Consider the following 135,251-nt stretch of genomic DNA (forward strand, 5'->3'; position numbering starts at 1 on the left):
TCTATACTGTTTACATATAGCACTTGACACTTTTTGGTCTTCATAGATGAGTTTTAAGACCATACCCTCACTTTATCGGAATATTACAATAATGTTGATGTATGTGGTATCTGCCATGTATCCTGAAGAAACAGGGTTTAAATATTTGTGGTCCCTCGGGTACCGTACTGTGGCACTGGGTTGAATATTAAATGCAATACTGTTCTATTATGGATTATGGGCTTGTATGTGTTTTGCATATTTATTTTATTATTAAACACTTTTACACAACACATATACACACCTATGGGACATTGTCAGAGGACACGCAATTTTTTATCACTTATTTTTGCACTCATTTCGACATGCCATACATAGAAATAACCATTTACTGGTGTTTTTACTATATTCACATCACATTCACATTCACTCGTTGGTATTCACGTTTCCATCAATCATGTTTCCACAATAATCTCCTTCTTTCCTTATATTACACACTTTGCACATTTTACACCATTTTCTTACACTATTTATTCATTTTGGTCTTGTATATGCACATGTGTGTGCATATGCACGTGCACACGTTTATATATTTATATATGAGTGCACATATTTACACACACATTGGAGTACCTTGATATATATGCACATGAATCACTTGAATGGTATCTACGTGTATGTGTGTGTTTATGTGTGTATGTGTGTATATATATGTATATTTCCCACTTGCTCATACATACATTATATTTATTATTTCTATATTTTTTATATATATTTTCTTTTTTCTTTTATGTGTATCTGTGTGTATGTGTGTACGAGGGTATGTATGTACATATGTTCATGCACGTATTTTTTCGCATTTTTTCCATATATATTTTTTTAACTAAAAAAAATTTTTTTAAGATATTTGTCTATGTAGGCATGTGCAATTAATCAATTTATGTCATTATGCAGTAAATGTAGTTAATCTAATCTATTAGGTAAGTATTCTCTGTCACTTTTCACAGCATGGCACTTTTTTTGCACTGGTATTCACTTTTTTGCACGTTTTGCACTTTGTTAACCTTTTTTGGCACTGACACTTTAATTATCTTACACACACTTTTACTATTATCATGTGCACAGTATTCATCCCCTGGTGGGCATTTCCCTTTTTAATAATTTTATTATTTTTTACTATTCATTGTTGGGCATGTATTTATTTGTTAATGTATATGTATATCGGTATATACATACAATGTAGGACCAGATCTGGACTATTAGTGTCCATCCGATTTAGGGCTTTGTTTACATTACATGCGGTCATGTGACATCGGGCCGGTCATGTGACCCGCTGGATGTCACGTGTCCGCATTCACAATTGACAACTCACGCTGGATGACGCTCATCGAGCGTCAGTTCCGGCGTCTGGGGTTCCGGGAATGACGCGGTCATGTGATGTGGTCACGTGACGCGCGTCATTTCCGGTTTTGCGATACTGTCCGCGGATATAACAGAGGTACAGGGTCCATTTGTAAAAGAGAGACTGGTCAATAGTTAGTTCTGAAAAGGAGGACTTTAGGTAGGGGTTTATATATATGGGAATATATCTATGCAGAGGTTGTATGCCCGTCATGTGATGAAACATGGTCACATGTCCGAGTGACGCCACTTCCGGTTTCTCGGTATGGCTGATTGCTCCATCTGATACACATGGTGGGCATATGTTTGATTGGCTATTTGGGGTTTATAAGGTCTGAGCTCAGTACTTGGGGCATCACCCTCGATAAAGCAACACGCGAAACGCGCGTCGGGTGTACGGTGAGGTGGACCTATATACTAAGGACATGTATGGGTAATATTTATTATTTGTTGATGGTGTCTTTATGTTTTTCTGCCATATACCCACTGTGGGGATTATTTATTTATGTATTCTCTGTATGTAGTACCAACCCAGTGCCCAGTATATATATATTTGTATATGTAGGTTATTTATTTATCTCCTACCTTATGATATAGCATTTTATGTATAAAAATTCTTTGATCCACCGTTTTTATGGGGATTTGTATTAGCTCTAGCCCCCCCATTATGTACTTTTTAATAATCTTTTTTTGATATAATAATAAAAAACATTCATATTTATATTGGTCTTGCATTCCAGTTCCTTTGTTTTTGGATTTTGTGTTGGATAGTTTTGGGTGCGCATAGACCGCACTATCTAGGCCTCTTTGGTAGGATTATGTTCACACTACGTAAAACTACGGCCGTAGTTCTTGCCGCAGAACTACGGCCGTAGTTTTGCGGGGTGAAACATAACCTTACTTTCAGTGGGATCCCGGCCGGAGCGTACACACATCGTATGCGCTCCGGTCGGGATCTATGCGGCGCCGCAAATAACTGACAGGTCAGTTTTCTGCGGCCGGAATTCAGTGAATTCTGGCCGGAGAAAGCCCTGTCAGTTCACACAGTGAAGCGAGTGGCTCCGGCCGCTTGCTTCACTGAGGGCTATGGGAAGCTTTGATGCGGGCGCACGCTGATACGCCCGCATCAGAGCTCCGCGGCCAAAAGATCATCCGGCAGGTACTTAAGTACCGGCCAAGATGATCCGGCCAGAGAACGGCTGTTCCGTGACCCGGCCGGGGTCACGGAACGGCCGGTCTCTTACGTAGTATCAACATAGCCTTATAGTGTATAGATGATAACCTAATTTTTAATTAGTAGTTCACACACAGTTTTTCTTTTGTCACCGTTCTTTCTCCGTTTTTACTATTAAATTCAATGGACTTTTCAATTAAGCCGCATCCAAAGTCCAATTAGGGCACTAAGGGGAGGCCAGACAACTGAATGACGTCCATTATTTTAGATTCAAAATAACGGACGTCATTTTATACAGAGCGAAAAAATCGTGGTGTGAACATAGCCCAATACTGATACATCCAACACTTAAGTTTTTTAAGTGGAACACATAAAAAATAGATTAGAGATGAGCAAGTAGTGAAATATTCGACTTTCGAGAATTCGAATCGAGTAGGCACCGATATTCGACTATTCGAACGAATACTCGATCACATTATAGTCTATGGGAAAAAATTCTCGGCACTTGGAAATCCAAAGTCCCCCATGAAACCTCCCTAAACGATGCCAACACCTCCGGAATGACACTAGGACGTCAGGGGGAGCATGCCTGGGTGCACCCAACACCCCAAAATCGCAGTATAATGCCCCTCTCCACAGTTGCGAACGTTTTACGAACGTTTACAGCAATGTTCACACATTTCCTTCGTATTTCTTGCGCAGCGTTACATACATGATTCCAATGTGCATCCGTAGAGCGTCATGTGATTCGTGCGTATCACGCATTACTCTGTACGAACGCTAGGCCGCAGCAGAGCAGAGATTGGCACACTGGGTATCACGTGCCTGTTACTGGGTAACTGGCACACTGGGTATCACGTGCCTGTTACTGGGTAACTGGTACACTGGGTATCACGTGCCTGTTACTGGGTAACTGGTATCTTGAATTCCCTGGAAGATCCGGCCGCAGATTCCCGGGATCGCAACTATGCACCCCGGATCGCAGGCATCGCACTGGAGTGAGCGGCTTTCGGACCGAAAGTCCAAAAGTTCCGCTCATCTCTAGTGAAAAGGACTTTTGGGTTCTGAAGTAAGCCTGTCTAACCAAAACGCTATTAAAACCTATTTCTCCCTGATTGAGGAACCTTGACTAGGTTGAAAGCGCATCTGCGCTCGAGAGGCGGGAGGCTTGTATTTAAGATTCGAGGTCATGTGGTTCAGCCATCTAATTAGGGTAGACGCCGTTTTCGCGCTGCGTGCGTACTCCCTGGGTCCCTCACGGCCTCCCTGCATGGTGATTGGATTAAAAAAAGCGCCAACTGCGATGGGAGGGTTTTCAAATGTTTGCCGCGTATTCGACACACTACTCGATTGTATTCGAATACCGCAATATTCAATCGAATACCATCTCCATCGAATCGTATTCGCTCATCTCTATTAAATAAGAATATAACCATAATTGACCCTAAACCTATAAACCACATACACACAAAAGCAAACAAAAAAAACACACACACACACAATAAAATCTCAATAAAAGTCAATGGAAAAACGGATCAAAACGGATGCACACAAAAAAACGGATTGCAAAAACGCAGTGTGAACCTAGCCTAAGGTATCGTGGTAAATGGAACCCATCAGTGCTTGCAGATTACTGTAGGACAGTTATCAGAGCCAATCCCATGTATGAATACAAAAGACATGTGTAAATGCACCGAGTAGCCATTGCATAAGGACCTACATTCCAGAGTTCAATAAATATCATTAATTTGTAAAAATTCTTGGATCTGCTTGTAAATTGTAGTTGATTTCAGATAGAACTAAGTTTCCTATGAATATATTTAAAAAATGTATGAACAGTAAACTTGCTTCCTTATGATTGCAGAAGTAATAAATATATCGGCTATTATACTGTATTCTATACAATTCACAAAACAGTAACATGACAACTCTTCCATGTCATAGAAATTAGAGCCAATTCACATTTTTCATTGTGATATTTGAATTCAGCACATAAAAATCATTAAGAAATGGATAATTTTATTTCTGAACCAAACAACTTTTGAAAATTTGTTGACCAGTGTAATTGTTACAAAAAAAGGGGATCATATTGGGTGATTGGTTTTTTCTATTCCACCTCAATGCCAAAAACTAAAATAAAAAAAGAAGTGAAAATAATTACCTTGTTTATTTCCTACTGGATTCCCATAAAAGTTCTGCATATTTCCTTTTCGGTTTCAGACTATTATGATCTTAGATGGCCTTTATACGAGGGTATATAAACAGCCCACAACCAACCTTCCCCTCTCCGGCCTTAATATTTCACGTTATGTAAATGTGCATCTTGAGGTTTATAATGCTATTTCAAAGTGAAACTTTCCCTTCCTCTACACGACCTTTGGCGCAGAACTAACCCACCCCCAACTGGAAACAGCTCTCCGGGGATTGTGTTTTCTTCACATTAAATAGTCACCAATTATTTTTAATATATCTTTTTTTTTTTATATTCTTTGCATAGATAAATGATATAAAGGGTCACACCCTGCCCCCCCCCCCCTCTTCCATTCACTGTATTAGACCACAGACCACTTGAGGTTTGTGGTCTGACATACTGAGATCAGGTACAGGCAAGCACAGATGTTATAGGAGAGTGATATCATCGCTCTAGTTATGATACCTATTGTACAGGATATAAGCTATAGCACCCAGCATGGTAACAGGGTTAGGTGAGTATTGGAGTTTATTATTTTTATTGGTATTATTGATCTATTGACAGCAGAGGGAAGAATATAAGGGTAACACAGTTACTTTATGGGGGGGTCTACTACTGTTTTATAAATGAGGTAATTATTATTGGGGGCGGGCACAATGGTGAATTATTATTTTAGAAGCACAAAGTGGTAGAATTGCAAGTGGAAGCCTAACATTTAGGGTGTGCAAGATCAGTTTGTAGTTTGGGTAATTCTGCCCATGGTGATAGCAAAAGTGTTTTTTTTATTATTTACTAGAAAATGTACCCGGCGCTGCCCGGGTATAAAGTGTCAGTGTGTTAATTAGATTTGTTCTAAAGTGCCCAGGAGGCCAAGCTAAAGGTATTGTTTCATCTGAGTTAATCAGTGGAATTAGTGTATATCTGTAGTGCATAGTTGGAGGGGTTCTGTATACCCACAATGTATAGTTTTTAGGGGTCTCGCATATCTGTAGTGCATAGTTGGGGGGGCTGTATACCTATAGTGTATAGTTGAGGGAGGTCCTGTATACCTGCAGTGTACAGTTGGTGAAGGTCCTGTATACCTGTACTGTCTAGTTTGGGGGTCCTGTATACCTGTAGTATATAGTTGGTGCTGTATACCTGTAATGTATAGTTGGTGGAGGTCTTGTATACCTGTAGTTTATAGTTTGAGGGTCCTGGATACCTGTAGTGTATAATTGGTGGAGGTCTTGTATACCTGTAGTATATAGTTTGGGGGTCCTGTATACCTGTAGTAAATAGTTTGAGGGTCCTGTATAACTATAGTATAGAGTTGGTGGAGGTCCTGTATACCTGTAGTGTATAGTTTTGGGGTACTGTATACCTGTAGTGTATAGTTTGGGGTCCTGTATACCTGTAGTATATAGTTGGTGGAGGTCCTGTATACCTGTAATGTATAGTTTTGGGGTCCTGTATACCTGTAGTGTATAGTTTTGGGGTCCTGTATACCTGTAGTGTCCTGTATACCTGCAGGGTTGTATTTACCCGTATGGCAGTGTTATTCAGTCACAGTGTGTCGGTATTGGTCATGTCTGGTATGGGGGTATTATCCAGTCACAGTATGGCGGTATTGGTCAGGTCTGGTGTGGCGGTGTTATCCAGTTACGGTATGGTGGTATTGGTCATGTCTGGTATAGCGGTGTTATCCAGTCACAGTATGGCAGTATTGGTCAGGTCTGATATGATGTTGTTATCCAGTCACAGTATGGTGGTATTGGTCAGGACCGGTATGGCAGGGTTATCCAGTCACAGTATGGCGGTATTGGTCAGGTCTGGTATGGCAGTGTTATCCAGTCACAGTATGGCGGTATTGGTCAGGTCTGGTGTGGCGGTGTTATCCATTCACAGTATGGCGGTATTGGTCAGGTCTTATATGACAGTGTTATCCAGTCACAGTATGGCGGTATTGGTCAGGTCTGGTATGACAGTGTTATCCAGTCACAGTATGGCGGTATTGGTCAGGTCTGGTATGACAGTGTTATCCATTCACAGTATGGCGGTATTGGTCAGGTCTGGTGTGGCAGTGTTATCCAGTCACAGTATGGCGGTATTGGTCAGGTCTGGTGTGGCAGTGTTATCCAGTCACAGTATGGCGGTATTGGTCAGGTCTGGTGTGGCGGTGTTACCCAGTCACAGTATGGCGGTATTGGTCAGGTCTGGTATGGAGGTGTTATCCAGTCACAGTATGGCGGTATTGGTCAGGTCTGGTATGGAGGTGTTATCCAGTCACAGTATGGTGGTATTGGTCAGGTCTGGTGTGGCGGTGTTACCCAGTCACAGTATGGCGGTATTGGTCAGGTCTGGCAGTGTTATCCAGTCACAGTATGGCGGTATTGGTCAGGTCTGGTATGGAGGTGTTATCCAGTCACAGTATGGCGGTATTGGTCAGGTCTGGTGTGGCGGTGTTACCCAGTCACAGTATGGCGGTATTGGTCAGGTCTGGCAGTGTTATCCAGTCACAGTATGGCGGTATTGGTCAGGTCTGGTATGGCAGTGTTATCCAGCACAGTATGGCGGTATTGGTCAGGTCTGGTGTGGCAGTGTTACCCAGTCACAGTATGGCGGTATTGGTCAGGTCTGGTATAGCAGTGTTATCCAGTCACAGTATGGTGGTATTGGTCAGGTCTGGTATGGCAGTGTTATCCAGTCACAGTATGGTGGTATTGGTCAGGTCTGGTATGACAGTGTTATCCAGCACAGTATGGCGGTATTGGTCAGGTCTGGTGTAGCAGTGTTACCCAGTCACAGTTTGGTATACCTGTTGTGCCCTGTATATACATGTACTTTATAGATGGAGTAGGGGGTCCTGTATATACATGTACTGTATAGTTGGAGTAGGGGGTCCTGTATATACATGTACTGTATAGATGGATTAGGGGGCCCTGTATATACATGTACTGTATAGATGGAGTAGGGGGTCCTGTATATACATGTACTGTATAGATGGAGTAGGGGGTCCTGTATATACATGTACTGTATAGATGGAGTAGGGGGCCCTGTATATACATGTACTGTATAGATGGACAAATTCCTAAAAAAACGGCTACTGATGTTTAATCAATGTAAATCTCTTTATTATCAAAAAAATATATCAATAAAATCACAACATGGAGTAAAAATCATGCACACAAGAGGTACTGTCTAAACAGATGATAAGATGGACACAACAATGTATCCCTAAATGTAAAGGTATCCACTACTGTGTGAATCCTGCCAACAGCATGATATAGGCTTTGATGCTCTCCTCTGTGAACAAGCGGTACGCGAAACGTGCGTTAGAGGTGGCAGCACACAATTACATCAGGTACTGTCTTTTTGTCCCAGTCAGTGTATTTATTGTTGGAGAACTTTCTCATTACTGTTTACATACTTCCTTTCACCTGGGTTTAGTGCAATAGCAATAGTGCAATACAGAGCATCAAAGCCTATATCATGCTGTTGGCAGGATTCACACAGTAGTGGATACCTTTACATTTAGGGATACATTGTTGTGTCCATCTTATCATCTGTTTAGACAGTACCTCTTGTGTGCATGATTTTTACTCCATGTTGTGATTTTATTGATATATTTTTTTGATAATAAAGAGATTTACATTGATTAAACATCAGTAGCCGTTTTTTTAGGAATTTGTTTATAGAGACCCAGGCAGGTCTGGTGGTCGTTGTAGGATATACTGTATAGATGGAGTAGGGGGTCCTGTATATACATGTACTGTATAGATGGAGTAGGGGGTCCTGTATATATATGTACTGTATAGATGGAGTAGGGGGTCCTGTATATATATGTACTGTATAGATGGAGTAGGGGGTCCTGTATATACATGTACTGTATAGATGGAGTAGGGGGTCCTGTATATACATGTCCTGTATAGATGGAGTAGGGGGCCCTGTATATACATGTACTGTATAGATGGAGTAGGGGGCCCTGTATATACATGTACTGTATAGATGGAGTAGGGGTCCTGTATATACATGTACTGTACAGATGGAGTAGGGGGTCCTGTATATACATGTACTGTATAGATGGAGTAGGGGGTGCTGTATATACATGTACTGTATAGATGGAGTAGGGGGTGCTGTATATACATGTCCTGTATAGATGGAGTAGGGGGTCCTGTATATACATGTACTGTATAGATGGAGTAGGGGGTCCTGTATATACATGTCCTGTATAGATGGAGTAGGGGGCCCTGTATATACATGTACTGTATAGATGGAGTAGGGGGCCCTGTATATACATGTACTGTATAGATGGAGTAGGGGTCCTGTATATACATGTACTGTACAGATGGAGTAGGGGGTCCTGTATATACATGTACTGTATAGATGGAGTAGGGGGTGCTGTATATACGTGTCCTGTATAGATGGAGTAGGGGGTCCTGTATATACATGTACTGTATAGATGGAGTAGGGGGTCCTGTATATACATGTACTGTATAGTTGGAGTAGGGGGTCCTGTATATACATGTACTGTATAGATGGAGTAGGGGGTCCTGTATATACATGTACTGTATAGATGGAGTAGGGGGCCCTGTATATACATGTACTGTATAGATGGAGTAGGGGCCCTGTATATATATGTACTGTATAGATGGAGTAGGGGGTCCTGTATATATATGTACTGTATAGATGGAGTAGGGGGTCCTGTATATATATGTACTGTATAGATGGAGTAGGGGCCCCTGTATATACATGTACTGTATAGATGGAGTAGGGGGCCCTGTATATACATGTACTGTATAGATGGAGTAGGGGGTCCTGTATACATATACTGTATAGATGGAGTAGGGGGTCCTGTATATACATGTACTGTATAGATGGAGTAGGGGGTCCTGTATATACTTGTACTGTATAGATGGAGTAGGGGGTCCTGTATACATATACTGTATAGATGGAGTAGGGGGCCCTGTATATACATGTACTGTATAGATGGAGTAGGGGCCCTGTATATATATGTACTGTATAGATGGAGTAGGGGGTCCTGTATATACATGTACTGTATAGATGGAGTAGGGGGTCCTGTATATATATATGTACTGTATAGATGGAGTAGGGGCCCTGTATATATATGTACTGTATAGATGGAGTAGGGGGTCCTGTATATACATGTACTGTATAGATGGAGTAGGGGCCCTGTATATATATGTACTGTATAGATGGAGTAGGGGGTCCTGTATATACATGTACTGTATAGATGGAGTAGGGGGCCCTGTATATACATGTACTGTATAGATGGAGTAGGGGGTCCTGTATACATGTACTGTATAGATGGAGTAGGGGGTCCTGTATATACATGTACTGTATAGATGGAGTAGGGGGTCCTGTATATACATGTACTGTATAGATGGAGTAGGGGGTCCTGTATATACATGTACTGTATAGATGGAGTAGGGGGTCCTGTATATACATGTACTGTATAGATGGAGTAGGGGGTCCTGTATATACATGTACTGTATGGATGGAGTAGGGGGTCCTGTATATACATGTACTGTATAGATGGAGTAGGGGTCCTGTATATACATGTACAGTATAGATGGAGTAGGGGGCCCTGTATATACATGTACTGTATAGATGGAGTAGGGGGTCCTGTATATACATGTACTGTATAGATGGAGTAGGGGGTCCTGTATATACATGTACTGTATAGATGGAGTAGGGGGTCCTGTATATACATGTACTGTATAGATGGAGTAGGGGGTCCTGTATATACATGTACTGTATAGATGGAGTAGGGGGTCCTGTATATACATGTACTGTATAGATGGAGTAGGGAGTCTACCAGTTATTACTGTGGATGTTGTGAGGCAGCTTCCCTAGCAACCATTGCTCCCTGTGAAAATGAAAGCAGTAATCCTATTGGTTGCTAAGGCTCCAGCTGCCGTGTCTGCTGCAGCTAATTATATCACCTGTGTTTGCAGTGAGGAGATATCCATTCATCTCTATGGGGCGCCTCTCTTTCCCCTCCCCCTCCCCTCCTGTACATCTGGTGGGGACGGGACCTTCGCAATAACCTTCCCGGGCACCCAATGTATCTGTGTGCCAAATTTGGGGTCAAACGGTTCAGGTGTTTGGAAGTCTATAGAGGACAGACAGACAGACAGAAGGACAGACAGACAGACAGACTTTGATTTTTATGATATAGATAAAATAGGAAAAGGTGGTGATTTAAACTTTTAATATGGGAAGGGATCTTTTATATAATTTATTTGTTTTTTTTTTACAATAATTTGTAGACTGATTGCTTATAGGGATCAATGCAGTACATATGTTGTGCATTGCTCAATGTTTTTTGTGCTCAGTTGGTTCAGGCACCTGAAGGGAGTCGAGTCAGGGACAGCATCAGAGCATCGCTGGGGCCCAGGTCGGTAAGTATGATGGATCATTATATCTCTATGATATACCCAAGCCTCAGGACTTACAATGTAATCCTATGCTTTATATATTGAGCTACCTATATGTACTTTATGCTGAGCCACCTTATTTGCTGCCACCTTCTTATTGCATCAACACACAGAAGATTCAGACAGCGTCTGACAGCGTGATGTTGTGTGCAGTAACCTAGACAACATGGCGTAGCTGAGTTACAGCTGATTGGGCCATGTTACATAGCCTTCCCGCTCGGCTATCCAAAGGTCTAGCCTCCTGGTCTTGCTGTCTGCACTCCGATGTTATTCCTTCTCCCTCTAGCACCACATATAAAGGAGTACTCCGGCAAAAAAAAAAATGTAATCAATTGGTGTCAGAAAGTTATACATTTTATAAATTTACTTTCATTTAAAAATCTTAAGTCTACCAGTACTAATCAGCTGCTGTATGTCCTGCAGGAAGTTGTGTTTCCTTGTGAAATTACTGCCAGCTAACATGTGCGCTCACCATTGCGGTCGCCATGTTTAGCGGATTTTGGAACCACTAAAGCAAATTGACAGCACAATTCGCAGCATATCTTGATTTACTTCGCTCATCTCTAGTCCTGACATATATATATACCAACTTCTGGTTGACTACAGACCTGAGTACGCTGCCTGTATCCATCCAGTTACAGCAACTGGACTATTACAAGTTTTGCTACAAGTTTTTTATGTAATGATCCTGTATGTGTACTGTATATGAATCCAGTGTGTATATACATGTAAATAGCAAATAGGTGCGCCTATATCTTACATAATGAGTGAATGTATCTATTCCATGTGTGGGCTGCTGCCATATATCAGCTAGGGCTGGTTATTATTCCAGGTCCGGCCACTGACATCAGAGGGTGCTAACACACACGATGGTGCAGATCTGCAGCAGATCTGCAGCAGATTTGATGGTGCAGATTTTATGCTGTGTTCAGTTATTTACATGAAATCTGCTGCGTATCTGCTGCGGATACGGTATCTGCTGCGGATACGTATCTGATGCGGATTCACTGCGATACGGTGTGTGTGAAGCTACCCAGAAGATGTAAGAATGACCTGTCTGCTGTTGTATACATGGAGGGGACATGATTATAGTCCAGCAGATGTAACGGTGTCCTGTACATATTATTAATTAATAAATAATTCATTTTTTTTATTTGTAAACATAAAAGAAATGTGTCCTAATAACATAATAATAATAATAATAATAATAATAATAATAATAATAATATAATCCTCCACAATCAAAGGTGCTCCACCATTCTGGTCTCATCATACTCCTGAAGTGGATCATGACAGACAGTAATATGGCAGCTATATTATTAGAGAAATCAAGGCGGCATGGTCTAATATCTGCCCAATGGACCCCTTGGCGGATGAAGGGGTCTGTCAGGTTCCCTTTGCTGACAAGAAATTATTATTTTTAATAGGTTCTAAGGAATTTTTTGCCTGATCACATGGGGAAATTATTCTGATAATTGAGCTGATAATTGGTCCACGTAAAAAGCTCCTAAAAATAATCTTTCACTATATAAATGAGAACACAAACCAAGCTACTGTCTAAGAGAGCTGGAGACCAATCTGCGTTATAAGTAGAAGCAGCATAGCTGTATACAGTATATAGCACATGGAACAGATTATACATTAGGGCCCAGGAGCTCCATGTTCTGCCGCTGCTCGCTATAGAATGGATTTCAGTATGTTCTTATTTTTTACAAATATAATACAATCTATAAAAACAGTTTAGATCATTCCAGGGTCCGGATCGGGTTTCTCCACAGAATTCCGAGTTCCCAGCATTGTTGGGCTCCTTCTTATCCCAGTTGCTGTAAATAAATAAATGAGAACAAAGTAATTTACAGAAAAAAGGCAATGTAATATAAGTCAATGGATGGTAAAATATCAAAGATTTAAAGGAGGAACCCGGCAAAATTTTTTATTAAAGCATTGTACTGCCCCCCAAAAGTTATACAAATCGCCAATATACACTTATTACGGTGCTTTTTCCCCTGCATTTACTACTGCATCAAGGCTTCACTTCCTGGATAACATGGTGTTGTCACTTCCTGGATAAAATGGTGATGTCACTTCCTGGATAACATGGTGTTGTCACTTCCTGGATAAAATGGTGATGTCACGACCCGACTCCCAGAGCTGTGCGGGCTGTGGCTGCTGGAGAGGGTGATGGCAGGGGGATGCTCAGTGTCCCTCCAGTGCCCTGTGTCCCTCAGTGTCCCCCTGCCATCATCCTCTCCAGCAGCCACAGCCCGCACAGCTCTGGGAGTCAGGTCGTGACATCACCATTTTATCCAGGAAGTCACAACACCATATTATCCAGGAAGTGACATTACCATGTTATCCAGAAAGTGACATCACCATGTTATCCAGGAAGTGACATCACCATGTTATCCAGGAAGTGACATCACCACATTATCCAGGAAGTGACATCACCATGTTATCCAGGAAGTGACATCACCATGTTATTCAGGAAGTGACATCACCATGTTATCCAGGAAGTGACATCACCATTTTATCCAGGAAGTGACAACACCATGTTATCCAGGAAGTGACATCACCATGTTATCCAGGAAGTGAAGCCTTGATGCAGTAGTAAGTGCAGGGAAAAAACACTTTATGTGCATTTCCCGTAATAAGTGTTTATTGGTGATTTGTATAACTTTTTTTTTTTTTGGGGGGGGGGGGGGGGCAATACAATACTTTAATAAAAATTTTCGGTGGCCCTCTCTTTTAATCAAGAGACACGTCCATTATAGTCTATAGGTCTTATTGAATGGAGATGACAAGAAGCTCCTTCCCCAGGTTTCATCGTCATTTCAGACTGATCCAGCCCTGACTACACTGATAGGTCTATACATTGTTATGTCAGCTATCAGACCAATAACATATACAGTACATTGCATCTATTCAGACTTGTGCTGTCATATCCTGTTACATACTGTAGGTGTCTAGTGACATAATGTGACTGTTTCAGATCAAGTCATACAGAGGCCGTGGCCCGGGGTAACTGTGAGGTGGTGGTACAGCAAGGTGGGCTTGGGTACACTTGGGCACTTGTCACAGTGGCCAGGAGTGGTGTTGGAACCCACCCCCGGACACACAGGCCCTGCACTTGAAAAAGAGTTAGCCCAAGTGTAAAGTGTAGGTGCAGGTGCGGCAACTCAAAAGTAGGAGACCAGCACTTAAAGGGGTTATCCGGTGCTACACTTTCTCCCAGAGACAGCACCACTCTTGTCTCCAGTTTGGGTGGGGTTTTGTAACTCAGTTCCATTGAAGTGAATGGAGGTTATTGGTGCTGTCTCTTGGAGAAAGTGGCCATGTTTGTGTAGCACTGGATAACCCCTTTAAACAGAATGACTTTTACTTGATGAACTTTAGTGCAGTACAAGGTAAAAAGAATAGTAAGAACTTCAGGAGCAGGTGCAGGTGACAGAGATGGTGAATACGAAAAGTAGTTGAGGTAGATTAGAGTAGGTATAGGGATTATCTCGGGGGCCTTGTCCAAGTAGTAGTGTACTCCACCGGGATGGTTAAGTAGTAGTGTTGAAGAATGTGAAGAATATTTGTACTTTGTACTCACATTTCGCGCTTTCTATGTGACCGCCTTCTGCCTACACAGTATTGTCGACCACCCTGTGAGGTAGTACAAGCCCCAGGCCTTTACAACTGGGAGTAGCAGATTTTCCAAGATGACCAAAAAGAGCTGTGTGTAGTCAGTAAGATACTTCAGCTTTTCTCGCTATTTGTCCTACTGGGGATCAGTTCCTTGTTGTGGGAACTGCTCTGAGAACACCGGAGACGGGTCCCTGGCGTGGACAAGGTTTACCCTAGAGGACAGTTACCCCTCCTAAGGGTTTAGCACTGCATAATGGAGCAAATCTCTCAGTACCAGCATCTCTCCCTCTTGGCTGTCTCTTCTACCCCCATCTACCAACTGAAGACCTCCCACCAGGAGCTAACCACCCTTTTATAGGGGGAAAACTAAGGTCCACTGTGATTGGTGGGGCTGTGTGTGGATAGGAGAGAGAAAAAGTGTAATAAGCAGAAAGTTGTGTAAGGCACCTGAACCTGTGATTGGACAACACAATAACCAACAAAGCAGTACAGTTAACCCATTCCCTTCAGCTGTGCTCATGTAAGTGAATACATAGTTTTATAACAGAGAGTGACATCTAGTGGAGATATACAAATAAGCACCTTCATCCCCTTTGTGCTATACATGACAAAGTACTTTACTCAGGTGGTACCCATACCGGGACACTACACAGAGGCCCCTAGGGGCCATTATTACACACAGAGGTCTATAGATCCCTGTATATTATCTAATAAAAAGGGCCAAGGATGCTGGAATTAAGGTCACTTTATAAATAAATAATTATATTAATAATTCTATAAAAGTGGGAGTGGCTTAGGGTTCAACACTGTGCATTAAAACTCAGGCCCAAATTCCTGGTGCAGTTTAAGCCAACGAATAGTTGGTCTCTACTTAAAGTAGAAATTCTAAGGGCCGTATTACATGGCCCAACAATTAAAAAGGTATTCTAAGAAAAATTAAGAAAAAAAGAAGAATGGAAAGGGTATACCAGGAGTACCCCTTTCCTATTATACTTGCATATCCTTGGTGGAGGATATGTACTTGGAGATCACTGGTCCAGTCATGTAATGCTCCTGGATGCAATCTTCTTTCTTCCAGTGATGTCCCAACCTGTTTCATCATCCAGGGTACGGTGGGGGCTGAGCATGTCCTCTACCCAGAAAAGCCATCCTGTGCATGTGCAGTACGATAGTTATGATTGCACTATGCATGCGCTAGTCTCACTGGGTGTGGGGATGTTGTTGTCCCCATACTCAGAAGACATGCATCAGTGTTGTTTCTTATCCACTACTTATTGGCTGGCTAGTTCCGCTGGGGGGGTCCTACTGTCTACAAGGAGGATCCTACCGGCTATAAAGGGGGTACTGCTGACTACGAGGAGGATCCTACTGGCTATGAAGGGGGTACTGCTGACTACAAGGGGTGTCCTGTTGTCTACAGGGGGTCCTGCTCGCTATAAGGGGGGTCTGCTTGTCACAAAAGGGCGTCCTTCTGGCTGGGATCCTACTGGCTATAAGGGAGGGTCCTACTGGCTGCAAGGTGGTCCTAATGGATACAAGGGGGGGGGGGTCCTGCTGGATACAAGAAGGGGTCCTGCTAGCTGTATGTGAAGGCTTATCTAGGCTATGGCAATGCAGCTGCATGTTTTTTGGACTATGTTATTAAGCTTGGAAAATCTCTTTAATGTAAGTGACTGCTAATCTGCTAGGTCACCGCTCGCTAACCTAGACTATTTGATGGTTCGATGATCATAACTGATCTTTGTGCAGCCCTTGCTATATCTAGTAATTAGTAAAGTATATACCTTACCTCTTCACGCTCCCTGTGTCCTTCGAGCTTCTTCCCTCTCACCACAACCACTGCTGAAGCCGTCTCTAGTGAAAGGTCAGAGCCGCAACTAGAGATGAGCGAACCTTCAGAGGTTCGGGTTCGTATGAACCTGAACTCTCGGCGTCTGATTCCCGCTGTCTGCCCGCTCTGTGGAGAGGGTGGATACAGCCTAAGGACCGCCTGGAAAACTGGGATACAGCCATAGCCATAGGATGTATCCCAGTTTTCTAGGCGGTCCTCAGGCTGTATCCACCCTCTCCATGGAGCGGGCAGACAGCGGGAATCAGACCCCGAGAGTTCAGGTTCATCCGAACCTCGGCAGGTTCGCTCATCTCTAGCTGCAACCAGTAATTGGCGGAGTGGACTGTCACTTCACAGATGGCTTCAGGCATGGCAGCGGTGGCTGCTATGAGCAGGGAGAAACTGGAAGGACACCAGGGAGCCTGCAGAGGTAAGTATAAAGTTTATCATTTTACTTTGATGGCCTGGTGAACTTGAACAAGGAGTACATCCAGGTCACATGAGACAGAGCTGAAGGTGAATGCGCTAAATCAATATTTCTCCCTGGTGTCTAAAATGGGAGTAAAAAGCGGTTTTATCAGGAGAAGGAGACAAGTTTGCTAAATTAATGTATTTGCAATTGCAAACATGTTTAACTTGACGAACCCTGCAAGTATAACTATATTAGTTGAGATGAGAACATCGCTTTAAGCCCTGGCAAAGTCATGCGCCCTTTCTGGGAAGTCATCTGTAGGCAGTAAGCTTTTTTCATTCTTTTTTGGAGCAGGCAGCTCCATGTATGTTTATGAACCATGAAACAAGAGATGGTTGGCCAATCATCAGATCCCACTGTCAGATTGTAAGGGGTGTAGCGGTATCAACCAGCTACAAAAGACACACCCATTATACTTTTCCTTTGAGGACTTCTTTGATCTCTACATGCCTTTGGAGCATAGATATTCATTCTCAAAAATAAAGTTACTATATAGCTTCTTCTCCTAGATTTTCATATGAAGCCTCCTACTCAGCACTTACGTAATGTTGAGTGGTGTTCCATCCAGCCACTTCCAGGAATTAACATCTTTTGGGTCTCGGCTCAGTCCGATCCAGTATCTCCTTTTATTCTTATACAAGTTTGCCAAAGTATCCTAGGAAAATTAGTGACAATTATACAAGACAGATAGGTAGAATGGAAGTAGTTGGGTTTTGTTGTCTTCGGCCAGTGACTGTGATGTTACTTGTGATGTCAGTTCTGTAGTATTGTACAGGTGTGGTGTTGGTACCTGTGTTGGCCGGTTTATTGTCCCTAAATGGTTGGTGGTCCCTCCCGGCTTGTTGTGGGTCCCTTGGGCAGTTGTCACTGCAACCAGGAGTGGTAGTAGACCTAGCCGGCATGTAGGTACTGCCACCCACAGAAAGGGAAAAAATAACCCAAGGTAAACAGTGGTGTGTGTGGGTGTAGATAGAATAGACAGAGTCCTGTGCATTTAGTAGAAAAATTGAACACTTTACTGAACAACATGGAAGGTGAACAGTACACTTAATTGCAAATCTTGACAAATACAGTTGCTGACAGTAGAGTAAGACCAGTGCTTTGTAGAAGTAAGTGCTTTGTGAAGAGAAGGAAGAGGAAAGGAGTTGCCAGAGGAGCCCTGCCCAATGTAGAATATGTGCTCTGCTGGAACTGAAGTGTAGATAAGAAAAAAATAAGCGATACTTATACTCATGTATAGACTATAGTCTGACCACTTACTGCCCCCTAGTTGCGTAGAACCTGTCCTTGGTGGGTAGCACAAACCCCAGTCGGCAGTTATCTGGGTGTAGCAGACTTCTGAGATTACCCAGTCACCCTGCAATGCGCAGTAGGACACGTAGACCTTACTCTGGTAGCTTTGTCCTACTGTGGTCAGTTTCAGGAGACCGCCCTGCATGTTTTAGAAGAATTCCTGGTGAGGCTAGGGTTATCCTAGGTGGCTGCTCTCCCCTAAGGTGAACTTTGCACTACATAACTGTATTAGTTGCTTGCATAAGGAAAGTCTCTCTGTTACTGTCTCTAATTCCTGTCAGGAGTCCTGGCCAAAGCCAGGCCCTGGCTTAACTTCAGCAGGTACTGTGTCTCTGTGTGTCCTCTCTCTCTCTCTCTCTCTCTCTCTCTCTCTGGAAACTAACTAGAGACTGACTCAGTTCCTCCACCAGGTTAACTCCTCCTACAGGGGTTAATCTAAACCCTCCTGTGAGTGGTGGGGCTTAGTGTGTGTGTGAGAGAGAGAGAAAGGAAGGACAGGATAGGAAAGAAGAGCACCTGTGACTTGTCAGCATAGCATAGAACAGTTAACCCTTGGCTCTACAGCTGTGCATAGAAGACATAAAAACAATAAGATATGAGGAAAATAAAGTACTACATCTCCCAATTGCCAACCTGAGTGAAAGCTTTACACAGGTGCCAAGGAACAGCACCCTGTGCTGAGACACCACTGATTTATTTTGATATATTGGATAATATGTGCAAATATGGTGGAATATATATTGCTATTACCTTATACTTTACAGTGTTGAAGGTGTACGGGCACCGCTGTTTTCATCTGCTCCTGAACGAGTTAGTCTTAATACTGCCACTGAGCCAGTGGCATATAATGTATGTCTCCTGCTCGGTTTTCAAGACAGGAAGGGGCTAAGTGGGGATGCCGTGACCATCACTTGTGGCTGCAGTACGGATAAAAACATAGCCAGTTGCTGGTAGTGGTAATTGACATCTAGCCAAAGAGGAGCAGGGCACCCATCATCTCGGCAGGTGTTCTGCTGATCCTAGTGCAATTAAGTGGGGAGGTTGTGCATCCCCACTTAATCCCTTCTAACAACACTACCTGACTGGCAAACTGAGAGAAAGGCATAGAGTAAGCCTCCCGCTCAGCGGCAGTTCTGACACTGGACCGCTCAGGAGCAGAAGCTCTGTGCTTCAATGAGAACCCCCATTCTTGCCATTATGATGGAATTCCCTGCTCCTTTACAGTAAGAAGAGATGTGCTATGCGCTGCTATTGTCCAGAGGAAGTAAATAGTGGTGCTATTACTATATTGTAATACAATATGTGGGCTGGGAACTCTATGCATGACCCATGGTGTATAAAAACCAACAAAACAGATTTACATTATTTCCTATGGAAATCTTGGCTTCATTCTCTGGATCTCAAACTGCTTGTTTCTGGAACGGTCTTTCAGAATTGGATTGTATTCGAGAACAAAAGTATGGGTGTAATAGTAAGGACACCTGTAGGGTGCTTGTCCTTTTCTTACCGATTCAGTCTGGTTCTTTATCATTACGAGATTAGCGTTCATTAGGTTGCATTTGTCTTGGGCCTCATCCCACGCTGATGTTTTCTCAGAGAGGTAGTAACATGAGCATTCACCTGTATACCAGCCGGCAGAGCACACGGGGCAGATAGTTTCTATATAAAGCAATATACAGCAGTTAGTAACTATGGGGAATATTACAGAATTTTTATGTTGATAATGTTCTTATAGCTCTTATAGCATCTCCAGTAAAACATACACATCCAGGTTTTCCTTATCAACAGAAACACAACACATAACACAAATCGATTATCGTACATACTTGGCCGATTACGGACCCTTTCGGGTGATAATCACTTGGTATATATTGCTTGTTGAAAGGCCACGATCAGCCAATATGCACGATGTTGGCTGATCATGATCTTTCAACGTGCTGAAACAAAACGATCCGTGCAAGCAAGCTTTGACCTCCCTAAATTACTGTATACTTGCAGAGATACGAGTTACTGTTTGAAGATTTCCCCATTTAAAGGGAACCTGTCACCCGGCATTCCGACGCTGAGCCCGCCCGACCCCCCGGTGCAGCCTCGGATACTTACCCTTTGCTGCAAGTCCCGCTCCTGGACCCGGTCCCGGGACTGAGATATCGCTGTCGGCAGCCATGCGCACGTGCTCCAGAGATAAGTCCGATGCCCATAGAGAGTAACAGCTCCAGTCATTAGCATACAGCGAGCGCTCACCTTCCGGCGCCGATATTTTTTTTACGATTTTTTTACTGTCTATATTTTAAAATTATCCTAACATTTAGCAATTCCCATTTTGGACACTATGCGTGATGTGAGTTAATGCTCTGGTCATGTCCCTATGAAACTTCAAGACTGCTTTAGGTTACAAACACACTTGGTCTCGCTGCAGATCCCGGCCCTATACTTTCATTAGCAGAGAAACTTGCAGCAGGGATGTACATCTCTGCTGCGATTTTGTCTGCAGCCCTCCCCATTAACCCCCTAGCCGCCGGACATTATACATTACCGGGTCCCCGTTCCTGCTTGCTTCGGGGCTCCCGGTGTCTTCACGGCCCGCCCGGCCAATCAGTGCACTGCGGCAGGGCAGCGCACTGATTGGCCGGGCAGAACGTGCCGGGAGCCGCCGAAGCAAGCAGGAGCGGGGACCTGGTAATGTATATCCTGCCTGCCCCCCTGCAGCCCCGATCGCCCCCGGCCGCATGATCGCCCCCCGCACCCCCCGGCCGCACAATCGCCCCCCACACCCCCTGGCCACACGATCGCCCCCCGCAGCCCCCGGCCGCACGATCGCCCCCCGCAGCCCCAGCGCCCGGGGGGTGCGGGGGCGATCATGCGGCCGGGGGGTCCGGGGGGCGATCGTGCGGCCGGGGGGTGCGGGAGGCGATCATGCGGCCAGGGGTGATCGGGGCTGCAGGGGGGCGGGCAGGATATACATTACCAGGTCCCCGCTCCTGCTTGCTTCGGCGGCTCCCGGCACGTTCCTGCCCTGGCGCAGCGCACTGATTGGCTGGGTGGGCCGCGAAGACACCGGGAGCCCCGAAGCAAGCAGGAACGGGGACCCGGTAATATATAATGTCCGGCGGCTAGGGGGTTAATGGGGAGGGCTGCAGACAAAATCGCAGCAGGGATGTACATCCCTGCTGCGAGTTTCTCTGCTAATGAAAGTATAGGGCCGGGATCTGCAGCGAGTCTCGCTGTAAAAACGCAGCAAGGAGACTCGCTGCAGACCCGCCAAGTGTGTTTGTAACCTTAAAAAGATTATTTTTAGGCAATTGCAGATTCATAGAACTAGAATAAGACTATGTCTCATCTCATTGTCTACATATCCATAGTTTTATTGGCTCATATCCCATTTCACAAACAAATGAAATAAAGTGACCCGAAAGTCTGATCCTTAGACATTATACATCCTTAGGCATATACAGGCTCAGTGTTGGACACTTGGAGGCGGGGCATGGTCACATGCTCCTCCATGTCGGCCATCTTATGGACAGAATCACCACAGAGCAGGGCAGCACAGCCTGGAGAAGGGAAGTGTGATTTTAGCTCTATGAGGTACACAGGAAGCTGCTCTCAGTATATACAGTGAGTACACTTACTAATACAGTGCACTGAACAATATTACTATAAAGTAGCCAACCCCTTTAACCTCTGAGGCAGTGTCACCTCAGGAAGAGAGAGAGTTGCTTCCACTCGGCCTGTGACAGGATATTTATTTATTCAGTGATTCTCCCCCCTCCTTCCAGTCTGCTACAATTTCTATCTATAGTGCTTTGCAAACATATAAGCTACAATTCAGGACGTTTTGTGTAAATCAGCCAATACATTGACATACTATACAAGAGTGCAAGGTGAAATCTACTATGAAAACTTACGTCTACTCTTTAGGTCACTGAGTTCATTCTCGAGGAGCACAATTTCTTAGAACAAAGGAGAAAAACCTCAATTACTCATTACACAGAACAAACAATTATATATCATCCTGCAAGTGTTAAACATACAGAAGTCAGTTCAGTGAAGTTACATAACTTTATTGTGTTGATCCAGAAAAAAGACAAAAAAATCCTTATGAGGCAGATGCTTCATATCATGGGGGAAATGTATGAGGCTGTGAGGTAATGATTTCTGGAGTGTAATAATATTACAGGTTATAGTTAGTAGAGTCTGAAGAAGGATCATTTAACCAAGGATTTATTCTGATGACAGATTTGGAGTCACAAAGGAATTTTCCAAACAAGATACTGCATATAAGAAACAGCGGACCGGCACCAATCCACAGCACCGATGGTAATAAAGGGCACAACAGCAGCTGAATGTCTGTATAACTAAGTGCTCTCCCATGAATATGCAATAGCAGCAATAATGTGAAATTCCAGGGAAAAGAGAAAAGGAGGCACTCACCGTTTATAAGTCTTCTTTATTCGTATATCTTCTAAAAAGGAGGACGCCGTGCAGCAACTGACAGTGTAACAGCCGATTCCCGCGCGCATGTGCGCTTCCTTAGACACCTGAGGAAGCACTCATGCGCGCGGAAAACGGCTGTTACACTGTGAGTGCCTCCTTTTTTCTTTCCCCTGGTATTTCACAAGGGAATTTTCTTTGCCTTTAAAAGATTATCAAGCGATAAAAAAGGCATGGCCACTTTCTCCCAGAGACTACACGACTCTTGTCTCCAGGTCAGGCGCGGTTTGCAATTATGCTCCATTCACTTCAATGGAACTGAGTAGCAAAACCTGCACCCAAACTGGAGACAAGAGTGGTGCTGTCTCTAGAAGAAAGCGGCCATGGTTTTATAACATTGGATAACCCCTTAAATTGTGTCTTCTTTCTCGTGGGGTCTTTCCTCTGGATCAACACCGCAGGGTAATAGACTGAACTGGATGGTTGGAACACAAACTATGTTAATATGAAATACTTACCTTGATCCTTCAGCTGTAACACCTCCTTACTCATTTCTGAATCTATGGAGGAAATAGCCGATATGAGAGAAGACAATTACAGCTTATTCTTAGGAAGTGATGTTTATCACTGATAACAATATCCGTCCATTTAACTCTTTAGGACAAAAGTTTTTATGTCACTTCCTTATGTACCTGGTTAAAGTGAACCATTTGGCGAAGATCTCTGTTGGTGGAGGCTTCTGGGTATCTGACATGAAGGTTAAATGATTCCTACATAAGCATTTATCTGTGAGTAATGTTTAGTATTCACATGTATGGGAATAAGCTGCTACAGGAGATTTAGCCCAGGGATAAGAGTGGTGGTATACATTAAGATAATCCTGTCTATGTGCTCTATATCCTGTATATAGACATCATATAGTCAGTCTCCCTACTTGGGATACCCCAAAGGAACTGTCCAGAGCAGGAGAGGTTTTCTATGGAGATTTGCTACTGCTCTGGACAGTTCCTGACATGGACAGAGGTGGCAGCAGAGAGCATTGTGACTGAAACAAATCCTGCAGGACATGATAAGTGTTAAAAGGATTTAGATTTTTTAGTAGAAGTAATTTACAAATCTGTATAACTTTTTATATAATTTCATTTGTCTCCAAAGTACCCCTTTAAAACTACCCTTTAAAGGGAACCATTCCCCCCGTGGCCCCAGGCAGAAACTGACATACAGTGACATAAAGGTCAATATACTTACCACATCGCTCCCGGTCCCGTCCCGGATCCCGTTGTTGACACAGAGAAATTGCTGATTCTTCTTCTCGCGCTCATTATGTTAATGAGCGCCGCCGTCCCCGAAGTCCAGCCTTCTCCCCACCTCCGACACTTGATTGACGCCGGGTATTCTTCCTCCTCATCTTCTTTCTTGTCGCCGGATCCCGCGCAGGCGCTGTGACGGTCGTTTTCGGCGCATGCGCAGTTCACAATTGTAGCCGCTCCGCAGCCTCACTGTTTACTGCGCGTGCGCCGATTGTCTCAAGCACGTATCCTGTTTACCGCGCAGGCGCAGAAGAGGTGATGAGACCATCGCAACGGCGCCTGCACGGGAATTCGTCAGAAGACTGAAGACTGAAGACGTCAATCAAGTTCCAGGAGGCGTGGATGGGCGGCGACGAGAAGAGGACCTCATGAATAAGTTGGACTCGTCCGTCGTTTCCTATGGATGTTGGACTCATCTCGGCTCATTACCATAATGGGCGCGAGAAGAAGAATCAGCGATTTCTCCGTATCAACAACGGGATCCGGGACGGGACCAGGAGCGATGTGGTAAGTATATTGACCTTTATGGCACTGTATGTCAGTTTCTGCCGGGGGCCACGGGGTGAATGGTTCCCTTTAATAATAGAACTATGTAACCAATACTCACCGTATTTGATCATGATACCTGTGGTGACAATCAGGGTGAGAACTAATATAATAAGAAAGATCATGGCTGCTAGAATTACCCGAGTTTTTGTGATTTTGCTGGTTGTCTGTTCTGAAATAAACAAGAACATTGTCACACTAGTAACTGATGACCTAGAATAAGGGCCAGTTCACACTGAGCAAATTCAGCCGAATTCAGTGGAATTCCCTCTGCCTTAGTATCAAACAGTGTGTCTACTGGAAGGCCCACGTGCCTCTGGTCTTTAAGCGGAAAGCTGCGGAGAGCCATGGGGCACAAGCCCTCCCATAGACACACTGTTTGACACTGAGGCAGAGGGGATTCCACGGCCGAATTTGTTCAGTGTGAACATACCCTAATACAAGATTCCTGCTTCTTAATGTGGCTGTGTGGGACCTTATATATGATTACAAGTTGTGGCTTTTATGTAAACCCTTTTGGGGCACATATATTACCGTATTTTTCGCTTTATAAGACGCACTTTTTAGCCAGAAAATATCTTGCTAAAAAGTTCCTGCATCTTATATTCAGGAGACAGGGCAGCCTGTCAGACCACCTTGACTCCTTCCCTGATGGTCCGGAAGACTGCATCAGCTGTGCAGTCCTCTCCCTTCTCCTGTCGGTACTGAGATCAGTGCCCGGCAGGAGAGAAATCGGGAGGGGATATGCACGGCAACCTGCTGAAGGACCTTCGGAAGTAATTAGTCACATGACTGTGACATCAGCAAAGGTCCTTCAGCTCACATTCCCGCAGGTCCTACACTAAATCGTTGTGTCTAAGTACAGAGCAGCAGAGCTGAGTGTGTAGCTGAGCTGAGTGTATGGTGTAGCAGAGCTGAGTGTGTAGCTGAGCTGAGAGTGTATGGTGTAGCAGAACTGAGTGTGTAGCTGAGCTGAGAGTGTATGGTGTAGCAGAGCTGAGTGTGTAGCTGAGCTGAGAGTGTATGGTGTAGCAGAGCTGAGTGTGTTGTGCATGCAGCAGCTGTGTATGTGTAGATACAATACACTTTCATTTAAATAAACTTTGACCTCTTCACTGCATTATCCCCTTCATGACCTTAGACCACCAGGGAAGTTTAATTAGTTTAATTAGCATAAAATATTTTTTTCCTGTTTTCAGTGGTCCAAATTAGGGGTGCGTCTTATAGACAGGTGCGTCTTATAAAGTGAAAAATACGCTATATTGAATACCTTAAAAAAAGCCCCCCCCCCCCAACATATGTGACAATTAGAGTATCAGTACCCTCTCAGATTGACAAGTGGGGGAGACATCATGAACAAAAGTCCATGGTACCCCACTTCCCGGGGCCATCTAAATCCATACCGGAGAAGGATCAGTAACCAAGGATTTTCCTCCTCAAAGGGGGAGCACTCTGCTGATCAACTATTTATAGTCTATCCTGTGAATAGTTTTATCCTGAAAAACCTCTATAAAGTTACTTGGAATTTCACAACTGTCTTTGCTTTCCGGATACTCAGGTCATATTCACAATTAGCATTAATAGACTTTACTCAACGTCGTCGTTGCTGCCTCATCCTTCACCGCAGGTTTGACCAATTGTGGTTTTTTGTTTAGTTCATTCATATTCACATACAAATCCTCCTTGGCGCTGGAGTCTGAAAATGAAAGAAAATATAAGAAAAGTATAAAAATTTCCCTGACAAAGTCACACAATAGTGAAAATTTTGGTCACAGGTAGAGAGTAAGAGAAACAGCTCGCTGATCTCAGGGAGACCAGCCAAACGACAACACTGCCGGCTGCTAGTGAAGGCGCTCAATGCAGTGAAATCCTAGGTGCATTGCCCCCTGGGAAACATAAATATACAAAAGAAGAGCCCGTGGAGCCTCATTGAGCAGTCTCGAAACACAGGACTAGCCAGATATCCCCCCGGGAAGCTGTATGTGGATGGATACCTGGCCTCTTAATACCCAGCAGATGGAAATTGCTTTGCTGAACTTTCTGTGGAACTGGAAATAGAATTTTTTGATTCAGGTTATTTGAGGAAGCTACATTGGGAAGGAACCCTGGCATGATATGTAGGTGAACCACATCAGGCAAGAACCTTAAGTATGGTTCTTTCCAAGACAAGGCTTGGAGCCACACAGTAGGAAGCATGTCCCACTATCTATCGACAGCAGGGCCGGCTCCAGCTTTTTGTGGGCCCTTGGGCGACAGAGCCTCGGCGGGCCCCTTTGAGGAGCAAATCATGGAGAGACAGGCGAGGAAAGATTTGCAGCAGAAGAAACATGCGGCTGCTGCATATCTTTCTCCTCCTGTATCTCCTGATCTCTGCAGTAGTCAGGACTCTGGAGGAGTCAGACCCAGTCACAGGATTATATATATATATCATGCTGGTGCTGCTAGTTCTCTAGTATACAGCTCCTTCTGTGTGTGTGTGTGTGTGTGTGTGTATATACATACACACACACAGAGCAGGAGCTGTATACTAGAGAACTAGCAGCACCAGCATTATATATATATATTTATTTATAATATGAACATGGTGAGACCTCTAGTTCTCCTATATACAGGCCCTGCAGTGATATACAGTGTGTGTGTGTGTGTGTGTGTGTGTATATATATATATATATACACACACTGTATATCACTGCAGGGCCTGTATATAGGAGAACTAGAGGTCTCACCATGTTCATATGATAGATAGGAGATAGGGAAATAGATAGATAGACAGATAGATAGATAGATAGATAGTTGTTTTGTGTATAGAGGTCCTGCTGTAATATATATATATATATATATATATATATATATATATCTCCTGCTGTAATAGATATAGATATATTACAGCAGGACCTTTATACACAAAACAAGTAGAAGAACCAGCACATACAGGACACTTAGTTTGCAGAGCCTACCTGCTGCCCTCTGTCAGGTCATGTGTCCGATCACATGACTCGTGACATCATCAAAGGTCCTTCAGACTCAAAGGTCCTCTTTCCTACTCGGCTGTAGGGAAGATTTGTGATGGAAGACAGGTGCTCGGGGGCCCCAGTATGGATCGGCGGGCCCCTAACTGTCACATGCGGCCTCTAGGGGCCCAGTCCCCTTTGTTACTACACTTTTTTTTCTTTTTTACTAACAAAAAAAATGTAGTAACAAACGGGAGTGGGCCCCTAGAGGAGCTGGGGGCCCCGGCATTTGCCCTACTTAGCCGGGTGCTGACGCCGGCCCTGATCGACAGTTTAAGGTTATGTTCACACAATGCTTTTTAAAGGTGAAAATACAGCCGTATTTTGATAATTCCAACCATTACTATTGATCATGCTCTTTATTTACATATGCAATGATCAAAAAACATGTGAACATACCCTTACTTATCTTATACAGAAATCATTTGTGCAAATGTCACCCATGTACAAACACAACACCTGCATATACAGTACATTACACAAGTTTATATATATATAGCTACATGTGTATTACGTCTTAATTTATCCATATAAATACCCCCGTTAAGGTTGAAAAAGGTAAGTGACGGCCAGAAAATAATACTACGTGTGAACATCTAAAAATAACGGCCGCAACATTAATTTGACGTTGCGGCAAACAGCAGCCGTTACTCTATACATTGTGTGAATAGACGGACGTTGTTTGCATTGACTTCAATGGGAGATCATTGAAACTGAAAAAAACAGCCGTTACTTTAAAACTGTTCAGCGACCATTATTTTAGCTAAAAAGACAGTGTATGAACATAGCCTTAAGTAGTTGTACACATTACAGACACATATAGATGTCACAAACGCTATACATAGATAGATATTTTAGATATATATAATTATAAATGACAAACATATACAGTAGCTTCACACATTACACATACCCTTTCCTGTAGAACTATTGACACCCAGCAGTGTAGAGGATCTTTCCAGATTTCTTCTCTTTTTCATCTGACTCAGCAGAGCGGCTGTATGGACCAGGTTATATGAGCGTATCTAGAATTTGTGGCTTCTGTAACAATGGAAGCATATGGAAATGATTACATTAGTCAGTCCCTATACCAGTTAGCTATATCTAGTAATATGATCCCAGAAGCCCTCTGTTTGAATAGAGAACGAAAAAGCATATAGTAAAAAGACGGCACAAGCTGAAGAAAAGAAAAGATACTGTAACTACTCCCTACCCACCATCACAGTCATGAGATTAAAGGCTGGTCATTCCTCTCTGATAAAAAACAAGACCAGTAAGGCCCCGTTCCCACTGAGCAAAAGTAGCGGAATTCTGTGATGGAATTGTCCGCCGCGGAATGCCGTTAGCCTCCCGCTCATAATGGGAGTCTATGGGAGGCACTCGCTCCTGCTCTGTATGCGCTGAAGAATGAACATGTTCATTCTTCAGCGCGTACAGAGCAGGAGCGCGCGCCTCCCATAGACTCCCATTATGAGCGGGAGGCTAACGGCATTCCGCGGCGGACAATTCCGTTGCGGAATTTCGGTACTTTTGCTCAGTGGGAACGGGGCCTAAGGGTGGGTTAACACTGAGGAATTCTTGAGGAATTGAAGCCGAAAGTTTTCTGCTTGAAATTCCTCGCCTATTCAGCTCTGGCAGAATAGGAGCAGAATTTGAGCGGAATTGAACCGGAATTCAAGCAGAATTTCAAGCAGAATTCCTGTAGCGGAATCCGCCCATAGAATTGACATGTCAATTCTTCAGGCGGAAAATGGATCCGCAGTGGAATTTTTAGCGCAGAAAATCCGCTGTGTGAACAAATAAGCAGAAAGCCTGAAAATCCGCAAGAACCCACCCTAATGCAGCAAATTAGTACGAAAAGTAGATCCCAAAGTTTATAATTTCATTTTATGACACATTATAATACTTCTTCAACCCCAGTCATAATTCAATCTACCATAAAATGTATGAAAATGTTATTTATGGGGTGAAATTGGTGTTCCTATGTTTATGTAAAGCACTTTACGGTAAAACTGATGTTATCCCTATTGTATACGTCAGTCCCAACACAATGATATGCTTATTTACATAGCTTTTTTGATGTTTTACAATTTTTTCCCCGCAATTAATTAAGATTAAAATTGCCATATTGTTACTCATAGACAATTTACTAATTTCAGTTCACTTTTTATCACAATTTATTGCCTCCATGATAACACAATTCTGTAGTAGCACTTTATATTTTGCACCTTATTGCACTTTATGTAATGATTGGTATTTGGAGATTTTTTATAGTGTCACTGTTGTTATAACTTTCAAAATAGAAATAAACAGTAGATGTGATACACATTCATTATTTTTTTTTTTTTTTTTTTTTTTTAGTTATCGTGGAAAACACGGCACTTCCTGTTTTCTGACTTTTTTTTTTTCTCAAAGAGTTAGAAAACAGGAAGTCCTGTATCCCAGGCCATCTGAGCGCTCACAGAGAGAAGGCAGTCATGTGACTGATGGACACAGTGAGCTGTGACTCTCTGTACTGGCCGGAATTATTGTGTTTAGTCTGTTTTCTTCAACCAGCAAATCTGCCTTCAGGAGACTGGACCTGGATTTCTGGTAAGTACAGCTTTGTTTTACAGCATGATAACAACAACAAAAAATAATGAATGTATATTGCAAACTTGCTTTATTTCACATGTACTGTTGAGTTAGATTTTAAAAGTTATAACAACAGGGACACTTTAACCCAGTCCACCTTTTCCCTAGTAAGTTAGTATACAGAACAATATCTCTTGGTACATAAGTTCCACCATCCTTTTCATCCCCAGCCTCTGGATATGTATACATCTAGGGATGTAACAAGTGTCCATCCTTCTCAGCGCATACGGCTGGACAAGCATTTGTGGCAGCTTTGCTTCGGGGTATGAGTGTTCCATCTCGCAGCTGTAGAGGGTTGGGTGTGATACCCGCACTATCCAGATGGATGCCTGGATAACGCCGCCTGAAGAAGGATATTGAAACATGTGTTGGGGTTCAGGATACAGTTACATAATGGGTAAGGTGCAATAAGACTGTTTTATGGTTACAAATATGCCATTGATGTTTACAGTGTGATATGATATACTAACACTCTGATACCAATTAATCAGATGGCAGCCATGAATGTTGTTGGTTGCCTATGGATGTTAACATGGATCATTAGAATTTAGTATATTCATAGTAGAGTCATATTACTTCCATGGTTTGATCAGTACATGCATTCAGCAGTGACATTGAATTACGTTATTTGCATGTATAATAAAACGTCGGTACTGCTAACTTCTGAACACCCAGCTTGTAGCCTGTTTTGCATAGTTAGCTGGAATTCACTTTTTATATGTATAAATTTTAATTTTAAATTCTAACCCTAACCCTAACATCTGAACAAAATTTACATATATTTTACATGGTTACGGTGTATATGTTTGAAATGGATCTCCATACAGGGAAGTTGATATGGACAAAATATGTAATAAGCACTAGCATGTATTTGAGATTAAATGTATGTCCATTGGGACTGTTGTACAGTACCGGGTCCAACATGACTTCAGAGCATGGTTTTAGTGGATGTGAATGGCCACAATATGTAAGAGTCTATAAACGAATATAAAGAAATAATTAATAAAAAAGCATTTTTGGAGAAGTACCTAAGTAGAGGGTTGATACTGAGGGGTCTCAGAGTCCAAGTATATTCCTCTTATCAAATTAAGGATGAGAGTTTAAAAAAATAGATAAGAGAATTTGTCTAATACATGCTCCCGAGGATTCGTTTAACTGCAAGAGCCACGATTGATCGCTGGCTCTGAAATCTATGTTGGACCCGGTACTAGTGGCTGTGAAAAACACAGAAAAATGAGTATATACAACAGTCCCAAAGGACAAACACCAAACCATGCTAGTGCTTTCCACATATTTTGTCCATATCAACTTCTCTGTGTGGGTTGAGATCAATTTCACCTACAAATAGGACCATAGCCATGTAAAATATATGTAAATTTTGTTTTTTATTATTATTAAAATTCATATATATAAAAAGTGAATTCCAGCTAACTATGCAAAACAGGCTACAAGCTGGGTGTTAGTACTGATGTTATTATATATGCAAATAATGTAATTCAATGTCACTGCTGAATGCATGTGCTGATCAAAGAAGGGAAATTATATGACTCAATAAACACTAATAATCCATGTAAACTTTCGTAGGAAACCAACAGCAGTCATTGCTGCCATCTGATTAAGTGTCGCAGTGTTAATATATTATTAGAGATTAGAGCAAACTTTTAAAAAGTTCTGTTTGTTCGGTTCGTCGAACTCTACCGCAATGTTTGAAGTTTGCCCTCTGCTCAATTTGTCTCAGGACAGCAGTGGACATTGGTGGATCAGCGGTGTAAAATTAGGTTTCATCCCTGGTCAGCACTGGACATTGTTGGATCATCATCTGCAGTGGGTCCCTACCGTCAGTAATAGCCAGGGACTCGCCACAACTGTCAGCACCAGAGCCGTGCTCCAGTGCTGACCGTTAACACTATAGATACTGCAGTCGGCACGACCGCAGCATCTATAGGGCTCCAGACAGAGAATTCTCCCTCTACAAAGGGAGTTTTCTCTGTCTGGTAGCCATAGGGGCTCTTCGATGTGATCACAGAGCCCCGATGGTAGCCATGGTAAATGGAAGTGTGGTGTCCCACCATGTGTGTTGCTATTAGTTACACCCTTTGCAAAACTCTGTACTTAAAAGTTTGTGTTAATGTAGCAGTACCAAAGTCTTACAAGTCGTTGTTACAAGTATTTATGTCCAGATATTGCACAGCTGTAGGAGCTAAAGGGTTATTGTTTTTTTATGTACCACATGGATCTGATACATGTGTATCCCTTGTACGTGCCACTAACCCGCCTCCCAACCTGACTGACAATCTAGGACTAACTCTCTACCCCCTTATTGCTTTCTTAGACCCAAATGCATACTAAGTTATTAGCATATACTTAAAAGTGTGTCTTTTTACAGCCTTACCTGACGAACTGTCTGGAACAAGCCAACTCACACTACCCAAATGGAGGTTCATTCCCATTTTTACTATGCCATGCTATTGATATCTTGTAGCAGATTTATTTCTAAGTAATTTTACCATGCATTAATACTGTAAAGTATCTGTTACTACATACATTTCTGTATATTATTGTATAATACTGTATATAGCTGTTGGACTATTCATTTCACTATATCTCACTGTTTGTACTTCTTGTCACAGACTCCTTGACAAAGGTGCATGTGGCACCGAAATGTCGGGTTCTTTGATGGTCTGTTGAACTGTTTTCTGCACAATAAATACACTAAAAGCATCTGCGAAAAATCGTGTGAAAACTCATTTCCTTTGAATTACTCATACGGGTGGCTAATAGACTTATACTATGGATTAATTCCACCCGCCGAGTACTCTAAGAGCGCGACCCGTCACCCCATTACTATATGGAGCTAGAGAGGGACAGACTGTGCACCAGGGAGAGAAAGCTTTTAGGAGAAGGACCCCCAAAAGCCCTTGTTAGGGCTAAAAGTATAAAAACCATATATTTAGAAGCTCTTTTAAGACAGGCAGTGTGTTCAGACATCTACTGATGATTGCAGGATAATACCTGTTATCTTGCTACTACTGATTTGCGCAGTCTGCGTCCTGTAAAGGAGTTGAACAGCTCTTTCATTTTATTTTTGTAAAAAACAATTATATATCTGGTCTATGGCTGTATACTGTGAGTGTGGGATACTGCCGGTTTTCGTTATTACGTATTTCACACTGCACCTGATACAAATGCAAGTGCGTACCGCTAGCCTGAAACGTACGCTTCTACTTTACTTTAAATAGTAATTTGTTTGTGAATGTTCTGCGAACACAAACCGATCAGAAACATTTTTTTTTTTTTGTTCGTGTTCGGGATCGGAAGTATTTTTCTCCCATAGACTATAATGGGATTCGATATTCGTTCGTATATACGATTATCGGGAGCTATTCGAATTGAATTTCGAGTTATCGAATATTTCACTATTTGCTCATCTCTAGTAGGGAAAAGATATCTTAGCAGACACTGGACTTTTCTTCAGCTTGTGCTGTCTTTTCACTCTATGCTGTTTTGTTCTCTATTGCAGCAGAGGGTTACATTCTTTTGGAATCATATTACTAGATAGAGGCTAAATGGTATAGGGACTTACTAATGTAATCATTTCCATATGCTTCCATTGTTACAGAAGACACAAATTCTAGTGACACTCATATAACTCGGTCCATACAGCAGCTCTGTTGAAAGACTTGTCATTACACTTCTGGGTGTCGCTATCTGTACAGGAAAGGGTATGTGTAATGTGTGAAGCTATATGCTAATAATATATATATATATATATATATATATATATATATATATATATATGTGTAAAGTATCTCTATCTATGTATAGCTTTGTGTAATCTTTATGTGCCTATAATGTGTATGTTCACACACTGTCTTTTTAGCTAAAATGATAGGCGCTAAAAAGTTTTAAAGTAACGGCTGTTATTTTCAGTTTCAATGATTTCCTATTAAAGTCAATGCAAACAACGGCCGTCTATTCACACAATGTGTAGATTAACGGTCGTTGTATGCAGCGCAGTCAAATTTATGTTCAGGACATTTATTCGCGCCTGTTATCCTTAGAAGTTCATACATAGTTTTATTTTCATTCCGTCGCTTAACCTTTTCTCAAGCTAAATTAAATTTAAATTAACATGTCTACGACGTTTCGAAGCCTGATAGCTTGAGAAAGAAAGTCATCTCTGAATCCAAAGCTTCTCAGTGCTAAGAAATAGATGATATAACAGCAGCAGCAGGTGTATTCATTCCAGTACCCTGTGTGTACAAGTGACTTATAGTGTCCCTGTTTAACACCACTAAGGGCACGTTATACATATTATTCCAGTAGCTCAGAAAAAGGCACGTGATACATATTGTTCTAGGAACGTTCGTACAGCATTACGCGTGATACGCGTGAATAACATGATGCTCTGTGGACACAAGAAATACAAAGGAAATGTGTGAACTGTAGAGAGTGGTATTATACTGCGATATTGGGGTGTTGGGTGCACCCAGGCATGCTCCCCCTAATGTCACAGTGTCATTCCGGAGGTGTTGGCATCGTTTAGGGAGGTTTCATGGGGGACTTGGTGACCTCCAAGTGGTCGAATTTGGATTTACAAGTGCCGCAATTTTTTTCCCCATAGACTATAATGAATCAAATACTCGTTCGAATAGTCGAATATAGGTGCGTATTCGATTCAAATTCTCGAAAGTCAAATATTTCACTACTAGCTCATCTCTATTAATTAACACTTATTAAATGCTAAGTAAACAAAATGTGTGAACATAGCCTAAGGGCTTATTGTTATTACTGTTTAGTTTTTACATTTTATGGTAGACATACTGTAAGTCAGGGAAATTTCATACTTTAAATAAAATACTTTATATTTTCTTTAATTTTTAGACTTCAGCATCAAGGATTTATAAGTGAATATGAATCAACTAAACAAAAAAACACAATTGGTTAAACCTGCAGGGAAGGATGAAGCACCAACGACGACAAGTAAAGTTTATTATTGCTAAGGCTAGGTTCACACTGCGTTTTCAGCATCCGTTTAACGGAACCGTTTTTTTTAACGTCCAGAAAAATAGGGTCAGCAACGTTTTTTGGTCCGTTTTGGTCCGCCAAAAAAAACAGATCCGTTTTTTTTTATAATGGAAGTCAATGGAAAAACGGATGCACACAAATGAATCCGTTTTTTGCAATCCGTTTTTCTTGCGTTTTTTTGCAAAAAACGGATGCGTTAAACGGATGCTGAAAACGCAGTGTGAACCTAGCCTAATTGTGAATATGATCTGGAAAGCAAAGACAATTGCGAAATTCCAATTAACTCTATAGATGTTTTCCAGGATAAAACTATAGGTAGCCTATCCGCAGGATAGGTTTTTAATAATTGATCAGCAGAGTGCTCCCTCACTGAGGAGGAAAATCAGTGATCCTTCTCCGGTATGGATTTAGATGGCCCCGGAAAGTGGGGTACCGTGGACTTTTGTCCATGATGTCACCTCCACTTGTCAATCGAAGAGGATACTTACACTCTAATTGTCACATATGTCGGGGGGTAGGACTTTTTCAAGTTATTTAATATATTATATGTGCCCCAAAAGGGTTTACACACTGACTCCAGTATCTGATAGATGTGGAGAACAACATTTGCTCTGTATCATAATTGTTATTATCCAGTCATGGAGGATGAGGCACGGCAGCGTCCAGTCACAACCACTGAGCACTTCTCCCTCTCAGACTGGTTTTATGGGCCAGAAATTTCCTGTTCTCCACATCTATCAGGTTCCCTTTAATTCTAAAATTAAAACTGCCACTAAGGATGCGTTCACTTTGTAGTTTTGGTCACTATTTGATCCTTTTTATGCTCCAGAAGTCTTTCCCTTTCAATTGATGACAGCTTGTTGTCTAGGTGACCGACCACCATTCTGCTCTAAAAGCAGTGGTCTGGTTGAAATATATTTCGACAGAAATAGTGTAGATGTATACGGATATAGATCCAAATTCATTAAAGAGTATAATAGAAACTGGTGTAAACTGCCCACAGCGACCATTCACAGCCAGATATATGTATATTATAGCTCCACCAGGACTGGAGTACACTGGAGCTCTCCTGTATTGTCAGATTAATTGCTAGACTCTCTTTAATACACCTTACTAAAGAGGAACTATCAGCAGGTTAGACAAATCTAACCTGCTGATAGCCTCCTATTGTGCAAAGGGTGCTGAGGAAGATGGTATGTCTCTTACCTTCCTCCTCAGTGCCGTTCCTGTGCAGTTAGCAGTGTAATTCTTGGTCTGGAGCACCGTTAGGAGCATTGCCCCACCCCCATAGCGCCAAGCTGGTCTTCTCTTTCTAATCATAATCAATGGAGCAGAAAGGCCAACCTTGGGGTGGGGCAGTGCTTCTAACGGTGCTCTGGACCGAGGATTACACTGCTAATGCACGGGAACGGCGCCGAGGAGGAAGGTAAGAGACATACGTTCCTCCTTGGCACACTGTGCACAATAGGGAGCTATCAGCAGGTCATATAAACTGCTTATAGTTCCCTTTTAAAGCGGTTTTCAGGGAAAACATACTGATGAGAAATCCACAGGATAGGCCATTAGTCACTGATCAGCGAGGGTCTTATGTCTACATAATACTTGTATTACTTGTGTCATCTTGTATTATTCTAGGTCATCAGTTACTATTGTGATGATGTTCTTGTTTTCTTTCAGATCATTCAACCCGCAAAATCACAAAAACTCGGGTAATTCTAGCAGCCATGATCTTTCTTCTTATATTGGTTCTCTCCCTGATTGTCTCCACAGGTATCATGATAAAATACGGTGAGTATTGGTTATATAATATTATTATTATAAGGTGGTTTTAAAGGGGTACTCTGGAGAAAAAAAAATAGATTATACAAAAAGTTATACGGATTTGTAAATTACTTCTACTTAAAAATCTCAATCCTTTTAGTACCTATCAGTTGCTGTATGTCCTGCAGGAAATGGTGTATTCTTTCCTGTCTCTCTGCTGCCACCTCTGTCCATGTCAGGAACTGTCCAGAGCAGCAGCAAATCCCAATAGAAAACCTCTCCTGTTCCTCTCCAGTTCCTTGGAGGTATCCCTTAGGGTATCCCAAGCAGGGAACCTATAGAGCACATAGACGGGAGTGTCTTAAAGGGAACCTGTCACTAAGACAATGCTATCTAATCTATAGACATCATGTTATAAAGCAGGAATAACTGAACAGATTGATATATATATTTGTGGGAAAAGATTCAATATAACTTGTAACATGTTAATTGGAATCCCTGCTCATTCTATGTCAAGGAGTCCAGTGGGCGGTGTCACTCAATGGACTGGACTGTTTAGCATGGGAACATCATAGATTTTAATCAATAAATTACAAGTTATATTGACTCTTTTCCCATAAAGATATATATCAATCCGCTCAGCTTCTTCTGCTCTATAACACAATACCGATGGCTTAGGTAGCATTTTCATGGTGACTGGTTCCCTTTAATGAATACCACCACTGTTATACATGGTCTGAATCTCGTATTGCAGCTTATTCCCATTCAAGTAAATACTAAACACTGCTCACAGAATAATATCAGCTACCCAGAAGCCTCCACTAACAAAGATCTCAACCAAATGGTTCACTTTAACAAGGTACATAAAAAACGTTTCACCTAAATGGACGGATATTGTTGTCAATGATAAACATCACTTCCCAAGAATAAACTGTAATTGTTTTCTCTCATATCTATTATTTCCTCCATAGATTCGGAAATGAATAAGGGGATATTACAGCTGAAGGACCATGGTAAGTATTTCATGTTAACATACTATACATATATATTACCCTGCATTGTTGATCCAGAGGAAAGACCCTATGAGATAGAAGCCAGTTTTCCTCATTTAAGCAAAGAAAGTTCCTTCTTGACTCCATTCTGGTATCAGATTAAATCAATGGATCAATGACGCTTCTCCAGACTCTGGTAACCATACCCCGTAACATCATTACACTCCAGAAATCATTACCTACCAACCTCATCCATTCCAAGTAACCCCCACCTCCCCCCCCCCCCCCCATTATGAAGCATTGCCTCCTTTTTCTGGATCAACACAGTAGTTATAGGTTGAACTTCATGAGGTTTTTTTGCAGCCTTATAAGTGATGTAACTATGTAACTTTACTGAACTGACCTCTATATGTTTACTGCTTGCAGGATAGAAACACACACAGCCGTTTTATGGGAAAACGGCCACCACAGTTTTTGTGCTAAAACCAGAGGATCCAACAGGAAAAAGGAAGTACAAGTGCTCCCGTTATATTGTCCATTCCATTTGAATCCACTTCTGGCTTTGGCACAAAAACTGCAGTGGTAGTTTTCCCCCAAAAAAACTGCAGTGTGTGTTTCCAACCTTAGGCCATGTTCACACAACGTAAGTAAAGTATTAATCACGGCAGTTGTTGCCGATTTGTAACCCGGCCGTGATTAATACTTTACTAACATTGTGCTACAGCTGTGGGAATCCCAGTCGGAGTGTATACATACATACATAGGGGGAGATTTATCAAACATGGTGTAAAGTGAAACTGGCTCAGTTGCCCCTAGCAACCAATCAGATTCCACCTTTCATTTTCCAAAGAGTCTGTGAGGAATGAAAGGAGGAATCTGACTGGTTGCTAGGGGCAACTGAGCCAGTTTTACTTTGCACCATGTTTGATAAATCTCCCCCATAGTGTACACTCCGGCCGGGATCGCTAGAGGTCGCACAAAGAACTGCCATGTCAGTTTTCTGCGGCCACTTTTCATTGAATAGTGGTCACAGAGAACCTGTCAATTCACACAATGGCTAGTTTCTTACGCCATGTGAACATGGCCTTAAAATGATATATAATTGTTTGTTCAGTATAATGAGTAATTGAGGTTTTTCTCCTTTGTTCTAAGAAATTGTGCTCCTCAAGGATAAACTCACTGACCTAAAAAGTAGACGTAAGTTTTATAGTAGATTTCATTTTGCGATCTTGTATAGTATGTTTATATATTGGCTCTTGATTTACTCAGAACATTCTGAATTGTAGCTTATATGTTTGAAAAACACTATACATAAAAAATGATTTGTCCTCCTTCGAGGATGCCCTCCATCCGAACCCGAACTTTCAGCATTTGATTAGCGGTGACTGCTGAAGTTGGATAAAGCCCTAAGGCTATGTGGGAAAACATGGATATAGTCATTGGCTGTATCCATGTTTACCAGACAACCTTAGAGCTTTATCCAAGTTCAGCAGCCCCCGCTAATCAAATACCGAACGTTCGGGTTCGGATCGACTCGAACCCGGTTTGCTCATCTCTAGTTCTCACCAAATCAAAGGGACTCACATTTTTGGGAATCTGTGGAGGGGAAAAACTGAAACATACAGGATATGGTGAAAATGAGCAGCTCTAGAGTATAATACAGAATGTAAGTCCTAAAAAGTGCTGGGGTCCTGGGTTCAAATCCCACTAAGGGCAACATCTGCAAAGAGTTTGTATGTTCTCTGTGTGTTTTCGTGGGTTTCCTCCCACACCCAAAAAACGTACAGATAGGTGAAGCACTGTGGAATCTGTGTGCTCTATACAAATAAAATAAACATGAATCAGGAGCAGTGGTGCGATTTATTCTCCCGCGGTATGTATTGATCGGCTAATTCTTACAGTGTAAGTCTATGAAGCTACATTGTTGGAATTAGTGATTAGCAGGGAAGTAGATTTTTCTGCTGCCTGGCTCTCTCTTTCCGGCTATTTTTCTACATCACAGCGGGTCTCAATAACTTTTGACATGACTGATAACATACAAAAAGATGTAACAGCCACCTGCAAGTGCGAGGACTTACCATATACCCCCCTACCACTCCCCCCCCCCCCCCCCCCGCAATCGTATACACTATATAGATATTTGAAAAAGATTTTGAAAAAAATTAGGTTCTTAGCAAACCATTTGATCAACCATCTCACCCCGCTAAGGTGAACCTCAGAGAGATGGTCCACCTCTAACAATGGCCTCTATTGGGCTCATACAAAGCTTACAAAACTGGGCATGCAGAACCCAACTAATCTGTATTAAAAAACAACATCCTCAGGAGATGGGTGGAGTGCAAGTCAAAAAGAAGTAGCCCCCCCTCACGTATAATACAAAAAATGTCCAGCACTCCAATTCCACTCTTCACAATGTGCAGGTTGCACATTGCTGTGGCTAAAACACAAGAAACAAAAAGATGCAACAGCAACCTGCACGTGCTAGGATGCACCCCCCCCCCCCATAGTATACACAGTGTAAATATTTGAAATGGAAAAACTGTTTTAAAAAGTTTTTGAAAAAAAAAGAGGTTCTTAGGAGCCTTTTATACCAAGTGATTATTGGCCGTATTTGGACGACTACAGGCAGTTTTAGCCGATAATCGTTTGGTGTAATCAGGGACTGTCGCCCAGTTGCCCTGAGCTGCCTTGAGCTAATAAAGGCAAGTAGGCAGGGACAGTGGGCGAGGACTAGCAACTGGATCCCACCACCTGTGTCCTTCCCTCACTGTATTCCTAAGGATGGCACGAAAGAATACTCAATTGTTTTTGTACCATAATCTTTAATGTGTATTGGTACCATTGTGGCGTTGTTCAGACATTTGCCTAATTTTTTATTCCATTTGCTTAAGAAATGGGATGTGATCCAATAAAAACTATGGATACGCAGTTATGTAGATAGTGAGACGATCCATATTTTTGTCCTAGTTGTGTGAAGCCGCAATCGCCTAAAATAATGCTTTTTATAGCAGCTCTAAAGTGTCATAGGGACATGACCTGAGCACTAGCTCACACCACCACCAAAATGGAAATTGCTAAATATTATTTTATTTTAAAATCTATTATTATAAATATTATTTATTTTAAAATCTGCATAGCAAAACGGAAAGATTACAAAAAAGACACCACAAATTCTTTAAAAATATCTTTAACATAAGAACTAATTATCAATTGGTCATTTTCTGATGACACATTCCCTTTTAAGGGCCCTTTTACACCAGCAGAGTATCTGACAGATTTTTTGGAGCCAAAGCCAGGAACAGATTATAAACAAAGAACAGGTCATAAAGGAAACACTGAGATTCTGCGTCTTCTCAAATCCACTCCTGGCTTTGGCTTAAAAAATCTGTCAGATAATCTGTTGGTGTAATAGGGCCCTAAGTCTCTTTAAATGGGAAGTCCGAGAATAACATCTCATACCTTTGAAGAACAGATGTAGACATCATCACCATGATCAGGTTGACGCGTCAGCCCGTCATGGTAACTTTAACGTGTCAAATCTATCTTGACGCGTTAGGAGTAAAATAACTTTTTCACATGTACAACTGAAAGAGGATAAGGGATCATTGATAAGGCAAGCCTGGATTAGTATGTTTTACTACAACAGCTATAAAAGCATTATCAACATAAAAATTCTGTAATACTCCCCATAGTTACTAACTGCTGTATATTGCTTTATATAGAAACTGTCTGCCCTGTGTGCTCTGTTGGCTGGTATACAGGTGAATGCTCTTGTTACTTTGTCTCTCAGAAAATAACAACTTGGGATGAGGCCAAAAACAAATGCTACCTAATGAACTCTACTCTTGTAATGATAAAGGACAAGACTGAATTGGTAAGAGCTGTATACAGAAAAGCAAAATGACCCTACATCCTTACTGATACACTCATACAGTATCTCCGTTCTCAAACACAATCCGATTCTGGAAGACTGTTCATGAAACTAGCAGTTTAAGAACCAGGGAACCAAACTAAAATTCGCATAGGGAATAATGTAAATTTGTTTCTTGGTTTTTGCTCTCCAGGTGATGAGTGCCCAGCTCACAGAGCATATAATATAGCAAAAGCATCACCACTTACCTCCTCTGGACATGAAGTAAATAGCAGTACATAGCACATTTACTGTAAAGCAATCGGAAATCCCATCATAATGACAGCAATTTCCACTCTAAATGGGGTTTCCCACTCAAGAGCAGAAAGGTTCTGTTCCTGAGCATTCCAGTGTCAATAATGCCGCAGAGCTGGAGGCATACACAGTCTGCCAGCCAGGCAGTGTGGTCAGTGCATCAAGAAAGGGGTTAAGTGGGGATGCACAACATCCCCACTTAATCCCCCTAGGATGAGCAGAAACCTGCCAAAATTATGGTTGTTCTCAGGGGCGTAGCTAATGTCTCCTGGGCCCTGGTGCGAGAGGCCAACTTGGGCCCCCCCCCCCTCCTTTCACGACCAAGTGATGCTATTGTTGTGTGTGTATATATATATATATATATATATATATATATATATATATACACACACACAGTGGTGCCTTGGATTATGAGCATAATTCGTTCCAGGACCGTGCTTGTAATCCAAATCCACTCTTAAACCAAAGCAAATTTTCCTATAAGAAATCATGTAAATGCAGACAATTGGTTCCGCACCCCAAATATATTTATTATTCTGTACTGTACAGTAATGGAGAGGATGGGAAACACAAGGGCGGACAGAGACTGCAGGGAGCATGAAGGAATGAGCAGGGCAGATGTGGGCACATACATGCAGCACTCTCTGTCCGGGGAGAGAGGGGTTACAGCTATGGAGAGATTACCCCCCCACACACAGTCCTGTCCCCTGATGTAAGCCCCAGCCTGAAGGGGATCTGCTACGATTTGGAAGGTGTTTAGAGTACAGTGCTGTAGACCCCACTATGCAGGCCATGCCCCTTCTCCACTCGCGCTCCCACCCAATACAGGAAGTTCTTAAACCAAAGCAATGTTCTTAAACCAAGTCACAATTTTGAAAAACTGTGAGCTCTTAAACCAAAACGCTCTTAAACGAAGTTACTCTTAAACCAAGGTACCACTGTATGTATGTATATATATATATATATATATATATATATATATATATATATATACACACACACACACCAAGACAGATATTACCTATTACCGCCATACTGTTACCGACCAAATCCTGTATACTGAGACCAATATTACCAGTAATACCAGTATATAGGGAGGAAACATTACCGCCACACCACAACCACTACCATCACCACCATATTGTTACTGACCAAATCCAGTATACTAAATCACCTCATCCAGTCATATAGAGGTGGCCCCAGCTCTACACAGGCTCTATACACCATATACATTACAGTGCAGTTATATCAGGTGACTCACAGGAGACGTCTTTTCTGATCGGAGTTCTTTCCTTTTCATCATCTTCTCCATCCGTCCTGGGCCGTTATGAGAACTTCTCCGAGCCACGAATCCACAGAATCTGCCAGACAAACATATTAGGCTCCTTATACTGGCACCATCCTCATCTCTCTACACACTGCACATCTGTACTGTCCCCTTTACACCCTCATTTAGTGGGTAGCCTGACTCTGTGACCTTCTAATAATATATGCCCCCCTCTGTGTATTCCCTCTCCCCCTATGTTGCCCCCCCAAATAGATGGCCCCCTCCCTTATAGATGGCCCCCTCTACCCCCTCCCTTATAGATGGCCCCCTCTACCCCCTCCCTTATAGATGGCCCCCTCTACCCCCTCCCTTATAGATGGCCCCCTATACCCCCTCCCTTATAGATGGCCCCCTCTCTCCTCACCCTCCCTTATGGATGGTCCCCTCTCCCCCCACCCTCCCTTATAGATGGTCCCCTTCCCCCCCCCCCTCCCTTATAGATGGTCCCCTTCCCCCCCCTCCCTTATAGATGGTCCCCTTCCCCCCTCCCTTATAGATGGTCCCCTTCCCCCCCTCCCTTATAGATGGTCCCCTTTCCCCCCCTTTATAGATGGTCCCCTTCCTCCCTCCCTTATAGATGGTCCCCTTCCCCCCCCCACCCTCATAGATGGCCCCCCTCTTTCCCCCCACCCTCATAGATGGCCCCTCTTTCCCCCCACCCTCATAGATGGCCCCCTCCTTCCCCCCCCCACCCTCATAGATGCCCCCCTCCTTTCCCCCCACCCTCATAAATGCCCCCCCTCCTTTCCCCCCACCCTCATAGATGGCCCCCTCTTTCCCCCCACCCTCATAGATGCCCCCCTCCTTCCCCCCCACCCTCATAGATGCCCCCCTCCTTTCCCCCCACCCTCATAGATGCCCCCCTCCTTTCCCCCCACCCTCATAGATGCCCCCCTCTTTCCCCCCACCCTCATAGATGCCCCCCTCCTTTCCCCCCACCCTCATAGATGCCCCCCTCCTTTCCCCCCACCCTCATAGATGGCCCCCTCCCTCATAGATGGCCCCCTCCTTTCCCCCCACCCTCATAGATGGCCCCCTCCTTTCCCCCTCCTTTCCCCCCACCCGTACAGGCTGATAAAAAAAACAAAACTTAACTCACCTGACATCGCGCTCCCACGTTGATTCTCACTCCTCCTGGTCTGTCCCCGGCTGCTGCGCGGCTGCCGGGGGTGTCGCGTCTTATCCCCGGCAGCGCGCGCATCCCAGAACTCCCTGCGCGCCGGAAACCGGAAGTCAGGGCCCAAGGCGCGCAGGGAGTTCTGGGATGCGCGCGCTGCCGGGGGTAAGACGCGACACCCCCGGCAGCCGCGCAGCAGCCGGGGAAAGACGGAGCCAGACTCTTGTGACCGCAAGCAAAACAATGCTTGCGGTCACAAGAGTGATTGATCGGGGGGCCCCGCGGGCCCCCCTTGTGGCGGGCCCGGTCGCGGCGGCGACCCCCGCGACCACGGTGGCTACGCCACTGGTTGTTCTGTTTCTCTACCAGCTCCTGTCTATGTCTTTATCTGTACTCTAGTGATGCATCCCCACTTAACTCTAACCTGTCTTGAAAATTGAGAAGGAGACATATAGTCAGGGCCGGGACAAAGGGTAGGCAGGCATAGGCGATGGCCTAGGGCGCCATCTAATGGTAAATTACAGGGGGCGCAATCTGAATGTCCTTAAATTTTTTTTTACCAGGCTACTGTACTTCTGATGGCCGCCCCTCCGCCTCACATCCTCCTCCTCCCTCAACTTGGCTCTGGACCGTCTGACCAATGAGCTTCTTACTAATATGTCACATGATTTCTGGAGCCAAGGAGGAGAGAAGAGGAGTGTGGCATGGTAGTAACCCGGTAAACTGCTTCTAGATTAGGCAGTGAGGGCTACACTGAGGGGGTGTATGGAGATGTATATACACTGGGGGCTACACTGAGGGGGTGTATGGAGATGTATATACACTGGGGGCTACACTGAGGGGTTGTATGGAGATGTATATACACTGGGGGCTACACTGAGGGGGTGTATGGAGATGTATATACACTGGGGGCTACACTGAGGGGGTGTATGGAGATGTATATACACTGGGGGCTACACTGAGGGGGTGTATGGAGATGTATATACACTGGGGGCTACACTGAGGGGGTGTATGGAGATGTATATACACTGGGGGCTACACTGAGGGGGTGTATGGAGATGTATATACACTGGGGGCTACACTGAAGGGGTGTATGGAGATGTATATACACTGGGGGCTACACTGAGGGGGTGTATGGAGATGTATATACACTGGGGGCTACACTGAGGGGGTGTATGGAGATGTATATACACTGGGGGCTACACTGAGGGGGTGTATGGAGATGTATATACACTGGGGGCTACACTGAGGGGGTGTATGGAGATGTATATACACTGGGGGCTACACTGAGGGGGTGTATGGAGATGTATATACACTGGGGGCTACACTGAGGGGGTGTATGGAGATGTATATACACTGGGGGCTACACTGAGGGGGTGTATGGAGATGTATATACACTGGGGGCTACACTGAGGGGGTGTATGGAGATGTATATACACTGGGGGCTACACTGAGGGGGTGTATGGAGATGTATATACACTGGGGGCTACACTGAGGGGGTGTATGGAGATGTATATACACTGGGGGCTACACTGAGGGGGTGTATGGAGATGTATATACACTGGGGGCTACACTGAGGGGGTGTATGGAGATGTATATACACTGGGGGCTATACTATGTGAGGGGTTGTATGGAGATGTATATACACTGGGGGCTACACTGAGGGGGTGTATGGAGATGTATATACACTGGGGGGTATACTATGTGAGGGGGTGTATGGAGATGTATATACACTGGGCGCTATACTATGTGAGGGGGCGTATGGAGATGTATATACACTGGCTATACACTGTGGGGGCTATACTATGTGAGGGGGTGTGTGGAGATGTATATACACTGGGGCTACACTGAGGGGTGTATGGAGATGTATATACACTGGGGGCTACACTGAGGGGGTGTATGGAGATGTATATACACTGGGGGCTACACTGAGGGGTTGTATGGAGATGTATATACACTGGGGGCTATACTATGTGAGGGGGTGTATGGAGATGTATATACACTGGGGGCTATACTATGGGAGGGGGTGTATGGAGACAGTATATGTACTGGCTATACACTGTGGGGGCTTTATACTATCTGAGGGGGTGTATGGAGACTGTATATACACTGGCTATACACTGTGGGGGATATACTATGTGAGGGGTGTATGGAGTTTAATAATTCCCCCCCCTAGGTGTATATATGTATATATATATATATACACTAGAAAATGTAGCCGGCGCTGCCCGGGTATAAAGTGTCAGTATGTTAATTAGATTTGTTCTAAGGTGCTCAGGAGGCCAAGCTAAAGGTATTGTTTCATCTGAGTTAATCAGTGGAATTAGTGCATACCTGTAGTGCATAGTTGGAGGGGTTCTCTATACCCACAATGTATAGTTTTTAGGGGTCTCGCATATCTGTAGTGCATAGTTGGTGGGGCTGTATACCTATAGTGTATAGTTGGGGGGGTCCTGTATACCTGTAGTGTGTATTTGGGGGGGGGCTGTATACCTGTAGTGTATAGTTGAGAGAGGTCCTGTATACCTGCAGTGTACAGTTGGTGAAGGTCCTGTATACCTGTACTGTATAGTTCGGGGGTCCTGTATACCTGTAGTATATAGTTGGTGCTGTATACCTGTGATGTATAGTTGGTGGAGGTCTTGTATACCTGTAGTTTATAGTTTGAGGGTCCTGGATACCTGTAGTGTATAATTGGTGGAGGTCTTGTATACCTGTAGTATATAGTTCGGGGGTCCTGTATACCTGTAGTAAATAGTTTGAGGGTCCTGTATAACTATAGTATAGAGTTGGTGGAGGTCCTGTATACCTGTAGTGTATGGTTTGGGGTCCTATATACCTTTAGTATATAGCTGGTGGAGTTCCTGTATACCTGTAGTATATTTGGGGTCCTGTATACTTGTAGTATAGAGTTGGTGAAGGTGCTGTATACCTGTATTATAGAGTTGGTGTAGGTCCTGTATACCTGTAGTGTATAGTTTTGAGGTCCTGTATACCTGTAGTGTATAGTTTGGGGTCCTATATACCTGTAGTATATAGTTGGTGGAGTTCCTGTATACCTGTAGTGTATAGTTTTGGGGTCCTGTATACCTGTAGTGTATAGTTTGAGGTCCTGTATACCTGTAGTATATAGTTGGTGGAGGTCCTGTATACCTGAAGTATATAGTTGGTGGAGGACCTGTATACCTGTAGTATATAGTTTTGGGGTCCTGTATACCTGTAGTGTAAAGTTTGGGGTCCTGTATACCTGTAGTATATAGTTTTGTGGAGGTCCCGTGCACCTGTAGTGTATAGTTTTGGGGTCCTGTATACCTGTAGTGTCCTGTATACCTGTAGGGTTGTATTTACCCGTATGGCAGTGTTATTCAGTCACAGTGTTTCGGTATTGGTCATGTCTGGTATGGCGGTGTTATCCAGTCACAGTATGGCGGTATTGGTCAGGTCTGGTGTGGCGGTGTTATCCAGTCACAGTATGGCAGTATTGGTCAGGTCTGATATAGCGGTGTTATCCAGTCACAGTATGGCAGTATTGGTCAGGTCTGATATGATGGTGTTATCCAGTCACAGTATGGCGGTATTGGTCAGGTCTGGTGTGGTGGTGTTACCTAGTCAATTTGCCGGTATTGGTCAGGTCTGGTATGGCAGTGTTATCCAGTCACAGTATGGCGGTATTGGTCAGGTCTGGTATGACAGTGTTATCCAGCACAGTATGGCGGTATTGGTCAGGTCTGGTATGGCAGTGTTATCCAGTCACAGTATGGCGGTATTGGTCAGGTCTGGTATGACAGTGTTATCCAGCACAGTATAGCGGTATTGGTCAGGTCTGGTGTGGCGGTGTTATCCATTCACAGTATGGCGGTATTGGTCAGGTCTTATATGACAGTGTTATCCAGTCACAGTATGGCGGTATTGGTCAGGTCTGGTATGACAGTGTTATCCAGTCACAGTATGGCGGTATTGGTCAGGTCTGGTGTGGCAGTGTTATCCAGTCACAGTATGGCGGTATTGGTCAGGTCTGGAGGTGTTATCCAGTCACAGTATGGCGGTTTGGTTAGGTCTGGAGGTGTTATCCAGTCACAGTATGGCGGTATTGGTCTGGTCTGGTGTGGCAGTGTTATCCAGTCACAGTTTGGTATACCTGTTGTGCCCTGTGTATACCTGTACTGTATGGATGGAGTAGGGGGCCCTGTATATACCTGTACTGTATGGATGGAGTAGGGGGCCCTGTATATACCTGTACTGTATAGATGTAGTAGGGGGCCCTGTATATACATGTACTGTATAGATGGAGTAGGGGGTCCTGTATATACATGTACTGTATAGATGGAGTAGGGGGTCCTGTATATACATGTACTGTATAGATGGAGTAGGGGGCCCTGTGTATACATGTACTGTATGGATGGAGTAGGGGGCCCTGTATATACATGTACTGTATAGATGGAGTAGGGGGCCCTGTATATACATGCACTGTATAGATGGAGTAGGGGGTCCTGTATACATGTACTGTATGGATGGAGTAGGGGGCCCTGTATATACATGTACTGTATAGTTGGAGTAGGGGGTCCTGTATATACATGTACTGTATAGATGGAGTAGGGGGTCCTGTATATACATGTACTGTATAGATGGAGTAGGGGGCCCTGTATATATATGTCCTGTATAGATGGAGTAGCGGGTCCTGTATATACATGTACTGTATAGATGGAGTAGGGGGCCCTGTATATACATGTACTGTATAGATGGAGTAGGAGGTCCTGTATATACATGTACTATATAGATGGAGTAGGGGGTCCTGTATACATGTACTGTATAGATGGAGTAGGGGGTCTACCAGTTATTACTGTGGATGTTGTGAGGCAGCTTCCCTAGCAACCATTGCTCCCTGTGAAAATGAAAGCAGTAATCCTATTGGTTGCTAAGGCTCCAACTGCCGTGTCTGCTGCAGCTAATTATATCACCTGTGTTTGCAGTGAGGAGATTTTCCCATTCATCTCTATGGGGCTCCGCTCTTTCCCCCCCCCCTTCCCTCCTGTACATCTGGTGGGGACGGGACCTTCGCAATAACCTTCCCGGGCACCCAATGTATCCGTGTGCCAAATTTGGGGTCAAACGGTTCAGGCGTTTGGAAGTCTATAGAGGACAGACAGACAGACAGAAGGACAGACAGACTTTGATTTTTATGGTATAGATATATAAAATTTTTAGGAGGGGGGGGGGGGGCGCCATTTGCCTTCTCCGCCTAGGGCACCAAAACTCCTTGCATATAGTATATGCCCATGGCTTAGCGGCAGTACTAAGATTGGATCACTTAGGAGCATAAGCTTTCTGCTTTTGAGTGGAAAATCCTGTTCGAACCGAGGATTCCCATCATTATGATGGGAATACCTGCTCCTGTAAACAGTGCTGCCCGTGCACCTTCAATAACTGTCAGCGAACAGTTATCACCGAGGTTTGTTCAGATACTGAGCAGTGTTCAAGTACCAAACAAATCTTCAAGTGAAAATGTTGTTCGAATATACTGTATTTTTTGAACACAGAGAAGTTAAGGAACTGAGATACCACTGTACAAAGTAATAGCAATAGACAATACTGTGTATCTGCAAATATTCTCCAATAAATCTATATTTCTCTACATCTATTTATCTATCTACCGTACCTGTCTGTCTATCTTTTATAATTGTCTCAAATTTTCCTAGGATACTTTGAAAAACTTATATAAGAATAATAGGAGATACTGGATTGGACTGAGACGTGACCCAGAAGATGTTGAGACCTGGAAGTGGCTGGATGGAACACAAGTCAACTTTACGTAAGTGCTGAGCAGGAGGTTTCAATATGAAAATCTAGGAGAAAAATCTATATTGTAACTAGAGATGAGCGAAGCCGACGGAAATCCGTTTTGCGAGGTTCACAAATTTTGGGTCAAATTCGTTAATATTCGCGATTCGAATCTTAAAGCGTAACTGTCATTTCAGGGCCATTTTTCTGAAAACATTAAATATCAACAGTACAAGCGATTTTAAGAAACTCTGTAATAGGTTTTATGTACTAAAAGAGTTTCCTTCTGTACTGAAAAAGCAATCTCCCAGCCTCCCCCCTCACATCAGATGAAGCAGGATTTCTGTCTCCATTATGTGGCTATGGAGAGGGGAGGGGCTGTTAGGAGTGACTGAGCACGGAGCAGTCCTGCAAAGCACAACACCCTGCAATCTTCTCTCAGTAAGTTCATAGATAAGCACTGACCTTTCTGACACCTGAATCCTGCGGCTTAGGTGCCCAGCGAGTCTACAAACAGCTGACCTTCATGTCACCTCTTCCTGCTCCCTCATCTCCCTCAGCCCCTCCCCCCTTTATAGGCTTACAATGGAGAGAGCAGAGCCCGTCTTCACTGGCTTCTCTGTAATGAAGACGTGTTTGCCTGATAATGCACAGATAAGAAGTCAGGGGGGGGAGGCTGGGAGATTGCTTCTTGAGTACAGAAGGAGGCTTTTTTGGCTGATGAAACCTATTACAGAGTTTCTTAAAATCGCTTATACTACTGATTTCTGCAATAAAAAAAAACATGACAGTTACGCTTTAAGGAATTTCAATAAAACAGCGAAGCTATAGTAGCTACAGTACTGGGACTATTAATGAAGGACGCATTTTTTTTTTTTTTTTTTTTCCAATAGCGTTTTTATTTAAACAGAATAGTATATAACACAGTACAGAGCATGTCAGTACATAAATGAAAGGTCACGCAGGACCTTGCAAAGACATATAACCATACATAGTGCTCTGAAATGACAAACATTTTTTATAAATTTTCTGCAAAAGACTGCTAAAAAGACCTGTTGCATAGGGCAAGTAAATAACTGTGCCAAAAGGAGCTTAATAACAATAACAACATAATATAAAGGTGAGGTTTAAACAAAGGGGAGACGGCAGTAGCCAGCATCACAAAATTATAGAAAGATAATGTGTCATAGTAACAGGTTACAGTATTAAGATTATGGCAATGTCTGTGTGGTGGGGGAATGAGAAGAGGCCAGGTAGTTCTTATAGAAGGTGATCCAGGGGGCCCATAAGGTGAGATATTTATCATGGGAACCGTTTTCCCAGCTACATAGTTCTTCTAGTCGAGCTATTTGTTGCGGTTTTTCTATCCATTCCATGAGTGTTGGAGGGCAGTTATCTCTCCAGTGGAGTGGAATGAGTAATTTTGCCGCAGTTAATAGGAATGTAGGGAGATTGTTACGTTTAGGAGTGAATGTAGGGGTTGACACCCATAGAAGAATAAGGGCTCGTTCCCACTGAGCAAAAGCAGCTGAATTTCTGCGCTGAAATTTCAGCCGTTAAAATAGGTGCAGAGCTAATTTCCATTGTGTTGAATGGAAATTCTGCTCTGCAGTTCACACAGTGGAATTTCCGCACTGAACTAATCCGCTTTCCGCCAGAAGAATGAGCATGTTCATTCTTCCGCTAGCGGAAGCCTATACAAATCAATGGGGCTCTGATTTTCTGTTTCAGCGCGGAATACAAGCGTAATACAAGCGGAAATTACTCGCTGAATCAGCGCGGAAATGGGGAAAAGGGGGGGGGGGAGGATTCTAGTATATATTCTGGTATAGTCTAGTTTACTCACCAAATACTTGCTGAATTTCAGCGCTGAATGCATGCGGATTCAGCGCGGATTCCTCGAGTATTCCGCGCTGAATTTGTCAAGAGCTGATTACGAGCTGAACACTTTCCTAGCGGAATACGCAGGGATTCTGCTTACATTCTGCTTATATTCTGCTCGGAATTCAGCGTCAGTTGATTTCAGGCGGAAATATTTCCTTGCGTAATCCGCCCCTTTTGCTCTGTGTGAACGTAGCCTAAGGGTGGTATTACACGAAGCGATTTTTTTCAATTAACGATTAACGATAAACGATCTCCAACGATCGCAATAGCGGTTGCCTAATAATCGTTCGTTTTACTACACGGAAAGATTATCGGTTATATTGGAGCAACAAAATTCAAGAACACTCCCCTTTCAATTTGCGAATGAACAGGGAACGGCTAACGACATCTTATTCAAACGAACGATGTGCGAACGATGTGTAAAAGACAAACGATAAAAATAGATTCAAAACCTATTAAACGACCAGCGACCAATCGTTCGTCGTTTAATCGTTGTCTACTATTACACTTAAAGATAATCGTTCAAATACGACCGATTGAACGATTATTCGAACGATAATCGCTTCGTGTAATACCACCCTAAGTGTAGGGTCTAATTGAATATCACATCCACATATATCATGTATGTGTCTTGTAATCATAGACCAATAATTTTTTATATTAGGGCATGTAAGCCAGACATGAGACAATGTCCCTGATTGGGACTCACATCGCCAACAAAGGTCATTCTCCAAATGAAGGACGCATTTGTTAATGCATGTTCTTGTACAAGTGTCAAAAATTAGAATATCACAATTTAAAAAAAAAATGTCAATCAGCTAGTCAATCATAAAATATCCGCCATGGACAGGAGTGGACATCGTGGGAACAGCGGTGTAACACCTATTTTCTTCCAAGACAGCAGTGGATATTGGTAAATGAGTGGTGTAAAGTGACACTTTTGCAAATTTTTAGAACACAGTAGGAGTGGAGTGCGACCACTGATGTAAGGCACAGCTGAGTTCACTAATGAAACCAAGCTTGTACAACACAGTAGGAGTGGAATGCAATCACTGATTGTCTGAATTGGCAGTTTTTGTGCAGCCGCTATTCTATGAATAGTGGCCACACAAAACTGACATGTCATAGTGGCCACACAAAACTGACAGAGTGTATACACTCCAGTCGGGATCCCATAGACTTTAATGTGATTGGTAATTTCATTAAATAATGGCTGTGGTTGTAAAACTGCAACTACGACCGATGTTTAATGAAATTCTATGTTGTGTGAACATAGCCTTATACTATCAAGCGTTAATCACAACACTTAGTTCATATGATGATTGTTCCTAAAACCATACCTATTCTGTACATACTTTTTATGTTGTATGGCAAGCCCCCTGAACCCCAATGATTACCCCAATAATGAAACTACAACAAGGTCAGAAAAAATGGCCTCAGCAGCCGTTTATTGATAATCTTAAAGGGGTAGTGCGGCGCTAAACAATTATTCACAAAATCACACACATTACAAAGTTATACAACTTTGTAATGTATGTTATGTATGTGAATGGCCCCCTTCCCCCCATCCACGCTAGACCCGGAAGTGTGGTGCATTATACACACCGCATCTCGTGTCGAACGTAGTCTTCGGGAGGCCAGCCGAACCGCTCCATCCGTCCCTAATGCTGGCCCCCCTCTGCCGCGTCATAACTGTGCTCAGCCGCGATTGGCTGAGCATAGTTATGCTCAGCCAATCGCGGCTGAGCTGCTGATGATGCGGCAGAGGGGTGCAGTGAGTATAATGCACCACACTTCCAGGTCTAGTGTGGGTGGGGGGAAACACGGGGAAGGGGGCCATTTATATACATAACATACATTACAAAGTTGTATAACTTTGTAATGTGTGTTATTTTGTGAATAATTGTTTAGCTCCGCACTACCCCTTTAACAATTAGAAAACTTTAACATTTTACAATAAGTGGGTGGTCCTCAAAGCCTTAGAACTAATAACACTGATTCACACGGCGGACCACCAATTAGTCCACACAGTGAATTACCTGCAGCTGATTACCGCCGGCTCGCAGGCACTAAGAGTAATAGCTGAGTGCTTTCCATACCTCGCTTTCTCTCCAAGCCTCCCGTGGCCTATAACCTAGCGAGGATAACCTTAAACCAACATTCCCCATAAACCACCACCATCACTTGTGCCACGTTTAACCATTAAGGGGGTCCAGAACTAATTGGTTCCCCCCCATAACCTCCAGAACCACTAAATTTGCCACTTCTTTGAGGACCTTCCACTGCCACAACTGCTGCAACAACACAATCACACTCACAACCCCCACACCTCCTATCCCTAATGTAGTATTTTTTTCTTCTTCTTCTTCTTCTTTTTTTTTAAATATAAAAAACGAACACTAGGGAGGGTGGGCAGGAAATTCCTCAACCAGCTCAAAGCCAAAAGGTAAGCCGTCCCCTTCACAAATCCCTTATATAAACTCAACAACACACTCCCTTCCACCAATCAATGACCCTCAGCCTATATCACTGACCCAGACCTGACCTCCCCTCTCTAGCCATTAACCCCTTAACTCCTGCAGTACTAGGCACACAGCAAGGCCCAGTCATGCAGGCCTACCTTTAAGGTGCCTTGCACCCCTTGTACGGCCTAAACCAATCTTTTATGCTCTCTCATTCTGTCTCTCTAAATTACCAGTTACAGGCAAACCACAGTTTCTGTTGTCTGTGTTATTGTTTGTGTGTGTAAGTGCGTTAGGCTGGGTTCACACTACGTTTTTGCAAACCGTTTTTTTCATACATTTTTCGCAAAAAACAGATGCATTTGTGTGCATCCGTTTTGATCTGTTTTTTTCCATTGACTTCCATTATACGTTAAAAAAAAAAAACACATCCGTTTTGATTCTCTTTTTCTGTAATGGAAGTTAATGGCAAATGGATCAAAATGGATGCAAACAAATGCATCTGTTTTCTATTTGTTTTGTTTTTTTCAAAAAAAGAACAAAATGAAAAGAAAGAGTGGTGTTGGAACCAATATGGTGCCATGGAGTGGTGTTGAAACCCACCCCGGGGCAAACAGCACTGCACTTGAGGTTTGCATAACCCCTCAACTAGGGCTTTGCGATATACCGCAAAGGTACAGATACTGTCTTTGGCGTTGGTTAACAGACCTAAACTTTAGTAGGGCAGTAATTGTGGTATATTTTTACCTCCCTGTCTGTGCTGCATGGCCTGTCAGAGAGCCCCACCCCCCGTGCCCATCCTGTCCCGTCAGAGTGCCCCACTCCCAGGGCTGTATTAACAGCTGCTGCTGCCCTAGGCACTAAACCTGAAGACGCCCCATCTTCACGCACCTATACCAGACCTGACCAATACCACCATACCCCCACACCCCTGGAAAAGACACTAGTTTTTTCTGTCCCCCCGCTCCCTGGTGCTGCCCCCCTGCAAGGTGCTGCCCTAGGCACCAGACCACGGGTGCCTAGTGATAAATACGGCCCTGCCCACTCCCATCCCGTCAGAGCACCCCCAACCCGTCAGAGTGGTTGTGTGTCCTGTCACTACCCTGCAGGAAGGAGCTGCTGCACCTGCTCCTCTTCTCCCTCCCTATGCCTAGCGCCCCCCCACGCACACTGACCTGTCAGAGTGCCCCCCGGCATCCGACCCGTCCCATCAGAGTGAACCTCCGCATCCATCCCAGCCCGTCAAAGTGCTGTAGTGTGTACATAGCTGCATACCTGTGTATACACATCCTGTAGTGGCTGTATACTTGTGTATACACGTCCTGTAGTGTGCACATAGCTGTATACCTGTTAATACACGTCCTTCAGTGTGTACATTGTTGTATACCTGTGTATACATGTCCTGTAGTGGGTGTATACCTTTATATACACATCCAGGTCTTTGCTCAGACCCCCTAATAATGACAAATAATAAAAATGACAATAGACTAAATAGCACAGCCTTGTGTTGCTGCTCAGTGACTTTTTTTTCTTTACTTTTTTTAAATCAAGTTTGGCATGGTAAGTAGGTGAGGCTTAAAAGGGGTGTGGCTTGCAAAAGGGGCGTGTCAGAATTATCATTCAATTATCATTACCGCAGCTACATGTGCGATTAACTGCAATATTGATTTAGGCCAATATCACCCAACCCTACCCATAACCCCTTGGATAAAGTGTAAACAGGTGTATAGGTGCAGGTGCAAGAAATAATTGACCAGAGTCCAATTATTAACCAGGATAACTTGGTATACTTGTAGGAACTTGAGTGCAATATGAGAAAATGCACTTTTGGTAACTGCAGGTGGAGGAAGGTAGTAAGAGAAGTTGTAACAGCAAGGCAGAGCAGAGGAACGTCTTGAGTGCCCTGTCCAATGTAGCAGTGTTCTCTCCTAGGATAGCGTGGTAGAAGTTGAAAGTCACAGAAGAAAAAGATACTCATACTCACATAGAGATACCATTGAACTGATTGCAGCATGCCCTATAGTGACGGGTCAACCGTCCTGCTAGAGTAGTACAAGGTCCACGGCCCTGCAATGGGTTGAGCAGACTTTCCAAGACTTCCCAGAATAGCCATGCGCTACAGTAGGATACGTAGGCCTAACTGTTGCTTTGTCCTACTGGGGTCAGTACCCAATTCCAGATGAGGGCCCTGTGTGTTGCAGAAGGTATCCCTGCCATGGACAAGGTTTTCCTCAGACAAGGACGTCCTCCCTACTGAGGGTCTAGCACTGCATGATAGCTGTAGTTACTTGCATAAAAGCCGGCAATACCCCCCTTACAGCCAGCAATACCCCTTTGTAGCCAGTAGGACCCTCTTGAAACTAATGCTTATTGGCTACCTGGCACTATTCCAGCCAATCAAGAAGCACTATTAACCAGCCAATAAGTATTGGATAAAAAACAATACCAGCACATGTCTTCAGAGTACGGAAACAATGGTGTCCCCACACCTAGTGAGACCAACACATGCGTAGTGCTACATTAATGGTCACACTAAATGTGTACAGGATAGCTGTTTTGGGTAGAGGACATGGCTCAGCCCCGAAGCACTGATGTCACTGTACCCAGGAAGATGAAAGGAAGTGGTACGTTACCGGAAGAAGAACATTGTGTTCAGGAGCATCACGTGACTGGACCAGTGATCTCTGAGTACAGTCCACGAAGGATATTTATTTCCATTCCCCCCCTCATTTTTTCCTGAAATACCCCTGTAATTGTTGGTCCTTAGAATTTCTAGTCTAAGTAGAGACCAACTATAAGTTTGCTTAAACTGCACCAGGAATTTAGGCCTGAGTTTTAATGCACAGTGTTGCATCTTGAGCCACTCCCCATTTTATAGAATCCTTGGCTCTTTTTATTAGAGAATATAGAGGGTTATTTAGACCTCTGTGTGTAATAATGACCCATATGGGCCTCTGAATAACTTAATCTGAAACAGTCACATTAAGTCATTAGACACCTATGTACCTGTATAGGACAGCATACGTCTGACTAGATGCAGTGTACTGTATATGTTATTGGTCTGATAGCTGACATAACAATGTATAGACCTATCAATGCAGTCAGGGCTGGATCAGTCTGTAATGACGATGAAACCTGGGGAAGGAGCTTCTTGTCATCTTGTCTTCTTTTCCTTTTTCTCTCCATCCAGCCCGGACCACCATGATGGTTTCTTGCAGCTACAATTCATCTCTCTTTAGAACCTGCCAGACAAACATCTCAGGCTCCGCACCTCCAGCATCTTCCTTCCCATTTCCCACCTACAGGCTCCCAAACTGTGGTAATTCTGCTGTTTGGTGACCTCCATTACACTGACATACAGGATGCTGGGAGAGCTGGGTGACCTACATTACACTGCCATACTGGATGCTGGGAAAGCTGGGTGACCTCCATTACACTGACATACAGGATGCTGGGAAAGCTGGGTGACCTCCATTACACTGACATAGAGGATGCTGGGAAAGCTGTGTGACATCCGCTACACTGACATACAGGATGCTGGGAAAGCTGTGTGACCTCCACTACACTGACATACAGAATGCTGGAAGAGCTGTGTGACCTCCATTACACTGACATACAGGATGCTGGGAAAGCTGTGTGACCTCCATTACACTGCCATACAGGATGCTGGGAAAGCTAAGTGACCTCCATTACACTGACATACAGGATGCTGGGAAAGCTGTGTGACCTCCATTATACACTGACACACAGGATGCTGGGAAAGCTGTGTGACCTCCATTATACACTGACATACAGGATGCTGGGAAAGCTGTGTGACCTCCATTATACACTAACATACAGGATGCTGGGAAAGCTGTGTGACCTCCATTACACTGGCATACAGGATGTTGGGAAAGCTGTGTGACCCCAAATACACTCACATACAGGATGCTGGAAAAGCTGTGTGACCTCCATTTCACTGACATACAGGATGCTGAGAAAGCTGTGTGACCTCCATTATACACTGACATACAGGATGCTGGGAAAGCTGTGTGACCTCCATTACACTGACATACAGGATGCTGGGAAAGCTGTGTGACCTCCATTATACAATGACATACAGGAAGCTGGGAAAGCTGTGTGACCTCCATTACACTGACATACAGGATGCTGGGAGACCTCCACTACACTAACATACAGGATGCTGGGAAAGCTGGGTGACCAGTGACCGGGGGCGGGGCTTATCACTGGGGGCGCGGGATTATTGGGACATATCCAGGTCTCCCTCTGTGCTGGCTTCCCTTCACCCCCTCTTTACTAGCCCCCATAAGCTACTCACCTCTTATCCTGCTGCCTCCAGCTCCTCTTCTTCTGGGTGAGTCTCGTCCTCTTCGGGCTTCCGGTGCAGGCAGCCACCTGTCATACAGAGGCCGCCTGCACAGGAAACCCCTGTGTCTCTGCCCCAGCCTGCTGTTACCTTCAGCTGTGCGTGCGTGGCGCACAGCTAAAGGTCGTTCTGGCCAGGGGATCTGGAACTTAGATTCCAGATCCCCGGCCGTTACTAGGGCCGGGTACTGTCGGGCACCCCCTAGCTGTGGGCGCCCCGTGCAGTGGCCCGGCTCGCCCGGCCCTAGAAACGGCCTTGATTAAATCTTTGATATTTTACCATCCATTGACATATATTACATTGCCTTTTTTTCTGTAAAAATTACTTTGTTCTCATTCATTCATTTACAGCAACTGGGATAAGAAGGAGCCCAACAATGTCGGCAATTTGGAATTCTGTGGAGAAACCCGATCCGGACCCTGGAATGATCTAAGATGCAATGAGCAGCTGCTTTTTATTTGTAAAAAATAAGAACCTGCTGAGATCCATTCTATAGCGAGCAGCGGCAGAACATGGAGCTCCTGGGCCCTAATGTATCATCTGTTCCATGTGCTATATACTGTATACAGCTATGCTGCTTCTACTTATAATGCAGCGTGGCCTTCTGCTCTTAGGCAGCAGTGACTGGGTATGACAGCTCCCTCTACTCCCCTGATATCAAGGATATATAAACCCAACTCAGGGAATAAACATATCACATTTACTTCATGTACCTCTAGCTGCATGAAGATCACTCATGTGTAAGAGACACAGCAACACAGAGCTGATTCTAATCCACATCGATACGTCCCGTCCGCACTCCCCTCCCCAAACCAGGAAAAGAGAGCAGGAAACCCATAAAACCCATTGTAAACTGAATATTTAGACTGGTTGCCAGGGTTACACTTCCTAACAACTAAGGACTGTTATACGGGGTTGTCAGACAGAATGTCCCTGGTCACAGTCTCTCTGAGGCCATAAAGCCTGTCAGCATGACAATGCTATCTAATCTATCAGCATCATGTTATAGAGCCGAGGAGACTGATATATAACCTTGTGAGAAAAGACTTACTATAACTTATCAAGTGAAATCCCTGCTCTATCTAGTCTTAGGAGTCCAGTGGGTAGTGTCACTCACTGATAGGACCGCCCACTGGACTCATAAGCATGGAGAGATAACAGGAAAATTACAGTCATTAAGTTACAATATATCCTGCATCTTTTCTCACAAAGATATATATATATATATATATATATATATATATATATATATATATATATATGCTAAAATTATTATGTTAATTTGATTTCCCTGAGACCCATTGGCACCACAACATATGGGGTAAATTCGCCCCTGCGAGCCCCTGGGACGAAGGAATATTTAATGAAAAAATAACAATTAAATTTTAATCCCCTCCTCCATGAGGTATAAATAGGCTCCACCTCCCCCTAGACCTCAGTCTAATTATAAAGAAACATAAAACACAGGGAGGGAGTCTTGTGATGCCAATGGGTCTCAGGGAAAACAAATTAACATAATAATTTTAGCTTCCCTTACGTCCCATTGGCACCACAACATATGGGGAATTAGCAAGCATTATCCCCAATGGGCGGGTTATTTATTACGTCCGCATTAAGAACAGATCTTGCAAAGGTTGTTCTTGACAAGAAAGAAGTATCCAGCCTGAAATATCTCACAAAGGTAGTCAAAGACGACCAGGTAGCTGCCTGGCATATGTCCTCAAGTGGCACATCGGCACGCTCTGCCCAAGTGGAGGCCACAGCTCTAGTAGAGTGAGCCCTGGTAAATTCTGGTGGATCCAGATCAGCAGAGGAGTAACATAAGGCAATGGAGTCACAGATCCATCTGAATATTGAAGGTTTTGAAGCCTTTCTCCCCTTGTTCTTTCCTGCGAAAGGGATAAAGAAATCCTCGTCTTTACGAAAATCACCTACTCTATGTAGATAGATCTTGATAGCTCTGGATATGTCCAATAAAGAAAGATTCAAGTCTTCTTTAGATGATCCAGTAGGAGAAAATACAGGCAATACTATTGGCTGGTTGATGTTGGCAAATGAAGCCACCTTAGGCAGGAATCCTAGAAGGAACCCAAGGATAACCTTGTCTTGGGAAACAAATCACGTATGGAGGTGCGGAGTCAAGGGCTTGAAGTTCTCCAACTCTCTTAGCAGAGGTAATGGCTAGTAAAAGAGAAACTTTCAATGTTAACTTGAAGTCTACTTCCTCCCAAGGCTTAAAGGGAGGAAGACACAGGCGTCTCAACACAGACTGCTTTCTGTAAAATAGGAGGAGAAAAATGAAGAAGAGCTAGGTAAATCGCTCTGAGCTCCCTCACGTTGGAGGGCAGAGCGGATTCCTGTTGACTCCAAGATCCTGCAGTCGTCATGACTGTCAGATGAGCTCCCCAACCTGTTCCTGAAGCATCTGTCGTGATGGTTATCCAGTGTGGTTCTGAAAATAAAACTCCATGTTTGACTTGTCTCCACCACATTAGAGAATGTCTTGTTTGAGTCGATAGAACATGCATCGCATCCAAGTCCTTCAGTCCTCGGTTCCATACTGTTAGTGCTTCTCTCTGAAGAAATCTCATGTGCCATAACGCCCATGGCACCGCGTCCGCAGCTGAGGCAAGGAGCCCTAGAAAGCGCATTTATGTTCTTATGGATACCTGACGAGGAGGAATTAGGAATTAAGTCTGATTTCTCTATGTTGATAAGCCAACCTAATTGTTGAAGTATGTCCTGGACATAGTTCAACTGAACTCTCAGAAGATCCTGAGTCTGAGTCATAATCAACCAATCGTCCAGGTAAGGGATAACTTTATCCCCTCTAAACGGAAGCGAACCATCATGGTGACACTACCTATGTGAAAACAAAGGGTGCGGAGGTATTCCGGATAGAAGGACTTTGAATTGTAAGTGTCTTACCTTCCCCTGGATTTAGATGGTGATTCTTAAAAATCTCCTTTGAGTCTTCAGAATCGGTACATGAAGATATGCATCCGGTAGATCTATGGTGACCATAAAATCTCCCTCCTGGAGGATAGATTTTACCGATCTTATGTTCTCCATGTGGAACGTCTTCTTTACTATGCACCTGTTGAGATATCGCAAATCTATAATAAGCCTCCAATTTCCAGATGGCTTCAGCACTAGTAACACTGGGGAGTAAACTCCCTGACCGATCTCAGATAGAGGAACATCCTCTAGAGCCTCAATGGAAAGGAGGTAAAGAATTTCTGTCTCTAGGACTAAGTGTCTTTCTGGTTTAAGATTTCTTGACAGAAGAAATCTTGGAGGAGGAAGAGATGATAAATGAAGGACATAACCATTTTGAATAATATTTAACACCCAGTGATCTTTTCTTAATTCTTCCCAGGCAGGGAGAAACAAACTCAGACGTGTTCCCACTGGACAGCTTCTGCGTCAGAAGTCTGGTTTCTTGTTGGTGTCCTTATTCTGCTGCTTCCCGGAACCTCTTCTGGAATAGTTTCTTCCTCAACCTCTGTACTGGTATCTCCCTTTGCCTCGCTGAGGAGATTTTGCTCTGCGAAAGGAATCACCGCTCTTATAGGACAATGGTAGGGACTTCCCCTCCTTGTCAGACAATTCCTCCATTAATTTATCTAGCTCAGAGCCAAACAGCCTACCTGGCTGGAACTCCATATTACAGAGCTGAATTTTGGAGTTAGCATCTCCAACCCAGGGTTTTAACCATAGCGCCCTTCGGCAGCGGTTGAGAGCGTACTAGTTTTTTTTTACGCTAACCTGGTTCCCTGAGATGCATCATCGCAGAGGAAGTCAATGGCCATAATGACCTTTTTTAAGGAGCGAAGGACCTTGTCCCTGCTAGCTCTACCTTCCAAATTTTCCTGGACCTTGGCCAGCCATCTCCTTAGGCTTCTAGAAACCTCAAAAAAGAAATGGAGACTGCCCCTTGGGCTGCCGCTGCCGTATATGATGTCTTGAGGGCTACCTCCACCCTTCTATCCATCGGATCCTTAAGATTGGATCCGTCCTCCGCAGGCAGCACAGTACATTTCGACAGTTTGGCTATGGCCGGGTCCACCTTTGGAGGCTCAATCCATTCCTTACATTGTTCTTCCTTGAGAACATATAAGGTCTTAAACCTCTTGCTCAAACCCGGAGCCTTTTCCGGTTCCTTCCATTCCGCCTGTAACATAGAAAATGAAGTCTTACCCACAGAAAAAACCCTAGGCTTTTTTGAGGAGGACCAATCCTATCCTCTTTTATTTCCTCAGGGTGTATTTCAGCTTGCACAGCTTAGCAGAGCTTGTGAATTCTATCAGCTGTGAAATACCCCTTGAATAATTCTTTCTCATCTTCAGAAGTAGAAGAGGTTTCAGAAGAAAAGGATGACTTAACTTCATCAATCACAGTAAAACTGAAAATGACCATAATCCTACAGCCATAAAGTAATATACTCAAAGGCTGGGAGTAGAGAGAGAAATACTCCATTTGGTCTTTAATTTAGGAGACGGGCGGCGATTCTCATTAGCCGCTAAAGTCTTTTGCACATAGTCCTTGACCCATACAACTACATCCTGAACATCAGGCTCCTCATAGGTTTAGGTCTGCATGAAGGACAGCGTACTTAGGCATTATAAATATTTTTAGGCATTCATAAATATTTTTATGAAAGAAAGGATGAATCTTATCTGGAAAAAATGATCCTCCTACGGTATCCATAGCCGTCAGGTAGTGGAGTCTCACACTCGGCACATGAAGTGCTTCCTTAGAAGGTCTTTTGCCAGCAGCAGGACTGGTCTCCATTTTAGACATCTGCAAATAATCAATGTATTACAATACATATAAACCACTAGCCTGGCTAGAGTGATATCGGAAAGAGACACTAGGTGGCAGCAACACTTACTTTTAAGTATATAGAAGAGAGATCACAGCACTTTGCACTCAGATGTTTTCTATTAGATCCAAATGAGCCACAGAAAATCCTTCCAGAGGAAGACAGCCAGACCTAGAGGTAGCAAAGCTTACCTTCTGCCTTGAACACACAGCTAATCCGGCATGCAGAGAGCGCATGCCGCTGCCGCCCCCCGGAAGTGACATGACGCCGACGCCGCAGTGCTGAGACGCACGCAGCGCCGATGCGTTCCACAGTCGAACGCGACTGGAAGAAAAGCCAGCGGCTCGGGTGACACGCAGAGTGCGTTCCAAGACGCACTAGGTAAGAAAAACTTAAAAGCTAAGACCTGCAGAAGCAAATATCAGGATACTACCTGGACACCGGCTCCAGCGGCATCCCAGCAATCATTACCTGGAGAGAAAACCTGAATGCAACAGGTTAACAAAGCATAAAAACGGAGGAGGGACCCTAGGGCTAACAGCAACGAAGTAAAAAAAAGACTGAGGTCTAGGGGGAGGTGGAGCCTATTTATACCTCATGGAGGAGGGGATTAAAATATATATATATATATATATATATATATATATATATATATATATATATATCTCTTCCTGCTCTATAATATAGCTTGTTTTTTGTTAGCATTTTCATAGTGAAAGGATGGAGGCTTTGGCATCGGCCAGTTATCAGCTCAATAATCAGAAAAATTTCCCATGCGATCAAGCAACAAGTTCCACAGAACCTATTAAAAATAATAATTTCTTGTCAGCAAAGGGAACCTGACAGACCCCTTCATCAGCCAAGGGGTCCATTGGGCACAAACTAGATACCGCTGTCCTGGTTTCCCTAATATCATAGCTGCCATATCACTGCCATACCTTCAATCAATAAATAAATATATTGCTATACAGTGAGCAAATAATAGAGCAATCATCAGAAGCCAACTGACCCTCAGTATCAATGAATAGAGATTCATGACCCTGCGTTATACTTGGGATGCAGGATTAAGACCTATTGTTGCTCTAACTGGATGGATACAGGCAGCGTATTCAGATCTGTAGTCAACAAAAAGTTGGTATATGAGTGTCAGGTATATAGAAAGAGAGTAAGGGTACTTTTACATGGCTCGATATGGGGCCGTGCACGCACACAAGATTAGCACTCGTTTACAAGGCACAATAAATTTCACATCCGGGCTGCTTGAACGATGGCTGCATACTGCTAGGATTCCTAAAGGGTCACTCGGATGGCTAGCTCTACCCACTAGGTGGGCCTGTAATCCCTGATCTCGTATCACTCAGTGCCCATATGGTAGCTTAGGTGAATGTTCGTTCCCATGGATACAGGAATTCTCTCTTACGTTCCCAGCTGAGAACCATAGTTGTCTGGATAAGGATCCCACACTCACTCCCACAGACCCCTACACTGCTTTATCTCCACTTCTTAAGGTTACTTATCTAAATGCCTATTGTCTTTAAAGTCTACCCGTCACCTCAGCAGTATATCTCTAGCTTCTACCTGTGTAAAGTTTTAAAGTTGTCTGTTCTTATCTATGATGTGTCAACTGTGTCTTCTATATCCGAGAAAAGCACAAAATCCTATTGTCTTGCTAAAGATGCATAAGCTGTGAAAAGACTGTTTATCACTGTACGAGAACACCTGTAAAGCTATATTAATATATAACCGTACGTCATTGTACCACACTATAGATTCTTTCAGTAAAAGCATTAACTGTTTAAGTGCTTGGAGTCTGTCTTCAGTGGCGTGCAACTCACACCAATCACTACAACCACAACTACAACTCCTAATATCCCCCAATGCTGAGTCAGTGTATCCAGGGGTGGCCATAGCTGTTCCCACTCCTGGCAACTGTGACAAATGCCCATGTGGTGCACTGTGGTGCACCTGTACAAGTCTTCTACCTAAAGTTATTCAAGAGACTGTCCTATGCAAGAACCTTCTACCCAAGTCCTGGCAAGTGCTGGCAGTTATGACTAGACTTGATGGCTTAGTGGCAGGCCTGTATTTAGAGTTCATGCTGCCCTAGGCACTTTGCATGCTGAGGCGCCCCCTCCCCCGGTTACATGCATGGTATATACCCTGGCACTTGGGTGCCGCTCTGCTTGATGCCCGCTATTCTCATCAAACAGACGTGATGGAGGAGGGAAGGAGGCCGGGGACGTCTTAGTTTGGGGACTGGTTCTGTCCAGTGTGGGACTGGGGTACCTGGAGCTCACCAATGTAGAACCAGTGAGACACGACATGCTGACCCCATCCTTTCCTGAATTCATCTGCATCTGTGACAAATCCCTACATTTATACAGCTCTCAGGCTATGCTGGGAGTTGTAGTTTCTCAGTGGACCACCCTTTAATAAATCACTGTGTGCAGAGGCTCCTGGTGGCTGCAATCTGTGGGTGACAACCAACAGCCCTGAAGGTCCAGCAACACATCTGTCTACAGCCGCAGTTATCATAGGATTGTACTTTACTACAACTCCCAGCATATCCTGAGGGCTGCAGACTGACAGTACATGCTGGGAGTTGTAGTTCCTGCAGCTGTTGTAGTTGGGTCCTAGGTGAATTATACATTGGATGCTTTGTGGCATATAAGTATACATAGATCTGTGGGGGCTCAGTGCAGGGAAGTGACCCCAGAACATCACTAATAGGGAATAGAACAACAACATCTTCCCCTATATCTTATTAGTGATGTTCTGGGGTCACTTCCCTGCACTGAGCCCCCACAGATCTATGTATTCTTATATGCCACACAGCATCCAGTGTATAATGCACCTAGGACCCAACTACAACAGCTGCAGGCACTACAACTCCCAGCATATCCTGAGGGCTGCAGACTGTCAGTACATGCTGGGAGTTGTAGTGCCTGCAGCTGTTGTAGTTGTGTCCTAGGTGCATCATACACTGGATGCTTTGTGGCATATAAGTATACATAGATCTGTGGGGGCTCAGTGCAGGGAAGTGACCCCAGAACATCACTAATAAGATATAGGGGGAGATGTTTTGTTCTATCCCCTATTAGTGATGTTCTGGGGTCACTTCCCTGCACTGAGCCCCCACAGATCTATGTATTCTTATATTCCACCTAGGGCCCAACTACAACAGCTGCAGGCACTACAACTCCCAGCATGTACTGACAGTCTGCAGCCCTCAGCATATGCTGGGAGTTGTAGTGCCTGTAGCTATTGTAGTTGAGTCCTAGTTTAAAAGTTTGCGCTAGTGTACTGTAGTGTCCGCGGGGCTGTGTCAGTACACTACCGTAAACATTACACTGACCCATTTAGACCCCAATCGTACACAGGCTCTGCACACTATAGAGGTGATTACAGTGCAGTTACTAATGACTCACAGGTGACGTCTTATCTGATTGCCGTCGCTCACTTTTTTCTTTCTTCTCCATCTGGCAGCCATCATGAAGCCACAACTCGTCTGCAGGCGGGCAGCTGGGGGTGACTGGGGAAGGGAGGCAGCTGGGGGTGACTGGGGAAGGGAGGCAGCTGGGGAGACTGGGGAAGGGAGGCAGCTGGGGGGGCTGGGGAAGGGAGGCAGCTGGGGGTGACTGGGGAAGGGAGGCAGCTGGGGGGGGGCTGAGGAAGGGAGGCAGCTGGGGGTGACTGGGGAAGGGAGGCAGCTGGGGGGGGGCTGAGGAAGGGAGGCAGCTGGGGGGACTGAGGAAGGGAGGCAGCTGGGGGGGACTGAGGAAGGGAGGCAGCTGGGGGGGACTGAGGAAGGGAGGCAGCTGGGGGGGGACTGAGGAAGGGAGGCAGCTGGGGGGGACTGAGGAAGGGAGGCAGCTGGGGGGGGGACTGGGGAAGGGAGGCAGCTGGGGAAGGGAGGCAGCTGGGGGGGACTGGGGAAGGGAGGCAGTTAGGGGGGGACTGGGTAAGGGAGGCAGCTGGGGGGCTGAGGAAGGGAGGCAGCTGGGGGGGGACTGGGGAAGGGAGGCAGCTGGGGGGGTTGAGGAAGGGAGGCAGCTGGGGGGGGACTGAGGAAGGGAGGCAGCTGGGGGGGGACTGAGGAAGGGAGGCAGCTGGGGGGGACTGAGGAAGGGAGGCAGCTGGGGGGGGGACTGGGGAAGGGAGGCAGCTGGGGGGGACTGGGGAAGGGAGGCAGTTAGGGGGGACTGGGTAAGGGAGGCAGCTGGGGGGCTGAGGAAGGGAGGCAGCTGGGGGGGGAACTGGGGAAGGGAGGCAGCTGGGGGGGTTGAGGAAGGGAGGCAGCTGGGGTGGACTGAGGAAGGGAGGCAGCTGGGGGGGGCACTGAGGAAGGGAGGCAGCTGGGGGGGGGGACTGGGGAAGGAAGGTAGCTGGGGAAGGGAGGCAGCTGGGGGGGGGGCTGGGGAAGGGAGGCAGCTGAGGGGGGAACTGGGGAAGGGAGGCAGCTGGGGGGGACTGAGGAAGGGAGGCAGCTGGGGGGGGCTGAGGAAGAGAGGCAGCTGAGGGGGTGAACTGAGGAAGGGAGGCAGCTGGGGGGACTGAGGAAGGGAGGCAGCTGGGGGGGGCTGAGGAAGGGAGGCAGCTGGGGGAGACAGGGGGAAAAAGCTGGGGTGACGGAGGGGGAGCAGCTGGGGTGACAGAAAGGGGGAGCAGCTGGGGGTGGCAGGGGAAGGGCGAGAATCTGGGGAGGCAGGGGGAGCATCTGGGGGGACAGTGGGAGACGCTGGGGTGGCAGGGAGAGGATGGGGGCAGCTGGGGTGGCAGGGGAGAAGCTGGGGTGGAAGGGGGAGAAGATGGGGGGCAGAGGGAGAAGCTGGGGAGCAGCGGAGCAGCTGGGGGCACAGGCAGGGGGAGCAGATGGGGGGCACAGGCAGGGGGAGCAGATGGAGGGCACAGGCAGGGGGAGCAGATGGGGGGCACAGGCAGGGGGAGCAGATGGGGGGGCACAGGCAGGGGGAGCAGATGGGGGTAGGGGGAGCAGATGGGGGGGCACAGGCAGGGGGAGCAGATGGGGGTAGGGGGAGCAGATGGGGGCACAGGCAGGGGGAGCAGATGGGGGGCACAGGCAGGGGGAGCAGATGGGGGCACAGGCAGGGGGAGCAGAGGCAGGGGGAGAAGCTGTGGGGGGAAGAGAGAACAGCCAGGGGCAGAGGCAGACTAGGCAGTTCCCCCCAAAGCAGCCCCGGGGCACCCAGGGTGAGCTCCTTCCGGCACACGCTGCTTCTATCTCAGGCCGGCAGCTTACCCCTGCAGCCCCGCGGTGCCCGAACCTTTTCCTGCTGCAGCGCTCGTGACGTCATTGCGCCGAACAGGAAGAAGTTCGGGCACCGCGGGGCTGCAGGGGTGAGCTGCCGGCCTGAGATAGAAGCAGCGTGTGCCGGAAGGAGCTCACCCCGGGTGGCCCGGGGCTGCACAATGGTGGCGGCGGCGCATTAGCCCCCCCCCCGGCCGCGGACTAGGCACCCGCGGTCCGGTACCTAGGGCGGGGGGGGGGTTAAAAATATATTTATTGAAAAAAATATATTTTGATCCCTGTAGGTGCCGCCCCCCACAGGGCGCCGCCCTAGGCACCGGACCACGGGTGCCTAGTGGCACATACGGCCCTGCTTAGTGGTCAGTCGGGAAGGCGGGGGGGTCCCAATCAAAAGTTTGCTATGGGGCCCAGCCATTTCTAGTTACGCCCCTGCCTGCAATGATTGTAGTCCTACCAAAACCTGCCAGAGGCAGAGTGTACTAGAAGATACAGGAGGTAAAATGACAGCCGGGACTCCATTTCTTACAATGTAACGTGTGTTTGTATAAATAACAACCGTGATTTATACAAAACATATGTTGTGTGAACATGGCCTTACGGTGTAATTAGAATAAGGATAAGTGGCACTCCTGCACTGGTGTTACAGGGGATTAGCTGTACGTAGGACAGCTGATCTACTGCTGTAACTACCCGGAGCAGAGAAACCTCTGCTTCATGTAGTTTAACCCGTTAAATGGTTCCGGTTGTGTATACACACCAATCGGAAGCCCTTTGGTGAGGTTCTGGCTTTTGATAACTCCCCCCATCCTATCCCCCAATAATAAATGTCCCTGCCTGCGGAATAACATAGGTCTACTATAAAAAAACAAACAAACAAACATTTTTTCTATTATCCCTCCAAGAAACAGTTAAAGTGTCACTGTTGTTTTTTTTTTTTTTTTGAGAAATCAGGTGATTTTAAGAAACTTTGTAATTGGGTTTATTAGGCAAATATTCCATTATCTGCATGCAAAAAGACTTCCCCCAGCCCCCCCCCCTCCTTTCTCATTCACTGCTCATTATCAGGAAATCTCGACTAGTTTACATCAGTGGAGCCCTGTGTAATCTATGGAGAGGGGGGGAGGGAGATTAGTCGCCAGCAGAGAACAAAGAATTACACAGTGGGAGCTGTGTGAAAGCCGGTATTCAGAGATCAGAGAGGTCAGTGCTGACTGTCAGAGGAGATAGCCCGGTGATGTAGCTGTAAATTAACTCTTTGTTGTCCTGTTTTGGTGCCTCATCTCACTCCACCCCTCCCCTCTCCATAGAAAACCATGAAGACAGGGGGGAGAGCTTCAAACTGCTTTTTCTTAATATATATACATTTTTCGGCTATCAAACCCAACTACAAAGTTTCTTAAAATCACCTGTATTATTGATTTCTGCAAAAATAATAATAATAATAATAATAATAATAATAATGATGAACAGTGACACTTTAAAATTATTGAATACGTTTAATGAATCTGAAGATGGCGAGAAGAAAAAGTAAAGCTTGTCCCACAAAAAACATGCAATCATACGGCTTAGATCAGTCCCTAAGGGGTCAATGTAAGAATTTTAAATTGCATTAACTCTAGAGTAATTGTAGGGAGTTTTATTGATTTTGCAGTTGTTATTTTAACAGCTGCCCTCTCATAAGTCTTCACTTCACTTCACTTCTCTTTTTTTTTTTTTTTTTTTTACATATCCTGTGTTATGAGGATATATACCTATATATTTTTTAAATGCAAAAAATTAACATTACTATAGAATACATCACAAAACTTCACATCTGACAACAAAGCAGTATAAAATAAAGCAATGAAGAATACTCGGGATCATACAAGGAGGAAAGGTAAATTATACCCAGCTCCTAGTAATACCGTTCCATCAGATTCTGATTCTATTATGTGTGTTGACTGAAGAACATATAAGGATATGTTCACACGGCGTAAGAGACCGGCCGTTCCGTGACCCACTCCTCATAGCATACAATGAAGCAAGCGGCCGGAGCTGGTCGCTTCATTATGTGCACTGACAAGGGTTTCTGCGGCCGCAGAAAACTGACATGTCAGTTGTTTGTGGCGCTGCGAGGGATCCCAGCCGGAGCGTATACGATGTGTATGCGCTCCGGCCAGGATCCCATAAAAGAACATGCAGCCTGTTCAGCCGTACAAAGTACGACCGTTGTTGCGTAGTGTGAACATAGCCTAAGAATGTATTTGAAGATGTTATTAACCCTTTAAGGTAATAGCCTTAAATCACCTTAAGGACCAGGCGCCAATTTTCAATTTAATGTTTTCATTTCTTCCTCTTCATCTTCTAAGAGCCATGACTCTTTTATTTTTCCATCTACAGGGCCATATAAGGACTAGTCTTTTTTTTTAACAAGTGACTTTTGTAATATGCATGTTTACATAGTTTTTCTAATGTTTTCCTTTTTTTTTTTACAGTAATTTTTTTGCAAATAGGTATTTAAAATGTCATTATTGTGACTCTTAAACAGCCTTTATTTTTTCACCAACGGGGCTGTATGGGATGATTTCAACTTTTCTTAGAAGATGGGCTTTGGCATATTTTTATTTTTTACACTTTTTAGGTCCTCCAGGGGGACTATTATATGCAATCATTAGACTGCATACACTGAACAATGCTATGCCATAGCATAGCATTAACCAGTGTTATCTGTGATCTTCTGATAAAGTCAGTAAATTTGATTAGGAGACATGCGGCGGGGGTCCCGATCGATAAGTGAGAGGAGGGGCACAGGGGTTAATTGCGGATGTCCACGCAAATGCGGCGGCCCGGTTGCTGATAGCAGTCAGTCCTCACCCGCTATAAAGCAAGGTCAGCTCCAGAGCTCACCTCATAGCTCTAAACCCCGGGAGGGCGTACATGTACGCACCGAAGGAGTAAATGTACACCCCCTGTCATTAAACCAGTTTAACCACATGTAATCATAATTTTGCAAACCTAGAACATTAAATATTACTTTTTATTTTTTATTTTTTTAAATTTAAATTTTATTGGATTTTACCAAATTTCAACAAGGCCTACATTTGGCCTGAACAATAAACAATATAGTAAGTATATAAAATAAACTAAACAAGACATAAAAGGTATACGTAAGTACTTTAGCCAATATCCAATAATGGTGAATTTAATATTTCTATAAAAGGTAGATAAGCAAGTATACAAGTAAATTATTTCGCAAAGGGTGAGGAAGTCCAATTTTTCCAACGTTTTATCAGCTTCATATTATGTGAAGAGGCAGGAGATAAAAGTGTTTCATGAGAACATTGCGAGTTTACTATTGATGACTTCTGAAATTGAAGGAGGATCAGACAACTTCCATCTATGCGCCAATGATAGTCTGGCTGCTATTAGAATATCTTGTATAATTGTTCTAGAGTGGGTAGGAAATAAGGATAGGTTAATGTCTAATATAGCAAGCGCTAAATCTTTTTTGTAAGTATTGTGTGAGATTTTTGAGATCAGGTCAAACACATCATTCCAATATTGTGTTATAATGGGACATGACCACCACATGTGTGTTTGATTGGCAATTTGGTTACAGCCTCTCCAGCATAAATTGGAGTGATCAGGGACAATGTGGGATAATCTTGCGGGTGTAAGATACCATCTTAGGTGTATTTTGCGCCTGATTTCTAAATGATTTATGCATTTGGAATTTTGAGAGATTTGTCTAACGGCCGAAAACCATTGTTCACATGTATAGGAAGTGCCCATTTCCTCCTCCCATCTCTGCATGTAAGGCAGCTTTTTTTCGGATTCAGTTTCTGTGTTGTCTGTTAAAAGGTCGTATATATGTGTATAACCTTTACGGAAGCCATTCCAATTAAAGAAAAATGTATGTGCATTTGTCAGTTTTATGGGATTTGGAGACCATTTGTGTTTTTTAATGAATTGTATGATCTTTTTATAGTGTGACAAGAAAAATGGAGTATGAGGGATAGAAAGTGGTAAGTCAGATAAGGATGGGGTATGAGTAATTTCACGAAAATCGGCTAATGTGCAGAAACCAGCTTTGAGCCATGTGTCTAGTTGTATGTCTGGTATAATAATTTCTAATAGGTTTAATGGGATTTCTTCTTTTGTTAGATGTATCCAGTGTTTTTTTAACATATATTTATTCCACAGCAATAATGAGTCATAGATTTTAGAGGTGTTTCAGGAGAGGATATTTTAAAAACATGGGCTAACATGAGATGTTTCATTTTATAATTCGTTATGATATGATCTTCAATATCTGACCATCTATGTAAATTTGGAAAATTCCAACAGATAGCAAGTTGATCTAATATTGCCGCTATGTTACATGCTGATAGGTTTGGAACTCCCATTCCTCCATTTTTCAAGTATCTGTTTTGCTACTCTAGCCCTTTTTCCTCCCCATATAAATTTTAGTAGGATAGATTGTAATTTATTTATTAGTACTTGTGGAATTAAGTAGGGGATCGTTCTGCATAAATATAGAAATTTAGGAAGAAGTAGCATTTTTACTATGTTTATTTTTGCAATCCAGGATACTTGTGACTTTGATAGTCTGGCACATTCTTCTTGTAGAAAAACAGTAAGATCGTTGTAATTTATGTTTAGTGTCTTTATCGGAGAGAGAGTTAACTGAATACCTAAATATTTAATTCCTGTCGAGGCCCAGGTGAAATTGTATTTATGGATTTTGGGACGCATTGAGGCTGGTATATTGAGTAGAAGGATAGATGATTTGTTTATGTTTAGTTTGTAATAAGAAATGTTTGAATATTCACGAATTATATCCATTATTGATTTGAGTGATATAATGGGGGACTGACATATGAGCAAAACATCATCAGCATAAAGACCAATTTTATGTTCATGTGAATTTATTTTTATTCCTTTAATTTTGGGGGAAATTATGATATGTTCTGCTAGTGGCTCCATGCATAAGGTAAAGATAAGAGGAGAGAGGGGGCACCCTTGTCGGGTTCCATTTGAGATGTTAAATTTTTGTGACAAAAAGCCTGAGGCAAGAAATGTGGCAGAGGGAGTTGTATATAGGGATAAGATTGCATCTTTTATGAAGGAACAGAAACCAAATTTTTCTAGGGTACTTTCTAAATATGTCCAATTTACTCTATCGAATGCTTTTTCAGCATCGAGAGATAATAAAACTGTTGGGGTTTTTGATTTATTGGCTATTTCAATTAGATCTAGAAAACGTCTAGTCCCGTCTCTAGATTGGCGTCCTTGAACAAAACCGACCTGATCTTGTGCAATGAGCGTTGGGAGAACTAAATTTATTCTGGAGGCTAATATTTTGGCATAGAACTTAATATCTGAATTTAGTAAGGAAATTGGTCGAAAATTGGGTGTTTGGTCTAAAGATTTTCCTGGTTTTGGTAAGGTAGTTATTATGGCTTGTAGCATTTCTGGGGGTGGAGATTTATTTGAGATAATGTGATTAAAGGTTTGAGTAAGGATAGGTGAGATTTGTGATATGAAATATTTATAATATTCGTTGGGTAAGCCGTCGGGTCCTGGGGATTTATTTATTTTCGATGAGTGGATTGCGTTTCTAATCTCTGTTTCTGTTAAAGGAGAGTTGAGTGCTGTGAGCTGAGATTGGGTGAGAGATGGTAGCTTCAGTTTATGGAGGAATGCCTCTATATCTTCTTTTTTGGGGACATGAGTCGATGGATTTTTGTTTAAGTTGTATAAGTCTTCATAATATTTAGCGAATTCGTTAGCTATTTGTTGTGGGTCAAAAATCTTTTTATTATCTGTTGTTTTGATATAGGGTATCTTTTGTTTTGCTTGTTTAGTTTTTACTCTCCTTGCCAAAATATTACTGGCTCTATCACCACTTATGTAGAAGTTCCAATTCAATCGTTTTAAGGTTCGTTCGTATTGGAAAAGCAACGCTTTCTGTAGTGAATCTTTACATTCTGAAACTTGATTTATTAAGATTGGTGAGGGAGAGAGTTTCAGTTGTTTTTCTACTTTGCTAAGTGTGGATAGTATGGACTTTATTTCTTTTTCTTTTTCTTTTTTAGCTCGAGCGTTTAGTTGTATGAAAACGCCTTATGGGCCCACCAGAGGGTATCAAAAGAGGTTACTGAGTGTGTGTTAAATTGAAAATATTCCGATATTTGTTCAGATATATGTTTTACATTTTGTGGTGATTTTAGTAAGAAGGTATTCAATCTCCAAGGGGATGTATTTTGGGGCATGGTCGGACCAAGTGATTGATCCTATTTCAGCTTCCAAAGTATTGTGTAGAAGAGAAGGATCTACAAGAAAAAAGTCTATTCTGGAATATACAAAGTGGGGATGGGAAAAAAAGGAGTAGTCTCTCTCATTAGGGTGAAGATATCTCCATATGTCATGCAGATTTTCTTCTAGGAGCATGGGTTGGAGGTCAGTGTAATAATGTGGGGGAGGAAGAGAACGATCTAAGGATTTATTAATTACTATATTAAAATCACCACATATTATTAAACTTCCTTTTTGCACCGATTTTGCACGTGAGATGATTTTTTTAATAAATGAGATTTGTCTCTTATTGGGAGCATAAACATTAACTAGTGTATATGGTACTGAATAAATTTCACAGATAAGTATAATAGATCTCCCTTGTGTATCAGATATGTGATCTATTTCTTTAAATGCTACAGTATCTTTGATTGCTATAGTAACCCCCGCTTTCTTTTTTGTATTATTAGAAGAGGCAACCTGAGGAAATTTAGAGTGATTTAGGCGGGAAATATCATCTTTACATAAATGTGTTTCCTGTAAAAAAAGAACATCCCAGTTGGAAGAAATGGCCTCTTTCCATGTTAACAATCTTTTAAATGGGGAGTTAAGCCCATGAACGTTTAAACTTAAGAATTTAACTCCTATATTGGGTCAGAGTTGAGGGGTGTGTGAGCAGTGTTGTTAATATCAGATAAATGATGGTAACACATACAGATATTGGCTGTGTACATACTAGGAGCGAAATAAAACAAGGAAAACATTTTAAAACAAAGAAATGAACAGAACATAAGAACTTCCCTCTTTCAGGGAAACTAGGGGGGGGGGGGGGAGGGGGTAAAGTCCTAGCCAGTAATTAGAGATGGGACAGATCCATTGAGGATACATACTGAGGAGACTAACTTAGATATAAATTTTGCACAAAGCATAAAGGTTTAGTCATCTTTTTCAGGCCTGCTTCTGGAAGATTTGCTGTACCACAAGGGTGTAATGAGAGCCGGGCGGGTGATCTCTTTCCTTGGGGGGTCTGTAGTGGAGGAGGAAGTAAATTCCAAGCTTGTAGCAGATCTCTCAAGGCTTCAGGGGTAAGGCATATATGTTGAGTTCCATTTTTGGTGACAATCACTTTAACTGGAAATCCCCAGCGGTACAGTAGATTGTTATCTCTCAGGATTTTTGTGTATTGTGCGAATTCCTTTCTGCGAAGCATTGTTGTTGCTGATAGGTCTGGATAGATTGCTAGGTCTTTAAACCTTTCTGGAAGGGTTGGAGACGATTTTAGGGCTTTGAGGAATTCATCTTTGATGTGGTAAAAATGAATACGGGCAATTGTATCTCTTGGTAGATGTTGAGCTAGGAATCTTGGTTTAGGAAGCCTGTGAATTCTGTCAATGGTAAGGTCCATTGTGGTGGGATTTGGGAGCAATATGGCCAGCAAATCTATAAGAAAGGGAGCTAGTTGTTCCGGAGTAACACTTTCAGGTATCCCACGAATTCTTACATTATTTCTTCTGGACCTGTCTTCCAGGTCCAGCACTTTATTGGAGAGCCTTTGTACTTCTTCTTCTAAGGCTGAGTTAGCATCAATTAGGAGGTTGTGTGACTTCGCAAAATCTGTCATTTTATTTTCCAGGTGTTCCGTTCTAGAGGTTATGGATCTTATATCTTCACGGAGATCTCCTACTGCTTGCCTGAGATCTGATTGTATGGTATCTCTAAACGAATTAAAGAGTCTTTTTAGAGTATCTCCTGTGATTGGTTGGGGATCATTTCTTTTTCTAGTTTCGATATCTGGTGAATCAGCCCTGGAGGATGGAGAATGTGAAGATGATCTGCGTTGAGAATGACCGCGGCTCTCATATGACTGAGAAGCTGGAGAGTTGAAGGACTCTGTTAGTTTAGCTGGTTTTGTTTTAGTGTTCTTTTTTGTAGTGCCTCCCATAATGAGAAAAAGAAGCGGATAGTTTGATGTAAAAAGGAAAGAGAATTGAAACAGGTCTTCAGAAGTTGAAATTGGTTTAGTTTAGCCGTTTTATTGTCTCCTCAATATGATGTTGATTTGGTTACATTGTTGAAAGGGTATTGGATATGTTTAGATTTTTTGAGCTTGTTACTTCAGTAGTGGCGCTGATGCGCCTGTCTTAGGAGTATTGTTGAATATGGTAATTTTTACAGTAAAAGTCTTTGGGATGTAATACTAAGATTCAGCTGTAGATAGTGCTGTTGAATCAGTAATGCTTATGACTCAAGGTTTTGTAGAAAAAGGTGAGATGGCTACAGATATAACAGAATTATTACTTCTTTTTCCACTATTTCCAATGTGGAGATTACTGCAATTAGTGAGGAATCAAGGAAAAGTCTTAGTGAAGAAGGAAGTCATATGCCACTGTAATGGCCTTTTTTTTTTTTTTTTTTTTCCTTCCGCTCCCAGTAATTAAAGTTCAAGCAGTGACAGTCTCTTTGTGAACATACATGAAGAATCTTTTCACTCACCACTTTTTGTTTTGTTCATAGTATATCCTCAGATGGTCAGAAGGTGGCCACTGTGACCAAGTCTCTGCAGAGTGCCACTTCCGGTTCCCGGCCGCCAGGAAAGTCCGCGGCTCCAATATCTGTACAGGCCGCACGGATATCGCAGCCCTAAGTCAGATAATTGGGCTGCCCCCCAAATAAGGGAATGATCTCCTATGATTCGGGTGACAGCGGCTGTCTCCAATATGAGGATCCGGTGCCGTCTCACGAGCCGGGGCCGTCAGGAAAGTCCGCGGCTTCAAGTCGGTGTAGGCAGCAAAACGGTAAAATGGTAAGCGGCACGGGCCACTGGGTCGGCCCCCGGGTCACCGCCTTTTGGAGATGAAAGTTGCGGTGTAGCGAGAGGCGGCCTTCTAGTGTCCGGCACCGCAAGCTTGTGGGGGTGGACTGTCAAGAAAGACCGCGGCTTCGGTGAGCATGCAGGCCCCGATGAAAAACAGGAATCTATTTGCCCAGAGGACCCTTTTATATGGATCCTGCACTGACCGGGAGTCAGTGGGAAGATTTGTGGCCTGTTTAGGTTTTTGCAGGAAGCTTAAAAGCTTATATAAATGTAAGGGGAGAGGAGCAGCTGAAAGACACGTCTGTCTCCTTCTCTTGCCTGGCCATGCCCCCTCAGAACATTAAATATTACATCTGAAGTATAAAACAGACTGTTACTCTGGTTCGGTATAGAATATGTAATGTTATGTATGTACACAGTGACTTCACCAGCAGAATACATTTCAAGACACCGATCGGCACACCAGTTCACCGGGGTGCTCAGGGAATAGTCAATTCAATATAGAAGAAATAAATCCCAGCAATCACGTATTTGAAGCAGGTGAAGTCTTTGGGGGACATGTATTATCGTGCGGTCCGGGGGTTTTTGGCGGAAATTGCCGATTTGCGCAATATTTTATTAGCAAATGGCCGATTTGCGAATAAACTATTCGCAAATCGGCACTTTCCGGGGGGGCGGGGAGGGGGTGTGAAGGGGGCGGAACGGAGGGCGTGGACTCAGCGCGATTCACCATCCGTTCCGCAAAAAGATATGCCGAAAACCTACTCCAGTCCTCAGCTGGCGTAGGTTTTGGGCGGTGGGCACCAGAGCGCACGGGATTTATGTAGAGGCAGTCCGCCTCTATATAAATCCCCGTAGCGCCGGAGATGCGGGGACACGTGTTCATAAGGGCTCATAGAGATGACATCATCAGGTAAATCATGGAAATGACCATCGGAATTTGAAGTCATTAACCCATGATGCACTCTGTTACAATTCATATTAAAGAAAAACAAAACAAAATAACGTCTGTTAATCTCTAGTGCAGCGCTTCTCAAACTATTTCTACTGGAGCCTCACCCAACAGACCAAGGCAATGCCTGGGCCTCACCAGACTGACCAAGAGAATGCCGGGGCCTCACCAGACTGACCAAGAGGGTGCCTGGGCCTCACCAGACTGACCAAGAGGATGCCGGGGCCTCACCAGACTGACCAAGAGGATGCCGGGGCCTCACCAGACTGACCAAGAGAATGCCTGGGCCTCACCAGACTGACCAAGAGAATGCCGGGGCCTCACCAGACTGACCAAGAGGGTGCCTGGGCCTCACTATCTGTGGTGAAAGTCTATTTAAAAGCTGAAAATAATGCTAGGACTACCTTTCTCCCATCTCCCAAGCTCTATGTACTAATAAAGCAAGTACAAAATTAATTAATAATGTTGCTAAAATGGAGATTTTTGTTAACAGCAAAAGGTCTGTGCAGATCATAATTAGAGATGAGCGGAACTTTCGGACTTTCGGTCCGAAAGCCGAACACTCCAGTGCAATGCCTGCGATCCGGGGTGCATAGTGGCGCTCCCGGGAATCTGCAGCCAGGATCTTCCAGGGAATTCACTTGGAATGCAGTGCATTGAGCCGAATGTGTACTTGGGCATCCATGGCAGGTCTGGGGCCTTCACAAGGGCCCCCGGCTGCCATGGTGACCCAACAGTATCGGCGATGGCGTCACTAAGCCGTTTGGTAAGTACAGCTGAGCACACTGGGGGAGATTTATCAAACATGGTGTGAAACTGGCTCAGTTGCCCCTAGCAACCAATCAGATTGCACCTTTCATTTTTCAAAGAGTCTGTGAGGAATGAAAGGTGGAATCTCATTGGTTGCTAGGGGCAACTGAGCCAGTTTCACACCATGTTTGATAAATTTCCCCTACTAATTACAAGTAGTGGTCACAACCTGAGTATGGTATGCAAAGGCTTCATCTACACATAGAAATGTTCCAGGAAAAACTGCAAAAAAATTGTCTTTGGCTAGCTTCATACTATGTAAAAATGAAGGCCACCTTTCATAGTAACAGTCGTCATTGTGCAAACATCGGCGGTTATTTTTTAAATAACGGACTTCATTTGCAGAATGATGGTGCTGATATGAAAGACGGCCTTCATTATACATAGTATGAACCACGCCATGCACAGATCTGTTTAGTGTCCATATAAATATTTCTTGAGAAGTGCTCACAAATGGTATTAAGAAATGTTGCAGGTGTTCTATGGTGATGAAATGGTTAATTGCTAACTTCCCTGTTGGTTTAGGCTATGTTCACACACCATGAAATAAAGATATGGCTATAACTTAGAAGTAAAAATATGGCCGTATTTTCAATTGAAGTCAATGGGAATGGCCAGCAGTGCATCCACTGGAAATAACATCTGTCTACGCTATCTTGTGGGCACAAAGCGACACATGATCATGCATAACAGCTCTGGAGTGGGTAAAACTAGCCATCCGGGTGACCCCTCAGGAATCCTAGCAGCATGCAGTAGAGACTCAGCCTTTGCACTGTGCTTAACTACTGACTTGTACAATACCTCAATAAACTTGTGTAACCATCAGAGATAGGAGAAACAGCATCCTAGAATAACCCTGCTTGGTCCCGTTTTTTTAACTGCAGTCACTCCACGCAGTTCTCTAGTCAGACATGGTCTCAGAAGTTAGAAGAAATAATAAATAGTCCCCCATTTGAATCCTGGCAGGCTAGGGCCTCATAGAATCTCCTTAACAGGATCTCTGTAGAGTACTCTCTCCGCAACTCCTCTTGGCCTCACCTTTCTTCATTGGTCCAAACCCCACTCTATATATCTATGGCACTTTGGGTGGCGGGCTAATTTCTGTGATATGTGCAAAATTCCTGAGGTAACTTGCTCAGGAATTGGGCAAGGCAAAGAAACAGCAGATTGTGGCATGAGTCAGAGCAATAACTTAAAGGGGTAGTTCACCAATTTTTCCCCCCTTCAAATCAACTGGTACCAGAAAGTGCCAAAGATTTGTAATTTACTTCTATTAAAAAATCTCAAGTCTTCCAGTACTTATCAGTTGCTGTATGTCCTGCAGGAAGTGTTATTCTTTTCAATCTGGAGAGCAGGAGGGGTTTTATATGGGATTTGCTGCTGCTCCGGACAGTTCCTGACATGGACAGAGGTGGCAGCAGAGAGCACTGTGCCAGATTGGAAAGAAAACACCACTTCCTGCAGAACATACAGCAACTCATAAGTACTGGAAGACTTGAGATTTTTTAATAGAAATAAATTACAAATCTCTGGAGAGGGAAGCAAGTTTCCTAAATGTATGTATAGTTTAAGGTTGCCTTCACACATACTGGATCAGCAGCGTATTTCACGCTGCAAATTCTCCATGAAATCTGCTACAGATTCAGTGCCAGTTCATCCCAATGAGAATACATACTCGCAGTGGCACTGACAGCCCGCTGCGTGTATGTAAGTTAACACCCCGCCAGACGGAGCATACATTATCTGCTCCCCGTTCCGGCTTGCTTCGGGGGTTCTCAGCTGGACGTCCAAAGCAAGCCCTGAAATCCACTGCGGATGCGGTCTGTGTGAAGGAACCCTCAATAAATATATTGGTTAAGATGGGAATATTTTTTTCTTTGTTTTATAACTTGTTTCTCTCTCTCTCTCTCTCTCTCTCTCATTCCCTGACTCTTGTGTCCCTAATTTTCCTTAGAAAAAAATTATGAGAGCAATATCTATGGCAACGTGGATGAACTGTTCACAGAAATGGATGACACATCAACCACCAAGGGTAAAGTATCTTCTTTTTCCATTGCTATAATGCATTTAAATAGGATAAATTGTAGTAGCATGTATTAAAACTTTCCTACCATTTTGTGTGTGTATTTTATCTGCATGTGTCACATAAGGGGTAAGCATGAGCCGCACGCTCCATTGTGTGCAGCAGTGAATTGGGATGCGGGCGCACACATGCTCATGAATTACAGCCTGTTTTGCAAAAAAGCAGTTTTTTTTCTTTTTTTGGAAGGGGGGGGGGTGTCACCTGTTCACACATTATTTTACTTTCATTCAAATAACAGTAAAATTTTGATACTATTTTACTTTGTGTGAACATAGCCTAATTGAACAATAGTTAAAAAAAAGAACAGTTTTAGGCCATGTTCACATGGCGTATAACACCGTCTGTTCTTTGACCTGGCCGTGACCCAGAACAGCCAGTGTTACTGAAGATCATCCCGGGCAGTACTGCAGTACCGGTCAGATGAGCTTCATTTCTAGTGAATTCAGATGCGGGCGCACCTGTGTGCGTTCGCCTCCCAACTCACCACTGCACACACGCTACCGCACGCTCCATTGTGTGAACTTTCTCTGCGGCCGCTGTTTAATGAATAGCGGATGCACAAAACTGACATGTCAGTTTTTCATGCGGCCAGATGGTCTCTTGACCGGAGCATGTGCTATGTGTATACGCTCCCGACGGGATTCCATTCATCACAATACAACGTATGTTTTGTATAAATCACGGCCGTTGTTGCAAATTGCAACAACGGCCATGATTTATACAAAACATACGTTGTGTGAGCCCTGAACATAAATAAATAAAAAACACACCATACTTTGTGGGAAGAAATGGAAATACAGACTTTGGAAAATGTGATTTTACAATAAGAATTACTCTAACAAGGAGGCTGTGTAGATGAACACATTTAAGAGAAACACAAAAGAAAAATCCATAAAGAAGAACAAAGCACTAACAACTCTTCGTAAAGTCTATGAAATTATAGTTTTGACTGTTGTCTAAACAATTACAAAAGCCCACTCACTGTCTATGACAGAAGTTCCAGGTCTAGGTCCCTGGTGTCTCAGGGTATTATAAAGACATTGCGGAAGATATATCAGGCAATCTTACAAGATCAATGTTCTTTGTTGTCCATAGCAACCAATCACAGCTCAGCTTTCAAATATTATGAGCTCTGGTAAAAATGAAAGATGAGCTGTGATTGGTTGCAACGGAAAACATTCCCACTGTATTGGGCCTTATATCAGCTCCTCAGATCTCTTACCATTTGTTCTTTCTTACCCGTAGCTGATCCTTAAAGAACACCTGTCACCCCCGTGCCGGGATGACAGGCTCCTGACCCCCCGCTAGAGCACCTTATACGTACCTAATCTAACAGAGTCCAACTCTCTTAGAGAATGACTGGTGAGTCCAACGCTCCGTCATTCTCTATGAGCATTGGACCCAACTCAGGAGCGCGCGCGCCGGGCTTTGGGCGCTGAAATCTCCGTCACCCGACCGTCTCAAGAAGTGGGACCCAGCGCAATCAGGTACATATAAGGTGCTCTAGCGGGTGGTCGGGTTCCCTTTAAAGAGTACTTACAGTAGCATTTCACTAAACTTCAGCCATGCAATAAGACCCCCAGCAATCCCTAAACTGAAGAAGCTTGGCTGTACACGTTGTACTCCTTGGATAGCTAAAATAAAAGATTTACAATGATAATCTAGGCTTGTACTTTGGAATATGTTTCATTTCACATAATGCACCAACTGGTACCTATTTAGTTTTGAGAGACAATCCTTTTAAACTCAGAGATTGAACCGAAGCTCCAAAGGGCCGAATGCTGTACTCTGCTTTTTCCGGCGGCTTCATAGAGAATAAATGAAGCCCCGTGTCACGTGCCAACCCGTGGCTCGATTCAGAACAAAGAAGTCAGGTTGCAGATAGAGACATCGGACCCCCTACAATATCATACTTGTCCTTTACTTTGGTGGTGGTGGTGGGGGGTACTTCGGCACTTTTTAAATAATGTTGCTTTTATTTAAAACATTGGTTGGTGCCACTCCGAACAGCCTGTTCAGCCAATCACTGACGGAGACAGAACAGCGCTGTGGCTGGTGATTGTCGAGTTAAGTTTGTGTGCGGAAGCGGCAGTAGTCAGTGGACTCGAAAACACTACAGGAGGCCACCGGGTGAGCACAGTTAGGTAAGAATAAGGAGGGCGGAAGGGTTTAATCATTGCTGTGGCCCGGGCCGCGCACCAGGAAGAAGGCGAGATTAGCCCCTTCTCACACCTGCTCAGTAGGGGGTTATAATAGGTCCTTTTTGGGTGGTAGCCCGGGGCCCTGAGCTCCTGGGGGGCCCATGGCCACCCAAAAAGACTTATACTTTCAGTGGTGTACTGTCTCCTGCCTACAGTTCTGCCATGATTTGCAAAAAAATCACTGCTTTTTACCGCAATTTTGCACAAATCAGGACATCATGACATTATCTATCCTATACTATGAACGCCAGGCTAGTGCTGCCATAGTTACAGTGGGGTGGGAGGCCCAGGTTCGGTGAACAGCCCTGGGCCTATGGTAAAGTTTATCCGCCCCTGCACCTGCTGTATCCCCTGCTAGCCTGATGGACGGGCATGGGGAAAAAGACAAGGTGGGGAGGAAGTGTGGCCTCCTCCCACGCCTGATTTACCATGATTTACCCCTGCTCACAGGCCGAAATCATAGTGGAAATCTACACCTGCTCCTGAGATTTCTGCACCGGCTGTACGGCAGGAGAAGATCGGTCCAGATTCACTAAGAGGCCTGCGCCTCTTAGTGACTCCAGCGGGACAATTGGGGGCAGGGCCTAATTTAAGACCAGTCTACGAGTACACCTTTCTTGATAAATTCCCCCCGTTCCCCAAGATGTTTGTTAAAGTTTTAAAGTGCCAGCATTGACTTGAATAATTATCTGTACCATACAGTGAACCCATCATTTATGCTGATCTGTAAATTTAAATAATATATAAACCTATAATAAAAGTTACTACATAATACTTGTATAAAGTTCTGCCTAATTTTACATTATTCTCGGTTATCAGTTGTGCTGATTTTCTTACAGAAGAGTCCCCCAGCAAGATCACAAAAACTCAGATAACAGGAGCAGCTCTGGTTATTCTTATTATATTGTTCCTCATTTTGAGTGTCATCACAGGTCTCCTGTTTAAATACTGTGAGTGTTGGTCACACAGCTCTGTTATTTTAGCTTGTGTTTAACACATCTGTATGGCATTATCTACTTCCACTGTCACTTCAGAAAGACGGGTCAAAAGTCTTGATCGGTCTGGGTCTGAGTGTTCAGACCCTTACCGATCAGGAGATAGAGCGGGTAGAAGAGGCGCTGCAGCTCCTCTAAGTCACATGATCAGTCAGATTTACAATGGAGTTCTATGGAGCCTGACTGATCAGTCCGACTGTAGCACGTCTTCTCCTGGCTCTATCCCCATCTCCTGATCAGTACAGAACTGAACACTGAGATCCAGACCGATCAAAACGTTTGACATGTCTCTATGACATGTCAAAAGTTTTCTGAAGTGACAGTGACGCTTTAACACTGCTGTTCTGTTTGGTTCTACTATACACATATAATGTGACCGGGCCTATTAAGGTCTGGATTATTAACTAACTAGTGTTTTATCTGAATATCTTTGGCACTATGAGGCTATGTCCACACTACGTAAAAGTACGGCCGTTGTTGCCATCGGCAACAACGGCCGTACTTTGTACGGGTAAACAATGCCTATTGTTCTATGGCCGAAGCATATACACATCATATGCGCTCCAGCCGGGATCCTGCACGGGGCCGCAAATAACTGACATGTCAGTTTTCTGCGGCCGCAATTCAATGAATTGCGGCCGTAGGAAACCCTGTCAGTTTACATAATGAAGCGATTGGCTCCGGCCGCTTGCTTCATTGTGTGCAGGGGAAAGTTCTGATGCTGGCGCGCACTGATGCGCCCGCATCAGAACACTGTGGCCGAAGGATCATCCGGGATGATCCGTGCAGAGACTGCCCGTTCCGTGACCCGGCCGGGTCACGAAACAGCCGGTCTCTATACGTAGTATGAACATAGCCTTAGGCTGGGTTCACACTACGTATATTTCAGTCAGTATTGTGGTCCTCATATTGCAACCAAAACCAGGAGTGGATTAAAAACACAGAAAGGATCTGTTCACACAATGTTGAAATTGAGTGGATGGCCGCCATATAACAGTAAATAACGGCCATTTTTCAATATAACGGCCGTTGTTTTAAATAACAGCAAATATTTGCCATTAAATGGCGGCCATCCACTCAATTTCAATATTGTGTGGACAGAGCCTTTCTGTGTCTTTAATCCACTCCTGGTTTTGGTTGCAATATGAGGACCACAATACTGTATGTGAACATGGTTGTTCATAAACAAATGAAAAATGAAATAAAAAAACTTAATTTATATATTTTTTTGTGTCAAAAAAATGTTAGATGGCCTTATTGTATTATTCATGCATATTGCACATTTGCACAAAAAAAAGTCTTTATAAAACTGTAAACTATAACTAGTAACTTCAAACTGTATGTAAATATATTTAAAAAAAAAACAAAAAAAAATAAAAAGTCTAGTTTTTTTCTATATAAAATGTGAAATAAGGTTCAAGGTGCTAAATTTACTATTTGCATTTGTCACAAGTATAATTTACATGTCTTTTGCATAAGTACATTTGATTTGTGATTACTTGATGACGGTCAGAAGGCGCATCGTTTCCGTTTTAGGCTGGTTGCTCTGCTGGTGGAGGCCGTGGCCATTGTCGCAGTGCATGGAGGCCCTTGGTTCACTTTCTTCAGCATGCTGTTGGATCCTGTGGACAATGGCTGCAGCTCCATCACCTCTGGGTGTTACTTTTCTTTGTTCAATATATGGGCTAACCAGTCATTTTCCCAATTCCTCTAAAAAAAATTCCCATTCTTCTTTTATACAGTTTATTTTTGTTCCAATTTGGATCTATTTCACGCCATGACACAAATGCATTGTACACCGACACATCAAGAATATTGTAAAAAACAACCATTGGCCACCGATTAGTTTTGCGTTTACAGGTGTAAGTGCCTATGAGTTGATCTAGAGTACCAGCTTCCCCTTTAATGGCATTGTAATGTAAAATTATGTCCGGCTTTCTGTTGTCTCGGTTACTGATTGACCAAAATGAGATTTTAACTTCTTTTCTTTTATCAAAAAATGGCTGGAGATTAGTATAAAAGGCTATTCATTTTTCGGTCATTTTTGACCGAACAGTACAAGAGTAAAAAAAGGACGTGGAGCAAAAAGTAAACAAAAAATAAATAAATAAAAACTGCTATTAGTAACAACCCCTCAAATGAGGAAAAGTCAATTAACCACAAGTTTCAGAACCGCATAATGAATATTTAAAAAAATATCAAATTTAAAATTCGGTCATTTTTTAACGAACAGAACAGCAGGGTTAATGCCAATATAGAGTAGGAGGAGATTTAGGTTACTGCAGCCCTTTACTTCCTCCCTGCTGTTAGCTACAGGAGCAGATGATAGATAGATAGATAGATAGATAGATAGATAGATAGATAGATAGATAGATAGATAGATAGATATCCGGGTATTACTAGATGTTTGAGCATCTGTATGTAGAAATTACTCTAAATTATTAAATGAGGAAAGTCCTCTCATTACAGCAGCATCAGCAGATTTTAGGCTAGTTCTCAGGAGCATACTAACTGGGAAGACGGGGCAAGATGACAAGAGTAATGTGAGCTAACAAGCTTGTTGAAGGAGTATTCCTGGGAAAATCTATTTCTTTCAAATTCAACTGGTTTTAGAAACTTATATAGACTTGTAATGTAATTCTATTTAAAAATGTCAAGTCTTCCCATACTTATCAGCTGCTGTATGTCCTGTTTTCTTTTCAGTCTGACACAGTGCTCTCTGCTGCCACCACTGTCAATGTCAGGAGCTGTTTAGAGCAGGAGAGGTTTTCTATAACCAAAGGCTGTGTCGGCAATGCAGACCTGCTTAAGCCCTCATACTGGGACAGTTAGAGATTGCACCTCCCCTGATGTCTATATAATGCATGTTACCATTAGAATACACAACGCACTAAGGGAAGCTGTCTGTGTCAGTAGCGCTGCTAGCACAGTACAGTTTAGCATAGTAAGTGGGGATAACTGTCAATCACACTGCTCACTCTGCTACACCTGTGCTGCAGCTTCAGCGCTACAGACAGCTTCGCCAAGTATAATTTCTATTATTATCATATAGGTATCAGGGGAGGCTCAATATCAATATATGTAACTGTGCCAGGACCAAGGCTTTAGCAACCCTCTAGTTCCCTGACACATCCCCTGGTATCAGCAGAGGGGCAGTGTTGTCCCTTATTGCTACCACTCAATGTATAAAACATTATTTACTATATATATATATATATATATATATATATATATATATATATATATATATAATTTTTTTTTCACCTGAATATTTCTCAAAAACTTGGCAAAACTTTTCACAAATCTTCTATTTACTCCACAGATTTGGCAATGAGTGAAGAGATGTCACATCTGAATCGGAATCATGGTATCTATGACATCAAAGAATGTATTTCTTAAAGGGGTTATCCAGAGAGCAGAAAAGGTCCTACCTGTTCTGCTCTCTGGTTCTCAGCTTTCTCACTCTGGCGAGGAGGGGTGTGCACACATTGCAAGTATTGCGTGCAGGCGAAACCAATCCTCCATACAATGGCAAATAGCTGCCATAGGGGCAGTCTGTTAGTGATCTCCCTGCCGGGTCTGCTGGTATGGTGGTGTGGTAGCTGAGTGGGTCTGGGGTCACTTGGGCACCTGCCCCCAGGGCTGTGGAGTCGGTAAACCGCAGCTCCGACTCCTGACTCCGACTCCCGACTCCAGCTCCTTCATAAATGGCCAGTCACACACCAGGGGACTTATTTATCACACTGGTGTAAAGCAGATTTGGCTCAGCAGCTTTTCCCTAATGTCTTACATGATCCTGGGGCGACTTCTGAGGGAATAAAGGAATCCTGTATATAAAGCAGCTTCTCCTGTGTGCAGTGGATGCAGCCAGTCTCCAGCCTCCATGTCCTGAGCAACTCACAACTAGACTAGATGGAGCAGGTGGTCTTTTCCTGCTGACAGTCTTCTATGTTTCTAACTAAATATTCACCATACACACAGAAACACTGGTAACAATGCCAGATACCTGTGATATAGAGGGGTCAGCCATAGTGATATAGGCGGGTCACACATAGTGATATAGAGAGGGGTCACACATAGTGATATAGGCGGGTCACACATAGTGATATAGAGAGGGGTCACACATAGTGATATAGGCGGGTCACACATAGTGATATAGAGAGGGGGGTCACACATAGTGATATAGAGGGGTCACACATAGTGAGATAGAGGGGTTCAGCCATAGTGATATCCAGGGGTCAGCCATAGGCCCAGATTTATCAGATCTCTGCCAGTGTCTGTGCTCCTGAATCATCCCAGCCCCACAAGAACTACCCACTCAGCCAGTGAGTGACTGCAGCTGTGTCCAACCTTACTCATTGATTGGCTGAGCAGGCATTTCTGAGTGGGGCTGTGACATCACAGGATTGGGAGCACATTGCAGTGCCGGGGTAAATAGGATTTCTTTATTATGACCCCAACACCCTGTCCCCCCTGGATTTTTCACTGACGCCCAGACTGCCCCTTTAATTTCTGCCTCTCTCTCTAACACCCAAACAGTCTGCTGCAGCCATAGCACACACACGCGGCCTGCTGCAGTCATAACATACACACAAACACACAGCCTGCTGCAGCCATAGCACACACACACAGTCTGTTGCAGCCATAGCGCGCGCGCGCGCACACACACACACACACACACAGCCTGCTGCAGCCATAGCACACACACAAACAGACACACACACACACAAACACACAGCCTGCTGCAGCCATAACACACACATACAGCCTCCTGCAGCCATTGCACGCACAAACACAGCCTGCTGCAGCCATAGCACACACATACACAGCCTGCTGCAGCCATAGCACACACACACACACAGCCTGCTGCATCCATAGCACACACACACACAGCCTGCTGCAGCCATAGCACACACACACATACAGCCTGCTGCAGTCATAGCACACACACAAACACACACACACACAGCCTGCTGCAGCCATTGCACACTGAAGAAAAACACACAAAAACACCGCACTGAGGACAGAGGTTATTGCTACACTACTTATGCCTTTTCCTCCTCCTCTATATTACACAGGATATCTTCATATTACACTGCTGCTCATATACAGTCATCCAGCATGCAGGAAGAGAACTGAACAGATCTCCCCCCACACAATGGACTCTTCCAGCTCAGAAACAAGCTGACAAGTAGAGACCAGATTACTGATATATAGAGTTAACTAAATGTATGTGAGAAAGGGTTTTTTTTCTGGTTGTTATAAACAAAGGGCTTAGATTGATAGAACATAAACTATATTATTGAGGAAAACCCATATGAAAGCTCAATTATAAAATTTGAAAAGATTTTTTTTTATAGCTGGAGTCGAAGTCGGTACATTTTTTCCAACTCCAGCCAAAACTAGCTCTGACTCCATGACTCCGACTTCACAGCCCTGCTTTTCACGGTATCCTTGAGTGGTATAGGACCCACCCCGGACAGTCTTGGCCCCTGACCAGCACTCGAAAGAAAATTAAAGGGGTACTCCAGGTAGAGGTTAAAAAAATGAAACTTCTGCAGAAGCATAACGCATTACTTACCTGTCTATCCCAGTTTTGAAACTACCAAAAATCCATTTGTTTGGGGGGGGGTTGTTCTGTATTGTGTTTCTTTCTTTCCTGGTTTAGCATTTCCCAGAATGCAATGCTTTCCCTCAGCTGATTATCAGTCCCCACCCATCCCAATCAGTAAAATTAGTGCTGCACCTGCTTTTGGCCGGTCAGAGATAAAGGATTACTCAGGGGATTGGGTAATCCAGCCAAGCCTCCTGTCTGCATCATCAGCCTGTCCTCAGCAAACAGACACAATGTGAGACAGAGGCATGGAATCTTTGTCTCCTAAGGAGGATAGCAGAAGGAGCAGGAGACAATGTGAATTGGCACAGGGGCCATTTTTTTTTCACTTCCTGGATTTTTATCCGCTACCAGTGTGGCAGAACCATACAGATACAGTAATACATTGTATAGAGACAGCTATATAACTTTTAATGTACTTTTAATAGAAAATACGTTTTTCTTATCCGGAGTTCTCCTTTAACCCAAGTGTAATGATGTGTGTGCGGGTGCAGAATACACAAGCCAGAGTCTGGTGCTTCCAAAGAAAATAGAACAGTTTACTGGAAGAAACCGTAGTGCAATACAAAAAATACTGATGGTTCAATACAGTCCAGGGAAATACAATCGTTATAGTTTTGCAATAACTCTTACAGTGCTTACAGTTGAGGTAAAGATCAGGTGTTTGTAGTAAGGAGGTGCTTTGCAGTAGAGAGAGTAGAGGTTTTGCCAGAGGGGCCCTGCCCAATGTAGGAATGTACTCTGCGGGAACTGTTTTTGGACAGAGAATCTTTTATATTACGGTCAATGATAAAAAGCATATTGTCTTTTCACAAATCTGCTATTGACTCCACAGATTTGGCAAAGAATGAAGAGATGTCACGTCTGAAGAATCATGGTATCTATGACATCAAAGAATGTATTTCTTAAAGGTATCATCCAGAGAGTGGAAAAGGTCCTACCTATTCTGCTCTCTGGTTTTCGTCTTTCTCCCTCTGGCAAGGAGGGGTGTGTACACGTTGCAAGTATTGCGTGCGGGCGAAACCAATCCTACATACAATGGCAAATGGCTGCCTGACCTCACTGTGACATCAGTAACATTGGGCAACTATCAATCATTGCCAGCAACATGCACCCGTCCCCCTTTTATCTCAGAAGATACCTTTTGAGGCAGCCAAAGGGAGGAAGTGGAGAGGTGTGTATTATATGTTTTATATTTGTATGTATTATATGTTTATGTTACATTTCGTCAATGATGTTCTAGTGATGTCCTATTCTATCTCCATTAAGGTCAATAATAGTGATTAGCGAGTACTAAAATGCTCGGGTGCTCATTACTCAAGCCGAGTATTTCCCGATACACGAGTACTCGTTACGAGTAACGAACCCCATTGAAGTCAATGGGAGACTCAAGCATTTTTTTGAGGGGACTCCAGTTCGGTAGAGAGAAGGTCGTGTGAAAACCTGTCAACCTCAGAAATTGATGAAAACACAACGGAAATGGACAGGAAACAGCAGGGGCAGCATGTATGCATGCCTCTGAGGCTGCCTAATGGCACCATTATGCCTAATTCTGTGCAACAGCCTGGTTAAAACAGAGGAAGGCATAGGGACCACCCAAAAACTGACACAGCATGGCATTGAGAACACAGGGAACCATTAAAGCAAAGGTAGCTTATCATGAACCACCCAAAAATTCTGCCTGACACAGCATAGCGGTGAGGACAGAGTGAACAAGGTAGAAGCGGTAGCCAGTCAGCCTTCCAAAAATTAAACCAGACCTAGCATGGCAGTGAGCTAACAGAGAACCATTAAAAGTGAGTGAGGAAGAAAGTGAGCCTCCCCAAAATTAGGCCAAACACTGCATGGCATTGAGCACACAGAGAACTGCCGGGATCAGCAGTAGCCAACATGGAGGTCAGGCAGGAGCAGCAGTAACCAATATGGAGGCCAGGCAGGAGCAACAGTAACCAACATGGAGGCCAGGCAGGAGCAACAGTAGTTAACATGGAGGCCAGGCAGGATCAGCAGTAGCCAACATGGAGACAAGGGCGGGCACACCAGTAGTCAGCAGTAGTCAACATGGATGCCAGTTAAGGCCCAGCAGTAGCCAACATGGAGGCAAGGGCAGGCACCACAGTAGTCAACAGTAGTCAACATGGATGCCAGTAAAGGCCCAGCAGTAGCCAACATGGAGGTAAGGGCTGCACGGTGGCTCAGTGGTTAGCACTGTAGCCTTGCAGCGCTGGAGTCCTGGGTTCAAAGACGACCAAACACAACATCTGCAAAAAGTTTGTATGTTCTCTCCGTGTTTCCTCCCACACCCAAAAACATACAGATAGGTGAAGCACTGCGGAATCTGTGTGCGCTATACAAATAATAAAAAAAACAAAACAAAACAAGGGCAAGCAGAGCAAAAGTCAACATGGATGCCAGTTAAGGCCCAGCAGTAGTCAACATGGATGCCAGTAAAGGCCCAGCAATAGTCTACATGGATGCCAGTTAAGGCCCAGCAAAAAGGAGGCAAGGGCAGGCCCAGCAGTAGTCAACATGGATGCCAGTAAAGGCCCAGCAGTAGTCAACAGGGATGCCAGTAAAGGCCCAGCAGTAGCCAACATGGATGCCAGTTAAGGGCAGGCACACCTAGTGAGGCTCCCTAAAACTAGGCCAGACACTACAGGGCCTTGAACACACAGAGAGCCATTTCGCTCCTCTCCTCCGCTCTTTGGCCCACAGAACTATGTCCTCTGGCGCTAGTGGTGTCAGATGGGAAGTACATTTTATGCTTCTGCACCAGGACCTGTTGATATTGATTCACTCTCATACTGCGTTCCTCAGCAGGAATGACAGTGGAAAAGTTTGGTTTCTACCAAGGGTCCAGGAGAGTGAACACCCAATAATCTGTGTTGTCCAAAACTAGTATTCAACATGGATGCCAGTTAAGGCCCAGCAGTAGTCTACATGGATGCCAGTTAAGGACCAGCAACAAGGATGCAAGAGCAGGCACACCAGTAGTCAACATGGATGCCAGTTAGGGCCCAGCAGTAGTCAACATGGATGCCAGTTAAGGACCAGCAACAAGGATGCAAGGGCAGGCACACCAGTAGTCAACATGGATGCCAGTTAAGGACCAGCAACAAGGATGCAAGGGCAGGCACACCAGTAGTCAACATGGATGCCAGTTAAGGCCCAGCAGTAGTCAACATGGATGCCAGTTAAGGACCAGCAACAAGGATGCAAGGGCAGGCACACCAGTACTCAACATGGATGCCAGTTAAGGCCCAGCAGTAGTCAACATGGATGCCAGTTAAGGACCAGCAACAAGCATACAAGGGCAGGCACACCAGTACTCAACATGGATGCCAGTTAAGGCCCAGCAGTAGTCAACATGGATGCCAGTTAAGGCCCAGCAACAAGGATGCAAGGGCAGGCACACCAGTAGTCAACATGGATGCCAGTTGACTTGCTGAAATGCGTACAGATGCGGTGCACCTTGTTGAGCAAGTCAGCCACATTGGGGTAAGCTTTAAGGAACCGCAGCAACATTAGGTTGAAGACGTGGGCAAGGCATGGTACATGTGTGAGGCTGCCGAGTTGCAGAGCCGCCACCTGGTTCCGCCCCTTGTCACACGCAACCAAGCTCACTGCTAATTACACACGAACCTGGGTGCTGACAGATAACTGGCTAGGCCAGCTGTCAGTGACCATCAAGGGTACACCTGATGCCTCTGGACCGGGGGTGGTGAGGCCCCGACCACAGCTAGACCAAAAAAACTAAAATAAAACAGCTGGCTGGTTGGCAGGGCGAGATCGGCGGCCCCCGGCAACCAGTTCCGCTCCTCCGCACTACTACGTAGTGTGATGTCAGAGCATGGCAGTGAGGACACAGAGAACAATACATTCTGCTTAAGAGGCCACGGAATTTGATCAAATACACTTTCAATCCTTAAAAGAGTCTCTAAGAGACGGCAAGTGCGGTAGCCTGTGTATTAAAAAGACCTGGTCAATCCTGCCTTCAAAAAGGCTACTACAACATCCAAGGAAGGAAAGAAGCTACTGGTAAAAGGCCTGGTCAATCATGCCTTCAAAACGGCTAAAACATCCAAGGAAGGTAGAAGGTGCTGTTCAGCAGTTTGAGCACCGCCTGTTGGCGCTTACCCACGGCAGTGCTGCTGCGTCTAAAACTAAAATAGCCGGATTAGCCTAGATTTAGCCTCACACCCTCATGCAGTTGTGCGTGATAGGCATCTCTTTGGAGGTAGGGACGAAGAATAACAATACAGTCTTCTTAAGAGGCCCCGAGCAAAACAATTAAAGGACAGCAGAGAACCCCTGCAAGTTCACATCCACAGGTCATATGGTTTGAAATGGATATCACAAGGATGCTAAATTAGGATCCACCACTGTCTGTTCCTTTGAACAGTGAAAATTGCACTTGAATTGAAGTCGATTAGATTTTAAAATTTAAATTGAAGGTTAGAAAATAAAAAAACATAAAGTGGCCATTACCGGCAAGGGCAGGCACACCAGTAGTCTACATGGGTGCCAGTTAAGGCCCAGCAACAACGAGGCAAGGGCAGGCACACCAGTAGTCTACATGGGTGCCAGTTAAGGCCCAGCAACAACGAGGCAAGGGCAGGCACACCAGTAGTCTACATGGGTGCCAGTTAAGGCCCAGCAGTAGCCAACAAGTAGCCACCAACCCCCAGCACCCTTTCGATTTTACCTGCATAATGTAACTACTGACTTCTACCCCCGCCACCACCCTTTCGATTTTTAATTTGACTGCAGCAGTTGGGGTAACATTCCCTGCATAATGTAACTACTCACTTCTATCCCTGTCACCACCCTTTCGATTTTCAATTTGACTGTATTCCCTGCATAATGTGACTCACCATCTCTCCCCCACCGCTGTTTTGATTTTGAATTTGACTTTGATCCTTGAGGATCTGGCAATTGTCTCATGCAAAGGGATCATCACTTGAGGGGTAGTGTACTACAAATCCCAGCACTACAGTGTAGTACCCACTAGTTTAAGGGGGGCTGTACGGTACAATCTGGTATTGGCCGGAACTAGACACACGCTGGGATACCCCCTTACAATGAGCAGTGAAGTAAGTTGTATGCTGGATGCACTACATATCCCAGCTATACAGTGCAGTACACACTAGTTTAGGGGGGCTTGACGGTGCTATCTGGTATGGGCAACAACTGTACACACTTTCTGTCACCCTAATACAATGAGCAGTGAAGTAAGTTCTATGCACTACAACTCCCAGTTATACAGTGCAGTACACAGTAGTTTAGGGTGGGCTTGACAGTGCTATCTGGTATGGGCAACAGCAACTGTACACACTTTGTCACCCCAATACAATGAGCAGTGAAGTAAGTTCTATGCAGGATGCACTACAAATCCCAGCTATACAGTGCAATACACACTAGTTTAGGGGGGCTTGACGGTGCTATCTGGTATGGGCAACAGCAACTGTACACACTTTGTCACCCCAATACAATGAGCAGTGAAGTAAGTTCTATGCAGGATGCACTACAAATCCCAGCTATACAGTGCAATACACACTAGTTTAGGGGGGCTTGACGGTGCTATCTGGTATGGGCAACAACTGTACACACTTTCTGTCACCCCAATACAATGAGCAGTGAAGTAAGTTCTATGCACTACAACTCCCAGCTATACAGTGCAGTACACACTAGTTTAGGTGGTGCTATCTGGTATGGGCAACAACTGTACACACGCTTTGTCACCCCAATACAATGAGCAGTGAAGTAATTTCTATGCGGGATGCACTACAACTCCCAGCTATACAGTGCAGTACACACTAGTTTAGGTGGTGCTATCTGGTATGGGCAACAACTGTACACACGCTTTGTCACCCCAATACAATATGAGCAGTGAAGTAAGTTCTATGCGAGATGCACTACAACTCCCAGCTATACAGTGCAGTACACCAGGACCACCAGCCCCAAAATCGAAGGAGTACACTGAGCACTTCTTGGGGGTGTGTATGCAACACCTAATGCCCACTTTCTGCCAGCAGCCGATCACCACAGTGTGCTGGTTAAACCGCGGTAGCAGCACTGCAACTCCCAGCCAGCAGTCTGTAGTAATACTATTAAAAAAAGCTTTTAAGCCCTGAAAAGGTCTGTTTGTTTGTATTGCTAGTATATACCCTGCCTACTGGAACGCTAAATCCTACACTGACGCTCTCCCTGACTAGCAGCTCTGTCCTTGATCTCTCACAGCATGCGTCTGAAGCGAGCACTGCCGGCATCGAGTTTTATATGGCAGGGTCATCTGATCTGGCCAACCAATCGCTGCTATCGACATGTATGGGTCCCACGTCATCGCAGGATGTACCAAAGAGTCTCCTGCATGTTTATTGGCTGAGAAATAGCGCCCAAACTTACAGTAAACGGATGATGAGATCTCCTCGAGTATCGCGAGATGCTCGTCCGAGTAACGAGTCCCATCGAGTACCCTAATACTCGATCGAGTACCAAGCTCGGACGAGCACGTTCGCTCATCTCTAGTCAATAAGTAATGTCACTTTTAGTTCCAGTGAGATCATTGCCTTTATCTCAACTACTGTATGATGGAAACAGTTGCTTTAACATGGATAAATTGTTATAGAGCAACATACAGTTCTCTGTATGGAAATATTATGTAGGCTCTGTATGCCAGTAATAACACAAACTGCCAGGCATGGGATGCAATTCCCTTGTATTCTGTGGGACTGTGTATGCACTGTTTATGAAGGAATCTCTTATCATAAAAAAATCACCACTTCATGGCCTTATTGACAGCAGCTTACAAACAAAAATAGCTATGGACATGTCCCACCTATCTGGTTGGTCTACTAACATACATCTTGTTTATGAGTGTGAACTGGTGTGCAAAATTATACCACCACCTCATCTACACTGTTGTCTTCATATAGAGTTCTAACACCCATAGATAATGGTGCACTTTCCTGTGAAAACCACAGAAAGAGAAAATAATATCAGAATGTGTTCTTACATATATTCTTTTCTAGGTTAAGGAATTGTGCTTCTTAAAGTGTCCCTGTAGTTATATCTTTCAAACTCTAAATGAACAGTAGATGTGATATCAAGCAAGTTTGCAATTTATATTCATTATTGTTTTTGTTGTTATCATGCTGTAAAACAAAGCTGTACTTACCAGAAATCCAGGTCCAGTCTTCTGAAGGCAGATTTTCTGACTTGTGCTGGTTGCAAAAAATAGACTAAACACAGGTATTCCGGCCAGTACAGAGAGTCACGGCTCAATGTGTCCATCAGTCACGTGACTGCCTTCTCTCTGTGAGCGCTAAGATGGTCTGGGATACACAGGACTTCCTGTTTTCTGACTGTTTTGTGTATTTTTGAGAAAACAACTGTCAGAAAACAGAAGGTGCCGTGTTTTCCATGATAACTAAAAAAATAAATAAATAATGAATCCAAACTTGCTTTATATCACATCTACTGTAACCCAGACGTTGCAGTGGAAAGCAGCAAAACATGAAGTGCCATGTGTCATCTCAAGCTCTGACAGGCAATTTCTATGTGCCTCTATCAATCCAACAAAGTGTATGAAGTGCATGGTTCACTTAATTTCCTGCTCATCAACCACCAGCTAAATGGGCCATTAATTTTTTTTTCAACCCCTTAAGGACCCCGGGCGTACATTTACGCCTCTGCTGCCTGGGCCTTAAGGCAGGAGGACATAAATGTACGCCCTGCCAGGGTCCCGGGCTATGGAGCAGGCTTGGGAGCTGGGCTTGCTCCATAGCCGGTTAGGACCGTCTGCTACCTGCAGCCAGGCCCTCACCCTCAATGGTGGGACGCCACGTTTGCGCGTCCGCCCGCCATGAACCTCTTAAATGCCACGGCGTTTACGTGTAAGTGGCAGGAGCCAGGGGCGTAGCTAATGTCTCTTGGGCCCTGGTGCAAGAGGTTAACTTGGGCCCCCCCCCCCCTTACCACATACTGACTAACACAACCGCTGCTACTGAATAAAATCCTCTGTACATAGACCAATATCACCTCATCCATTCATATAGAGGTGGCCCCAGCTCTACACAGGCTCTATACACCATATACATTACAGTGCAAATATATCAGGTGACTCACAGGGGACGTCTTCTCTGATCGGAGTTCTTCCCTTTTCATCTTCTCCATCTGCCCAGGGCCATTATGAGAACTTTTTGGAGCCACGAATCCACAGAATCTGCCAGACAAACATATTAGGCTCCTCACACTGACACCATCCTCATCTCTCTACAAACTGCACATCTGTATTGGCCCCTTTACACCCTCATTTAGTGGGTAGCCCTGACACTATGTGATCACCCTTATAGTACATATCCCCCTATTGTATACACCCCCCATGTAGTCCACCTTATAGATGGCCCCCCAATGTTTCCCCCTTATAGATGGCCCCCTGTGTTGTCCCTATTAAAGATGCCCCCCATGTTATCCCCCATATAGATTGCCCCCATGTTATCAACCATATAGATGCCCCCCATTTTATCCCCCTTTACAGATGCCCCCCATGTTGTCCCCTCCTCCTGCCCCTCCATCATCATACTACAACCACCTCCACCATAATACTACTACCCCTTCATCCTCCTGCCCTTTCATCATCATACCACTTCACCCCTCATCATCCTCTTGTTCCATCATCATCATACCACTACATCCTCATCATCCTCTTGTTCCTTCATCATCATACCACTACACCCCTCATCATCCTCTTGTTTCATCATCATACCACTTCACCCCTCATCATCCTCTTGTTCCATCATCATCATACCACTACATCCTCATCATCCTCTTGTTCCTTCATCATCATACCACTACACCCCTCATCATCCTCTTGTTTCATCATCATACCACTACACCCCCCATCATCCTCTTGTTCCATCATCATCATCATCATCATACCACTACATCCTCATCATCTTCTTGTTCCATCATCATACCACTACACCCCTCATCATCCTCTTGTTCCTTCATAATCCTCTTGTTCCTTCATCATCATACCACTACACCCCTCATCATCCTCTTGTTCCATCATGCCACTACACCCCCCATCATCCTCTTGTTCCATCATCATCATCATACCACTACATCCTCATCATCTTCTTGTTCCATCATCATACCACTACACCCCTCATTATCCTCTTGTTCCATCATCATCATACCACTACACCCCCCATCATCCTCTTGTTCCACCATCATACCACTACACCCCATCATCCTCTTGTTCCATCATCATACCACTACACCCCCATCATCCCCTTAAAAACAAAAAAATCTATACTCACCTGCATGATTTCTGTAGCCCCCAGGTCACACGCGCTGGCGGGCTTCCCCCGGCGGGAGGCGGGGCTTAGCGCAGAGGGGGCGGAGCTTCGCGGGACCTGTTTTTTTTCTTAACGCGATGCTCCCTGCGCTGGAAGTACTTCCCCCCCCGCCGCACACAGAGCTCCCTGGGGGCCGCAAGACAGCCGGGGGCCCCTGCCTCTTGTGATCGCAAGCAAAACATTGCTTGCGGTCACAAGAGGGAGTGGGAGGCGGGCAGTGCAGTGGTAAGGGGGGGCCTCGCGGGCCCCCCCTTGGTAGCGGCCCGGTCGCGGCGGCGACCCCTGCGACCGCGGTCGCTACGCCACTGGCAGGAGCATCTCCTATCACTTACCAATCGCATGGCCTGACTGCTGGAGGTCTCTTACCTTCCTCCGTGCAGTCAGGTCTTCACTCTTCTGATAGAGTCTGCCACAGGAAGGCTCTATCAGAAGATCACAGATAACACTGATTCCTGCTATGCTATGGCATAGCAGTGATCAGTGTATAGAATCCAATGTATGTATGTAAAAGTCCCCTAAGGGGGACTTAAAAAGTGTAAAAAGAAATCTATAACAGTTTAAAAAAAATTTCCCAAAGCCCCTCCCCCAGTAAAAGTGAAAATCACCCCCTTTCCATTTATACAGTACATAAAGCACATAAAAATAAAAAAGTTACTTAGCATATAATATACTGTAGCGTGCATAACCGTCCGATCTATTAAAATAAAACATTACTATTCCCGCGCGGTAAATGGCATGAACAAAAATCGGTAAAAAAACAGATTGCTTTTTTTTAAATGACATCTTATGTATAAAAATTAATAAAAATCGATCAATACGTTTGATCTAGAAGAAAAATGTTACTAATAAAAACTAGAAACAATGGCGCAAAAAATGACGCCTCATACAACCCCGTAGCTGAAAAAATAAAAGCGCTATAAGAGTCACAATACGGCCATTTTAAAATATACCTATTTGCAATAAACTAATAAAAATAGTAAAACGTTAGAAAACCAAGTAACCATGCATATCGCTGTGTTCAGACTTACCTATAGAATAAAAAAAATGTCAGTTTTACCCAAAAGTCCATTACGTAAACAAAAATTTGCGGAATCACATTTTTTGACCCTCATTCACCCCATAAATGATATTTTGGAAGTTCTGTCATTCATTTTATGGCAGATTGAACCTGCTCCTGAAAAAAACAAGCCCTGACATGGCCCTGTAGGTGGAAAAATTAAAGAGTTACGGGTCTTAGAAGGCAAGGAGGAAAAAACGAAAATGCTAAAGTGACAATTGGCCCGGTCCTTAAAGGAGAAGTCTGGCCAAAATGAATTTTTGATATGTTATTACTTACGGAAAGCTATACAAATTTCTAATGTACATTAATTATGGGAAATGAACATATAGGGCTATTTCCCTTAATTTAGTAGATCAGAAAGTGTTAGAATTCTCTCAGATACAGAGACGTCACGACGAAAGGTGTAATTCCTATGGAGTGTCCAGCAGGGGGCGCTCTATATGTAGAAGTCTATGGGACTTTATTGTTTCAATGGATTTCTATGTAAAGTAATGTAATGTAGTGTACCGTATGCTTTATTGAATGAATACATCTATTGAATACTTTGGGGAGCAAATGTCCTTGCTCCCCAAAGTATTGCATAAATGTATTCAATCAGTACATTAGGATATCACAGTAAGCCCACCGATCCGCCGCACTGATCCAGACTATATACACTGAACTACTGCTCCCATCATCTGCTCATAGTATGAGCAGGTGATGGGAGTAGTAGCTGGGTTATGGCTATCACTTGCCTGCCGCCGGGCGCAGGGGGGAACCTCTCATCACACAGGAGCGCTTCCCCCTCCTCCTTCTTCCGGGATCCGGGAAACCTCCCCCCTAGCTTATGGCTGACTCCCCGCCTGGTCGCCGCTTTCCCCCCACACATACCGGCTTCCGATGCTTCCTGGTGTCCGCACATGTAAGAGAGGACGGTCAGTGCGGACACCAGGATGCATCGGGAGCCGATATGTGTGAGGGGAGAGCGGCAGCCAGGCGCGGAGTCAGCCATAAAAAAGGGGGAGGTTCCCCGGATCCCGGAAGGAGGAGGAGGGGGGAGCGCTCCTGTGTGATGAGTGGCTCCCCCCTGCGCCCGGCAAGTGATAGCCATAACCCAGCTATTACTCCCATCACCTGCTCATACTATGAGCAGATGATGGGAGCAGTAGTTCAGTGTATATAGTCTGGATCAGCAGGCTTACTGTGATATCCTAATGTACTGATTGAATACATTTATGCAATACTTTGGAGAGCAAGGACACTTGCTCCCCAAAGTATTCCATAGATGTATTCATTCAATAAAGCATACGGTACACTACATTACATAACTTTACATAGAAATCCATAGAAACAATAAAGTCCCATAGGCTTCTACATATAGAGCGCCCCCTGCTGGACACTCCATAGGAAGTAAACTTTTCGTCGTGATGTCACTGTATCTGAGAGAATTCTAACACTTCCTGATCTACTAAATTAAGGGAAATAGCCCTATATGTGCATTTACCATAATTAATTTACATTAGAAATTTGTATAACTTTCCGTAAGTAATAACATATCAAAAATTTATTTTGGCCGGACTTCTCCTTTAAGGACATTTCAGGCCCGGTCCTTAAGGGGTTGAGGCTGGACAACACAAGACTCGACCTAGGGATCTCAATTGCAATTTTTGGAGAGTTCCCCTGGAGGGACTCAAATTCAATTTATGTTCCAGTTTGAAAGATGGCGGCAGCAGATACATAACTAAAATTTTATGTATGCCAGCTGGCGATACATGAGATGTGTTTTTTTTTTTAAAACATGGTGCAGAGTCAAATAAAATACTGACATGGTTGCTATCACACAGGAACTAGGCCAAGCCTGGCATACACTGTATATATCTAAAATTCTATGTATGTCAGTCGGCCACATGAAAGAGGTGTTTCGTTTCTTTTTATCAGGCGCAGAGAGTAATAAACTGTCCTGCCACAATTCAACTGTAGGACAAAATAGACAGACACAGGTCTATGCAGAAGAATTCTAAGCTGTCTGTCTGTCTGTCTAACTAGCTGATATGCTGCTGCCAATTCTTCACAATGAGCAGATGCCTTCCTGTCTGTGAGAATGAGCTGCAGATGCAGTGGTAGCCGGCCTATTCACAAGGAATAACTAGATATAGGCTGTGCTGTGAATAGTTGTAGCCCATTTATACAGTGATGCAGGGAATTAAATCAGCCCAACCGGGCTGATTGGTTCCCTTTAAGGGTACATTTACACGTATCGAATCCGCTTTGGATTTCTCGCTGCGAATTCGCAGCGAGACCCACTGCGGATCCAGTACTGTGAAGCTGAATGGGTCCCATAACGCAGCGGATCCACTGCGTGTATGGGACCCATCCCCTTTAACCCCCGTGCCGCCGGCCGAAAGCCCGCCTGCAGCCCCGACCCCGAGCATACATTACCTGCTCATCGTCACGGCTGTGTGAAGCTCCCAGCTCCCCTCACTCCTCTTCAGCCAATCAGTGCTGCCGTGCGGGGGTTAAAGGGGCTGGGTCCGCTGCGTTATGGGACCCATTCAGCTGCGGATCCGGTACGTGTGAACGTACCCTAAAGACAAGTTACTTTGTAGCAGCAGATATCACTTTATATCCTGTAGAGTATAGGAATATGTAGTCTCTTGGTCAATAGAGTCAATAGAACCCCATATCTGGGAAGATTTTACTATATACTCCTCACATAGTAGTTAGGCACCCTCTGTACCCCCAAATAGTAGTTAGGCACATCTGTGCAACCCCCATATAGTATTTAACCCCTTTTTGCCCTGATGTAGTAGTTAGGCTTCTTTGTCCAAGTAGCCCCATTAGGTAGTATCTCTCATGTAGGCACCCCCTTGTAGGTAAATCCACCTCATAGTTAGCGCCCAGTATATAATACCTCACATGTAGGCATCCCCTTTTAGGTAGTCCTCCTGAGTATGTAGTCCTCCTGAGTATGTATATTATAGGTATTCCATCCCAGTAGGCAGTATTTCCCATGTAGGTATCCCCCTGTGGGTAGTGCCGCACAGGTAGTTATACCAACTAGTATGCAGTATCTTCCATGTAGGTAGTTGCCCTTCAGTAGGTCCCACATGTAGGCAGTCCTCCTTCTGTATTATCTTTACTACAATAACAGTTCAGCTTTAATTTATTAAACTGCTCTGGTAGGATGGAAGCTGCGCTGCGATTGGCTGAAATGCGCAACAAAACAGCTTTTCTGTTAGATACTTTTCAAAAATCTGCCCTATTATCTTCAAAGTATAGTGCTGTTAGGAGTAGAGGCATGACATTAAGTGGGGAATTTACCTGTATAGTCCCCCTATAGGCACAATCCACCAGACTGTGCTTATATACTGATTGTCCCATTTTGCTACTTTGTCGATTGTAAATTTCGTCAGTTTGCTGTTTGGAGAAGAAAAAGTTGATGGTCAGCTGGTGACCGTCCCGTAAAGGCCCATGATCAAGCCCTTATTTTCAATATCTAATGCTAGAAACATTAACATACATTTTAGAACACCTTTTTTTAATATGATATTATGAAACTAACACCAAAGGCTAGGTGACACAATGGAGTGCAGTGGCTGCGCAGCCACAGTGGTCACTTCATTCAGTTGCGAGAATGATTGTGTCCCTATTCTCAGGATTGTTGGGGTCCCAGAGGTTAGATCTTTAGCAATAAGCTTGTTATCTTCTAGGCTATGAAGAGGGGATAACAAGCTGAGATGGAAATACCCTGTGACTCTTCCTGATCCATGAAAGTAATCATTTGCACCAATATCATACCCGTGTATTTTACTTGTTCACTCCTCAATGAAGTAGAGTGTTTTTTTAATCTTAATTAATGTACATCTGAATTTATCTCCAACAGTTGACCAGCAGAAGATGATCCTTGAAGAAGTAAAAATTATCAAAAAAGAATTAGGTGGGTCCTTAAAAAAGTATCAGCTATTTAAGATGGGCCTATTCTGGATTAACAGAGCACCTCTCCGCTAATCCAGAAGTTTGGGTTTCTATGGATATGGAGAAGCAATGAGACCATAATTCGTGTGATCCCCCCATTGGATCTAATGTTAGTTTAAAGGTGCCTTCACACATGACAGTTACGCAACAGATTTCTCGGATTTTCTCGGATTTTACTTTGTTGCTTATCAGTACAATTCTCTAGGGTGTACGGGACTTATAATAGAAAAAAACAACAACTTAATTTTTATTGTCAGTTGAAAAAAGTTTCTTCTATTTCTCTGATAACGAAACACAATCCTCCTTTATTACAGATGATGTAAAACAACAATTTCTCCAGGATATCAAATCCATTAACAAGACCTTCGGTAAGAGATAGAAAATGAAGGTCCCATGAAAAAGAGGAGACTTTATCAAGACCATATCATTTCTTATATTGGCATATATCGTAAAGCGACTCTGTACCCACAATCTGTCCCCCCAAACCGCTTGTACCTTCGGATAGCTGCTTTTAATCCAAGATCTGTCCTGGGGTCCGTTCGGCAGGTGATGCCGTTATTGCTTAGATTGTGTATGCATTAGGCTGGCACAACCTCTCTGTCCTTCCTCCCCGCCCTCCTCATCATTAGGAATGCTCCAGGCAGATTGTCTCCTATTCATCAGCTGTGTGAATACTGAACATGGGCTGGATCGTTAAGGCACCTATGCAATGTTCAGACAGGAGAAAATGTTCCAGTGGCATTCCTAATAATGAGGGGGGTGGGGAGGAGGGACGGAGGGGTGGTGCAAAGTTAGGGCACAGATATTCCCGTTGGGCACGGGGCTGCAAGTTTAAAAGTAGTTTTTTAGGACAATAACTGCATCACCTGCCGAACGGACCCCAGGACAGATCTTGGATTAAAAGCAGCTATCTGTAGGTACAAGTGGTTTGAGGGGGGTCAGATTGTGGGTACAGAGTCGCTTTAAAGTGGATTAAGAGGCACCAAATGTATTAAGTGTTGTGAGGAGGCCAAAGGTTGGAATTGTTTGCTTAAAATGGATGCATTTTATGCAAAAATGTTGGTGTGACTGATATTTCACCCAACACATTTTTTATGGCAAAATGTCAAGGTCAGTACATGTGCCATCCACTTCCCCCAGCAATTCCCAGCAGGAAAGATCCTTTTGTAAGCTGTTTACCGGGTTGGGCTCCCCGAGATACAGCGAAGTTACGAATTAGGAAAGCGACTCTAAGGCCCCGTTCCCACTGAGCAAAGCTAGCGGAATTCCGCGACGGAATTGTCCGCCGCGGAATGCCGTTAGCCTCCCGCTCATAATGGGACTCTATGGGAGGCGCGCGCTGCTGCTCTATACGCGCTGAAGAATGAACATGTTCATTCTTCAGCGCGGACAGGGCAGGAGCGCGCGCCTCCCATAGAGTCCCATTATGAGCGGGAGGCTAACGGCATTCCGCGGCGGACAATTCCGTCGCGGAATTCCGCTAGCTTTGCTCAGTGGGAACGGGGCCTAACACCAGTTTAACCAAAACAACACTTTACTGTAAAAAACCCAATTGTGTATACCAACAGGTAATAATAACTAAAACTAAGATAATCCCTGTGCTACACAGCGTGTCGCCCAAAAATATGTTGTATAAATACACGCAATAATTTTACCTAGTAGCGAGCTTAAATAGACGGGCCGCCATATACCTAATAATCCTCTACAGTTTGGGTGCGTCTCATGGGTGTTTACAGCGTAGCACAGCAGCTTACAATCTTAGGCCATGTTCACATTATGTAAGTTTCATATTAATCATGGCCATTGTTGCCGATTTGTAACAACGGCCGTGATTAATATGAAACTTCAAGTGTGCTGCCGTCTATAGAATCATGGCCGGGGTGTACACACATAGGGGGACATTTATGAAGTCTAGCGTTTTTTACACCGGGCTTACAAATGTCTCCGCAGCTCTGCAGCTCCGCAGCTCAGGGGATTTATGTAGAGGCGCATTGCCTCTACATAAATCCCAATCGCACAGAGCCAGGCCGGGCAAAAATTTTGAAACCTACGGCAGGTTTCAGTATCATTTTTTCACGGAAAAATTATAAATGCGGCGCATGCAGAGGCCGTGCCCCCTCTGCGTGCTGCCGCCTTCGCTGTAACGCCCCGTCTCTGCCCCACTGGTGAAGGTGGCGCAGATGAGAAAAAATATTCACAAAAATACAGTTTGCAAATATTTTTACGACAATTTACCCCATTTGCGCCTAAAAAAGGCTTTTACAACTTTTCGTACATGTCCCCCATAGTATATACTTCGGCCAGGACCGCTAGTGGCCACCCAAAAACCAACATGTCTTGCACGCTCCATTGTGTGCAGCGGTAATTTCGGATGCGGATGCACACGGGTGCACCCACATCCCAATTCAGCAGAAGTAAAGATAATCCATCCGCTACTGCAGTACCAGCCAGGATGATCTTTAGTAACACCGGCCGTTAATCTGTATATTAACCTAGAGGTATTATAAGAGCAATATACCGCAGTATACCAAATTGTTACTAACTGCTGTATATTCTGTTCACATAGAGAGTATCTGCCCACCTTGCCCTGATGGCTGGCATAGGATCGGCTCCTCTTGCTATTATGTCTCTAAGGAAGAAACTTCCTGGGATGAAGCCCGAGATAAATGCAATCAAATGAACTCTGTTCTAGTATTAGCCAAGACTGAATCGGTAAGAGCTGTATACAGGAGACAATATGCACCCTTACTTATAACAAATCACAGTAATACACAGTACAATATTTTGCAGTGTGTCTACCCATATTGTCCAGCATGTGGAAGTAAAACTTATATACTTTCATTCAATATAACCTTTCAGGTATATATAGATTATCTATCTATCTATCTATCTCCTATCAATCTATCTATCTATCTATCTATCTATTATCTATCTATCTCCTATCTATCTCCTATCTATCTATCTATCTCCTATCTATCTATCTATCTATCTACCGATCTACCTATCTATCTATCTATCTATCTATCTCCTATCTATCTATCTATCTATCTATCTATCTATCTATCTATCTATCTATCTCCTATCTATCTATCTATCTATCTATCTATCTATCTATCTCCTACCTATCTATCTATCTATCTATCTATCTATCTATCTATCTATCTACCGATCTACCTATCTATCTCCTATCTATCTATCTCCTATCTATCGTATCTATCATCTATCCTGTGCAGTCCAGCAGAAATGCCTCTCCATGCTCTGTGGGCGCATTCAGTGAGTAAGGGCCCTATTCCAGAGTAACGATAATCGGCCAGATCGGCATTGGGCCCGATTCGGCCGAATATCATTCGGTGAAATAGAGAGAACGATCATTCGATGATCGTGTCATCGGCTGAACTTTCATTTAGGGCCAGACCTAAAATCATCGTTCCCCCACCGCGCATCGCTACGGTTGAATAGCGGTGCGCGGCGGGCGACTGACGATTTGACAAGCAGCATCATACATTACCTGTCCAGGCTTCTTCTCCGCGCTGTCTTCGTCCCCGGGTCCCGCGCGCTCTATCTTCAGAATGGCCGGTCAGCTGACAGCGCTCAGCCAATCACAGGCCGGGACCGCCGCAGCCTGTGATTGGCTGAGTGTGGCCTGTCAGCTGACCGGCCCTTCTGAAGATAGAGTGCGCGGGACCTGGGGACGAAGACAGCGCGGAGAAGAAGACTGGACAGGTAATGTAAGATGCTGCAAGAGCGGTAACGATGTCCCTGCAGCCCTCGCTCAACAGTCATCGGGCCGTGGAATAGGCCCAGTAAACGAGCGCCGATCTAGCAGAGCGCCGTTCGTTTACATCGTTGATCGGGCCCTCCTCGGCCTATGGAATAGGACCCTAAGGACACACCACATAGAACACCCGAATGCAGTGTCAGCCAGGATGGAAAGTGGGGTGCTCTGATGACACATGGTGGTGGAATGAATAACTCAGTCTCTTTACTTTGGCCAATAAAAGGATGAGGCACAGTGTTACTCATATATCCCAAAACTTAGAAGCAGTCAGCTGGAGCAAGGGAGTCTCCTTTCGGGTATATGTAGGCACCAAAAGACAGGATCCCAATATCCTGCTTTTCTTAAGCCTCTCCTAAGTCTCTGAATATAATACACAGTCCCTACTTCCAGTAGGGCTCAAAGACAGAAGGTAGCTATACTCACAATTTAATCTCTGCAACAGACACTGCAGTAATATGAGGTTCCATACTGGCAGTAGGGTCTGTCATTTAACAACTTATCCCAAATGTCCTAAAAGCCCTCTTCCTTCTACTACTTCCTACTTCCTCTTAGGGTTGGGTATGGCAGGCTGTCCCTTGGGTATATTCTTCACTTCCTAGGGGTGCTGCGCTTCAAGTGCACTTGGGGTTCCAGGCCTAGTCTCTGGAGGGAGAGGAGACTGAGCAGACACTTTCCTCCCCTATCTACACTGCACTAAGAGGAGAGTGCTGGGCTAGAACATGGACTATCTTTCCAAAAAGCTCCCCATATTAGTCGATGTAAAGTACAGTACAGTGATACCTTGGTTTAAGAGTAACTTGGATTGAGAAAGTTTTGCAAGAAGAGCTTACAGTCTTTCAAAATTGTAACTTGGTTTAAGAGCATTGCTTTGGTTTAAGAGCTCCCTGTACTGGGTGGGAGGGGGAGGGGCATGGTCTGCATAGCGGGGTCTACAGCCCTGTACTCTGACCCAGGAAGTCTCCCTAACCTTCCAAATCATGGAAGATCCAGTTCAGGCTGGGGCTTACATCAGGGGACAGGACTGTGGAGGTAATCTCTTCATAACTGTTACCCCTGTCTGTCTGGACAGAGTGCTGCATGTATGTGCCCACATCTACCCTTCTCATTCCTTCACGCTCCCTGCAGTCTCCCATCTTCTCCATTACTTCTATACTTTGCCTGCACTTACACTCAGCTATACACACTGCTGCTATACTTTTCCTGCACTTACATTCAGCTGTATACACTGCTGCTATAACGTGCCTGCACTTACACTCAGCGATACACACTGCTGCTATAATCTGCCTGCACTTACACTCAGCCATTTACAGTGTTGTATAGAAAAGTTTGTCACTGTCCTACTGCACAGCTCTGTGATTCTCACTGATTGGTCCAGGCTGAACACACCTTCCTTCCCCATTGCAGTAATGTGACCACACAGACCTCTGACAGCAGCCCTGCTTCTCTATTCTAGCCTGTTGTACTCCGATACTGCATTATGAGGATCTACAGCTCCATCTTGTATTTACAAACCGCCGCTGTTTTTCAGGTTTATGCGCTTACTACACATTATACTTCACATGCTGATTGTTATACTGTACAGTAACTAATAATATCATATATTGTCCTGCTTTTAAATGTTTGTTTCATTTGTTTTACATGTTATTCAGAATAATAAATCATTATTTTTGGGGTGGGGAACCAATTGTCTGCATTTCAATGGTTTCTTATGGGAAGTTTTGCTTTGGATTAAGAGTGGGTTTGGATTACAAGCACGGTCCTGGACCAAAGTATACTCGTAATCCAAGGCACCACTGTATATGGATTCTCCTCCTCAGAGCTTCTAAAAGGTAACACCAGATACTACCAACATAACACAATAGATAAACACCATAAATACATTAAAGTGTCACTGTCGGTTCTTTTCTTCTATATTTTTTTTCTTTTTCTTTTTTGCAGAAATCAATAGTACAGGCGATTTTAAAAAACTTTGTAATTGGGTTTATTAGGCAAACATTTAAACAGACTTTCCCCAGTTTCCCCCCTCCCTCCTCTCTCTCATTCATTGCTCATTATAAGGAATTCTCAACTAGTTTACATCAGTGAAGCCTTGAATAATCTATGGAGAGGGGAAGGGGGAGGAGGGAGATTAGTCGGCAGCGGAGGGCAGAGAACAAAGGATTACACAGCGAGACCTGCATAAAAGCCGCTGTTCAGAGGTCAGAGATGTCAGTGCTGACTTCAGAGGAGATAGCTGGTGATGTAGCTGTAAATTAACACTTTGTTGTCCTGTTTTGGTGCCTCATCTCCATCCACCCCTCTCTATAGAGAACAATGAAGACAGGGGGGAGAGCTTCAAACTGCTTTTTCACGATAGAAAATGCATTTCTTGGCTAATAAACCCAATTACAAAGTTTGTTAAAATCGCCTGTACTATTAATTCCTGGGGGGAATGACAGTGACACTTTAAATTGACACTGTCATTAAAATTAAACTTTTAACATGTCACTGCTGAGACCCATGCTGATTAGGAGAACGAGTAGGGAGAAGCACATGGTAGCACATTTCACTCCCCAGCTTTCAGGAATCTCTGTCCAGCGGCTCAATTATAAGCCTATGGGGCTGCTGAACAGAGATGATTGACAACAGGAAAGTGACGAACGCTACCACACGCTTCTTCCCACCCATTCTCCTGATTGTAGCCATCTCAGCTGCGAAACCCCAATTAATCCAAACTAATGACATGTCCCTGACACTTTAAAGTATACAGTACCTGTTATGAAAAGAAACTTTTAAAGTGCCAAAGTGGTGGAGTGCCTCTTAAAAGCTAACATCATCTGATAACCAATGACAACACAATATTCAATGCAGTGGGACACATATCTATTTATTATTATCTTTTTTCACATCATTTCCTAGGATATTTTGAATAAATTAAATAAAAGATACTGGATTGGACTTAGACGGGATGCAGACAAAGTAAAATCCTGGAAGTGGCTGGATGGGACACAAGTCTCCTTTACGTAAGTGCTGAGCAGAAGCTTCATATGACAATCTAGAAGAGAAAAGCTATATACTGTAGTAACTACACAATGTTACAGCAGTTGTTTACATCTTTAGGCTATGTGCACACTGCGTATCAGACCGGCCGGGGTCACGGAACGGCCGGTCTGTGCCCGGATCATTGCGGCTGGTACTTAAGTACCGGCCGGATGATCCGTCCGGCCACAGAGCTCTGATGCGGGCGCATCAGTGTGCGCCCCCATCAGAGCTTCCCATAGCGCACAGTGAAGCAAGCGGCCGGAGCCGCTCGCTTCACTGTGTGAACTGACAGGTCTTTCTGCGGCCGGAATTCACTGAATTCCGGCCGCAGAAAGCTGACATGTCAGTTTTTTTCTGGCGCCGCATGGGATCCCGGCCGGAACGTATACGATGTGTGTACGCTCCGGCCGGGATCCCATTCAAAATAAGGCTATGTTCCACCTCTGAAAACTACGGCCGCAGTTCTGCTGTGAGAACTACGGCCGTAGTTTTACGTAGTGTGAACATAGCCTTAAGCATAATGTAGAAACATAGAAGATTTTCAGCAGAATAAGACCCCGGGCCATCCAGTCTGCCCTTAAAGCGTAACTGTCATTTCAGGGTCATTTTTCTGAAAACATTAAATATCAACAGTACAAGCGATTTTAAGAAACTCTGTAATAGGTTTTATGTACTAAAAGAGTTTCCTTCTGGACTAAAAAAAGCAATCTCCCAGCCTCTCCCCTCACATCAGATGAAGCAGGATTTCTGTCTCCATTATGTGGCTATGGAGAGGGGAGCAGTCCTGCACAGCACAACACCCTGCAATCTTCTCCCAGTAAGTTCATAGATAAGCACTGACCTTTCTGACACCTGAATTTAGCGTTTTAGGTGCCCAGAGAGTCTACAGACAGCTGATCTTCATGTCACCTCTTCCTGCTCCCTCATCTCCCTCGGCCCCTCCCCCCTTCATAGGCTTACAATGGAGAGAGCAGAGCCCGTCTTCACTGGCTTCTCTGTAATGAAGACGTGTTTGCCTGATAATGCACAGATAAGAAGTCAGGGGGGGAGGCTGGGAGATTGCTTCTTGAGTACAGAAAGAGGCTTTTTTGGCTGATGAAACCTATTACAGAGTTTCTTAAAATCGCTTATACTACTGATTTCTGTAAAAAAAAAAAACATGACAGTTACGCTTTAAAATACTTCCTTTCCTATTATCTTAGGATAGATATATGTTTATCCCAGACAGATTTACATTCACTTACTGTAGATTTACCTACTGTACCACATCTGCTGGAAGTTTGATGCATGAATCTACTACTCTTTCAGTAAAGTTATATTTTCTTATGCCGCTTTTGATCTGTCCCCCAACTTACCTCAGTTTGTTCTCCCTTTTACACTTTCTTATTAAAACATATTTAAAAGGTTTTCATCAAGGTCCCCCTTTCTCTTCTTTCCTTCAAACAATACAGATTGGGTTCCTCATATGTTCCTGATTAGAGATGAGCGAGTAGAGAAATATTCGAAAGCTCAAAATTCAAAAGGACTGCGATGTTTGACTATTTGATCAAATATCGAACCCCATTAAAGTCTATGGGGAAAAAAATGTGGTGAACTCCAAGTGGTTGAATTTAGGTTTCCAAGTCCAAAATGGTAACTAAGATAATGATGCACACACCTCTGGAATACAACTGTGACAGCACGGGAAGCATTCTTGGCTGCATCTAACATGCCCAAGTCACAGTATTACGCCACTATCCCAGCCTATCGACTATACTCTCCAAACACAATAGAACCTCTATCTAAAGTGGAAAAAAATACATGGAAACCTTCTTTCCTCTACATGGACCAAAAGTCAAATTTAAAGCAAAAAATAAATACATTTTCATGCACTCCTTTAAATCACAATGCCTATGACAACTGCAGATGGCATAGGGAAGCGGGAAATCCAACAGTACCCACCCCTAACTGTCAAAGTGTGTGTGTGTGATGTGGTCAGACACATCCTCTTTAACCCTTAGGAGACACAGCCAATTTTCATTTTTGCACTTACGTTTTTTCCTCCTCGTTTATATAAGGCAATAGCGTGTGCATTTTTCCACCTAGAGACCCAGATGAGCCCCTATTTTTTTCGCCACTAATTGTGCTTTGCAATGGCAGATGTAATATTTGCCTAAAATATGCAGAGAAACCATTAAACAAATTAAATCCGGGGTTTAAGCTATTCGCTCTAGGGTAAAATTAACTTGTTATATATGTTCCTCAAGTCAGTAAGATGACGATACGTAACTTGCATAACTTTTATTTAATTTGATGGCTTTTACAAAACCTTTTAAAAAAATATATGTTTTTAAAATCGCTCTATTACCAGGCTTATAGTTCTTTTATCCTTTCATCTATGGGGCTGTATGAGGTGTCATTTTTTGCGCCATAATGTGTATTTTCTATTGGTACCTTATTTGCGTATATACGACTTTTTGATCGCTTTTTATTACAATTTTTCAACATTTGATACCACCGAAAATGCGCAATTTTGCACTTTGGAATTTTTTGGGCGCTTACGCCGTTTACCATGCAAGATCAGGAATATGATAATATAATAGTTCAGGCAAATGCACACGCGGTGATAACAAATATGTTTCCCCATACAGTGGGGGGCCACCCTTGAGGTCTTTCCACTGGGCCCACCAGTGAATTAAAACAGCCCTGTAAGGCCATACCACAGTCCTTGTCCAAAACAGTTGGCTAGGGTCACACAAGTGACAGCCGTCTTTCTTAATATCGGCTATCATTACGCAAATAACATAGGTTAATTTTGATATAACGGACGTTATTTGCACAGTGGCACCCGTTGTTATCAGAGGTGGAACCTAGCCTTCCTGTGCAATAATGGACCATAGGGGCCTTTGTATGACTTGATCTGCAGCCAACAGTCACATGACATCGTTAGACTCCTGGATATGATAGCACACGTGTCTGAATAGGCGCAGTATATATGATATTGGTCTAATAGCTGACATAACAACGTATAGACTGATCAGTGTAGTCAGATAGGAATCAGTCTGTAATGACAATAAAACCTTGTAAAAAAGCTTCATGTTACGGCCATCTAATTAGAACAATGGACTAGGACAGACATGTCTTCTGATTATATCTTTGGTATTTTACCATCCATTGGTTTATATTACACTTCTTTTCTCTAAAAAATTACTTAATTTGTTCTCATTTATTTATTTACAGCAACTGGGGACCGAATCAGCCCGACAATTACAAGGATAATGAGCCGTGTTCAGAAACCCAATACGGACTCTGGAATGATATACACTGTACTGAGAAGTTGTATTATATTTGTGAAAAATAAGAACATGCGATCCATTCTATACCAAGCAGTGGCAGAACATGGAGCTCCTGGGCCCTAATGCTAAATCTGTACCAGAGGCCCCACCTGCCATGTGCTATATATACAACTATACTGCTTCAGCTCTCTTAGACACCAGTGACTGGGTATGTCAGCTCCCTCTATACCTTGTATAGCTACACTCCTGATACCAAGGATATATAAACCCAATAATCAGAGAATAAACATAATGGGGGACATGTTATGAAACGTCCACCCAAGGCGTAAGCCAGGGAGAAGGTGCTGATTTGCCCCTTCCCTCTGGCAGGCGCCTGCCGCATGCCCTGCTGGCCCGATGGGCGGGTTAGGGGAGCTTGGGGAGGTGTGGCAAGGCAAAGAGGAGGCATGGCCTCCTCCCGCGCCTCATTTATTGTGATTTACACCCGCTTGCAGGTGTAAATCATGATCCAAATCTACACCTGCTGGAAATAGTTGTAGATTTGGTACACCGGGCGCCCTGACAGCCGGATTCGCTAAGAGAGAAAAGAGGGAGGAGCCTAATATAAGACTGGCGTACTTGTACACCGGTCTTCATAAATCCCCCTCTTCATGTTAATGCAGCTGCATTAAAGGGGTAGTGCACCAAAAATGTTTTTCTTTCAAATCAACTGCTGCCATGAAGTGCCAGAGATTTGTAATTTACTTCTATTAAAAAATTTCAAGCCTTCCAGTACTTATCAGCTGCTGTATGCCCAGCAGGAAGTGGTTTTATTTCCAGTCTGGAGGAGGCAACAGAGAGCACTGTGTCAGACAGGAAAGAAAACACCACTTCCTGCTGGGCATACAACAGCTGATAAGTACTGGAAGGCTTGAGATTTTTTAATAGAAGTAAATTACAAATCTCTGGCACTTCATGGCAGCAGTTGATTTGAAAGAAATATTTTTTGGGTGCACTACCCCTTTAAGATCATTGGAGTCAAAGAAAACCCATTGTAAACTAGATATTGACAGTGGTTGCCAGGGTTACACTTCCTAACAACTAAAAACTGTTTTATGGGGTTGTCAGGCAGGATGTCCCTGGTTACTGTCTCTCTTAGGCCTGTCACCATGACAATGCTATGTAATCTATCAGCATCATGTTATAGAACAGGAAGAGCTGAACAGATTAATATACAGTATATCCATGTCCCGTATGCCAGGGTAGCTGTGCGTTGTTGTGGCTGCAACTTGGGTGTAGGGTCATTTGGGCACTTTTCACAGTGGCCAGGCCCGCTTCTGCCATGTGGCGGACTGAGGCTTCCGCCTCAGGCGGCAGATTGTGCGGTCCTGCAGGGGGCGGCCGAATCTTCCCAGTCACTGTCATTTTAGTTAAGTTTAATTTAACTAAAATGACAGCTGCTCCTGCCTCCTAACAGTATTCCATCCCTGACCTGGTCGGCTCCTCACCGCCCCCCACAGGTACCAGCGGGCTGCATCTCTGCGAGTGAGCAGTGTGGTCACCCGGAAGTCCTCGTATAGAGCGGGTATGTGAGTGACTGAGTGTGCCGGAAGTCCTCGTATAGAGCGGGTATGTGAGTGACTGAGTGTGCCGGAAGTCCTCGTATAGAGCGGGTATGTGAGTGACTGAGTGTGCCGGAAGTCCTCGTATAGAGCGGGTATATGAGTGACTGAGTGTGCCGGAAGTCCTCGTATAGAGCGGGTATGTGAGTGACTGAGTGTGCCGGAAGTCCTCGTATAGAGCGGGTATGTGAGTGACTGAGTGTGCCGGAAGTCCTCGTATAGAGCGGGTATGTGAGTGACTGAGTGTGCCGGAAGTCCTCGTATAGAGCGGGTATGTGAGTGACTGAGTGTGCCGGAAGTCCTCGTATAGAGCGGGTATGTGAGTGACTGAGTGTGCCGGAAGTCCTCGTATAGAGCGGGTATGTGAGTGACTGAGTGTGCCGGAAGTCCTCGTATAGAGCGGGTATATGAGTGACTGAGTGTGCAGCAGCCGGACACTGCAGCACCATGCTGTAGTCCTTCCTCTGCCACAGACTCTCCTGTGCCTCGTGAGTCGCAATTTATGGGGAGGGCGGGGGGTGCACGGGGCGGCTGCTGTGTGCCGGACAGGTCATCGGGACATAAATCAGTCGGCTGCGAAGTTCTCTGTACCGCAGGCCACTCTGCCCCGACGGTGTGCCTCCTCCCTCTTCCTCAGAAATTCTGTGCAGCGTCCATGATCTCTTGTCCCTGCTGTAAGCCTGCTGATTCTTCTCTCTCCTCTCTCTAAGTCAGGGCTGTGCAGTTAGAGACTGTCGGCTCCTCTCACAGGAAGCGGACAGGACAGGACAGTGTGTGGTCACAATTGGCCCTGGGAGATAAGCTACAGCAGCCCTGACACACAGGGCTGAACTCTGCCTCAGGGGTCATCAGTCGGTTGTATGTGGTAGCAGCTGCATCTCTACATTGGCCGTGCTTCCCTGTCAGTGTTCTGACCTGTGACCCCTGCACGGCCTGAGTGTGTACTCCCTCCTCCTTCCTGTGCAGCGTCCTCTGGCTCCCTCCATGTCCACCTGTGTCCCTGCTAGTTCTTGAAGTAAGCCTATGTCCTCTCCTCTGTCTGTTTGTCTGTGTCTGTCTATGTCCTCTTTTTTCTGTCTGTCAGTCTATCTCTCTTATCTATCTCCTTATCCATCTAAGTTATCTATCTATCTATCTATCTATCTATCTATTTATCTATCTTCTATCTATCTATCTATCTATCTATCTATCTATCTCCTATCTATATATCTATCTATCTATCTATCTATCTCCTATCTATCTATCTATCTATCTATCTATCTATCTCCTATCTATCTATCTATCTATCTATCTATTATCTATCTATCTATCTATCTATCTATCTATCTATCTCCTATCTATCTATCTATCTATCTATCTATCTATCTATCTATCTATCTATCTACAAAAAGGATCGCCCACAGCACTCCAGATAAGTTGAAAATTCAAAAAAGTGTTTTATTCCATGATGGTGCAGCACAGCAAACAAGTACTTGTTTGCTGTGCTGCACCATCATGGAATAAAACACTTTTTTGAATTTTCAACTTATCTGGAGTGCTGTGGGCGATCCTTTTTGTATATATTTGGAAGTCTTGGTCAAGACCACCTGCTGGCACCCTTCTACAACAAGTTGTGCTGCTCTAGCTATACCTATACTATATCTATCTATCTATCTATCTATCTATCTATCTATCTATCTATCATCTATCTATCTATCTATCTATCTATCTATCTCCTATCTATCTATCTATCTATCTATCTAACAAAACACAACAATCACTGAACTCAGGGAGAACAGTGAAAAATTCCAATGGAGTACTCATTTACGAGTCTCCATTGATTGTATCTATCTATCTATCTATCTATCTATCTATCTATCTATCTATCTATCTATCTATAATCTATCTCCTATCTATTTATCTCCTATCTATGTATGTATGTATCTATCTATCTATCTATCTCCTATCTATCTATCTATCTATCTATCTACTGTATCTATCATCTATCTCCTATCTATCTATCTATCTATCTATCTATCTATCTATCTATCTCCTATCTATCTATCTATCTATCTCCTATCTATCTATCTACTGTATCTATCTATCTATCTATCTATCTATAGCTGAGGTGTATTAAGATGAGGTTCTGCAGCAGCTGAGGTGTATAATGAACCTCCTAATACATCTCAGCTGCTGCAGAACCTCATAAAACACCTCAGTTGTTGCAGAACCTCTTAATACACAATGACAAAATATGTTTATTGATAGCAGGGAATAGTTGATACACAATTGATTCTGGTGTCAATCAAGAGTGCGGTGGGGGGGGGGGCGCCATTTTTATTTTTGCCTCAGGCAGCAGAATAGCTAGAATCGGCCCTGACAGTGGCCAAGAGTGGTGTTGGAACCCAACCCTGGACAAACGGGCACTGCACTTGAGGTTTGGATAACCCAAGTGTTAACAGCTGTATATGGGCAGAAAAGAATAGACCAGGGTCCAATGACTTAACCAGGATAACTTGGTTTACTGACAAGAGCTTAAGTGCAATACACGTGAAATACATTTTGGTAACTGTAGGTGCAGGCAGGAGGTAGCAGTAAGAGTTGTAACAGATGGGTAAAGTAGAGGAGCATCTTGAGGGTCCTGTCCAGCGTACTCTGCCATGATAGTGTAGTGGAGAATAGAAGTAGAAGAGAAGAAGATACTTGTACTCACGTATAGATTCACTAATCTGACTGTCTTTTGCCCCATAGTGTTGGCTTCCCGTCCTGCTAGGGTAGTACAAGATCCCAGGACCCTGATCTGGGTAGAGCAGACGTTCCAAGACTTCCAAGAAGAGCCGTGTGTTACAGTAGAATACGTTAGCTTTCTAATGCTATTTATCCTACTGGGATCAGTACCTAGCTCCAGGTTACTGTGTCTTGTAGAAAGTATCCCTGGCCTGGACAAAGTTTCCCTAAGTAGTCAACATAAAAGAAATACTCATTCTCTGGTCCATGACAATGGTCCTGGCCTAAGCCAAGCCATGGCTTCACTGCAGCAGGAGCTGTGCTCTCTGAGTTTCTCCCACGTCTACTGACATCAAAAAGCCCTCCCACAAGGAACTAGCTCTTTTTTATAGGGTTACCTTAGCTAGCCTGTGTGATTAGTGGAGCTGTGTGTGGGTAAGAAAGAAGGGACAGGATAGGTAGAATACTGAGGGAAACAAGCCTGCACCTGTGATTAGAGGAAACATAACATGTGACGACAGTGTTTAACCCATTCATTCTTTCAGCTGTGCTCAGTACAGTATAATACAGTGACATCTAGTGGGGAAAAACACGCAATAAAATCTCCTCCATGTCTTTCTAGGTGAACCTAGGAGAGTTACTTTACCCAGGTGTATAAAACTTAGTGGCACACCTAGGCTGGGACACTACACATGTAGAAAAGATTCAGTATAAGTTGTAACTTATTGATTAACCCTCTCATGCCGCTGCACTGTAAATAAATGTGACTGCAGCATATACCCGTTGCTAGAGCAATGTTATGTTAAGTTATGTTAAGTTCCCAGGAGGACACGGGCACAGAAGACGTGTCTGTGTCTTCTGCGGTGGGCCATGGCTGTCAGTGAGCCTTGCCCTAGTGCAGACAGTTAACCCTATAATGCTGCAGTCTGCATGACTGCAGCAACTATAGGGCTACAGAGGGAGAAATCTCCCTCTGCAGAGGACGGAAACTCCCTCTGTTCCCCATCGGGGTTCTGCGATGCCATTGCTTCACTCAATGTTACAATTAGAAAGATAGAAGTTAGACTGGATCTTTTTTCACAAAGCTATATATTAATCTGCTCAGCTCTTCCTGCTCTATAACATGATTCCCATAGATTAGATTGCATTGTCATGGCAAAAGATATTGGCACAACAAACATTTATAGAATTTTTTTCCCCATGTGATCAAGTAGTGAACGCCTAAGAAAAAAAAAAAAAAAATATATATATATATATATATATATATATATATATATATAAAATTCTTGTCAAAATGATGAACATATAGGGAACCTAACAGACCCCATTATCGGACAGTGGGGTCTATTGGGCACAGATCTATCACTGCTGTCATGGTTTCTGTAATAATATAGCCTATCACTGCCATACTGTGTACAAATAAATATTACTATACAGTGACCTCATAATAATAGTTCTTAGGCTGGATGTCTGTAACTTCATGATCCACTTCAGGATTTGATGAAACAAGAATGGTGGAGTTCCTTAGATGGCAAAGGAGGCCTTTTGGAAGATTATAACTGGTTCTGCCTATTTTGCGATCAGGACAGATGTCACTTTCTCTATTATGTTTAAAAATAAAAAATGTTGAAAGACTTTTTCTTGTCTTGTTCTCAGCCCCTTCCCACATCTTGACTAAATGATATGTACAAGACACCGTTCTATCTTCTTGTCCCCTACATGTATACAACAGCAGCCAGGTCATTCTTACAGCTTCTGAGGTCAGCGGCCAGACCTGGAATAATAACCAGCCCTAGCTGTTATATGGCAGAAGCCCACACATGGATTAGATACATAGACTTCATATACAGTACACATACAGGATCATTACATACAAATAGAGATGAGTGAATTTTTGGTGTAACCATTAACCCTTAGAGGACCGGGCCAATTTGCCTTTTCGCACTTCTGTTTTTTTCCTCCTTGTGCTTAAAAGGCCATAGCAGTTGCATTTTTTCACCTAGAGACCAAAATGAGCCCTTATTTTTTGCGCCACTAATTGTACTTTGCAATGACAGGCTGAATTTTTTTCATAAAGTACACTGCAAAAGCAAAAAAAAAATTAAATGTGTGGTGAAAATGGAAAAAAAACCCACATTTCTTTTATTTCGAGGGTTTTTGTTTTTACGCCGTTCGCCCTGGGGTAAAACTGTCTTGTTATATATATTCCTCAAGTCGTTACGATTACAACGATAAGTAACATGTATAACTTTTCTTTTATCTGATGGCTTGTAAAAAATTCAAACCATTGTTAACACAAATATGTTCCTTAAAATCGCTCCATTCCCAGGCTTAGGCTATGTTCACACTACGTAAAACTACGGCCGTAGTTCTCGCCGCAGAACTACGGACGTAGTTTTGCGGTGTGTGACATAGTCTATTTTCGATGGGATCCCGGCCGGAGCGTACACATTCAGTGAATTCAGCGAATTCAGTGAATTCCGGCCGCAGGAAGACCTGTCATTTCCCACAGTGAACCGAGCGGCTCCGGCCGCTCGCTTCACTGTGTGCAGGGGGAAGCTCTGATGCGGGCGCGCACTCTGCGGCCGGAAAGATCACCGGACAGGGTCACGGAACGGCCGGTCTCATACATAGTGTGAACATAGCCTTATAGCGCATTTATCCTTTGGTCTATGGGGCTGTGTGAGGTATCATTTTTTGTGCTATGATGTGTTCTTTCTATCGGTACCTTGATTGCATATATGGGACTTTTTGATCTCTTTTTTTAACAATTTTTCTGGATTTGATGCGACCAAAAATGTGCAATTTTGCACTTTGGGATTTTTTGGTGCTTACGCCATTTACCCTGCGAGATCAAGAATGTGATAAATTAATAGTTCGGGCGATTACGCACATGTTTATTTATTTATTTTTATTTATAACATGGGGAAAGGGGGGTGTTTCAAACTTTTATTAGGGGAGGGGGCTTTTTACTAATAACAACACTTTATTTTTTTTTACACATATACTAGAAGCCCCCCTGGGGTTAGGGTTATTCCCCCTAATGGACTTCTAGTATATCCACACTGATCTATCATAGAGATCTATGCTGTATAGTTATACTGCATAGATCCACGAGACAGGGACTCAATTGCTTTCGGCTGCTGCAGTTGAAAACAATCGAGTGCCGAGCCGGGATCGGCGGCATTACGGCGCAGACCCCGACCGGTAAGAGGTGTGTGGATCGCTCCTCCGGGACAACATTCCGGGGGGGGGGGGGCGATCCACCCCACTAGACACCAGGGAACGGGCTGCATAATAGATTCAGATGCAGCTGTCAATTTTGACAGCTGCATCTAAATCCTTAATTAGCGGGCACGGTGATCGGACCATGCCCGCTAATAGCCACGGACCCGGGCTTTTCTGCTTGCGCTTTTGTGGCATAACCCCCCCCCCCCCAGAAAAACGCATCAAACTAGCGCTAGCAAAGCTTAGTGAACACCAATAGAGAGCTGCATGTCCGTCCCTGTGTCTCTGTCCCTAGGGAGCAGCCTCTCCACTATGTTTCTGCCCCTGTATGAAAGGAAAATAAAAGTAGAGGAAAGTATGGCCCGGCCTGAGGAGGATATGGAGTCATGGCAACTTTGAGATATGTTCAGTAATGAAGTGTTACTCGTACTGACGTTTAGACTATGTCTGACCGCCTTCTAATCCTGGTATCGTAGAACCTGTCCCAGAAGGGTAGTACAAGCCCCAGCCATGGTTATCTTGGTGTAGCTAGGTGTCCAAGTCTTCCTGGTTACCTGCACTGTGCAATAGGATACGTAGGGATTCTGTACTGGCTGCTTTGTCCTTGCTCCTCTTACTTCAAGATGCTGCCCTGCACCTTTTAGACGTGTTCCTGGCATGGGCTAGGGTGTTCCTTGGTGACTACTCTCCCCTGTTAGTGCTTAGCACTGCATAGTAATACTGCCTGTTTGCATAAAAGAACTGTTGGTCTCTAGTTGCATCTGTTCACTCTGGTAACTAGACTCAACTAACTTCATTCCTGACAAGGGTCCTGTCATAAGCCAGGCCCTGGTGTAACTATAGCAGGAACTGTTGTCTCTTGTGTCCTTCATCTCTGAGAATCTGTCTAGAACTGAACTTTACTTCCTCCACCAGTAAAACTCCTCCTACAGGGGCCTTTCTGTATGCCTGCCTGTGAGTGGTGAGGAAGAGTGTGCGCAGGAGAAAGGAGAGATAGGATAGGTTAAGAAGGTAAGAGCACCTGTAATAGGTCAGCACAGAACACATGGTACAACATAAGACATTAACCCATGAGTCACTTTAGCTGTGCATATAATAGTAAGACATATACAGTACAGACCAAAAGTTTGGACACACCTTCTTATTCAAAGAGTTTTCAGTATTTTCATGACTATGAAAATTGTAGATTCACACTGAAGGCATCAAAACTATGAATTAACACATGTGGAATTATATACTTAACAAAAAAGTGTGAAACAACTGAAAATATGTCTTATATTCTAGGTTCTTTAACCCCTTAACGACATCGGGCGTAAACTTACGCCCTCGCGCCCTGGTACTTGGCGCATCAGGGCGTAAATTTACGCCCGATGTTTCCCCGATCGCTGCGTGTTCACACACAGCGGTCGGGGAAGATGGCCTGCTATAAATCATAGCAGGCCATCATAGCTTCTCGGCATGGGGGGTGGTTAACACCCCCCGTGCTTACGATCGCCGCTATAGGCTGATCAATTCAGATCAGCCAATAGCGGCGATCGGAACCTTTCCGGGTCATTGGCGACCCGGAAAAAAATGGCGGTCGGTGCTGTCCGAGGACGGCACCGACCGCCATTACTGTAAAAAGTAATGGTGATCGCCGTGCCACCGGCCCGATCGCCGTGAACGGCCGGCTGGCCGTTCACGGCGATCGGGCCGGTGGCACGGCGATCAGAGTCCCACAAAATAGTAAATACCTGCCCTGGACCCCTCAGCTAGGTAGCCGAGGGGTCCAGAGCAGGTATTTGTACATTACTCACCTGTCCCGGGCTCCTGATCGGCGTCTTCCGGGTTCGCGGCATCCTCGTCTTCGTTCGGGTCTTCAGCTTCTTCCGTGACGTCACGTTCGGCTTCTCTCGGCTATTTTCGGCTCCAGCGTCGGCTCTTTCCGTATTTTGCGCTCTGCTGCCCTCTAGCGGCTGATATGTGTAATACACTTATCAGCAGCTACAGGGATGTTCAGAATGTAGAATTTTTTTTTTTTTTTTTTTTTCAATTTTTTTTTTTCAATTTTCCGCACCCTATCGCCGCTGAGTGTTGATCAGCATCGCACGAAAGTGCGCTGCTAATCAGCAACTCCTCCTTTTTGGCGTAGGGTGTTTTTTTTCTATATTCTACTGCCACAGTCTGCTAATAAGTGCCGCACATAAGTGCGGCATTTATCAGCAACTCCTTTGTTGGCGTAGGTTTTTTTTTTATACTTACTGTAAAAAAACACGTAAAAAACACTACATTACACCACACTACATTGAATAAAGTTTGACACTACACCACTACATACCCCATATACCAATCCCCGTATAAAGATGGCCCCCAGGGTGTTTTCGGCGTCAGAGGGATACGTTATTGCCTCCGACACCGAAACAGCCAGTGAGGATAAATGGGGGGATCCTTCTTTCCTCCATTCATCCTCATCATCCTCATCATCCAGTGACGTGTCTGGGGGATAGCGTAGCGTACGCTGCCCCCCAGACACGTCTTTTCTGCCAGTACCGTCCCAATAAGAGATGACGGTATGGAGTGAAATTCTACACACTCTGTGACAGTACCTCAGGGTACACTTACAGATTTAGGGTACGTGCACACTGCGGAATGGCGAAGGATAACCCTTTGTGCATTCCGCAGCTGGCACCCACCGGCGGACTGATGGAGGCGCGCGTCTCCACCCGTGTCATAGACTCCATTCTATGCACGGGCGGAATCCGTCGTCCATCCAAAGAATGAACACGTTGGACGGAGAGCGGAATCCGTCCGTGCATAGAATGGAGTCTATGACACGGGTGGAGACGTGCGCCTGCATCACTCCGCCGGTGGGTGCCAACTGCGGAATGCACGAAGGGTTATCTGTCGCGATTCCGCAGTGTGCATGTACCCTTAGAGTGTATGTAGGAAGAGACAGCCGAATCCAGCCCCAGATGCCCCCTCCCCCCCCATCCTCGGAGTTAGTGGGAAGGTCGTTCGGGAACTGATCTTCCACTGCTGGATAAAGGTCACCACCTGTACGAGGATAACTTTTATACCAGCACCCCCTCCTCTGGTCTCTCGCTGCCCGAGCTACTGTAGCTTGCGGCACCATCCGAACATATCAGAAGCAGTAATAGCGCCCTAATATTTAGCAGCCATGGAGCGGACCCAGCACTTCTGGATATGAAGGACCCCGTATCGCACCAGGACAACATTTTCCAGGTGACGTCCCCCACACTGGAGAACAGGAGACCCCAGAAGAAGTGCAGAGTGTGGAGTAACAGGGGGATCAGGAAGGACACCATTTTCCCGTGTGACACCTGTCCTGATCCCCCCGGCCTCTGCATACTGGATCGCTTCAAGGCGCACCACACGTCACTGGGGTTCTACATTATCTAAATTCTGTCCCTTATTCCTATTTCAGGGGTCACGTTGATCCAGGGATTATTCTGATCGCCATTATGGAGTCGGGAAGGATTTTTCCCCAGTGATGAGGCTACTGTCGTCTGCCTTACGAGGGGTTTTTGCCTTCCTCTGGATCAACACAGGTTGAATTTGATGGACACCTGTCATTTTCAACCTTATAAACTAATAATTGGCCTAATACCCCCAAATAAATTAGAATTGTCCCTTTTCCCCAGCTAAGTAGGTATGGCTGCCATTCCCATTAGAGGATGCCATGATGCAATTACAAAGCTCCTGTGCTGCCAGGACAGTAGAAACCCCCCACAAGTGACCCCATTGTGGAAACTACACCCCATAAGGAATCTAACAAGGGGGGCAGCGGGGATATGGCCCCCTGGTGACGGCCACATTTGGGACGTGAAAATGAAAAAAATTGTATTTTTTATTTTCTCGGCACATGTTCTACGTAAGTGCCCATCACCAGTGGGGTCCATATGCTCACTGCACCCCTTGTTAGATTCCTTATGGGGTGTAGTTTCCAGAATGGGGTCACTTGTGGGGGGTTTCTACTGTCCTGGCAGCACAGGAGCTTTGTAATTGCGACATGGCCTCCATCCTCCATTCCAGCCTCTAAATGGCGCTCTGTCCCTTTGGTGGCTTGCCCTGTGCCCATATGGCACATTATGCCCACATGTCGGGTATTTTCGTACTCAGGGGACACTACCCTACACGTTTTGTGTTCATTTTCTTTTTTAACCCCTTGTGGAAATGGAAAAAAATCAAGGCTAGACCAACATTTAGTGTAATTTTTGTAAAATTTTTACTCTAAATCATTAATCTTGTCATGTTTTTTCATTTTCAAGGGGTTAAAAGATAAAAAAAAACATTTAATGTGTAGAGCTATTTCCCCTGAGTACGGAAATACCCCACATGTGGACATAAAGCGCCATGCGGGTGCAGGGTAAGCCTCCGAAGGGAAGAAGCGCCATTTGGTTTTTGAAGGCTGGATTTGGATGGAATGGATTTCGAGGGGCCATGTTGCATTCAAAAGGCCCCTGTGTTGCCAAGACAGTTGAAACCCCCCACAAGTGACCCCATTATGGAAACTGCACCCCTCAAGGAATGTAACAAGGGGTGTAGTGAGCATATGGACCCCACTGGTGACGGACACAAATGTGGAACAATGTGGCGTGAAAATGAAATATTACATTTTTTACACTATAATGTTGGTTTAGCCTTGAATTTATCATTTTCACAAGGGGTTAAAAGAGAAAGAAACACACAATATGTGTAGAGCAATTTCCCCCGAGTCCGTAAATACCCCACATGTGGACATAAAGCGCCATGTGGGCGCAGGGCAAGCCTCCGAAGGGAAGGAGCGCCATTTGGATTTTGGAGGTTGGATTGGCTAGAATGGATGATGAACGCCATGTCGCATTTACAGAGCCCTCGTGCTGCCAAAACACTGGAAACCCCCCACAACTGACCCCATTCTGGAAACTGCACCCCTCAAGGAATCTAACAAGGGGTGCAGTGAGGATATGGACCCCTTGATGACGGGCACATTTGTGCCATGAAAGTGAAAAAATGAAATTTTTCCCTTTCACGTCACATTGTTCCACATTTGTGCCCGTCACCAGTGGGGTCCATATGCTCACTGCACCCCTTGTTAGGTTCCTTGAGGGGTGTAGTTTCCAGAATGGAATCACTTGTGGGGGGTTTCCAGTGTCTTGGCAGCACGAGGGCTCTGTAAATGCGACATGGCCCTTGAAATCCTTTTCAGTGAAATTCAGCTTCCAAAAGCCAATTGGCGCTCCTTCCCTTTGGAGGCTCGTCCTGCGCCCCCTTGGCACTTTATGTCCACATGTGGGGTATTTCCGTACTCGGGAGAAACTGCGCTACATGTTTTGTGTTTTTTTGCCTCTTATCCCTTTAAGAAAATGAAAAATTGAAGGCTAGAACAACGTTTTAGTGTAAAAAATAAATTTTTCTTTTTTTCACGCCATATTGTTCGGAAAATCTGTGAAGCACCTGTGGGGTCCAGATGCTCACCGCACCCCTTGTTACATTCCTTGAGGGGTGTAGTTTTCTAAATGGTGTCCCTTTAGGGGTGTTTTTTATGTTTTGACACCCCAGAGCCTCTGCCAACCTGAAGTGGTACAGTCAAAAATGACCAAATATAACGGAGGCGTTGAAATTCACTAGGCGCTCCCTTATATCTGAGGCTTGTGGTTGCGTCAAATAGCGCAATAGGGCCACATATGGGGTATTTCTATAAACTGCAGAAACGGGGCAATAATTATTGGGGTGCATTTCTCTGGTAATAGGTTTATAATTATGAAAAATATTGGATTACAATAAAATCTCTGCACAGAAAATTAAAATGTTCAAATTTCTTACACACTTAGCTTTTATTTCTGTGTCTCCCGTAAAGGGTTAAAACACTTTCTGGATGTGCTTTTGCAGAGTTTGGGGGGTGCAGTTTCTGAAATGGGGTGCTTTTTGGGTCTTTCTAACATACAGGCCCCTCAAATACACTTTAATAGGCTGGGTTCACACTATGTATATTTGAGGCTGTATTTGTGAGGCTGTATAGCAACCAAAACCAGGAGTGGATTGAAAACACAGAAAGGCTCTGTTCACATAATGTTGTAATTGAGTGGATGGCCATCATTTAATGGCAAATATTTGCTGTTATTTTAAAACAACGGCTGTGGTATTGAAATAATGGCCGTTATTTACTGTTATATGGCGGCCATCCACTCAATTTCAACATTGTGTGAACAGATCCTTTCTGTGTTTTCAATCCACTCCTGGTTTTGGTTGCTATGAGGACCTGACATGAGGACCAAATACTGCCTGAAATATACATAGTGTGAACCCAGCCTAAACCTGAGCAGGTCCCTAAAAATATCTGATTTTGAAATTTTACTGAAAATTTGGAAATTTGCTGCTAATGTTTTAAGCTTCCTATCGTCTAAAAAAAATGAAAGATAGTTTAATAAATGCCGCCAACATAAAGTAGACATGTTGCTAATGCTATTTAATATATAATTTATGTGGTATAACCACTTTCTGTATACGCAAAAAAGTTTCAAAGTTGGAAAAATGCATTTTTTCACATTTTTTCACATTATTTGGGTTTTTTTCATAAAGATTTGTTATGAGTATCGACTCCAATTTACCAGAAATGTAAAGTACAATATGTCACGAGAAAACAATCTCAGAATCAGCCGGATAGGTAAAAGCATCCCGAAGTTATTAATGACTAAAGTGACACTGGTCATATTCATAAAATTTGTCTCTGTCCTTAAGGCCATTTCAGGCTCTGTCCTTAAGGGGTTAAAGTAGCCACCTTTTGCTTTGATTACTGCCTTGCACGCTATTGGCATTCTCTTGATGAGCTTCAAGCGGTAGTCTCTGGAAATGGTTGTCACTTCACAGGTATGCCCTGTCAGGTGCAGGATTTATTGGGATTTATTGCCTAATAAATGGGGTTGGCCATCAGTTGTGTTGTGCAGAAGTCAGGTGGATACACAGCGGATAGTCCTACTGAATACACTGTTACAATTTGTATTATGGCAATAAAAAAGCAAGTAAAGAAAAATGAGTGGCCACCTTTCTTTAAAAAAGGAAGGTCAGTCAGTCCGAAAAATTAGGAAAACTTTAAAAGTTCAGGCGGATCTGTTCTCCCTATAGAGCACTCTGTATACTAGCAATAAAGACTAGTAATAAGCGGCGATGTTTGTAAATGTTTGTACGAACATGGCGCTAATTGTTCATGTTCGCAGATCACAAACAATTTGTTAGATAATCGGAATGGTTATAACGATCATTTTTTAACGAATTCGAACTTCTACTATATGTTCATTATTTGTTTGTGAATGTCCGGTGAACACAAACTGATCATGATCATTTTCTTTTATGTTCGTGTTTGGGATCCGAACCGAAGATCGGGATGTTTGCTCATCCCTAATAAAGACTTACGCTTGGTGAGTGGTGAAAACGTTCACCACATCCAATCTGTGTTAACCTCTGATTTTCAGACCCCCGTGATCTTCTAGGCTCGTCCTTGGAGTGTTGCCACACACTCTGCCGGATGAGTCAGCTTCCCATCCGATCCTCCCATTGCCCCCCGAAAGTACAGGTAAGTGAATGGCAATGGTAAGCAGATAAAAGCATTTATTTGACGTCAGCAACCAGAAGTGCTTCAATCCCGTTAGGTTTTGCAAACTCAGTCGTAGAGAGCTATTGGATTTTTTGAATAAATACTCTTGCACCCAATGGGTTAAATGAAATGTTAGAAAAAGTTTAAATGAGACACTGGATTGGTACACTTCCGGTTGCTGACGTAAAAAAGGGGGGGGGGGGGACAAAAGGGGGGTTTGGATGTTATTTTAATGTTGTGTTGTTAGTCTATGTTTATTCATTCATCCCTGAGGAAGGGGGGTTCTGTATGTTGTTCCCCGATACGTGTTGGATAGACAAATGCTTTTATCTGCTTAACATTGTCATTTACTTACCTGTCCTTTTTGGAGACAACGGGAGGATCGCTGAATCTGAAGCTGACCCATCTGGCAGAGTGTGTGGAAGCACTTCAAGGGACAAGCCTAGATCGTGGAGGTCTGACTATCAGAGGATAATACAGGTTGGATGTTCCGGACCCGGGGGAAATTTAGGCATGTACTCCCCTCCGACGAGTGAGTAATTCCGTGTTCTTTAAAAGTTATTCATATGCTGCGGTTTTATAAGAGTTTAATCCGCTCTCCATTTTTTCTATTTTCTTCAACTATGTTTCCAGCTTTGACACCCAGTAGTTGAATGGTGCAGAGTGATCTGGAAGGAAGATGGTGCAGTCCGCTACGCACTCTCACCATCTTTCAGAACTTGCCGCTCCGTGACATTTTAGGATGCATATGGGTGGATTTATCCTAGTTGGGTGTCATAAACATGTTCTACATCTTGGATAGTGTTCCTTTTTAGGTGTTTGCCCTGTTGCCCTGTCCCCTCATCTCCCCTCCTCTTTCTTCTAAGTTGTTGCCAGTAGTGTTGTCAGATGGCCTCCAGGGCCTTATGGTATAGCTGGACTTGGGTACTTCTCTCCTCTCGGGGAAGGAGATGAGTGAACTTCCCCTAAACTGCTGGTTGAGGAAGGTGAACAGCCAGTAATCCTTGTTGGCAAACAATGGCTGTAACAGTGGTATGGTTAAGCTCACACTAGTGGCATTGCCACTCACCATCTGGGTTGGCTCCGCGCAGTTTCTTAAAACCTCTGCCATACATGCCCTCATTAGTAAAGTATGGTGGCTGACTGACAAAACAACAGACATGTTGCAGCTGGTACTCCCTGATGGCTCTCTGCTGCTCCAACATGTAAAATGTGGACTTCCAGCTTGTGGTCACATCACACAAGAGTTGTTGAGCTGGCAAACCAATGGCGAGTCTCCTCTCAGACAGCTGTTATGTATTCATAGCATTCATAACAGTATATCTTCAGTGTTTGTCTTGTTTGCCCTTGTAATTACCGTATTTTCCGGGACGACTTTTTAACCCCAAAAAATCTTCTTAGAAGTCAGGGGTCGTCTTATACGCCGGGTACGGTCGTCCCATATGGTGGGGAGGCTAAAAAATGGCCCCATCCCCACCTTATGGGGCGACCAATATAAAAAAAAAACCCATTTAGCTCACCTGGGGCCCGTTCCCAGCATCAGCGCGCTTCCCGTACCGTTCCCGGCGCAGGCAGTGTGACGTACACTACCTGCGCCGGAGATTGCCGAACCTCTCCCTGCTGGAAGAGCTTCGGGAGAATGGGAGAGGCTCTGGAAGTTCCTGAAGCCTCTCTCATTCTCCCGAAGCTCTCCCAGCAGCCGAGCATCTCCGGGCTTCTCTGATGAGACGCTTGGCTGCCCGGAAAAAGGTTAGTTGATCTCCGTCTCCGGCGCAGGTAGTGTACGTTACCGCACCGATGCCGGGAACGAACCCCAGGTGAGTTAAATGTTTGGTTTTATTTTTTTTATTTATCTGCAGTTAACTGGCGTGTAAGGCGAACCCCTGACAATCTTCTTAAAAGTCAGGGGTCGTCTTATATGCCCAGTCGCCTTATATGCCAAAAAATATGGTATGTCTTTGTCACTAAACTATTTTACCTAGCTATTGTGTCAGGACGTATTTATTAAGGCATTGTAGAATCCCTTGAAACAGCATCCCCAAACCTGGAAGTGCCACACAGCAGGGAATTGTCATATTTATGGTGGTGATGCAGGAGTGAGGAAAGTAAGCATACTGTATACAGTAAAAACATTCTGCAGAGAAAAACCCTTTAAGTTAAATCACTTGTGAAAAGCATGCAGGATGTAACATATACCATATATTGTGCTAACCTGAAACCTATGCTCATGTATCTTGTTGCCTTTAAAGCATTATGCACAATTTGAAAGTCAAACTTGGAATTTATTTTTGAGCTTGTATCATCACATATTGTATGTTTTGTAAACTGTCCATTTATTTTGTATTTCCCTTTGTATGCACACCTTGTCTAGCAAAAAACAAGCCCTGATATAACTACATTGATAGAAAAAAAAAAAAGATGAGGCAATGAAAAGAGTGATAAAAATTGCTGGGTCCGCAAAGCCTAATATATTATGTACAGTTTTTTTCACCAGTGTACAAGAAAGATTTATACAATAATACAGCTGGGTGGACGACACTACCCAGAATGCTTATAAAATTGTGTTTAACCAATAACTGTATATAAATATATTAGGGATCAGTATCAGTATCTCTCCTATTATCTATCTGTGCCCAGGACTATAACAATAAAATGGGGGGATCTTCTACGCCTAGATAGAAGAAAAATTCTGTGCGAATACAGAATGAGATTCTTTACTGTTAGACTAGTGAGTTTATAAGTGAAGGCTGGTAAAAGTCAGGCTCAGACTGGATTTAGGGGACATCTCTAAGAGAGAATTATGTGACCAAAGCATCTTACTTTCATACATATGACTATTGGGTGTGGCAAAGACACAGTAGTAATGTTAACACTTGCACATGTAAGCCATGTAGCGGGGTGGGCTCCCCAGGATACAGCGAAGTCAAGAGCGAGAGACGGCTCCAACACCAAGTTAACTCAAATTGTAATTTCACTGAAATGCACCGATGCTAGTACCACAGGTACCAATAACCCCCAAACCCTCACAACAATACAACAACTAGTGAAGACCCACACTGTATCTAATCTGTATGTTCACAGCAGCTTTTACCTACCAGCGGTCAGAACAATTGCTTATGGATGCGTTCCCTAGGCGCACTCGCAGTGTAGCACAGCAGTTTACATTCTTAGCCCTTAGAGGACGGGGCCAATTTCAATTTTTTGCATTTTCGTTTTTCCCTCCTTGTGCTTAAAAGACCATAGCACTTGCATTTTTTCACCTAGAAACCCACATGAGCCCTTATTTTTTGCGCCACTAATTGTACTTTGCAATGACAGGCTGAATTTTTTCATAAAGTACACTGCAAAACCAGAAAAAAATTATATGTGCGGTGAAATTGAAAAAAAAAACAAACACATTTTTTTTTACGCCGCTCACCCTGGGGTAAAACTGACTTGTTATATATGTTCATAAAGTCGTTACTAATGCAACGATATGTAACATGTATAACTTTTATTTTATTTGATGGCTTGTAAAAAATTTTAAACCATTTTTAACAAATATATGTCCTTTAAAATCGCTCTATTCCCAGGCTTATAGCGCTTTTATCCTTTGGTCTATGGGGCTGTGTGAGGTGTCATTTTTTGCGCCATGATGTGTTCTTTCTATCGGTACCTTGATTGCGCATATGCGACTTTTTGATCGCTTTTATTACAATTTTTCGGGATTTGATGCGACCAAAAATGCGCAATTTTGCACTTTGGGATTTTTTGGCACTTACACCGTTTACCGTGCGAGATCAGGGATGAAATAAATTAATAGTTCGGGCGATTACACACGCGGGGATACCGAACATGTTTATTTATTTTTTATATATATATATATATATTTATTTTATAACATGGGAAAAGGGGGGTGATTCAAACTTTTATTTTTTATTAGAGGAGGGTTTTTTTTGTTTTTTTACTAATAATACTTTTTTTTTTACTTTTACACTTATACTAGAAGCCCCCCTGGGGGACTTCTAGTATAAGCACACTGATCTCTCACAATCGGCCAAGAATATTGCCAGACAGGCAATGCTGTGGTATATGAGTTGTACATGTGGAGAAAGTCTTGTGGCCTAACACGAACAAGAAACCTAACTAACGAACTACTTGTAGGCCGTGACTCAGTTGCTCATATGTTGGCGTGCCCGCTACTGTCCCGAGTCTGTTTTACATTCGCTCACTGTGTCCAGATGAGAAGCTCCTCTGCCAACATCCAGTCACACGATGGCGACCACCATTCTCAGCAGCACGATCCAGCTTGACCAGCAATGTGCTCCCACAGCCACAGTCCAGGAGTTCAATCCATTTCTAATTCTCAGAGGATCCAATTGCCAGTAACAACAGCTTAGCTGCACCGCAACCAGAAGTCCCAGCGATTCCCAGTTTGGATGGATAAGGATCTTCACCAACAGCTCACAGGGAATATGGCTTCTCTCTCCTTGCTTCTCTCTTTGACAACTAAAGGACCTTCAGTGATGTCACAGACATGTGACCAGTCCCATGTACTTAAAGGAGAAGTCTAGTGAAAGTTTTTATTAAAGTATGGTATTGCCCCCCAAAAGTTATACGAATCACCAATATGCACTTATTACAGGAAATG

At 44.0% G+C, this 135,251-nt stretch overlaps 3 protein-coding genes across 3 annotated transcripts; 2 read left to right on the forward strand and 1 right to left on the reverse strand.

Annotated features, from left to right (window-relative positions):
- Positions 1–12,377: 12,377 nt before the first annotated feature.
- On the reverse strand, positions 12,378–28,689 carry LOC138784143 (CD209 antigen-like protein E). The gene is made up of 8 exons (XM_069959659.1): positions 28,623–28,689; positions 26,290–26,394; positions 24,760–24,870; positions 23,361–23,402; positions 22,317–22,361; positions 19,919–20,070; positions 17,661–17,773; positions 12,378–13,008 (listed from the first exon to the last, which is right to left on the reverse strand). Exons 1-8 carry the CDS (start codon positions 28,687–28,689, stop codon positions 12,888–12,890), a joined length of 756 nt encoding a protein of 251 aa, XP_069815760.1. The 3' UTR covers positions 12,378–12,887.
- Positions 28,690–41,917: 13,228 nt separating this feature from the next.
- On the forward strand, positions 41,918–60,342 carry LOC138788842 (CD209 antigen-like protein E). The gene is made up of 3 exons (XM_069967223.1): positions 41,918–41,998; positions 50,430–50,542; positions 59,574–60,342. Exons 1-3 carry the CDS (start codon positions 41,957–41,959, stop codon positions 59,692–59,694), a joined length of 276 nt encoding a protein of 91 aa, XP_069823324.1. The 5' UTR covers positions 41,918–41,956; the 3' UTR covers positions 59,695–60,342.
- A 17,485-nt stretch (positions 60,343–77,827) lies between these two features.
- LOC138784151 (C-type lectin domain family 1 member A-like) lies at positions 77,828–111,925 on the forward strand. The gene is made up of 9 exons (XM_069959666.1): positions 77,828–77,858; positions 82,125–82,202; positions 85,294–85,404; positions 88,772–88,816; positions 91,899–91,940; positions 105,348–105,401; positions 105,754–105,807; positions 108,006–108,151; positions 111,899–111,925. The coding sequence occupies exons 1-9, from the start codon at positions 77,828–77,830 to the stop codon at positions 111,923–111,925; spliced, it is 588 nt and encodes a 195-aa protein (XP_069815767.1).
- Positions 111,926–135,251: the final 23,326 nt, after the last annotated feature.

Source organism: Dendropsophus ebraccatus, chromosome 1, assembly GCF_027789765.1.
Source record: "Dendropsophus ebraccatus isolate aDenEbr1 chromosome 1, aDenEbr1.pat, whole genome shotgun sequence".
In the NCBI taxonomy this organism is placed as follows: domain Eukaryota; kingdom Metazoa; phylum Chordata; class Amphibia; order Anura; family Hylidae; genus Dendropsophus; species Dendropsophus ebraccatus.

What these genes read in the sequence shown, in the direction of transcription:
- LOC138784143 (XM_069959659.1), bottom strand. Translation starts at nt 28,689, where the DNA reads ATGAAAAAGAGAAGAAATCTGGAAAGATCCTCTACACTGCTGGGTGTC. An exon ending in CAATAGTTCTACAGGAAAGG is followed by an intron (nt 26,395 to 28,622) that starts GTATGTGTAATG and finishes TTTCATTTTCAG; the next exon opens with ACTCCAGCGCCAAGGAGGAT. An exon ending in AGGTATCATGATCAAATACG is followed by an intron (nt 23,403 to 24,759) that starts GTGAGTATTGGT and finishes TTTCCTCCATAG; the next exon opens with ATTCAGAAATGAGTAAGGAG.
- LOC138784151 (XM_069959666.1), top strand. Translation starts at nt 77,828, where the DNA reads ATGCTTATGACTCAAGGTTTTGTAGAAAAAG. An exon ending in TGACACATCAACCACCAAGG is followed by an intron (nt 82,203 to 85,293) that starts GTAAAGTATCTT and finishes ATTTTCTTACAG; the next exon opens with AAGAGTCCCCCAGCAAGATC. An exon ending in AGGTCTCCTGTTTAAATACT is followed by an intron (nt 85,405 to 88,771) that starts GTGAGTGTTGGT and finishes TTTACTCCACAG; the next exon opens with ATTTGGCAATGAGTGAAGAG.
- LOC138788842 (XM_069967223.1), top strand. Translation starts at nt 41,957, where the DNA reads ATGAACTCTACTCTTGTAATGATAAAGGACAAGACTGAATTG. An exon ending in TAAAGGACAAGACTGAATTG is followed by an intron (nt 41,999 to 50,429) that starts GTAAGAGCTGTA and finishes AAATTTTCCTAG; the next exon opens with GATACTTTGAAAAACTTATA. An exon ending in GGAACACAAGTCAACTTTAC is followed by an intron (nt 50,543 to 59,573) that starts GTAAGTGCTGAG and finishes ATTCATTTACAG; the next exon opens with CAACTGGGATAAGAAGGAGC.